Source organism: Lytechinus variegatus, chromosome 5 (genome assembly GCF_018143015.1).
Source record: "Lytechinus variegatus isolate NC3 chromosome 5, Lvar_3.0, whole genome shotgun sequence".
NCBI classification, from domain to species: Eukaryota; Metazoa; Echinodermata; class Echinoidea; order Temnopleuroida; family Toxopneustidae; genus Lytechinus; species Lytechinus variegatus.
In genome coordinates, this window is record NC_054744.1 from 1,885,282 (window position 1) to 2,029,460 (window position 144,179).

The window sequence follows — 144,179 nt, forward strand, 5'->3', positions numbered from 1 at the left end:
GAAGTTCAAGATGTTTTTAATTATCGACCCATTTCCATACTTCCTTACAAAAAAAAAAATGGTTGGAAAGACTCAAGACATTTATAATACTAGTAGATTGTATGACATCTTATTTCAGTATATGGTTCCCTAAAGAATGTATCAACTGAAATGGCTGTCATTTATCTACACGATTAAAAAAAATAATAATACAGATTTTTTTTTATCTTAGTGTATTGCCAAATGAATATATATTTTTTTAATTTACAGGGATGCTATAGCGTAGTGACTCCTCTGCTTGTGAAATCCTTTCAGGATAGTGCTTTATGTGATTATCTTCGATTTGCCTGATTCTACATTCCTGGAACTTTTTGTGCTTTTCAGCATGAAATACTTTTTTATTTGACAAATTGAACAATTGACTCTTTATACTTCCGTTATTTTCCTTGAACTCCTTTTTCCTCCGGGGGGGGGGGCATATTATTATATTATATATCAGTTGATAAAAGACATCGAGATATACGGTGTTTTGTTTGGACAGTTTATTTCTATAATAACGGTATTTTATTTAAAGACTGTTCGCAGCAAGAGCTGAATTGTACAGAACATTTACATGTAAAACAACATAAAACATAACAGTATCAAAATAGAATTATAAAGATACACAAAGCATGAAAAATATACTATCATTAATACTTTGGGGGTTAATTGTGAATCAACAGAATATTTTCAAATATAAGTAATAGCAGAAGTTTCAAAATTAGTATACGAGAAAGCGGATTGGAATTAGGGATTTATGATGTAAGTGAATTGGATTGGATAAATTTGACTTGAGTATATCGAGATTTTGAATTAGTGACGTATTCAGAGTATAAGGAAATTGAGAACTGGAAGTTATACAATGGGTAAATAATTAGAATAAAGTTTTATACACAGAGAGTTTTGTATATACTTATTTCGTTCTACTGAAACATTACAGATAGTCGCTGATTATTCGAATTCAATAATAATAAAAAGTCACATTTATTCTATTTTTTATTTATTTACATCTATTTTTTTTAATGCTTGATCGAAATTTTAGAATTTTCATTTACATGTTTATACGAACTACCAATTTTTTTAATGTGTCTTCATATTAAGTTAACTTAAGAAAAAAAATCTTTACTGCCCATTTACTATAAGTTGAAATAAATAAATAATAATAATAATGATGATGTTGATAATTGATTGATTCTTTATTTCCATGCCCAAAAAATAATCATACAACATAAAATATATTGACAATATTTCACGGTAAAATAACAATAAACAATCATTGCATGGGAGGGGGCACAAAAAAGGACGACCCTCAAGAAAGATAACGGCCCTGAATAAAAATCAATATAAGTCATATTTACCACAATTACAATAACAGCAGAGCCAAAAGGAAAACACATCAAGCATGTCAAGAATACTCTAATGATAATAACACAACAGCCGTGTATCGATTCATATTACTATGCTTAACATAAATAAGTCGTATAAATACAAAAAAAAATATACAGTAAGCAGTATGATGAAATAATGATAGAACAATATCTCAACTCAAATAAGTTAGTGCTAATAATGGAGTGCTCAAACTAAAACTTAAATTTGTTCAATGTAGGAGCACCACGTATTGTTAAATGTATATCATTCCAGGTATCTGGACCAGTATGTCTCATTGACCTATATGGGCTAAGGCAGATAGCGGGTTTGATAAATGTAAATTTGTTGAGGTTCTCGTAGGATAATTATGAATAAATGAATTCAAAAGGAACATATGATCAAATGTTATTGGTAATTGGCGACAGTAAAACCTAAACATAAACAAAGCAATTTGAAATGTATGTATATCATCAATTTTTAAAGTCTTGAAACGGTTAAAGAGGGGACCAGTATTTTCATAATAACCAGCGTCGGCATGCACACTTTAAACGAATAGCTTTCTTTTAAAGTAAAAGGATATAGTGATTTTTTTTATTTGAATGAGCCCCATACAATATTGCAATAAGTTACATGTGCGCTGAAATTATAAATTGAGAGTAATGCTTGGGGAGGTAAATAGTATTTAGCTTTAAACATTATACCTATACATCTTGATACAGACGTCAATATTTTAGATACATGGTCATCCCATGTTAAAAACTCATCTAAAATGAGTCTGTAATATATCCATTTATATAGCACAGTTACTATGTGCATAATTATTTATAATGCGCTTTTGATACTTTGTGTCATATTTACCGTGTTTACACTTTATCGGCATTTGGTTCAGAACCAAAGGCCGAGCAGAATCGGCTTTTGGTTTGCGTTTACATGTTGTTACAGCTCGCGGTTCAGAACATTAATATAAAAATCGAATTTTGTAATAGATTTCAATTTTGAAACTCCGAATAAAGAGTGTATATCATCCCCCTCGTTTCATTCCCTTTTATTTCCCTTTCTCCTTTGTTTTTTCTAGATCGCAAATTGTTTTGGTCCATGTCCCCCAAGCCCCAACCCCCTCCATCTCTACGCCAGTGCCCCCTCCGCCACTTGAATGCTTTTAATTCATGAATAAAGGGTGGCTAATCTTAAAATTTTAGCAAATCGGTATACAGACATTCACATAACACGGATAATGTGTGGTGATACATCCTTCTCAATAAAATTAAAGAAGTTTTATGTAGTATAACAAAGGAATATCAATTTCATTTGGCGTTTATCGTGTATGTCAAATTTAGAAATAACAGAAGATTTCTAACAAATCGCCTCAATCAAGAATGTAAATTAATTTAAGGGTATAGTTAAATTAATGTTATCAATCTGTGAAAGTTATGAAATAAAATACGCAACTGGGTGCCTTACATGCAGCTAAGTTTTTTTTATACGATCTGTACTGACCGCACAGAAAAGTTAGCGCTGACAGAGGCTCTGTAACAACCGGTAATGTGGCAGCGTTGCTATAATAATAATAATAATAATGATAATAATAATAATAGCAATAATAAACCTGCATGGATGGAGAGTGGCAATTGTAGAGAAACGCCTTGAAATAGGACGCGAGTGTTGAGGTGGGATTCGAACCCCGACCTTGTGGTTTAGAGTCCAGAGACTTATCCACAAAGCCACCAACCCTCTCTAATAATGATTCTATTACACATTGAAATAAACGTTTGACTTCACAATCCGAAAGATGTGACTGTGCGGCTGGCACTAGTCGATTTGAAGAAATGAGAGAGTATAGAAGGTTTTAGTGAAAAATTCAAAACTGAATGGCTATTAATAAGCCAGTTCGTAGTTCCTTTCTGCGCATGCATGATAAAAAGATTCTCCGCATGATCAGAAGAAGGTCATTGTGTACTAAAGTGACATGGTGGTTTCAAATCCAAGCACCATCTATGATGTCTTGATTATTCATATATTATTTTGAATAGTGGTTTTCATTAACATCCGCAAAAAACAACAATGCGTCCACGAACGACTGGTATTTCAGCTTGCCAAGTACATTGTGCAACATGCTGTGATATGCATTCAAAGTAGGAATACAATAAATACCTTTATGAAGTGTTCATTGGTGTGCTATTCTAGTCACCTGGTATATTCAATTTCTTCATCATGCTATGTAAGGCAAGCTTACATAATATCTTGTTTTGAAATCTGCCTATCATAATGAAAGGTCATTTGACCAAAATTGTCCATGAAGTAACTCCGAACTGGTCAATTTACAGATAAATCAGCGGCGTAGTGAGCCCGAACACAGAGGGGGCAGATTTTCATTTTCATATTTCTCATTTGACATTTGATTCATATAAAAAGCAGCAACAATAATGCAAAATTATTACACTATATAGGCAGCTGAGAAGTATACAAATAACATAACGTAATGATGCAATCAGTCAAGTTATTAGGTGAAAGTTTAATTTATTAAAGTCAAAGACTCTTTATAATAGATCCTCCATAAAAAGCAAGCTTGTAAAGCTACTGGCCCTGGTGAGACAAGTTGTGAGTAATTAATTGTGGGAGACGGATAAAATTTCATGATAATACAGATTTAATTTTCATTTAAATAAAGAAAACGAAAGAAAAAGTATTTAAAGATATAAACTTGAAGGGGCAATAGGTAATTATTGACATACGCTGGATCACTACATTACAATGCATGTAAGACCTACGTACACCCATGCATGCATACATATCACAGGAAACAACTAACTCAGGCTGGTACTCTTCTGTTTAAAACCAGAGAAAATGAAGAAGAAACGTAAAGAACGTTATGAATATCAAGAGTGGATACCATGAGTGACCATGGGGTTTCGAAAGCACCCTAAACAAGTATTTTCCATGTTCTGAAAATGCACCCTTATGCCCTTAAGTTCTTAATTAACAAGTATTGGCGTGTGAAACCCTATACCCTTAACAAAACGGTACCCTTGCAAGCATTCCCTGAATGGACCCCCTAAGCAAGTACGGCGATATTTTAATCATGTCACGGACGTGATCACGAACGTCAGCTTTACCTTTACTTTCAGTTTTGGGGCAAAAAGATAGTTTAGTCTTTTTATACCCTCGCAAATTAGACCGTAAACACGCAGTTTTCCTAGCGAAATATATACCCTTTTGGCTTTCAGTGGAGCGTTGTGGCCCAGTGGATAAGTCTCCGGACTTTGAAATGAAACAGAGGGTCGTGGGTTCAAATGCCATTCCTTGAAATGCCGAGCGCGTAAAAGCTGCTTGAGCTATAACAGCCAGGGTAATAATTTCCAAGTCTTTTGGAAGCGCATGGAAACGTTATTCATAACGTGTTATGCACTATGCAAGAACTGACTATTATTATTATTTTAATGTTTTTGACACCCTTTATGCCCTTTTTTTTTGGGGGGGGGGGTCACGCATGATAATATACACTCGTCAATGGAGGAAGCCCCTAGAGTAAATTGGGGGCACCTGCTGAGCAACTTCAGTACTGATGGCCAATCAGTAAAATTTCGAAGTAGAAGCGGGCCCGAATAAATTCTGATTTTTTTTTAATACAAAATAATTTATCTTGGCGATATATTTTGTTGTAATTATATAAAAAATTAATATTTTATTCTTTCCTTTTCCTTGTATTTCTCCTATTTTTAGTTCCTCTAAAGCATGGCCCTGGGAAGTGGGGGTGCTTTTCCACAGGGGGAGCAAAATCGTCCGCCAAAAAAAAAGGTCTTCAACCACAAATAAAGGATTTCGTAACAGAAAAACAAGGTCTTCAACTTCAAAGGAGGGGGCTACTGGTGGCTCGTCAGGGATCAGTTGTGACTCGTCAGGGGGGGGGGGGGCAGGGATACGTCCCTTGCATGGGTTGTGACTCGTCAGGGGCAGTTTGCCCCCCTGCCCCCCATAGGTACGCTAGTGGTGCTGCGTATTATTTTCCATAGGCAGCACCCCCAGGAATTCTGGACGGTGTGACAAAATGGAGAAATGTAACCAAAATGAACTAGTTGGAATGAAAACCCTTCCCCCTCTCTTTTGTCAAATATTGACATCAGCACCCCAAATCCAAAAAAAAAAATCGTTCCCATGCAGTGCCTGCTCTGAAGCCTCACATGTAAGTCAGTGTCAGATACATTGAGAAACCTTAAATTACGTGATGCTGAAGGGTATAAACATTAGCTAGGTATAGGTCTACCTTAAGGCCAATGCGTAAGACTTGGAGGGTACTACCCGGCGGCACGCTACCCGGCGGTTTGGAAAACAAAAACTTCTTTGCAGTTTGACATTGATCATGCCTGTATGATGCAGTGTATGTTTAATGTTAATGTTATTTTTATTAAATCAACATATCAGTTATGAAATTACTGTTTATTGTTATTGATTTTTGCTGAGTTTCCTCCCCTTAAAATAAAACGAGCAAACAAACAGGAAATCACTGAAGAGGTGCGAAGCAGCGAATCCTGAGTCGTTTGAGCGCCACGAAGAAGCCTATATAAGGACACATTGTATGAGCTTTTTTTCGGCTTCTCCTAGCATCAAACTTCACCCTTCACAACTTGTCTGCAAGCACAGACTTGTATTTGACATTTAAACCAATTATACAGTGTCTAGAGTGAAGACTAGGCGCCATACTCTCTGTCTGCATCAAATACAGGTAATAGCCAGTCACAAGGGCACAGTCAATCTAGTCTCACCACTTCCGACGGCTTCCTACTCTCATTGGCGGCGGAAGCCAAAAAAATTAGGGGGTTCTACCTGAAATTTTAAAAAATTTGACAAGCAAAAAAAAAAAGTCATCAACCTAAATTTTAGGGGGGGGGGGCAAGAGACATTTTTAGGGGGGTCCACCAGAATTTAGGGGGACGCAGGAAACAAAATTGACAAGCAAAAAAAAAAAAAAAAGGTTATCAGCTAAAAATTTAGGGGGGATCGTGCCCCCACCTCAATTTTTTTGCGGACCTGTTCCCCCCCCCCCGCTTTCGCCGCCTATGCCTATTCTGCATGTATGCAGTTAACATAGCAAAGAGCGAAAATCAAGGGGTCTGCGCCTGCAGACTACTTCACTACTCTGTCTCTCCTGCATTGCCCTTCTCCCTCATTCGCTGAATGCCAACTCGAATCTTGTATCTGATTGGTCCAAACTTTCAGACAACTTTTGTCATAGATACACCGGGCCTGTCGACTCCCGAGAAGGGTAAACGCAACTTGGTTGCTTATTATAAGGCTGTCAGTGTTATACATACATTCTTTCTGTAAGGTTCTGTATCAACGAGAGAGAAGTATAGTGACAGAGGAAGGGGTATTATCGTTCTTCCGACGGGGCGCATTAGTGCTCTTAGCTCTGGATTATTGCAACATTAACTCATTTTTCAACGATCCCGGATCCATTTTAATTTTCAAACGTCCGATAGCATAATGGTAAATTCATGGATCCTCCTAGAACCCACGGTAAGTTGAAGATTTTGTTTTGCTAACAATAAGGAAATGACATAATTGAGACACCGTAGCAATAGAGATTATTTTCCATGAACATTGTTGGGTGGGGTTAATCAGGGACATGTTTTCTCCACTCCCTGAAGAAAAAAATTAGATAAGCTATCTGATGGTTACTCTCCAGTTTTCATAACAAAAATCACTTCTTTTCCCCTTACTTTAGGCCAACGTCGCTCTATTTATTTTGTCTTTTTTAAAAACATCAAGTTCATATATTAATTTCAAGTCTAAAATGTCAAAATGAGTAACAATAATATATAAACAAGCGGAAAGTCAGACAATATAAGGCCATAGGAGCACGCAGAATTTTCTCCGGGGGCCGGGGGCAAGACGCAGATTTTTTTTGTTCTTTTTAAAGAAACTCCAAAGCGAGGGAGCGAAGCGACCTATCTTGTCGGGTGCTTTCTCATATTCTGAAGGGAAATTTAAAGGATTTCATGTGCGCGTTTGGTGAATTTGTGAGAAAAAAGTACTCCTCGGTCACATTTGCTCTACGGCAGCCATACGGCCGGTCGAAAACAGCCGTTTTAACATTTTTTTTTGTACCAGCTACATTAATAAATGGAATAATTAATGTGAATAAATTTAAAACGGCTGTTTTCGACTCACCGTGTACGGCTACTGTAGGGGAAAATTGATTGTAGCAAAAATAACAAATAATGTAAGGTTTAATTTTTTTAATTAATGTTGATACAATAGGGGAAAAGAAAGTAAGTTATAACAATTGAAATGCCGCTTCTTTTTCTCATGTTCTGCGTGGTAATAATTATCAAATGAGGCATAGCGAATGATGTTACAAAATCAATGTTTCTTTTGTATTTCATTGTATCTTATAACAACTCTTTGTTGAATCGCTATAAGATCTCTTCGTCTTTCGTGTACTTAACTGTGTGTATATATTTGACCAGAACTTGGCATATATTGTACAGCTTTCCCATTTGTACCCATCAGACATTGCTCATTGAGGTTGGGGGCATTGTGGGTAATGTGACATGTCTGTTCGATGATCATCATCCCCCTATCCATTTTTGTTTTCATATCGCTATAAGGAATAATGGCAGTTTCAGACGTGTTCAGGGAGGAATCAAACTTTGATAATGAATACAAAATTGAAATATAGGCTTTTTTTACTTCATCATTATAATAAAGTGCAAAACATAGTGATTTTGATAACGTCATATCGGTCCTGTCCTCTGTTCCCCACAGCGACAAGGATGTGAAATCAAGTGAAACTTCAGAATATTATAACTCTTTCGTCTTAAATATGATTTTGATGCAGTTTTCAATGATTTAATTTTTTTTAAATCGAAATACTGTTTTGGTTCGAAATTATATTATGTGGTATTTCCCCCTCTCACTATTCATGGAAGTCATAGATTAATCTACTACTTCCACTTACGTACGTGTTCGATGCATTCTAATTGCTTTCTTGTGCAAAGTGTATAAGAATGAAGGAGGAAATCAAAGGGAGGATGAAAGCCGAAGAATCATAAACTAGAGTTGATGACAGACTTTGTTTTGCACGTGCTTTATCAAAGTCTCAACTATGATTGTTATTCTTGTTCTCTGACGTAGTAATACTTTTTAATGGAAGCATCGCTTGGTCATTTTAGCTTAGCTGTTTGTCATCTACAGAAATCGGGAAATTCATCATTATTTTTAATTTTTTAAAAGGGCATCGCCTATATACAACGAAAATAACACGAATATCTCGTTTTTGTTGGATAAGGCCTAAATACTCACACTTTCCAGTGGCATATATCTTGGGTGGGGGGGGGGGAAGAAAGTCGCAAAAAATGAGGAGGGGTAAGGGGAAGGAAGATAAGAGGAGAAGATCGGAAAATCAGGATAGGGAAAATATTAGCCTCACTTTTACCTCCTGAAAATCCATAATCAAACATACTTGAGAAGTGTTTGATTTCTATAATATAGAAATCAAACAATATAGAAATCAAACATCTAACTGTCAATATTCGTTCTCAGGTAAAGCTTTCTTAAATGAGGTAAATGAACATATTAAAATGTATTTTAATTCATTAATTGGTTCACAGTTGTAGTTGTCATGATAATAATAATATTGATTAGAACCAGGGGCGGATCCAGGTTTTTCCAAGAGAAGCGGCGTAGTTTCCAGAGGAAAATTTGACAAGCAAAAAGAAAAAGGGTCCTCACTTGTGTTTGAATGACATAATCCCCCAAGGAGCTGTAACTTTCAAACTTTCGAGGAGGACACACTTGGGTAAAATCGGAAATTTTACATACCGGTTGTGCTCCCTCCCGGATTGGCCACTGATTATAACAGGGGCGGCGATCCTGGGGGCCGGGGGCACAGTGCCCCCAACTTTTTGAAGCACTGAAAAGGTGCCCCCTCTCACGAACATGTACTGTGCCCCTTTCACCTGAGAAGGACCCATTTTATGTGTGAGCAGATGCCTCCTTGCCTTCTTGTAAGTGTCCTTTTTCGAATCAGTCCCCCCTTTTTTCCAAGAAAGGTGGCCCTCACGAACTTATTCTGTGCCCCTTTTACATGAGAAGGACCCATTGTGCGTATTAACAAGTGCCCTTTGAAACAAAAATCTCATTTTTATATGTTACTACAAAACTTGTAAGAATAATTCTACGTGCCTTAAGCTTCATGAGTCATGTGAGTGGGGTAGATATGCAGAGGCGTACAGATGGAGGGCTCTCGCACCCTCCCCAAAGTTTTCACGACCAAGAAAAAAAGAGGAAAAGGAAAGAGAGAAGGGTGAAATATAATATCATTTTTTAAAACATAGTTGCCAAAATCTATCACAAAATTGGATTTTCATTATAAAAATGTCAATTTTTTGCTAGCTTGCTTCGCTTACTTGCAGCTACATATAAATTTACGTGATACGACATATTTTATGTAGCCCCTCAAAATTTTTGCCCCATTACGCCACTTTAGATTTTCTTTGTTTTAAGACAGTGCCCTTTCCAAAAGAAAAGATACCCTTTTCCCATGTGCCCCCCCCCCTCACAATCAACTTCACTCAACCGCCTCTGGATAATAACAACAATAGCCATACTTTGACATGGTCTCATTTTTCTTCTGCGTTGAGCGCTTCAGTCCACCGTTGTATAGAGATTTTAACTTGTGGGGGCAGTATATTTTATCGTGCTGATCAGTGCCATATATTATATTCACGATAAATTACGAATTATAGTGGATGATGAAACTATTTTATAGAAAATGAGAATGTAAATGTTTTGGAAGGTGTTTTGAAAATGAGGTTTTATTATTTTAGTGGGCCTACTTGTGCGTGCGTGCATGTGTGTGCAGCGCTCTGTAACCGAAAAGGCACTTTATCAAATGACCCTTGGATTGGATGAAAAAAAAGTAAAATAAACATCTATATTGTTTTATTGTTTCTGTCGCAACGTGCGAAATGACGAAAAAATAGAAAAACATTCATGTGAAATGTAATTTTAAAAAAGTTTTCTATTGATTTTTGTAATTCCTAAAGTTCCTAAGTGTAATGAACAAATAATAATTTACAGTCAAGTAATAATAATAGACCGGCTAAACGTCAAAAGGGCTCTAGATAAGGATTCGATTGCAAAATTTGTAAATGCTTGGCATCCCAGCTTAAAGTCTTGCAAAAATACCCAGGAATAGCGTACAGCCGAATGCCAAGCACTTTTGCGTGAAAGTGTCATTTTTAGCGTAAAAATCTAAAAGAATGTCGAATTTCAGGCATTTTTATATTTTATATTATATATTTGATATTCCGACCTGAAATTTAAGCCTTATTTCAAGTACTGCGTAGGAAATTTTTGAAGTGATGTGAGCATAAAGCGCGAGCTGATATTTTTTATCATTATTTTGACCCATGCAGGACATTCCAATTAAGGACATTGAAAATGATGACTATCTTCCTATTCCTATAGGCTAAGCGAAAGATGAAGCTTGTCAATATTCCATTCTGAAAAACGGGGACAATTCAGTTATAAGGAATAATTCATGAAAATGTTATCTTATTCAAGTTGATCTATACTAAACCCAATGAGTCTGCGAACTTTGTTGACACTTTTGTGGGGCCTCGGAAGCGGGGGGGGGGGGAGGGCTTCAGCCCCCCACTTTTCTTAAAAAAAAACATGTACAAAAACGTAAAAATGACCATGATTGTGACTTTTTGCATGGTCACCCCCACTTAGAAAACCGGCCCCTGCTTTTATGAACTGGATGCATGGGTTAATATATATTTAGTAATTAATGCAAGCGCAAATCGCAAAGCGAAATTTTTTATAAACTTTCATGAAAAGGATATTTTGAGTAGTTTGTAATAGAATTGATATAGAGGTATACATAACTACTTATACCTATCAAAATGCAAGCGCGTAGCTGATACGTTTTGACAATCTTTATCAGACCTGAAAAGGGAATATTTTTAAAACTTTATAGAATACACGAAGACAATAAGATACTTAGCAAATCGAATAATGCAAGCGCACAGTTTGAGGGGAAAATTCAGAATTAGCAAAAATTGTATATAGTGACATGAAAGATTTTTCTTATATCCTCACCTTATTATTCACTTGTCTTCCTCCTCTTATTTTTCCTCTTGCTTTTTCCTCCTCTCTTTCCCCTTATTTTTCTTTTTTTCTCTCCCCAAGTTTCTTTTTTTTCTCCGCAAAAAAGGGGGGCTGGATCCACCTATATGGACCTCTATAATTATAATCGAGTAAAATATACACTGACCCAAAGTTTTAAGCCAGCTGTAAAGTCTTGATTGTGATGTCCTGTGAATTGCGTTTCAAGTGCAGACTGTGCAGTAAAACCACAAACTTGTCCACCATACTATTTCTACATGAAAACTTACATTAAGACCTAGTATCATTCTGATTATCCTATTTAGAATTGCTACCCCAAACACGAATGAAATTGAATATTCTTCATTTCCCAGTCTTCTTTACTACCGACGAACCATGTATTACCATTGTATATTTTCAATTCAGGTTGGCCCATTTAAAGATATCATGCGTTAAAATAGATCCTTTCGGACACTGCGGTCACGTTGATATGAACCTCCGAGTCGAGTGGTCTCGTCGATTCCGCTAGAGCTCGCCCGGCCGACTGATCCGGCCCAGTCCGCGACTCTGATCCGGTCCGGGGCGTCCAGCAATCTTGTCCTTGGACAAGCAAGCTACTCGCCGTTCTGTTGTTACCTCAAACATGTCCAGTACTTGAATCTTTGATATGTAAGAATAAACTTATGTACAGAAACCAGCTAACTAAATAAAATGGTAAGATAAACTTAAAGATTATATTTTGTTGCGTTTTCTTTTTATTTGTAGTCTTGTAGACCTTTACTTTCATGACTTCATTTCAGCTCAGCTTTACAAAATTCTGTGTGTCTGTGGTGGTTTAATTTCCAGCCAAAAATGTGTAACGTTAGGCCCAACCTTTCTTTGTGACTTTATCCCAGGTTTTGCAGTTTGTGTTATTACCTTATTACCTTATTACCGGATCTACTGGAAAAATGCAATTAATTATGCAGTCGTGTTTCCAGGTCTATCACTGTTGCTATCTTCATCTAACTATTAAAATAATGTGTGCCTGTGTGCTGTGCTAGAGTTACTATTCCCATGGGTGAGCATATTGCACTGCAGACCAAAACTTGTGTTGTTATCATCGGTTGTATGTTTTTGAGTGTGACTTTGTGACTAGTAATTCTTGTCTTTTTCTGTAAGCAGAATGCAGTGATATGTCAGGAGATGATCGAAAAGAAATCTGTTTGTTGTTTAGAGTCTTCATGGTCTTAGACTAACAAGTTAGAGTTACTGCAGTGCTACCTCGGGCGAAGTTCGTGCAGGCTCCACTCCACTTCACTACCTCTACACTATGCTCCACCTACCCGAACTTCGGGACGGTGAACTCAATTGGATATTCCGAGTCACAAAGGTGGGACGGAAATCATGTTTATTGCAAAAATTAAAGAAAAAATATATCGAGAAAGATAAATAACTTAATATCTTACTCTGCACCCGTATTTCACTCCATGTCCATCCTCCGGTTATCCTCAAAATTGGCGATTTTGGGCTAGTATCAATTTCCTCACACGTATTACTCATCGCCTATTTCAAAACATCGCATACTTGTGTACTCACGGCCGATTTCAAAACATCGCATGTGATGTGAGGAAATTGATACAGGCCCAAAAGCACCAATTTTGAGGATTTTTGTTTAAGGGGGGACTTACTTTTTTGTTGTGTATATATTTCATGCAAGTTTTGTATATATAGACAAAAACAATTTCGCTTTGTTATATAACTTTGTTGTTTGTCCGACCACAAGTTGAGTATGCTCATGCTGTGAAGAACCGTGTACTGGAGAAGCTTATAATGCATTAGAGAACGTACAAAAAAGGAAAACTACATTAGTCCCTGAATGAAGGAAGCTTTCCTATCCATAAAGACTTAAACAGTTAAAAATCCCAAACTCTGGCGTATCAAAGAGTTCGGGGGCGACATGATTGAAACATATAAACACTTTGATAATTATCATCAATTATTATCATGACAATTATCATCATGTTTATACCAAGGACAAAGATACAGAAGTATAGGAATTCATTTAATGTTAGAGTACACAAGACATGGAATGATATTGTCACTGCTCCCAAGTTTTGAAGCTGCTCTAGATAGATGCTGGAAAAAGGAGCCAATAAAATTTGACTATGAAAGCCCTGTTCTTGGAAGTGAGCCAGCCATCTTAAGGAGGAAGAACCTAGAGCTGAATACAGAGGCATAACATGATTGCATTCAGAATCTTCCCTTGGAATTCCTAGGTATCAGACATCAGTGAGGAAGAGTCTGTTGTTGTAGTAGCAAAGTCCCTCACTTCTTTTCGACACAACAGTGCGGTGTTTAGTGTGAGTGAGCAAGAATTAAATATATCAAAAGTAAACCCCTACCGAAGTGAGTAATGTTGAAGAGAATTTGGAGATTAAGGGCAATATTCTGGAAATTGTTTGAGAGAAATATTTTTGTATCTTCAGAATTACAATAAAATCCGTAATCTGAAAATCGAAAAGGCATTGTGTCTCCAGGAACTTTACTAACATTGATGTTTACGTCAATGGGACTGGCACATGATCCCCATACTCCAATAGGAGGATTGGAACTATGAGTTTTGTATTTTTTTCACTTATGAAGTTCAGTAAAAGCTATGAATTGTCGAGATACACCTAAATGTACCTTACTATAAATCCAAGTAATAACATAAATAGAAAAAAATAATAGAGAGGCAATAAATATCTTTGAATTGAAAATAAATATATATATTTAAAGAAAAGGAAAAAAAATGGAACAAATTTTGAGAACGTTCATGATGGCGACAGTAGTCAACATGACACGTTTACAAATAATAAGAACCCCCTCCAGAAAGGCCCAGTTTTTACAGTGAATATAATCAGTGTGCTCTGCTTGCTTTTGCAGCACTAATTTATTATTATATGCTGTGTGAGATCATTGAGGGTCAATGAACTTTGACCATTTTTTGGTATCAGTATAAAAAACTTAAGAGGAATGAGAATTTTGAATTTTCAAGAAAATAAGTATGCATCCCTCTTCCATGAGACTTTATTTACACTGTATGGTGGTTATCAAGTATTGGCAAATAGATGAATGTAATATCAAGGTCACTAAAGCTTAAGTCAAAGGTTACAGGGGTTAGTAATAACTGATATCAGCTTATAAAAAGAAAATGACCAAAGTTTAAAGTTAAAAGAAAATTGTTGCAGCAAAAAGTTATCTCATGAGAAAGTCTTGAATCAAGGTTAATTGTCACCATATTATCATATATCTAGATCCGATACATTAGTGTAAACTTAACTTTGTGAAATCATGAAATCATAGCTCAAAATCAACAATTCTGATGAGCACTTACACAGAAATGCATACCACAAGTGATATCTATCTTTAAGATGTGAATTTTCAAGGTAAGCGTTTCATCAATATATTTGTCTGACATGTTATCAGGTCTGACAACTTTCCTTGTTTTTAAACCACTATTACTAAGGAAACTATCAGATAAAATGGGACTTGTTGGATAAAATATCTGACAAGTCCTTTTGTGATATGCTCCCCAGGTTTCTGGGCCAAGGTCAAATGTCATTCCAGATCTATTAACTTTGATAAGAATTGATATTTTGTAGATTATTTTTGAAATATTTAATCCTTATTGGATATCCCAAATAATTAACTAAATATGTATGTACCAGTATGTCTGTACAGCAGTATGTAAGAAATGTATTTGTGGTCTCTTAGTACAAGTACCTCTCAAGAGAACAGCTTCATAATGAAGTATAACTTTGGAAGGCAGATTAAAAAGGAATTAATAGTATGGGTTATTTATATCATTTGAAGGTAAATAAAGAAAGGGAGCAAAGGTGTGGGATATGTATGATGGATACACCATGAACATATCCTTTCATGGGCAAGCGGTATTGCATAATAAGTGAATCACTTCCCTAATAATTAAGTGCTGTATGGAAGGATGTAGTTAGTCTGCAGGCACAGACCCCCCTTTTTTGCAATTCAAACAGTGCATAACATTGTAGAGTCTGAAAGCTGAAGTAGTCACTATGGCTGCCTCTTTGACACAGACCAAGCATTTGGAGTCTAGTCTTCACTCTTGATGTTGTATAATTGTTTAAAAATGGCATGTTGTAGTCTGAATTTGCAGACTAGTATGTCATGTTGAGTGTTACCAGTATATTGACTGACCACTTGACCAGGCTGTGACTTTATACTGGTTATTGTGTAATCAGATTTGAATTTGATCAACTTGTATGAAAATGAGATGCAATGATGTTTAATATTAGATTTCCTTATTTTTTTAAATTCCTGATTAGGAAAATGGAATGAGGAACCCAATGATCATTTTGTAAATTTCAAATATCATGTGAAAAGTAGATGTATGTGTATACATATTGTACATTTTCGTCCTTCAATTTTGCGATGTTAATTATTAAAGGCTTAAACCAATCTTACTTTCATGTTGTTAATTTAGAAGAAAACTTCAAAGTTACAAGTTATTTTTTACTGATTGGAAGTTTTGAATATTCTGATTATCTGATATGAATAAATAATCAATGAATTTTTTTTCTTCTTGCAGACTGGGAGAGAATGGATAGAAAGCAACTTTAATAAAAAGGAGTGTGCAAAGTTTGTCAGCAGCAAGAGGGATCCAAGAAAGTAAGTCGATTTATAGATTTTATAATTCCTCTTTCAGTAATTCCTAGATTTCTGATATACATGTATGCTACCCCCCCCCCCCTTGGTACCAAATACTTGCTTTGAGTAATTCCCAGTGCTCAGCAGACTTCATTTCTTTTGTGAGAACCCACTGAATTAGACTGGAAGGGGAGTCACTCAACGTGGTGTCACACTCCACATCCGGGGAGTGTTTCATTAAAGGAATTCTGATGTTTTATCTGATAAAGATCATATAAGTCATTATAGAATTCATAAAAATCTAATTCTTGAGATCACTAAAGAATCGTTTGAGGGTTGAACTTCAAATTCAACTCATTTTTATGCATATGAGGGTGAAATTGGGCTGAATAGATTTTTATTTCAAAGGTCATTATCAATAATGAAATTTCTTGTGTTAACCGAATTACTCTATGGAATCATCTGTAATCTTGGTTCATTTATCTTAGGGAAGATGAACTCTAGTATAATGTCTCATTTCTTGTTTAGCTCCCCCCTTCACTCACAGACTCATTACTTGATACATATACGGTTAACCATCTCAAAATGGACATTAAGTCACCTGGGAAAGTTTTCTGTAAATAGCGAAACCAGTAATTGGTCTTCAAAAAGTAAATGAAACATGAAACTAGTCCTTCAAATCAATCAGACATGTGCATTTTAATGTTGGGAGTCGAACCTAGCTTGGATACCAGCAAGTCGACAGGATTTTCTTTGAGCCCCAGGTGGTCTGGATTGATATAGCCAAGATACATGTAGCAAAGATCAGAAGCTGTTGTCAAGAAAAACTCCAAATTGTTGCAGCAAGCAAGATTGATGTTCCTATCAAGGCTAGGCAATTGAAAGTGAAATGTATAAGAATAATTGTTTTGAAACATTGCAAAATTCATATTAAGTCTGCGAAGAGAAAGGTTTTAGGAAGAACAACCCCTGATGTCAATGAATGATTGGGATCTGCAGTAATCATCTCTCAAAGAAGAGATCCTGATTTTCCTGTTTATTATGCTCATGGACCGATCATAAATGCTCAGCTGTCTTCCATGGAGTGTCAAAATTCATGTCACATCAGAGGCTCGTGACAAAGCAGAGCAGAGCAAGTAACAGTATTATGCATTTTGAATAATACAGAGTTTTCTCAGTGAACCTTCAAAATGAGATTAAAAGGTTTAAAATGGAAGAAAAAAAAAGAAATTGAAATGAGAAATGCAAAGGTTGGAAATAAAATTCTTGGTGTCTTTCTTGAATTTATGTACAGGTACCTCATTCATTGATTCCAAGTTATGATTAACCGCAACTACAAAGTGTGAAGTAAACTAGAGCAGCACTTGATTTGTGTAATGCTTGTCATCATTCAGGGGGAGGGGGGGGGGCACTCATACTTATTGTAGTATGGGGTTGTGTGCTGCTTTGATAACTCATTTGCAGACCTCAGTTTTAGTTCTGAAGATACTCAATTTCGCCCAAACACCGTTCAGCCCCGCTCAGCTCTACTCCAAACACCCCCTTAAAATAAATCATCCATTCACATGCAATGTGGTCTCACAGTGGCATTGGTCATGCACCTGGGTATTACTAGTGTGCCCTAATTCACATGAGCTAGCTTGCTGGCTACTCATTGGCCTCAATAGCACCCACAATGTCTTAAAGGGGAAGCCCTTTCCAAATAAAAGTTGATTTTAATATAAGAAAACAAATATCAAACAAGCTGGATATTTCGTAGAAATCGTTTATAAGATGAGAAAGTTGTGATAATAAAAAAAAATGTTTCATGTGTTATATAAGTATTCAATCACATTATTCACATACAATCACAATATTTGTACAAGTAATTGAAAACTATTAAAGATGTGATAATTTCAAAATTTATAATAGTTTTATGCACAACAAATTGATATGCATACGGATGAGTCAGTAATGTCACTATTTCTGTTGTATTTTTTGTATGAATACAATATTTCAATTTTTGTAGATTTTACAGGGAGGTTCTTCATCAAATCATGACCATAGGTTACAACAATGGCATTCCCTTGCGTAAAGGAGATTCAAGCTTTTGTTTCGCATTACATTGAGAATATTGAATTATTCATATTTCATATGTATGTATGTACAAAGTCAAAGGATATAGTGAGCGGGTGATGCTATTGTTTCCAGCAAACTTACCAGAACGTGCATACATTTAACAACTGAAAACTTTTTGTGAAATTGCAAAATTTCAAAGTCAATACTTTAAATTAATACTAATTATACTTCCTATTTTGATGAAGTTTTTAGCTTGTTTGATTTTTCTCTTTTCTTCATTCAAATTACTAGCCTCTTATATGGGTATGGGTATGAAAAATGATATTGTATCATTATCAGCTTGAGATAGGTTTGCAAGATATTATGGGTAAAGCAAGACTCATTTTTTTTCATGTCGAGAAAAGAAGCCCAAAAATATGAATAGATTCAAAATCAAATGTTTCTACAACTCTTTCTTGGATTATTCATTATATAAAATTATGCCTATAAGATTTATGGTAGGTTTTGCCCAGATATTGTGCTGTGCTGTGTATTTAAGTGAAGTCCCACTTGCCACTTCTACACATTAGTAATAACCTAATTAATCTTTCTGAGTCAAGAAGTTGGGAATACCGGTATTCAATATTCCTCATTTTCTTTGTAGTGTCCAACTAAATTAAAAATACAAGGAAATATAGACAAGTGATGTACATTTTGTGCATATAAAGATGTAAAATATGAATTTCAGCACATTTTTAGAAAGGTTTTTCTTTATTCATTTGATTTTGAATATTTTAACCATGTGGTGAAACAGTATAAAAAAAATGAGGAAAAATGTTGAACTTGTCAATTTTAGCGGAATTTGGCGATCGTTCAATGACATTTAAGCATTTTTACTCAGCTCTAATTTTGCTATTTTCATGTGTAAATTAATGAAGCACTCAAAATAAATGAAATATATTGGAGTGTAGTACATGCCGGGTGCATAGATGTATTTCAGAGTAATAGGATGCTCTGTATAAAATCAAGCTTATTCATACCAGTCATATTTTGTTATGGTGGAAGCAATATGAATAAGTGTGAATTCTGTTAATAAACAGCAGGTGGAAATCATTAAGCAGGATACGAAGGCATTATGATAATTCACCTGCCTCAATCCATGAGGAAGGGGGTTATCATCAGTCCAAGTTTGCATTCTAACCCTTTCGTTGGGATAATTCAAGATTACCCTCTCTCCACCAGCCCTACATGTAATATTAATGGGGGATTTTCCCTTTAGTCATAGCATAGAATAGGGCCGTCTGCACCATTCCGAGTTTTCAAATAAGAGCGCTATTTCTGATCCTGATCTTAACAATCTCTACATTATTAGCAATGGAGACGCAATTATTGTGCTAGTTCGTAGGATTAATCTCGAGATTGATAGCGCGCTATTTTACAAATAATCACGCTAATTCGTAGGTGCAGACGTACTCGGGACTATTTATTCACGGCGTCAGACCATAATGCATCAATGCCTCACTCGAGCAGGAATCGCTCTTCTTGCGATGGTGGAGACAGAGTTTCTTGAATCTCGAGATTAATCGCGAAGAGGGCAGATCGGGCTAAAATCTCGAGATTGAGCAAACTCGGGATGGTGCAGCACCACCAATTGGGATTATTCAAGATACCCTCCACCAGCCCTACATAATATTAATGGGTGGAATTCTCGCTCTAGTATTAGCATAGAATGTCACTTTTATTTGGGGTGAGGTCATTGGGCTCCACATAAGAATTACAAATTTTTTTAATAGCATACAATTGTGTGACTACAGTGAAACATACATGTATCTGTGATGAAGTCTACCCAAGGGAAACTGATTAATTGACCACTTGAAACAGGCAGCCGATGTAGACATACATGTATTCTGAACACATATGTATGTATACCTTTCATAATGGAGACCATTTTCTTGCGTCAATAGAAAAAAGGCCACTATAAGACTTTAAGGTTTGATTATAATCCTTAGTTGACTTGGAAGTCCAACCTTAAGATATATCCCACTTTAAGATATATCCCACTTTTAATTTATCTCCATTACAAATGATCTTGTGATTGTTATGACTGAGCAGGATAATTTGATACAGATCAGATATAGGGGGTTAATTTAATAACTCAGGCAGATGAAGATGGGCCTAATGAAGTTTGCTGCTATGAAGTCAATCTACAATGTAGATCTAGACTTCAGAAGTTATTAGTTCAGAAACCCCTACACTTATACTGTATATAGTGTCCCTTATTCGGATTGTTAGATTTTCACCTTTATTTTGCATATTTCACATTAATTCCTCCTGACCTTGACATTATGTGGTGTGAATTATATTTTCCCATGACATATGTTGTGCTCAGAAGGAGGCAAGATGCAATATGAAAGATAATGAGGAAAATCTGAAAATTTGTGCACAAAACAAATGGAGAGTTGTCTACAAAATCAGCCATTGTGAAGCAATTTCCATACTGTAGATGAAATCATGAATATTCTATGTTTTTCCTATTTCATACTGGGCACATGATATGTCTCCCTTATAATGAAATAAAGTGCAGCAATAAATGATCTATTGTATTAAATCAGTAGACAATCCATTTCTTTTCATTCTTGTTGGACAAAATTTGAATAAACATACCGGTACATGTAGTTCAAATGGGAATAACGCATCATCAGTTTGCTCACGGAAGACATGCATAGAACTGTTTCACCAAATTAATGCAAATCTTTCGAATGTGATAAGTTTGTTATTCCTTGTCTGATTTTGATGAAATTTTCAATGCTTTGTCTGTTTTTTCCCTTTATCTGTTAAAATCAAATTATTTTCAGTGAGTTTAGAGTACTCCTTTAAGAGAACCCTTTTTTTATCCAAGACGGGAGATGAGGAAGTGCATTGTTCTGTTTAATATAAAACATGTTGCTTTCATTAATGTTGGCATAATAAAAGTGTTTTAATTTAATACTTGCAGCCTAAATTCTTTATATCAGCCCAGATTTTTTACCCATAATGCAACATTATGAGCAGTGTAGTCTTGTAATACAGGCCCACTTGATACTACTTCACTACAGGATGTTATTCATTATATCTCAATAATGATATTTCCAAGTAGCAAGACAGGAACTTCTCCTTGAAAAAGCATTTTAGCTCCCCAATTTATCTATAGGCTATTTTAGTTGTCTCAAAAGTGTTTGTCATTTCATTGATTTCACACATCCTTTAAATTGATTTGATTTCTTTTTAGAAAAAAAAACATGTCAAAATGCTTTAAACAAACAATGCCAAATTTAATTTTAATAAAGAAAAATGTTTTTATTACATCCTTTGATACAAGGATCCATCTACTTACACTTTATTTGACTGTGCAGGTAATTAATTTTTATCATGAAGCAGCTATATGTAGGTGTCATGTTCCTCCATACCCATTTATAAATTATACAGTGTGTATAAAAAAAGTTTACACTTTGAAAAAGCCCTGGGAATTAAAAAATAAAGAACATGTGGGTAATTTTTTTCACATTTATTCTTGGGTTTGGCCGTCTCATCTATCCAATGAAAGTACAAATTTTGACAGATTGTTACACTTTGTCCATTTTTGTAAAGCTCGCAGAAATCTGCGCAGAAATGCTTGTTTCACACTGTGTCAAGGGGAAAAGGCAAAATCAAACTTACCCTTCGATACATCTCTCAAACATTTCCCTTGCACTTTGAGTCAATTGAAATAAAACGGATACATGCAAGCATTTTGTAACAATTTTGCCACCCAAATTAAAATATTAACACTTAGTAAGCACAACCTTTACCCTTTTTGTGACAGCTGGCTCTTAGGATATAACTAAATCTAAACTAAATCTAAACAAAAGTTAATATCAGACATCTCAAAATTTTTTTCCCTCAGTTTTACCATTAAAGTGGGTTTACATTTTTCATTTAATACTTGTTACACCACACTTTTCCCCAGCTTGACAAATAAAAATCAAGCCTAAGCCATTTCATGTAAATCACAGCTCAGTGTAAAGCAAATATCGTCACCATAGCCTCGGTGTGTTGGGAAGTGGGGTGAGGTGCAGTGGCACTCTTCAAAGTTTTTTTGGCAAGGAAAAAAGTAAAAAAAGAGGTAAAAGATAGCTTCAAATCAATTTTACTAGCTAAATCCCATGTGTTCTTCATGATCAAGGTCTACTTTTATTTGCATAACTATTTCAAAGTTCTGCGCAAATCATTTTTCACTTACTTTTCAAAAGTAAGTGGTGCTCACTCAAGCGGAAATATTTTTCAACAGTCATATCGTCATTTGCTTTAAATGGATCTGTACCAATGTTAAAACGTGGAAAAATCTTCAGGATATTCCAAATGTATAATTTTACAGGACTTTTTCTTAGTGTAAACTTTTTTTGATACGCACTGTATAGGAAAATGATAGGATGACAAAATAAAGTGTAGGTTACATGTAGTTTGAATTATTTAAAGCTGTGATCAGCTAGTCTACAGGTGCAGACCCTTAGTTTTCACCATTCACATAGTGCATAATGCAGAGTCTGAACTAGTGAGACTACATTGTAGATTCACTATGTACTGTGACTGGCTGTTATTTGACGCAGACAGAGAGTTTGGCATCTCGTCTTCACTCTAATTGGTGTCAAATATGAGTCTGTGCTTGTAGACTAATGATCAGACACATAAATTGTGATTTAGCATGGGAATAAACTTCACTTTTAAAGTAGGCATGCCAAGTCTCAGAATGCAGAACTTCAATAATTATCTTATCCTTCCTAGACAATGAATAATGATATATGTCTGAGAGTTAAAAATGAGCTGGTTCAATGAACCTCTCCTATGAGAGATAATACACGCATGTCACAATTGGCTATTAAACCACATCTTCAGGCAATTTTTTTAAAGCATATATTAGTTTGAAAATACTATGATTTGAAAAGATAAAGTAAAATCAGACCTTCCCCCTTAAAAAAGGCAAACACTGAAAGTTCATCAAAATTGGACAAAGAATAACAAAGTTATGAACTACTATGACTTTAAAAGCAAGCTGATGGTGTTATATTCCTACTTTTTCTTTTGGGTTTTTTTTAATGTGAAATATCAGTTCAAGTTTTGTTCCCCCAAAATGACAAAAATTTGATTGACTACCTGTACTTATCATGTGTGAGATAATCATTACTGCAACATATTTTGCTAAATACATGTATGGAAATATATAAAATATAAATGTAATTATGATTTGATATTATAAAATGGAACATGGCATCATTAGTCTACCTATCGCAAATTCATTTATGAGGACATGCTTGATTTTAACAAATATCTTTGATTAAATTATCAGCATTTTGCTTGGTGAATTATACCGCACTCTGTTTATTTAGCTAAAATTATTTTCAGCCTGGAGTACCTTGAGTTTGATAATCCTGACTTCAGAATATGAGCCTAGATGTGTTTCTAAGTATCCATCTTTGATTAAACTGATATTTTATTATTCCTACATTACTCTAAATCTCTTGAATTTCAAGACACATGTGTTCATGATGTATGGATGACATCAAAGCTAGAGCCTTGAGATGATTGAATTCAATACTGAATAGATGTGATTAATCTTGTATGACACATAATTTACCAATGAATGAATGATTATTGAACTGATTATTCATTGGAAAATAAAGACAACTATGACATCATAATTAGGTCAATGTTTTGCACTTGATGGATGCTAATCTATAGGATTGGCTAATCTTAGATTAGTAGGTCATATCCCTTCAATTGATTACCAAGTAATGTCGAAGTTTTGATTATTTTAGGCTTATGATGGTATCTGTTGAATATACACTTGTGTGAGATCGTCTTTTCTATTTTTTTGTATCCATACCTTATACCCTTTTCATAAACCTATCCTCCAATTAGCCGCCTAAGAGTAATGCGGATAATTCAATAAAAATTGCGTTCATAAACTCCGAAAATAAGCCGCATTATTTTTACGAGCGCCCGTCCTGAAAAAGGGATAATCGCCATGACAACTGGACACGCCCCCTCCGATGCGGTTGTGTTGGAAAAGGGTGACCTTGTGACCGCACCATGGCAATTATCCGCATAATTTGGAAATGCGTTCATAAACTCAAAATCTTGTCCCCGATGCTGCTATTATGCGGATAATAGCAGCATCAGAGTAATGCGGATAACTCTTGTCCTCCTCCAATTTTACGACCAAATTATGCTGCTATTAGCCGCCTAATTCATTTTAATGGGGTTTATGAAAGGGGTATTAGTAATAGTAGCACTATTTTAGTTTTAATTTTTACAAAAGAATATTTGAACATACGTGTACATGTACATTGTACCAGTACCTGCATAAAGTTTTGACTTAAGTGAGTTGTAGGTCTCTGAGTCAAGGTCAAAGGCCTATGTGATATTACGTGATATAAGTTTATTCAAACCAATCAGGCGATGTAATACAAATATTTAGTACAAAGGTTGGCAAAAAAATAATATAACTTGAAGGGTTTTTAGGACCCCATAGAGGCAGAGCTTGTGAAAGGCTCCCGGAGGCCTATATGTAGGCCTATATGCTCACCTGAGGGGGCCAGGGGAGTGAGAGGTTGTTTTGTATCAAAAATTTGTAATGCCCCATGAAATGTCATAACCATAAATTACAACAGTGATAATCTTTTGATCTTACAGTAAATATTGTAAACATATTTCCTGCCAGAGCATGCATTTCTTTTAAATATTTTTTGGAACTTCATCTTTAAGAAAAGAAAATAGAAAGTGACATCATGTGCTGACTCAATGACTATCTATGATGGCCTAAAACAAAATGCCAAACTTGAACAGGTTGGATAGTATGTGGTTTACCACTTTGTCAGTTGGAATAAATTTTGAGTTCATAATGCGATCCTGAGTTATTGAATTACAATCTATTTTTCATTTTGATCCAGAAATATATAAAATACATGTAAAAATATTATTTTTTCGAGTACCAATACACACATAGGAATTACATTTGTCTGCATATGTAATGGAAGTGCTGTGTCATTTGACACAAAAATTGTAGGGGTTGCGGCATTTGAATCATTTGGATAAAAACACTGAATTTACAAGAATTCAGAATTCTCAATTCACCAGAATAGAAGGAATGTCTCATGATCTTTTTCTCTGCATGCAGAGTAAATATGTTACTTCTTGCATAGTGGGCGCGTCGTGGTCTAGTGGTTCTGACTCTCGCCTTTCAAACAGAGGGTCGTGGGTTCGATTCCTAGCCATGGCGTGTTTTCCTTCAGCAAGAAATGTATCCACACTGTGCTGCACTCGACCCAGGTGAGGTGAATGGATACCCGGCAGGATTAATTTCTTCAATGCACCCAGTGCCTTTAGCAGCTGGAGCTACAGCCGGGGTAATATATAGTGCGCCACTGAATAGGCAACTAGATAGATGGGCACCTCATAAATGCTATATATAATTATCATTATTATTTTTTGCCTTTACCACTACTCCTTTAAGCAATTTTTTGTTTGTTTATTTTTATATTAAACATGGTTTACTACAAAAAAAAAGAAAACAAAACTTAAGAAAAAAATTTGTGTGTGTGTGGGGGGGATGGGACGAAAGAAACATAAGTTAACTGTATTTCATCTTTCAAACGACACATGTTTTATATTAGCAGTACCAGTCACAATTCTTTGACTCACTGTTACCTGTTGCAACCAGAGAACAATAGATTCTGTCCACTGAATCTACTCTGGCTGAAACAGGTATTATAGTGAGTCAATGAATTGTGACTAGTAATGTACTCTTTCATTTCAGCTTACTACTAATTTGATTCACCCAACTTTCAAGATTCACTATTTCAGCCTTGATTCTCTTCAAGGCTATTAAACAAAAACAAAATAAGTTTTAATTCCATCCTTGTAGACTCTGACAGAAGTTGCTTGATGAGAAACTTTGGAGAACTGAAACAATGTATTAAATTGTTCCAACTTTTAATTTGGCCAGACTCTCTGTCAATTGGATCTGCTTGTTGACACATGGTTGTTGGTTGTAGGATAAAACCTATGCCAACTTACAGATGTAAGGGAATATAATATCAGTAAAGAAGGTTATCTCTCTTACCACAGATCCACTTTAAATTTGGAGTGATGGGAGAATAGAAAATAAAAAAGTAAAGAATTCAAAGGTTAGGAACTTGGAAAAATGGGAACAGTAAAAATTATCTTACAAGACAATCACAAGAAATTATGGTAATCAGTTGTTGATAGATTATACATACCACATAGTCCTTGAATAAAATGTTGTATTTTTTATTTATTTTTTCTTTCAGTTTTTGATGCTTTTGAATTTTTGTTTAGATATCTAGCGCCAAATACAATGAAAAATTTCTTATAAAGCAATTACAAGAAATTAATCTGGCAACAAAATCTGGTCTCTGTTATTTTTTTTTCTTTCAGTTGTTGAGTCTTTGTGAATTTGTTTTTTGTTTATATTTTGCAACCTCTCAATAATGTTTAAAAAGGAAAATGTAGCACATTACTTATAGTAATTGGATATCAGGAGGCTACATACAATTTTTGAATTTTGAAAATTTCAGCCCATTCCATGCTTGAAAAGTGGTTTTATGGAAGGAAAAAAATACAGGTATTTCATTTTGACCTGGCACCCCACCAAAATAAATCCATCTGCATGTAAGTCACAAAATTTATCCAGTAAAAATATTTTTTTTGTAATCTTCAAACATCCTAACTATTTCAGGGAATGGTTTTTTGTCCTGTATATCTCGGTTTTGAATTCATGAATGTTGTAATATTTAGGTATTCCATTTATTTTTCTCATATCAACATAGTAGGCCTGTAGACTATAAAGAGAGAAAAAAAAAAACAAAACAAAACTGAAACTTATCATTTAGTTTCACACTGCCATTTTTAACACTTAACAGTAGATTTAATTAAATAGGCTTAATCGATGACAAGTAGGCCTATTGATTTTTTTAAATTTCTTTTTGTCAAACAAACCAAATTTTACTAAATAGTTCATTATTGCGGATTGAAATAATCGCTAGAGGGTATTCATTTGTCTCGCAATCTACTATGGTCAACAAGGAAATTCGTGATCACTCTCGCAAAAAGTGTTCACTGGCTTTCTAGGAAATTCGTGATCACTCTCGCAAATAGTATTTTGTTTGAAAAAGAAAACAGTTAATGTGGGATTATCATGGAATGGAGAATATTCTGAGGTCATTGACTATCCCCAGATTTTACTGGGAGATGTACATTAAAAAAATTAATTTGGTTTAGTGTTTACGTTTATATTTCAAGAAAATATTCTTTTGGCCAGTCACCCACTTCACTCACAAATTAAACACAGTAGTATGAGAGGACAAGAAAGTGCTGACATAGACTCATATGTTTCTTGTCAAATATGATGATGGAACAATATATGTTTATAATATCTCAGATTGCATTTTTAGGACATTTTTACCTACATTTCCCCATATGAGGTCTATATAAAACATTTTCGGCCTGCTCTTGGCGCTTGCATTATTGTTTAGTAAGATATTTTCTTATTCATATTTACAGTGATTTAGGCCATTTAATTTACATGTAAGTCTGTCATCTTTTTCATTTATTAGAAAATATATGCTGCCACCTAGAGGAGGTACATCTTACCTTGATGTGTCCCATATTTTGATCTTGTCACCCTGTGTAACCCATTTACTAAAAAAAAGGGGGGGAGTTATTCAATAATTTTGGGAGAGGGTTATTCAATAATTGCAAAAATCAGTTTCATATGAGATAAAATCAATGTTCAGCTGTTTGTGAAAACATGAGAAAATATTGTTTGTGAAATCACAAAAAGATTGATTTGATTGCTTCTGGGTCATTATTGAGATTTACAAAGATATTAAGAACTTGATATCATCACATGAATGACAGAGTGTCATAATCTGTTTCATTGGTTGTTTCACTGGATTACATCTTGCTTCGCTGCCCCTCCGTGGACTGAAGAAGTCCTCCCAATCTGTACAGCCTACAGGAAACCTATACCTCAAAACTGATTGATTTTACCATTATCTTGATAGTTTTCATTGTAATATAGGTCTATGAATTATTAAAGTTTTGAAAATAGTAAGAATATAGTAATTAACACCACGATGCCATTTTATAACAAATAAGAAGCAATATACTAATCAGAACCCTGAATGAGGGGGGGGGGGGGGTAGGGGAATGATACTTTGAGATTATAGAATCATTGGATCCTACACACTGTACTCGAGATGGCTAGTTGTCTAGATGAGGATAACTCCCCCCCAAAAAAGATTTAAAAAATGTTTAAAATTTCTCCAAATAAACAGATTTCAGCTGTTTCTAGTTGAGCTTGCACTACTGATTTATGTGATTCATACGGTTTTTGGCCATTTGCATAGCTGTGCCCAATATCAGGTAAGCTACATAGAATTGAGTACATAACAACATCCTTAATATGTCTAATAGATTCTTCAAGTAGCAAGTAATCATCTTCAGAATTTCAAGCGATTAGGGCAAATCTGTATTTGATCTATCGTTTCCCTGGTAAAAACATCAACAATGTGATTACTCATTATATCAAATAGAATTTGAAAGAATCCAAGAAGAAGGAAACAATATACACATCAGCTGACATGCATGAAACAGCTGTGTAATCTTGTATATCTTCCTTGGATTGGATTAGTGAATTGTTGATATGTCTTGCTCTTTTCCTTCATTGTCAATGCTCATTCTCTATCTTCACCCATTTGCAAAATCATTCATTTTTTGCCCTCTCTTTCAAATTCTATATTTTACCTGGAATCTGTTACTACTTGTTCTAATAATTTTCTCTAGTTTTTCTTTTTTTCTTTTTTTTTTTTTAAATTTTCATTTGTGGCAATCTTAGAATACAAATGTACATTCCAACTTTTTTCACTTTCCCTCATATTGATTGACTGTGTCTCTTGAATGTTTTTCCATATAATGATCCCTTGTTTCTACACTTCTCTTGGCCTTTCCTGTTACCGTGTCTGAATAGATTACCTCACGGGCAAGTTCTTAAAGATGACCTTTCCTCTCATTCATTAGGTTAGGCAAAACAAGGTTTTAGGTACAAGCTTTTCTGATAAAGCAGGATGCAGAAATTACATAGACTAGGTGACTATAATAACACATCAATAAACAATTATATATTTTTTTCTATTTCCATTTCAAAATTGGTGCTTATCTCATTGAATATTACACATGCCATTTGAGTTCAAATGACCTTCTTCTGATCATACTATAATGGAATTAAGATCTGGGCCCCATTTCATAAAAAAGTCGCTAGGATAGCAAGTCTTGCTGGAATGTCAACTACCGAGACAACAGTGAAAATTCTATATTCTATATCTCTATTTTTTTTTTTGAAATGTCATATTTTCAAAGTGTAACTTTCTTTTTCGAATATTACTTTTTGACATAAATTTCAGGTCACAAAAATGCAGGTCAAATGTTAAGTCAACAGATTGTATGGTGGCATCTACTTTAAACTAGTGGATAGCCTCTGGCAGTCTTGCTTGCATTATCAAGTCAATATAGCATCAATTCTGACTTTGAAAATGACTCTAGAATAATAATTAACCCAAAACACCATTCATATGATGATAAAATACTATGTAATGTTAATTGACCCTACATGTAAATGACATAGACCTTGGGTCATATGACGTGAAACCCTCACATGATTTTTAGTGATACTTGGTTACTCTTATGTCCAAGTTTCATGAACTACGTCCAAATGCTTTTGAAGTTAAGATGACATTTAAAAAATGTAACCTTATGCTATGAAGGCGAGACAAAAACATAAAGGTCAAGACAAGTCCACCCAAACAAAAACAACATTGAATGCTAAAATTAAGTCTCACACTCGGTAAGCAGTGCAGTCTATCAATAGACTACATTTTCTACTTGTCATGATGATACACTGATTGACCTTACACAAGAAACCCGGCTTGGATATTTTCAAAACTTGCCCCCAAAATAGCTGACATGTTAAAATATATGTGGTAATATAGTCTCAATATCTGTTTACTGGTGCCCAAGCACTGGACTTATACAGTCAGAGGGCTGACAGAAGTAGCACAGGATGCTGTAATACAGAATAAGCTATCGTTAGAGCTACAATTCAATGTAAATTTTCAGAATTTTCCCTCAGATTTCAACATTTTCGCTATTCGGGTAGGGAGATTTACCTGCAAGCCCGATATGTTGTACTCCTAGAGTTTGTAGAGTTGATATCTAAAGGTGCCTTCAGCTAAAGGTGCCTTCAGACCCTCTCCGTCACTAAATTTTAAAAATACCTGATAATTATTTTGCAGTCTCTTGATAAAAGGAAACAACTATGATTTTTTTTATTTGTGATATTTTCAAGATGCTCTACATGATGCTATTAGAAGTGAAGTCACATGACCCTCAGTTTATGAAATATAGCCGTCTAAAAACCATATTTCTACATAAAATAATGACACTTTTTTTTCTCATTTACTATTAAAGTTATTTCACAGAGTTGCTCCCTTTTGTCATGGCATAGCAGAATTTGCTTGCCTTCATACCCACCAAAAGCAGACTTCAAATAAGTTATATATGCATACAAGAATAGTATCTCATATTATTTAACATGTTTTAAAACATACATGATTTAGGGAGTGTTCAATGTTGGTTTCCAAACTCAAACAGCATTTTGAATAATAATTGAAAATTCTAAAGTATTACAAAACACTGATATAACGAGAAGCAAAGGGTGTGTTCAATGTCCTCCATTCCCGGTCGTAAAAATAAACGTCTTTCAAATCACGATTCAGGGAAAATTTAAATGTCAGAAAAGACACGTTTGGAAACATGATCAGCTCAGATTTTAAGACCTTCACATTGTGAATGCGACATTGGACATGATTGAGTTTCGAAATATTTTTTTATTTTCTCTTGCGGTTAGAACCTACACAAGCACATACATGTGCTAACGAAAGCAGGAAATTTAAAAAGATTGACATATAAAAAGCAGTGCACTGCTGATCATGTATGCGTTCATGTTTTGTAATATAGCGATTTCAATCATGATTCACGTTTCTGTTTAGATTTGAAAATTGACATTGAAGACACCCCATGTAATGAATGATGATAGAAATACATTTTTGTGACCTATAAAGCACCAAATCCTCTATGTAGAATGCTCAAAGTATGAGCTTTAGAATTTTGAAATGCTTCAAGTAGATCCTCCCATTGGCAATGTGATCAAGATCTGTGATCTGTCACTCATGTACAACTTCCCATTAAATTTTCTGATTTGTCTAGTCTATTTCAAGATCAGGGCACCATTTCATAAAAAGTTGATATGATAAAAATTCTTGCTGCAATGTCAACTACCATGACAACAGTGAAATCTCCGCTTCCTGATTGGCTCAAAAAGTTGACATTCCAGGAAGAATTGCTAAATAAGTTTTTATGAAATGGGGCCAAGGTGTTCTTCTTTTAAAGAGAGGACATGTAATATAACAATATCATATAATGGATGAATTTTTATGCCCCCGCAGACGAGGTCCATGGGGGTATTAAGTGTTGCCCCTGTCTGTCTGTCCTTCCACCCCCCCCCCCCGCTTGGTTTCCGTGCAATAGCTCAAAAAATATTTAATGGATTTTAAATTTTTTAGTGTGTTGGTAACAACAACAATATTTCAATGTTTTTGAAGTGCATACATAATGCTGCAGTAATGTGCATTATTATTTGCTCTGCCTCGTTTTGGTTACGTGGCATAAAGTACTTTATTGTGTTGTTTCAGATCTGTCCTCTTTTTCTAGTTAGTCTCCCTGCCATGTTTCCTAATTTTACTGTAAAGCAACAATCCATATCATTTCCTGAAAATGGAATATTTTATCACATTTGAATTCTTAATGTTATTTGAGATGGAGCCAACAATCATCTCTTAAATCCCCCTGTTTGTTATGCTTCTTAAAGTTGAATTAAGAAGACGATTCCAAATATTGAGATATTTACATTAATAGCAACCTTACAACCCCCAAACACTAAGAGGTGATTCGACCCCCCATTTTCTTTTTTTCAAAATAGTGAATTTGAACGATTTATCCCTACTCGTTTTCCCTGAGTTCGCTCCTGCAATGCCTCCCGAGATGGGTGTTAGTTGAGCTGTGACGTCACCGGAGGGTATTCGGTCCCAGTGTAGTAAACGAAGTAGTGCCGTTTTGTGTACTATGCACGTACGCCTACATATTTAATTGTGTCAAAACTTCATTTTATCGCTATTGATTTTATGTGAACGATATTGAAAGGAAGTAATAATTATTCAAAGTCATTTATAGTCAATAATATGTCCATACATTGTTAAAACTGTTCTTCTTTGTAGCGATTTTAGACGATTTTATTGCCTCGTTTTCGTTCGGGAATTTTTGTCCCATGGCGAAACAAGTCATAATGGAATAAACTGCAGTTGAAGTTGTATATCTGCGAGCCGGAGAACTTGCAAAGAGGAAATGATTAAAATTATATTTATGGCCGTACTATTATTCCAAATATGTAAATTCCCTCAGAATGATACCATAGACCCTAAAGGAATAATTTCAAGGCGAATAATAGGAAATTTGATCAAGATCTCACCAGTTGATAACGTAGCAGAAGTGTTATTATGACATATTTATCCGCGTGTGACGCTGCTCTTGCAAAAAACAGAGTTGGTTGCGGAATTTCTTTGTGCCGACCGGCCCCCCACTCCGGCGCAGCCGAGTAGCTGTCGAGCTACCGTACCGCATACCTTTCTTGCTTCGTCTTCAACTCACTTGCGAATTGCATTTGTATGTGTGATGGTGACCTAGCGTAAATATAGAAAGCAACTCAGAAGGCCGAGAAGAATAGTACGTTTAATTCAAGATTGTTCTTTTGAATGAATGGAAATGATCCAGAGGATATTAAAATGGAGTTAAAGACAAAAGGAAAGAAGAAAAAGACGCCAGGGGATTGCTGCATGGTCAGGAACTGCGGGTCGAAATACCAGACTACAGTACACTCAATGCCTGAGTGTTGTGTGCATTGTATAGGCGTGCAGCGCGCGCAGAGCTGAGTTAGCTGCCGGAATTACTTTCCAGCTACTCACTTGATGGAACATTGTGATAAAATAAATGAGAAATAGTGAAAATATCATTCAATAACTCGCTGTTTGCAATCTTCATGATTTAAGAGTTCATGATAATTATTCATACTGTGTTTTATACAGGGAAAGGAAAGATTTGTACAAATGATTCTTATGATTTGAGTTGCTTTGAAAAAAAATTGTAAAATCATCTTTCTCTCTCTGCATAGCATTTCTGTATTACACCCCGGTACCTCTTATACTAAATTCCCTTCGGTGACGTCACACTCATAGTGATTTTTCTGTACACTTGTCTCTCAGGCTCTGAGAGGTGGCTAATTTCATAGACTTTCAAAGCAAAATATCGAGAAGGCAGAGGATTTTTGTGACATGCTCTCTGTTTGAACAACTGATATATACTATATATTGTGTGTGGAACTCATATTTATGGAAACTCACCCCCTTCTTAATTCAACTTTAAAATGCATATATCATCAATGCAATGATCGCATGTTTTTAGTCCATATGTTTTTTTAGAGGCCATGGCCACCACTTTTTTCTGAAAAAGGTGAGGAAAGAGAGGCAAGAGACGCATGGTCTGAGCTGCAGTTACGTGCATCATACTTTGTGCGTTGGTGAGTTGGACGTGCTTACAACGTAAATGTACGATCTCCGTGCAAGTGCTACATTTAGCATTCGGAGGCTGTTATTGTATGTGCTGCTCACGTAGGGTGTCCTTGCTCACTCGTAAGTTCTTGGAATTGCGAAGAACATTGGAAGTAGAGGGCACGTGCTTCACCCTTACTGAGAGTGAATACATAGCTGGCACTCAGACCACACTCAGTGAAAGTTCCTCATGCAGTAAAAGTGCTACGTCTGTGCACACCCAAATCCGTAAGGAGGCGGTACTCGCCATGTATGAATCCAGAAATTTTGCCCATGTTTTTGCAAGTAGACAGGACTTACAAGTATTGCTGGTTGGGATCAAGCATTTCGGCATTCTACCCTCTTCAATACATACATTGTACTCTTTAAATGGGTATTCCTGGTTGAAAATGATTACTCTATTTCTAAATAGAGTAAACTTCAACGAACTAAACAGTCACTGAAATACATATCTGCATTTCATTGCAAATATTGAAAAAAAGAGTATTCAAAATCACGAACAAAATTTTGCAAATCAATAATGGATAAAATTTATGCTTTAAATTGGTATGAATAATTGCTCTGGTTTCTTTCAAAGTGCGAAGTTATGAGCCTCTTAAAACATCAGAAATTTGAATGTGATTATCTCAAAATCATGTTTTTTTAGACCAACCGAGGATCTGGCTGGTTTTTAAAATGGCTCACGATTTGTTTGATTTTACTTTTTTCTATTGGAGTACCCCTTTAATTGACACAATTGAAATTGCCTCCAATAATAAGACTCTGCATCATTTATCTTTATTATTCAGTAATCGAATTTATTACATCTTTCTAGTTAAGGTGCATATACTATTTTTTGTTTAATCTGAGATTTGGTTATCAATTCATTTACTGATTATTGATTACACTTTTTCTTATAATCCCAGTAATTAATTGATCAGATTGATCTGTATGAAGCACCTTATAAAGGTTGTTATTATTGTTTTATTTCACTAAGTGTGAATTTACTTTTTTTTCCTTCATCAAGCATTTTCCAGCAGCTTTAGTATTACATAACCTGAAGGTGGTGCAGTCCTGAGAGAAGGTGGTTTCACTTTCATTCACCTCGATCACAAGAATCCCTCTGGAACTGATCAAACTTCTAGGTGGTCTGAAAACACCTAGAGAGAGAGAAAGAGAATAGAGATAGAAGGGGGCTTGTTACCTTGTGATATGGATCATCTTGTCATGATTCATAGAAAACAAAAAGCATTGTCATAGCCAAGATAGCAAAGAAGATGATCGTGACTTGCAAAGTCCTTGGGATTTCACATAAAAGGTTACTGCCAATTCTTATTTTAATGAGCAAAACAGCCACAGCCTAATGAAAAGTGGGTGTAATTTGTTGGATTAGGCATAATGTTTAATATGTGCTTTTTGATCACTTTTAAACCAGGTTATAATTTAGGAGTTGCTTTGAGAAAAGATAGAGATAAATCCTGTAAAATTACGGTGTATCATCCTGGTGATACAACATTTGCCCCTGTGACTATTGCTCCAGGCTTAATTTTTTCTTATACCCTTTTTACACAGGCTAAAATTTCCTTAACCCCGTACTATAGGTGGGGCTAAATTGCCAGTTAGCCCCACCTATAGTACGGGGTTAAGCTTAGCCCACTTTCTTTTTACACAGCATTTTTGCAAAGTGGGCTAACCCCACCTATAGTACGGGATTATTTGGCCCTGCAAAAAAGCAGGGTTATCCCAGCAATTGCGGTGCTAAGAGCGATAGTACGGGGTTAGATCGCTAGTGTAAAACGAAAGTGGGCTAAGCTTAACCCCGTACTATAGGTGGGGCTAAATAGCAATTTAGCCCCACCTATAGTACGGGGTTAAGGAAATTTTAGCGTAAAAAGCCTTACAAGTGAAGTACTTGTACTACGAATGATCGACAAAAACCACTAGTCCGGGGTTAGCGAGTTTCGTGTGTAAAAAGCAAGCATTCCTTATCCGGGGTTAGCAATAACAATTTGGCATGTGTGAAAAGGAAACAAAAATAGTACGGGGTTAAGGATAGTACGGGGTTAGCGATAGTCCGGGGTTAAGAAAATCCTGTGTAAAAGGGTATAAGATATAGCATGGAACATGGATGTAGGGTTAGGGTTTGCAATAGGGTTTTATGTTAGGTTAAGGGTTAGGTTTAGTGTTAAACCCAGGCCAGGGTTAAAGTTGGCTATTTGTTTAGTGCATCTAGAGCAGAGCAATTGTCGCCATAGCATATGTCATGGAACCAGTGTCCCAGATATAATTTGGTACATTCACCTCAAAAGATCCATCTGTTAATCTGATTTTGGTAACTTTTTAGCAATCACTTATTTTCGACCATAATCAATGAGCAAATGAATTTTTAAATTTTTATAAAGAGAATTCCTTACACAAAAGTCCTAACTCTGGATTTTGATGTGATTCTTAAAGATTTATAAAATGATCTGAATCCCAAAATTTTTGGAAAAGACTTAATATTCAAATTTAGTTTGGCTGGTCATTAATCATAGCTGATCAGGATTTATATTAAATCTCTAAAATTTTTGGGGTAGCGTTTATATAGGCTTGTGTTTTGTTGAAATAAATTTTGGAACATGAAGTATGTCATCAAACATTCAATAAAGTAGCCGTTTGATTTTTTTTTAACTGGCAATCTTTTTTGACATTCAAAAAATCAATCATATCGAGCGCCCCCTTTCAGCGATAAATAATGTTTTCCTTTAAAATGTTTTGTATTTTTATATATTGAAATAGTTATTTGGCATAGATTTTATGGAAATTTAGGACTTTTTCATATAAACTAACCATTTGGTTAGCTTGCATGCCCTTTCTCATGAACCACACAGATATTTTAATTTGATACATTTTCATCAGATACCACAGAATACATTTTCATCAGATACCACAGAATAATTTACAAATTCAATGGCTTCACTGAATTCACCGAATGATGTTTACATACATGTATTGAGAAAACTCAATTAATTTTTAGACACTGAAACAGGTCTTGCTTTATATAGATTTGACTTTGCATACCTTAATGTGACAGTGTTATGGTTCATTCCAACTTTGATGAAAGGAAATTCACATCCACGAAATAAAACAAAATAGTTCTGTATTACTATCAAGCATGAGTATCCATTTTTGAAAGTGATAGTACTAGTTTTATAATTCATATTCTAGTTCCGCCAAACATGTTTAGCTTTAAAAGACCCGTCATTACTTTAAAATCAGGAAAGCAGCCCCCTTTCTGGCCCTTTTACGGGGGCATCTTTTCCCCCCTGTGACTTTCATGATATAATTGTGGTTTGTGTAATTGCCTGATGAATCATAGTACCATTCGTTTCTAAATGTTTCTTCAAGTGGGAACCAGTCCAAAACCTGTCACTCTTTATCGATACAACATGTAGGTGTATACAACATCATGATGCCATCGTTGCTGAGATTCAAGAAACTAATATTCAGAAGGAAAATCTTTGTCAAATTTAGTTTCTTGACTTTGAGCATTTTAAAGAAGTGTTAATAGTTCAAAGTATAGGACATTTTTCCTTGATATAGCTAATGTAATTGTGATGATGTAATAGCTATATATAGATATTTGAGAGAACAGATCTGGCCTCTGGTTAAACTTTTAGTCTGTTCTATGAGAATGTTCCTGGATCAGTTTCTCAACTCACGCTTCCTTTCATGTGAAAGAAAATGCGAATGTTGGCTTTTTGTGATTGTTGTCGCACTTCATTGTTTTACAATACAAGAAAAAAAGATTAAATTTTTAATACCAGGGGACTTTTGTTTTATTACTGTCTATGACAAGGTGATGGCGTTTTACGTCATAAGGAAGTTCTTGTTTACCATACGTATGCCATGCATACACGTAATGACACCCTGTGTGTTCAGCAGTCACGTGTATTCCCATTTTGTCCTAACCACGAGGAGGCTGGGTGAGGTTTAGTCATATGGCAGCAGTATATTCTGGTACGCCTTTTGTTCTTAAAGTAGTTGCAGTAAAACATTGATCTGATAAGAAAGTCTGAAAGCCAAGGTTAATTGTCACGATATCATTACATATATAGTTCTTGTACATTACATTAAAGGACAGGTCCACCCCAACAAAAAGTTGATCTGAAAATAAAGGAGGAAAATCCAAAAGGCATAACACTGAAAATTTAATCAAAATCAGCTGTAAAATAAGAAAGTTATGACATTTTAAGTTTTGCTTAATTTCACAAAACAGTTATATGCGCATCTTGGTTGGTATGCAAATGAGCAGACTGATGACATCACCCACTCACTATTTCTTTTGTATTTTATTATATGAAATGTGAAAAATTCTAATTGTCTCCTCATTGTCATGTGAAACAAAATGTTATTCCTCGCTGAACATATGGAATTACCATTATTTTAACAGTCCATGGTGAAGTCAAGGTGGTCCTGATTGTCAAATCTGTAAAAATGGAAATATTGTATAATTTGAACAATAAAAAACAAAAGAATCAGTGAATGATGGACATCTTTGATATTCTCATTTGCATGTCAATGAGTTTTGCATATCTGTTTTGTGGAAAAAAGTGGAACTTAAGAATGTCATAGCTTTTTTTTCATCCAATTTTGATAAAATTTTCAGCGTTATGCTTGTTTCATTTTTCCCTGTTGATTCAAATCAACAATTTTCTGGGGTGAACTTCATGAAATGATGAAATCTTAATAGCAGAAAAGAATTACCACACTGAAAAGCACTACCACAGAAAAGCACATTTGGGACAGCGAATGATTATTGCTTGGAAAAAGACCTGACATTGTGCTTGAATTTCATGATTGTTCTGCTAATTTTTCAGCAATTACACATTAATTCAGACGCTTGGATGATCATTTGATTGAATTCTGTAGAAATACACTTTGAAATCACTATCGGCACTTATCTTTAAAGCCAACTGCAGCCAGACTGCTCATAGGTTTTTGGATTCTTACCCAGGGTGCAACATTTTGGTGTTCTGGCAACACTGACACCAATCAAAACACCAGCCACAACACCAACACCAGCCACACCACTAAAGACTTGTTGTTATAACAAATACTCATTATCAATGACAAGTTCTGTATCAGCTTATCGAATCAATAGATTTCAGTAGCTTAAAATTATTATTGAAATTTGTAACTATACAAAACTTTATGAAAGGGGCCCCTCATATTGGTATTGCCAGCAGAAACTATGACATATTTCTGGCAGTTGGTATTAGGAGCGTTAATCAATGCCATCTTCTGAACCAAGTATTACATGCTGGTTTTGACAATCGCTGTCTAATCCCCCATTCACCAGCACCAGCCCCCAGGGATTGAGAAAATTATGATTTCAAGTTTACTGTTGGTGGTCGGGGGAAATCTCAAGCACATGAACAGAATGAAAACGTTAGAGTGATATTAGCTTTTTACCCCACATAAAACCAAAGAAACATTTTGCAGATCATTTCTTTTGGCAGCCCCAAGACTTTGGAATAGATTAAACCATAGGCAATTCAAAGCTTGAAGAAATTTTAGGCTAAAAAAAGGATTAAAAAATGATAACCCCAAATAAGCTAGGACGTTGAGCAGTTACAAGCTCTTACAACACAGCAGAATACATGCCTAAGGATACTGCACTTTGCAAATTAGTATTATCATATTAAATATGAATATGGTTTGTTTTAATCTAAAGATTTAAAACAAAGGCTTAACTGTGCATGTCTATTCGCCTCATGTCCCATGAGTTTTGAGATACCAGTTTAGCCCTGACATTTTCTATGAAAGACAAATTCATGCCTTTTGTTATCTTGATTTCTAGAGCCTCATTTTGTGTCTGACAGTCATGTCCACTATCACATTTAAACATTAAAAACAAAGAGATCTTTGATCTGATTTGGAAATGTGCTATTTCCTGAAGCTAAATCTACTTTTTCTGTTGAGTGAGGGGGAAAAATGACCAACAGTAATCACAGACTGTAATTGTAATGACCAAGTTATATTTTGAACACAAGATGCATTATTGATTATTATTTAAAGATAAAAAGTCCATGCTAAGTGTAATCATAATTTTAAAGGGGAAGTTCACCCTGACTCCAAGGTTCATTTAATGATAGGGCCAAGTAAAATACTGAAAGAAGCATATTGGATTATTCAAAATTGTATCAAAGAATAACAAAGTTCTGGATTTTTGTGACATTCCATGTAATCACCTGTTTGCACAGTTAATTCAATATTTCTGTGAATTACAATATTTAAGTATGTGTGTGATATCAGTGTGCCTGATTATGTTGAATGTGGAGGTAAATTCATTTTAATTTTTGAGAAACTTGGAAAAGCTCCCCCTGGCTTGTCTCGAAAGGTTGTGTCAATGCTCCACCCATTCTCAGCACAAAACTTCTAGACAAGCGGGGGATGAGTGGGGTGAGGGGGTTATCATGAAGGGTTGCGTTTAGTAAACCACAACACAACTGCTGTAGGGCACTTGGGTATTGAATCTCATGCTTTGTCTGCTATCCAGATCGGCCATAAGCAGAAATCTTTTTGGGGGATGGGGGGGGGGGGGGGAGATGGGGCAACACAATTAAAACTTGAAAGTGTGGGAGTGAATCTACCAAGTTTTCCTTGGGGCACTACTGCATTTTCTAAAGTAAAATTGAAGGATTTTGTGCACACTTGGTGAATTTTGTGAAAATTTGTAGTAGAAATTCATTTGGAAGTTTTCCAAATATGGGTGGGGGGGGGGGGAATTGACCCACCCTCCCTTCCCCTGCAATTCATACGGCCATGAAACCATAACTTCTAAGATCTTCTATTCTCCCAAAAAAGGGTTTGGTTTGGGTGGGTATTAATAAAGATTACTTTCTGTGTCCTGTTACAGGAATCAACCCAGATTTATCATTGGAGGAAATATGAAAATATTTGATATTTTAAACTAAAATATGAGAGATTACATGAAAATATTCAATAAAACATGGGGGAAAGATCAAATTTATATAGTCCAGAAATATTCTCTCATCCTTTGACATTTTTACACTGTTGGTGAACCATGCACGTCTTAAAAGGGAAAAGCTCATTTTGGGGGGATTTTTTTTTTCGGTTGAGCATGTCTTTTGGAGTGACCTTCCAATTTCCACTTTATGTCAATTTTGTTTTCCTTCTATTTTTGTTAAGTTCATGTGGTACCATCTCTCCAAAGGTATACTCCTAAACACTGCTATAATACAATGTAGTGGTAGTATAGGATGTCTTAATTTCAAATAATTAACCACAAACGTTACACATGCTGGTGTGAACTGTCATGTGAGTATCTAGATCCCGATGTGTCTGCTTTACTTTCTCTAAAACTTTTCATCTCCAGCTGACAATACTACTATCCCATTCTTTAATACCTGAATTAGTATTTCATTGTCGAGCCTTTTGCTTTGCTCTCATGTTTTTCTCTTATGGATTGGATCCCTTCAGAATGCTCCATCCTTTTTTTCATCTGATCTTTTTTTTTGGTTTTTTATCTTCCATATTTCATTATGTATTTCTTTGTTTTACTCATTATTTTCATGTAGCATTTTAGATAATTTTATTCAGTTTGGATGTAATATTTGTTATTTCTTTTCACTTTTGCTTAAAGGCTAACTTTGAGTCCAGTTTTATATTTCTTTTCACTTTTGCTTAATGGCTAACTTTGAGTCCAGTTTTATATTTCTTTTCACTTTTGCTTAAAGGCTAACTTTGAGTCCAGTTTGATGTTTAATATGATTGAAGCAGACCTCAAACCAGGTCAAGAGATGAGGATAATGATAATTAATGACTTAAGTGATAATGATTCAAGATTTATTTGGTTATAATTGTATAGGCTTATGCTTCAATATGTTACTTTGTATTTTATAACCCCATCTCTTAATTCACAGCAGTTTCATTAATCAACTCTCTGAAGGGGAAGTTTACCCTCAAGAAAAGTTTGTTGTGAAAATACCAGAAGAAATAAAAAAAATGGTTAAAGTATGAGGAAAATCCATCAGAGATTAAAAAGTTATTATAATTTTCAGTTTTTGGTATGTGATATCATATTCGAACCGCTGCCCCATATTTTATACGTTATATTAAAATGCATCAATTTCATTTTTTAAATGGTTCATGGTGATTATTTTTTCTTCTTTCAGGAGTGGGTGTGAAATAATTTGTCTGTTGATACCGAAGGTATCACAAAAATAATTTTCAATTTATTGAGAAAATGACATTTTATATTTATTACATGATATGGAGAAACTTCTCGCATACATGTATGATTTCACTAATCAAAAATTAAGATTTATATGGAGAAACTGGTAACTATTTAAATGTGGGATGGATTTTCCTAAAACTTTCACCAATGTTAAAAAATAATCTCCTTTAATTTCAGCACTTTATTGGCCATACGTAAATATTTTTAATGATTATGATGATGAAAATTGTAGCGATGATTATATTTGACTCTCTTTTGTCTTGTGGGCCCAAGTTCCCAATAGAGGGCTAAACCATTAGGGGTACAAAATCATGGACCAAGCAGATTTTTTGTATAATGCTTACATGTTCACTGAGAAGGTCCAATAACAAATGCATGCGTTTTGTAAAGGGTGCTAAATAGTAAATATATGCTAAATTTGTGCTAAATTAACTTAAAAATACACAAATTATGTGTAGTCTATGTTTTTGCACCACCTCCAGCTTAAAACCTCTTTTGTGAATTTGGGCCAATGTAAGCTGTGGTTAAGATGAAGGAGTGTAGGAATTGGTCATTAATTAAGCTACTCTCTTTATATACCCAGCCTCCACAACTAATCTAGGTGTTATTTCCTTTATCATGTAATGCTTAAATTATTAGTTTCCTCTGATTTGTCTACATGTACCTACGCCTTCTCTTTGTCTTGCCGTCTAGAGGTGTACTTGACTCCTTGACTAAAGGATCCAAATTGTGTCTGTCTTTCATCTGTCTGTCTGTCTTTCTTCCGTCCATCCATCCGCCATTCACCCTCTCCCCCCCACCCTCGGCTCTTTTTTTTTTGGGGGGGGGGAAGTGGTCCTTTTAGCCCCTATGGATCCCTGTCTGGTGTAAAGGACTTGAACTAAAAATATGTTTTGGAATAATTTAAGAAATAAATATGCACCTGAATAAATCTGTATATTTTCTTTTGAATGACTATTCCTCAAGCATGGAATGGGTTGGAGATTTTAGGACATATTTTGTTTGTAACTATTTGGTGTTTAATCATCAAACTTTTAAGAAAGTCTTCAAAGGGCCTTTAATAGTAGTTGAATATGATCTCTCCATACTATTGGGATAGTCACTTTCGTAAGTAGGACTATGGCTCAGGAAACCCCTTTCAACGTCAAACAATTTGCTGACGATTAAATTAATTCACTAGACTATATCAGGGATTGATAATAATTGTTTTAGAACATACTGTGTCTCTCCTTGTATTTTGAACAAATAAAGTGTAATGGAAATGTTTAAAAAAAGAAACAGAAATTACTAAGTGAGGGCACTAGAAACAATTCAACAATTTTAGTTTATAAAAAAAATCCAATGGCCACTATATTTTTGGGTAAAGATAGGAATGCTAGATGATTTTCAAATATATAGATGATTGTCTCTTTTCATTATATACAGATGATTGTCTTTTTACCACAGCTTTAGAAAGGGTGTAAAAATAACTAATAATGAAGAGTAAAAAAGCATCCAGCTATGCATCATCTAGTGTGATTATCATTTTAGTGATGTTTGTATTCACTTGAGTTAAGCAGGAAACATAGTTCAGGAAATGCCTGCTAGGTTGGGCAAGCTTTGAAAACAAAACTGGGATAAAGAATGTTAGAAAGGATTTCATCTATCTTCATTTCTCTCTATCCTGTCTCCACTATTTATATCTCATTTATTATTTAGAAAGAATTATTGTCATTTCCCCCTGAGTTGAATGTTGTTATTCTAGGCACATTTGAAGAGCCATATGTAATTGTTATATTTGTTAACTTGTGAATCTTTTACCTGTTTTTTAAATCCCATTTATAGTTTAATTAATGAATGAATTAAAAAAATGGAATTATAAATAAATGCATCACTAGTATAAAATGATTGGTTTTGCTCATTTTCTTCCTCCTCCTCAGATGTGGATGTGGCAGGAGTCTTGCTTTCCATCGTCAACTCACTCAGACGTCACATCTCAGATCCTCAGCAAACTCAAGTTTATGGAATTCAAAAAACCACACGGTTTCCTTGGCAACAGATGCCTATGGATTGCTGGAATTCCAGGGAGCTGGTCATGGCAACAAGGCAAAGGTAGAGATTGAATTTGCAAAAAAAGAGAGGAAAGATTACTAAGGAAGACGAGTCCATTTTTCAGTCCTGTCATTTTCCCTTGATTTAAATTTTGCTACCACCAGGCGCATTCAGAGAGGATATTTGAAGTAATAAAATGATGTATTATCTATAACAAAAAAGCAGTCCCTCAATTTTGTAACCAACATGCCCATTCTTTATTCATAATCCAAGTATACAGTGCTCTGGTAATTGTATTTCTCTTTGATGCAGCGCGAAAGTATGCAATTTGAAATCAGAATGAATTTCATGTATACGTTCAATAATTTGTCAGGGATGTTTCCAAGCTTGGGCGGGAGTGACCTTTTAGGTTTTTGGTATGCCTTATTAACCTCATACATGAATGATATATTTTGCATTGAGATGATATATATACACCATCCATGTACAGTCAACAGCTATCTTATTCAAAGTCTGCCTTTAAGCAATGGTAAAGGCTTAGTATTGTAAAGTATACTGTACTTGAGTGTCATTCGAAAATTGCAATATTACACAAGAATAGTAGTCACTGAATTCATTTTATCTATTAGATTTTAAATATGTTTTTTTCTGGCTGTTTGGATTTAAATTTGAATCTAATGCCCTTTTTTGCTACTGTTTTATTATTATTTGATTGGTTTGAGAACTTTCTTTTTATATTCAGTCCTTGGATATTAGAAATATACTTGCAAAGACCAGTTCCTGAAATTCTCAGTACATTCAATGCTTGTAAAGGGTTTTTGTTAAACAAGACAAAATACACAGGTATTGTATTTTGATTGGCACCCAATCGATTGAAATATTTATGTAAAATCAGTAGATGTATCAAATAAAACATATTTTTAGATTATATCCTCACAACAACCATTTTGGGGCACTGGAATAGATATGACCAATGTGACCAATGTCCATATTACTTTAATAGTATTTATCTATTTTATTCTAAACTATGAAGAAATCGAGAAATTCTTTTTTGAAAAGATTGACTTGGAATGGAAATATACAAATTTGCAAGGAAATGGTATACAAATTTGGGCAATTTTTAAAATGACCGATTTGTTGATTTATTTTGACTGGCAGTACATCCGCCTTGCAGATGACACCAGTCCTGATCTTATCTTGCATCTATTGAAACGTCATTGGAATCTTGGTCTACCAAACCTGTTAATCTCAATGCGAGGAGGTCTACAAGACTTTGCCATGCAACCCAAGCTCAAAAGGGTTCTTTGTAAGGGTCTAAGCAAGGCTGCTAGGACTACAGGGGCTTGGATTATGACTGGTGGTACCAACACAGGTAAATACATACTATTTCTTCCTTACACTGTTTAAATATCCCAGAAGATTGTACTGAAAAAAAAAATACTGAAAAAATAACAGAATCATTCTGTATATTGTTATTACAGGAAATTTTCATCATTTTAACAGAATAGGTCTATTTAAAAAAAGAGGGGAAAGTAATATGCTTTCACACTACAGAAATTTCACTGAAACCCAGGAAATTGGTGGGGCTAAGCCCCCCCCCCTTAGCCCCACCAATTTTCCAGGGTTAAGCTTAGCTCACTTCAGTTTCACACTATGTTTTTATTCAAGCATGAGGAAAGAGCAAAGTAAAGATAAGAAACATAAATGTACAATACACAGTTCTGAAATTTTGCAATATAAATTCTAACACAGATAGACCATGGTCTATGAAGGTAACCAGAGTACGGGGCCATAGAAGTATATTAGATACAGAGAGAAATAAAAAATAAACAAAACAAAGAACAAACAGCAAGTAATTGATACCAGGGTGTGGAGCAAACAACAAAAGTAGATTTGCTAAAGGATTTTTCTGAGGGTGGAGAGTATAAGTACAAGCAAGGCAAGAATCTTTTAAGCCTAATATGGAGTTCATCTGGGTAGTGTTGGATGTATAGATAAATGAAAGAATTAAATTCTGTAAAACCAAGGTTAATTCTTACTATACTATCATTCTAAATCTAGGTCTCATACATTCACATAAACTGAACCTTTGGGAAATCATGAAATCTAAGCTGAAAAAATGATCATAATGGAGATTGCCAACACAGATAAGCACATGCGGGACAGTGTGTTATTATAAATTGGAAAAAGACTCTACAAATTAGAAGAATATTATCCTTATTTTGCTTATTTCTCAGCAGTCAGACAATTTCTTCCAGATTCTTCTTTTTAATTCACACATACAGACACTTTGTTGGTTATTCGATTGGATTTGTATAAACTTCAATAAACTTATCTTCAATCGAGGGATAAAAAGGGGTTAATATTTATCAAGGAGTTAATAAAACAATGGCTAGTCTGCCCAACATGCAACACACTAATCCTACAGATAATATTAATAAAATCATATTTGATGCCAGCTAAAAATTACTCTTTAGAAACGCACTCTCTAAAATCAGGAGACAAATATTTGTAGTAACCCAAATCTTACACTGTCAAGCTAGCCGAGTGCCTATATTTGTGTAGATATGACAATAATCATATTACAAAATAGTTAACCTTGATAGAATATGGTGCTCTCTCTTTCTCTTTGAAAAGTATTTCAAACAGTTTCTTCTTAAGTCTTATTTATTTTTTGTGCCTCCGGCCTCTGTAGATGGTTGCTAGAGGCATTATGTTTTTTTGGTTGTCTGTCAGTCCATCTTGTTTTCTTTCTCATGATAACTTAAGAACTGTTTTGATGTATCAAATTTCAACTCGGTCAAATGATATGAATAGTTTTTTTTTTAGGGGGGTTGTAAAGGTTAAAGGTCACAGAATCTTAAAATTGCTATATCTTGTTATTGTTTTTGAAGATCTTTTTAAGGGATCAACTTCAATCTTGTTTCTTGTATCAATCTCGACAATTAGCTAATCATTTGGGGGTCAAAGGTCTCAGAGGTCGTTTCATATAGGAATGTAATAAAAGCATCTCATACATAAAGAACATTTACAGGTTTAACTTCAATCCCAGGTTAACTTCAAACTGGGTTTACAGTGTATGTATCCATATGGGAGTGACAGTGATCTGATTAAATTTGGGGGTCATTGAAGTTATAATTCAATGGTTTCAATGATCATTATATACATGAAACTCACTAATAACCTCAAAACATATGAGCAAACTTTGCTGATGTATGCATATGTGAATGAGGATAATCTGATTTATATGAATTCACAAAGTCAAATGTCACAGAGGTCATATTATTTGAAAATTTTAGAAAATAGGTGTGGATTTTATTTTTTGTCTGTTTTTAGAGACAGGCATGAGTTTTGACTGTAGTAAAGAATCCATCTAACTCTGTGTGACTCTGATTTATATGAGTCACTAAATTATCATCAACTCCTTTTTTTCTCATGTTTTCTTTTCTTCAGTTTTCTCCTTACTAATTCTGAATTAGTATTCAGGAGCAAACTATCAACAATGCCATTATTAGATTAGTTGATTAAATCTGTGGTGCAAACACCAAGCCAATGAAAACAAGCCCCTCTTGTCAATAAATTCATCCATTAAAATGAATTCTGAGGAAGTAAGGTCATGTCCCATGTGGGTAGAATAAGCTGTCTAATAAAGGATGGAGACAAACTCCATGTTCAGACTATTTGTGGACGGAACAGAAATCCTTAAGAGAATATTTTCATTTCATTTTATGCCATATTAAAAAGCATAGAAATGAAACTATTACAAATTAATGTATAACATTGAAGCAAATGGGTGATTTGATGTAGATTCCCCTTTAATCTGGTAGTCTAATGGAGAGGAGAGAGAGAGCGAGAGAGAGAAATGGGGGGGGGGGTGTATATCGGTAATAAGAGAAGAACATGTAAGTGATGTAATATGGATAGACTAATAGAAGTGATAGACCCACCCCCCCAAAAAAAAAAGAAAAGATAGAGACCAATATTTACCAATAGGACTTGTGGTTGTTGTAGTTGTATGCCATAGAACTGTTGGACATGTATATGTTTAGTTGTCATTGGAAAATGTTCCAGCCAGGAGAGGATTTTTTTCATTAATCAGGAGCTATTTTTTTTTCTTTACCTTGGTGGAATTGCAGTACTTGGGGGCCATTTTTTTTTATACGCCCGTCCTCGACCTGACGTATTATGGTATTACGCTTGATGTCAGTCCGTCTGTCTGTCCCTTCCATCTGTTAACTTTTCCTAGTAAATGCCATAACTTCAGTTTGACTTAACCTAGGCTCATATAATTTGGTGTGTATGATACTAGCATGTATCCCAGGAAGCCTATTGATTTTGAGGTCAAAAAGTCAAAGGTCAAGATCTCACAGTGACATGTTTTCATCTTACCCTTCTGAAATCCTTAACATGATAACTTTAGTTGAACTTAGTAATCAGGAGCTATTTTTTTCTTTACCTTGGTGGAATTGCAGTACTTGGGGCCATTTCTTTTTTATACGCCCGTCCTCGACCTGACGTATTATGGTATTACGCTTGATGTCAGTCCGTCTGTCTGTCCCTTCCATCTGTTAACTTTTCCTAGTAAATGCCATAACTTCAGTTTGACTTAACCTGGCTCATATAATTTGGTGTGTATGATACTAGCATAGATCCCAGCAATTCTATCGATTTTGAGGTCAGAGAGTCAAAGGTGAAGTCGCCACCTTCCACTTTTCTTGCTTGACCAATAAGTCCATTTTCCGCTTTACAGGCAGGCGTATTATGTGCTCTCCTTTATAGCGACACTCTTGTTATGTCAAGGGCTAACTTTTGTGCAATTAACAGTTATTGGGTACATGTGTATGAAAATTATTATCTGCGGTATGAAGAAATACTAGAATATTGATTGTCTAATATTGTAAACTTATTGTTTTCGGTGGCAGATAAAATTGGGGCAATGCTGTAAAATATGGTTGCCACAAATCCTTCCATTTGATGAAATTTAGGGACAATCTTGACTGTTATCAGAGCTCAATAGCCCATCAGCATCCTGTATTTCTTATCTGTCAGACCCATTGTTTGCCACTGTAGGAAAGTGCTATCTATGCTAGATGTTAAACTATTAATGAAATGTATGACATGTAATGTGAGAGTCCGTAGACTTAATGATGGAATTTCTTCCTGTTTTTTTCTCTCATGAGTAATGTAAACCACAAATTCGTCAGGGATAGATAATCAAGGATTTCATGAATTTTCTTGAATATGTTATTTGTTTCTTATGGGGAGGGGCATTTTGAGAATAAAAGGTTCTTACATTCAACAATTTATGGAATTTACATTGAATTGATCATACTTCCCTTTTTTAAACATTCTTATGTTTTTTATTACTCTCTGTATATGATTTCAGTGAGTGCAATGAATTTTCATTTTTGCTATCTTGACTCAATTGCCTTCTCCCAGTAATCTGCCACCCCCATAAAAACAAACTAAACAATATGATGTAATGTACATTTTAGAAGAAACTGATGAAAGAATTTATGTTAGATAATAAACTAATGAATTAGAAAATAGTGTGAATATGAATCTCGCCATAAACTTATAGTGACAGAAACATTGACAGGATTTGTGATAAGCTTTCATCCGCTGTGGAACAGCCAGGGAATTGTCAATTGTGCAGCCATTTGCAGCCCCTTCATTTATATTCAGTGGTTGATGCTAGTGAGCTAAATTTAGCCATTTTCTGAATACCTCGTGTCTTGGATGTCAGAATAGCTACTCCCAACACACCAAAGGCAATCTTATAGTCTATTATTAGCTCTGTTCACATTGCTCCATCATCAGGGTCATTACTTTATTCACATGACCAACCGTCACTCCAAGTTTACTTGACATTATCCTCAAGAGATGAAGTCTTTTAGAACTTGGAGTTAATGTAGAGTTCTTGAGAATAACAATGTTCTTTTTGTGAAAGTTGTACTATGGGGACAGAATTGTATGTAATTTAGTCCCATGATATGGGGAAATGAAAACTACCTACAATAGGTTTTTCTGTTATCGAATCTCTTCCAGGATAGTTTATCCTAGAGGATAAACACTGTGTGAACAGACACGGGAACAAGCCATTGGGTTGAGATTGTTAGGGTTACAATTCTCCAGAATTCAAACTCTGATGGTCTTGTGTGAACGTAGCTATTGGTTTGTCATGCAATGAGTCTAATTCAAGGTACAATAACAACCTTTAGGCTATGTCTTTATTAATAATGCAGGTTTTGACTATGGTTGTCTTGTCAATGTCTAATACCCAATGCTATAGTATCCTTTCCTTCCTTTCACACTCTCTCAGGGTGTGTATTGGCATAAAGTAACATGGCATGTTTGTTTTTGAGAAAGTACTTCTAGAGTATCATATTTTAGTCAATGTTGTGGTCAAAACTTGGGATAAATTATCAAAGTTTGGTAGGCATAAGACATTCATATAGGAAAATGTATCTATTGCAAAATTCTAACAAGTTTTCTATCAATTTACTTTCAAGTTCAATTTATTTTATCAACAATATAAAAAAAATACAATATACAATATGTACAAGAATGAAAATTACATCAGAGAAATATTATAAATATTCTTTTGTACATTGATGATATACTATATAAACTATATCATAGATTTTATCATTTAAATTTAAATCCTTTAATCATATTTTCTGTAAAGCAATTGTGAATTTGAATGCATGTGTTTCCTTGTGAGGTTATCTTGTGAAGTAGTAGTACACAAGATGATAAGGTGTCAGGATTGATTGCTTTGTGACTTTGAACAGTATCCATTCCCGGAAGCCACTTTCACCCAGAAGCATTATAGAGAGTTGTATGCAGTATAGTTATATAATGGTGTTTGGGGTGACTGTGACGAACTTGTGCAGTACCTGGCACTGGGAGTGTTACCATAGCAACAAAATTTGATTTAGCACTCCCATAGTGTGTGACTATGAATGCTAACAAAGTGATCTAATCTGTGGGTAGTTTCACAAAGATTTAAAGGGCAAGTCCTCCCCAACAAAAAGTTAATTTGAATAAAGAGAGAAAAAATCAACAAGCTCAACACTGAAAATTTCATCAAAATCGGATGCAAAATAAGAAAGTTAAGACATTTTGGAATTTCACTTAATTTCACAAAACAGTTCAATGCACATCCTGGTCAGTATGCAGATGAGGAGACTGATGATGTCATCCACTCACTATTTCTTTTGTTATATGAAATGTTAAATCTGAAATATTTTGTCATTGTCAAGTGAAACAACAATGATTTTGATGAAATTTTCAGCGTCATGCTAGTTTGATTTTTCTCTACTTATCCAAATCAACATTTTTCTTGGATGGACTTTAGCCTACCTTTAAAGGGGAATAAAATATTTGGAACAAGTAGGCTTGTGTGGAAAAAGAAAAATCAAAGAATAAGAACAAAGAAAGTTTTAGAAAAATCTGACAAATAATGAGCATTTGAATATTGCAATCACTAATGCTATGGAGATCCTCCCATTGGCAATGCGACAAGGATGTGTGATGTCACATGTGAACATCTTTCCCTTTGATGGACTATAAAAACCTATTTAAAAACCTCAAAATGTTCTTTTTGCTTTTTCTTATGGTGATACAAACTCTTTATCCATGATGTATTCTTTAAAATCTGTATTACATTCCCGCCTTAGAGAGAACACATGATGTACTGATAGATGTGATAAACAAAGCAATTTAAGTGAAATATATTCTAAAGTAATGGGGAAAGTTGTTCACAAGTGACGTCATGCATCTTCATTGCATTGCCAATTTGAGGATCTCCATAGCATTAGTGATCGAAATATTCAAATGCTCATAATTTTCTCATTATTGGTCCAATTTTTCTCAAACTTTTGTTGATCTGTTTCCTTGATTTTTCTGTTTTCACACAAGCTATCTTGTTCCAAAGGTTTCATTCTCCTTTAAGTTTGAAATAAGGTGTCCTACTAAGAGGCAATGCACACATGTTATTCAACTTGTAATTCTCATAGAGCATTATGCACTAGCATGAGTCCATTTGAGATTGATCTGAATAATGTGGTGATGCATTGTATACCGCACAAACCTATGAATGTATAATTGATTTTAAAGTCAAACTTAAATCACACATGAAGCTTTTGTTAAAGGGTCAACCAGTGGCGTATGAAGGAGGGGGGTTACAGGGGTTTAAACCTCCCTTAATTTTTTTTTTGATACCTCACCCCCCCTTAAATTTTTTTGGAGACCATTTTTTTGACGTACGAAAGGACGTAAATTGGTTTTAGTTGTCAACATTTCATTCAGCTTGAACCCCCTTTAAAAAATCCTACGTATGCCACTGGGGTCAATTATGTGAATTATACTCAAGCATCAGGTAAAAATCCATTCTTCCAAAAATGTATTGGCCATTCAATTATCTTCAGGCATATGAACATTTTGGAATTTGATTTGTACTTAACAGTGCAATTTGTTTACCCAGTATTTAGTTGTGATATTTGAGAAAGAATTAAAAGGACATACTTTCACTTCAATCTGAAATGAAATCTTATTAAGAAATCAATGTGTCATTCTCAATTTCCTTCATCTATAGGCCATGATTTTGCAGTGTAATGATATCTTTGATGGCCAAAGGCTCATCACAATAAACTGCATCATCATATTTAAAAAAAATAACAAGTAATTCTGGCCGTAGCCAGGAAGCAGTTCTAAGATGTTTATAGCTTGATAATTTGTGGCCTTCTATGGACACATGTCGTGAAGCATATCAAGAAGGACATCATAGTGCTAATAAGCTTCCAATACTGAAGGAGGAAAGGAGAAAAGTATTCTTGTGAGAGTCATCATTGTTAGTTCATCATTGCTATTGACCAAAAGCTGCACTTGCAAATAATTCAATTCAGATTTATTTGAATCTACATTTTAGGTAATCAGTTACATCAACAAATACACATGGATAAATTGTAGAAACAGCCATTGTAATCATTATTTTGAAAAAAATATAATATATATTCCATGAAAAATCATGTGACACATCCCTCCATTTGTGACACATTCCTCCATTTCAAGTCATAAAGACTGCGCCCCATTGACATCACTTTTTAACAAACACACTCGATTACATTTACTTGATCCACAATAACTGTGATCAATATTTTGTTTAAAAGCATCCCTACCAAACCGACAAATTTGATCCCTCAAATGCGTGACTTGTATGAAGACAACAGATAAAATGCATTCTACCACTCTTAATATATTTCTGTGTATTGTTCATGATTGGCATGGGGAATGTTATGCATTCTTGAATTACAGCTCTTTGATGGTACTCCCGGCTAAATTTGCATCAGCTGTGAATTTTGATATAGTATATGGTGAAGATTTTATTCAATTTTTGCAATGAGGTTCATTCATTTATATTCATAGTTTATACTGACACTTCGGTTTACCCCTCTCTCTCCCTGACCACTCTTTCTTTTCCCCTATCTCTCCTCCATCTTTCTTCCTCTCTCCCCTTCTCCCCCTCCATCTTTCTCTCCCCATATCCCTCTCCTTTCTTTCTCCCCTTTTCACTCCTCTTTCTTTCTCTCCCTCTATCTTTCTCTCTTTACCTCCTTCCTCTCTCTCTCCCCTTCTCTTTCCCCTAACCTCCCCCCCCCCCGAATCTCTCTGTCTATCTCCCTCTTATTTACCTCTTCTTTTCTGTACAGGAGTTACTATGTTGATGGGTAATGCTCTCAACAACCACTCAGTCAAGATGCGTGGTCGGGTAGTAACCATTGGTATCGCACCCTGGGGGGTACTCAACAGTAGAGAAAGCCTCATTGGTCAAGATGTAAGTTACTCAAATTTCAAATAAAACTCATTCTGTTTTAAAGGGGAAGTTCACCCTGACAAAAGAATTTGGTTTGTAAAAATACCATGAAAAATAAAATGTTGGTGAAGGTTTGAGGAAAATCCATCAAAGATTAAGAAAGTTATTAGAATTTTAGGGTTTTGATTTGTGACGTCATATACGAGCAGCTGTCCTATATGTTATGTAATATAAAATCATAAATTTTTATATTTTTTGATGGCTCATGTTGACTTAACTTTTTCTTCTTACATGAGAGGGAGTGAAATAATTTGTTGAAGTGCTGAATGTACAATCAAACTCATTCTCATTTTTGGGGAGAAAATGACATTTTAATGATTTTTAAAATTCATGATACACATGATCGCATATGACGTCACAAATTAAAAAAAATTGAAATTCTAATTACTTTGTAAATATTTGATGGATTTTCCTGAAATCTTCACCAACATTTTAAATTATTTTTCTTTCTATTTTTACACTAAACTTTTTGTCAGGGTGAACTTCACCTTTAATTAAATGTTACAGAACATAAGTATTTAAAATATAGGGTTGCTGCTCAAATTGAAAATAAAACTGCTCCATTTTCAACTACATGTTATAGGGAATATGTATTGAAAATGTAGGCTTTTTTGTCTCTGTAAGTTTTTCATATTATAAGCACAACCATGTGTTATACATGTACATTCTTGTGCAACAGTTAGTATTCTACATCTATATTGTACCAGAAGTAATAATCTTTTTCATATACTTTTATTTTCCATGATAATGGTGTTTTGATATTTTTTGTGGGGTTTGATCTCTTTGAAATCAATTCAGAGTAGTGAGGATAGATTCGTCAAATGATAATAGGGCTGGCAAGCCTGAGTGAGAGTTTTGAACATTCTGGGGGAATAGAGCAACCAGGGGGGATGCAATCTAGGCCCCATTTCATTAACAGTTGGTATGATAGCAAGTCCCACAGGAATGTCGACTACCATGACAACTGTGAAAATTCTGCTTTTTGATTGACTCTTCCAACGAAAGTTGATATTCCAGCAAGTTTCTATCTTCGCAACTTTTTATGAAATGGGGCCTGGAGAGCCCTGGATGCCTACTTCAGTTTGATTTCAACGAATACACAGAAGCAGCTTTTATTTAAGATGGTAAAAAGGCTTCATCATTACAAATGCTATGAAGTCCATTTGAAGTAAAAATCTGCAACTGCTGTATTCCAATCAGTATGAAATATATGAGGGATACCAGCCCTTGTGATAGCCCAAATAGCCCCTTAAAATTCCCGTAATTGAAAATCTTTTCTCTGGTCATCCCAAGATCTGCCACAAACAATATTTAAGAAAGTTTAGAAAATTAGTTTTATACTACAGCAAAATAAAGACAAATGCGATTTACAGCATAATTTCTTGTCGCACGAAAATTACCCCTCGAAATGAAAGAAAACTTTACAAATAATTCTTTTTGTCATTCCAATTCAATTAAATTCAAATCAATTTTTTTCATTAAATACACTGTACAAGAAGGAAAACAATGTTTTGAGACTTTCAGCATGAGCTTACAATGGACAAACATAAAAACAGATACAATTGAATAGAATATTTGATACATTGATAAACATCAAGTATATTAGAATTGTTCAGTTACATGGAGATGAAAAAGAAAATTAAACCTTTAAAATGCATTGAGGTATAAAGTCCACTGTGGCCCATTATGCATGCTCATTCCCAAGGGCCACTTACACTCCTGCTACATCCCATGCACCTGAAAGCCAGCACCCAATCACAATCTGTCAAGCTGTGAGCTTCAACTATCCTAAGCTTCATAAAATCAGTGAAAGTAAAGTGATTAAGAGAAAGGAAAAATGAAACCAGCATGCATAATGATAGAATAGGTACCACATGTTATTCATTCATTCATTTATTCATTCATTCATTCACTCACTCACTCACTCACACTCACTCACTCACTCACTCACTCACTCACACTCACTCACTCACTCACTCACTCACTCACTCACTCACTCACTCACTCACTCACTCATTCATTCATTCATTTGTTTATTTACTTATTTATTTACTTGTTTGTTCATTTGTTTATTTCATTCATTTATTTATTCATTTGTTTGTTTATTTATTTGTTTATCATTTATCTATTTATTTTAATTCATTTTCAGGCAAGATAATAATAAACGTGACAATAGAAACATTATAAGAGAAGTATAAAGCCAATATAAGAAATAGATTCTGCATGTATACTATGTACAACGGCAACAAGGAATTGTATAACAGGTTCCATATTGAAGGAGGAAAAGAGCACGCAGGGCAGACATGCTGTTACCATGGACGTATTACAAATACAATAGGTCCATGCTGTTACAGAGCAGGAGATAGAGAGAGAGAGCAGAGGGAAAGATGGGGGAGGGGGTTATAGAGGAGAGAGGGTTAATAAGAAATGACAGGAAAGAGGAAAAAGAGAGGCAGAGAGAGGTGAAAGACACAAAAGGAAAGGTCTAATGAGTACATGTAGGTATTTATTGCATAAGTTACAGCTGTATTTTGACATAGATTTGGAAACTTCAGTTGAGGAGAAAGTAATATGGTCAAAGGGATGTGATGAGGATCCTAATTAGAGAAGGGGCACATAGGGAATAAAAGAGGGAGTGAGAGAAAAAAGAAGAGGGATAACAGAAGCGGTGAAATAGGAAAGTTACCCTATTTGATGAGCATTGCCCGTCTAGTTTCCAACTGGCCATGTGTGGCACCAATATACAAAGCCAAAGGTCATGATGAATAATAATAAAATAACTAATATTAGTAATTGCTTTTATATAACGCCTATTCATGTGAAATCGCTTAAAACATCAAAATACTAAACATATATATTATTATCCCAGTCATTGGATCCTGACTTGCCCACACTCAATGCATGACCTTTCTCTACTCCCTGGGAAACATTCCAACAATTGTTTTCAAACTCCATTGCTAGGCATACTGCATCCTAGCAGGTACCATTTAGCACCTGGGTGGAGAGTGGCAAAGTGTTGATTAGCGCCTTGCCACAAGATGCTATAGGGCTATAGGCCATGGCACTGGGACTCAAACACACGACCCTCTGGTTACAAGGCGAGAGTCAGAACCGCTTCGCTATGGTGATTCCATAAACCATGGATCCTACTAATACTAGAGCTGGAGCCAGCTAGAAGTCTGTGGATGGGGGGGACAACCTTGCTAGAAAGGTAACTCAATTTTCATTAACCTGGATGTAAAGGAGTGTGATGTCACATAATGAATACTTAGTCATCTGACATGGAAGATTTGACCAGGAGAACACCCCTTAAGTTGGACAAAAATTGAGCTAGATCAGTTGGAAATTTAATCCTGTGAAACTAGCAAGTGAAGCCAGATCAGTATTCTAAAGTTTTAAATCCGTTTTGTCTCGGTTGATCAGGGGTGAACGCATTTTCCTCACACTTGTTCGTTGCAATTGCCCTTTAAAGATGTGTCATAGTCAAGATATCATGGATTGGCAATGCCAGATGTTTTTAGTGATGAAACTTTGTTACCTTTCGAGCTAGGTTGACAACCCCCTGTAACTCTGGAATATGCCTGTAATGATATAAGTTGATTGAACTATTTTTTTCTCACAATGATTTATCTGTTTTCATGGAAACAAATGGAAACAACACAAAAAAGGAAAAAAAAAATTGCAATTCTGCGTGTCAGCTGTTGATGTATTAATGTTGTTAATTACCGGTACTTAATAGTATGTTTGCCATTTGAAAGAAAAAAATTCTTTATTTATTGCTGTGCTTCCATATTTAATGGTATTTGCCTTAAAGGGATCCCCAGGGCTGAAAATATTCATATCTAAATAAATAGAGTAAAATTCACAGAGCAAAAGGCTGAAAATTTCATCAAGATCTGATAACAAATAAGCAAAGAGATTAAATTGTAAAATTTAGCAATATATTGTGAAAACAGTTATATGCACATCATCATGAATATTCATTAGGTAGGCTGATATGCCATATCACCACTTTTTTTTTTTGCACAAATTAGTTTTCAGTGTAATTTTTTTAGTTCTTCAAGGGAAAGAATTGAATAAAGCTAATTTCATATAATGAAATACAAAAGAACAAGTGGGGATATGACATCATCAGTTTGCCCATAGAATATTTGTGAAGACATGCCTGGAACTGTTTCACCGGAATAATGCAAATCTTTGAAATGCCAAAACTTTGTTATTTCTTGTTCGAATTTGATCAAATTTTTAGTGTTTTCTGATTTTCTTTATCTGTTCAAATCATAATATATTCAGCTTTGATTACCCCCCTTTAAATGTATATATTATGTTTTAGGTTCAAATGCTCAGTTTCAATTGAGAATACAGAAAAGGATGTCCTTCTTGTACTGGATACTTGAAACCTTATTTAGTTCCAGAAAAAAATTCTTAGGTATAAAACCAAAGAAATGAACCTGTTGTTTGATTACTTATCATTATGAACACTTACTCTTAATGCATCCTGAGCAGTCTACTTGCCTGATAGGGCAAGTGATGAAAAAATTTGCTTGCCCAATTTTTTTCATAATTCATTTGCTCTTAAATATTTCTTTATGATGGTACTACCCTTGATTTTAAAGGACAAGACAAATAACTACAAATGAGAATCATGTAGTAAGGAAGACACATAAAATTATAAGTTTATTTTCAGCAAAGTATATGACATTAGTTCTTATTGCCATCAATAGGTGGTTTCAGACTGCCTCGAAGTTCGCCAGTTCCAGGTATTCTCTGATCGGGAAATTTACCCCGATCAGAAAATACCAGGTATTTTGGTAATGTGAAAGCAAACTACGCGTAATCTCCTTGAAAGAAAATACCCACTAAATAGTAGGTACTTGGCGAAATTACGAGAACTTTCGTGGGGATTTTTCCAAGGTCGCAGGTATTTTGGCAATGTGAAAGCAAATTACGGGAACTTTTATCCCAGCGTGTCGTTGGGCGCGGCGGCGTGGGTGGCTGCTGGGCTAGTGATTTTGAATCTCCCGCCTTGCCTGCTTATCAGACCACACTGCGCATGCTCGTAACTTCGGGAACTTATCCCGAAGGATGTGTTTCGGGGCGGTGTGAATGCAGGAATAATTAACAGGTATTTTTTAGCCTTAAAAAGTTCTCGTAATTTAACGGGGATTCTTGTGATCGAGGCGGTTTTAAACCACCTATAGACATGGATCTGCTCATTTTTACTCAGTTTCGCTAGTAGCTTCACTATATCTACCTTGGAGCTATAAAATTAAGTCACTGCTGAACGTGACGACATAAATTGCTGATTCTAGCCTGACGACTCATTGTTTACTCTGTTGGGAACGATCACAAATCTTGAGGCCGAGTCACAAAGTTTGCAGCAAGCTCGAGAATCAGCTGCCTCGCTCATGTAGCGCTGATGTACGGAGCATGCTGTGTGTTGCTGCCCTCTATGTTTGTTGGTCATCGGCAAATCGCACAATATATGTAACACGAGTTACCTGGCGATGAATTACCGGTATAAAGTGGCGCTGGTTTTACATGTTTCCAATACTGGTTTGACATTGAGAGATAATTGGCCTTTAATTGTGATTTATCCAAAAGCTATTGAAATTTACTGACTTTTTATTTTTTATTTTCAAAGCAACCACTTGCCCGATCAGGCAATTGACTTTGAATAATGCTTGCCCACACATCATTTTCACTTGCCCTGGGCAAGCGGGTTTGTTGGTCCCTGTTATTATTATTATTATAATTAATTTCATTCATATTATCATCATCATCATCATTATTATTTTTATCATTATTCTGATATGTTCCTCAAAAGTTAGTGTCTCCTGTCTCCTACGTCATTCACATTGCAATGACCTGATAAGCACAGCCTTAGACAGTCAGTCCTGCACCATCATCAGTCGTCTCTATAATCAACAGAGACTCACACAGCTCTTTTAATCATCCCTGCTTTCCATAGATTGCCGGATTCAAAATTGGGTATATTGACCTGTATGCAAAGAGAAGAGTCTTGTGCTTGAGTCATGGCAGTGCCCAATAACAACACTTTCATCACATGACAGCTGTGTGCGTTAAAGCCTCATAATGAAGTAGACTATGACACATGGACCATCTTTATGATATTCTATTATGCTTTTCACACTGCATTTGCTTAACCCCATACTATCCTTAACCCCAGACTATCCTTAACCCCATACTAGCATATTTTTGGTTTCTCATTGTCTTTGTTAACCCCATACTATTTGCTTAGCCTGTTAATGCCTTAACCCCGGATTATAACTCATGAATATTGATTATTTTCTCACACAGATCGCGATTAACGGGCAATTTCGACTTCTGTGATTGGTTAATGATTAGCCCTCTTTTTCTTTGTTCCTTCGTTTCACACTGCACCTTCGTTCCACCCGCCCCCTTAGCCCCACCAATTTCCTGGGGTTAAGGAAAATATGTGCAGTGTGAAAAAGCATATGATTAGCCTTGATACAGTAGATTACATTTCCACAGAACACATGCCAATTCAGAGGCCCTTCACTCAAGACTGGTGCAATAGTCAGTTTATATTAATCCAGCGCTTTTATCTGGCATTGTTCTTCATTTGAATTGTGTTTTTGTTTTGTAATGAATCAATGAATGGATTAAAGTGAAGAATGACAGGTAGCCAATGAAGGGTGCCAAACCGAGATTGAAAGAAAGATCTCTAGTTGACAAAAAACATTTGAACTTCATCCAAATTACAGACATGAATTATATTATAGGGCTGTAGGTGTAATCAAAGAGCGTTTGATAGATGCTTTGGGGGTCAAAAGGTGATTAAAATGAAATTTAACTTGGCCTTATTTAGGGACAGTGATCTTCAGTTTCTTGCGAAATCAAACAGAAACACCTGTTTTGGATCTTAACTTTTGGGGATTATTCATTGAATTTGTATTTACAGAACAGAATTTATGTTTCTGCTATTTGGATTTTTTATGACGAAACAGAATTTCATTTTAGTTTGAAACAGAATTACAGGATTTCAGAAACAGAAAAGGTTGTTATTTGACGGAAAATCACTGTAACTACCTATAAGGGGCAATTAAGTTGTTCCTTACTATCAGGGGCATCTAATTTGTCCCTTGAAGGGGCAACTAATTTTTCTCTTACTATAAGGGGCAACTTATTTGTCCCTTGAAGGGGCAACTTCTTTTGGAAAAGTCAGAAGTTGTTCTTACAGATTGTTGAGTTCTCCTAGCAAATTGTATCGTCCTATGTAATGAGTTTTTTCTATAGGACTGAGTTTGAATATTTCACCACCTGAAATAATCAAGGTACACATGGATAAATCATTGTTCCTTTTCTGTCATAAAGAAGGAAAAACTTTCCTTTTGTCATTTAATTTTTGAAAATGCAGAAACAAAATCACGTTTCAGCTCTGATTTTGTTTTTGCACAGTTAACACCAAAATTGATGTTTTGAAAACGTTTTCTTTCATGAATATTAAGGAGTACCCTCAACTTTCAAAAAAATTTTACTACAAATTAGTGGCTGCAGCATGTGTGTGCAATTCTGTATGTATTATATACGCCAAGCGCCCAGCGCTGCCACGGGGAATACATGCCCACACATCGTTCCCATCATTATATTTCTTCATGATTGTTTCTTTGAAGTCAATCTAATAAGTGAAATATGGTGCTTGGATATTTTCTTGACATAGATTGTGCTCTTTGATATTTCCCTTTGTGTTTCAAATATGAAATGATAAAGGAAAATTCTGTTTTTCCTTCTTCAAGACAGAAATAGCAAAAAAGGCTTATCCATGTGTATCTTGATTTTACACTTCTGAGAGAGGAGGCAGGAAAGAAAAATCTAGTTTTCTCTAATAATCAATGCAGAGATGCCAATCATTACGTATTGCAATCATTGCAATAAGGTGTTTTTCATGAAATACAGTTTTCCAAACAAAACATCCCTACCTATCTCTATTTCATAATACTAACACACTTCAGTATAGGTAAGTGTATGAATTCAAGTAACTTTCAATTAACAATATTATTATTCCAATCATAGCAATACAAACCAATGTCTTTTATCATTTTATTAAAACCATGGTGAAATATACATGTGGTTCAACATTTTTTCCAACTGCAAGAGCAGTGCACATTTTATCATAGAATAATGTTTTGGGGGAGAAAATACAGTTTGAGGGATCAAAGAATACAATTTTCATTCCTAGAGATTGGTAGGTCTGTCAATGGCTGGAAAAGGAATTATCCGCCCCTGGTACGATTTATAATTTTTGATACTTTAACCCCTTACCCAATGGAACCAGGCAATTCTTGTACAAAGCATATGAATTACAGAATTCAGAAGTCAACAGGGTAATATACATCTCATTATTGACTCATAACTTCACTTAAGGACAGGCTTAAAAAAAAACTTCAATAAATGTCAAATGTGATGTTATTAATGGCTAAGGAGTCAGACATAGGTTGAATAGTACACATGGGCCCTAAGCTTGTTAGCATTTTCATTCAAATTAATTTTGTACTTTCTGTGACGTTTTTAGCTGACTTTGGAGCAAAATTTCAACAATATGTTTGTTAGTCGTTGATAGGTGGGAGCTCAAGAAAAGGAAATCCTCAATTAGATATAACAGTGAGAGACTATAGTGCATTCCGAAGATGATGTCATCAATCCATCAACATTGTTTAACATGACATGGAGACACCACTTGTTCTTGATACCAATCTTCCCCTTTCAAGTACAACTTTATTCCATCTGTCTTTTCTCATTAAAATAAATTTATTAATATAAGAATGATGCAACATTTGTGACTCAGAATGCCTGTGCACTTATCTTGTACTTTGCGATTGCCCTCTCTCTCAATTGACATTTTGCCCCCCCCTAGCTTGTATGTTTATTCTGTCAGTGACTTATCTTTACTACTATTTCAGGTCCATTATCATACCTTTCTTTATATCCTGTATGCCTCAGACTTCTTACAAAATTCTGTAACAAGTCTAAGAATTGCTCTTCTATCTCGTCGGCGGTCATCCGAACCGTCAGATCACCTATATGACAATGCAAAGCCATTTTAGAGAAAATTGACTCAAAGTTTACTATATTTTCCACATTTTGTTCCCCAGCCTAACCTTGCAACGTAATCATTGCTAGAAAAATACATGGTTGGAAAGACCAAAACAATTGCTTGACATTGGTATCTTTATTTTTACACAAAACTAGGAATCAGAGAAAATATCGCAAAATAGCTTAAAGTTTTGATTTTCCCTGTACAAAAAGTCATAGGGGATGCAACAACCCTGACCGCTATTTCAATGCATGCGATCTTTCACATGCAAAGTCATTGCAGTGCCAAACTGACGATTTGGCTGACCGCGCATTTGCATATTAAGTGTGCGCAGGTTGTTTGCTTTGCTACAGTACATGTTACCAATGGTATTTACATATTTTATCAACAATTTGTATGGTATCCCCATGAAAATCCCCACATATCTCAGGAACTAAAATAAATTGCTGCTGAGTAAATTAAGTATTAAGAATAGAATGGTACTTTCAATCTCAAAATTGAGTTTTCAACCAAAATTGACTGATATAACGTTTGGAATGAATGCCGGCGATCTATATTACATGATATATTGGGGAGCTGCTTGCATATTGTTGGCGGTCATCAGAACCGTCATATCACAGATACGGCAGTGAAGATGGACATAATTAATTATGGTCCCAGCCTTACAAGATATTCATTGCTAAAAAATACATGATAGGAAAGACCAAGCCAATTGCTTGGTATTGGTATCCTTATTTTAATAGAAATCCCCACATATCTTAGAAACTAATATGATGGCTGCTTTGAAATTTAATTATGTAAAGAGTACGACTTTTACTTTTATTTCTGCAAAAATCTCATAATTAAAACCATTATTGACTGATACATGTATGATGGTTCGGTGAATGCTGATGATATGATGTCACAAAACCTTAGCTATAATTTAGAAAATTTCAAAAATTCCTTTTAATTCTCTCATTCATTGATGGAGTTTCATCAAACCTTTACCAACATTTTTCTTTAATTTTTATCCTTTTATTCGAACCAACTTCTCTTTAGGGTGAATAAGGCCTTTATATTTACATTATTTGGTAGCAGTTCAATATGTCAGCATATCATTCTTAAACCCCTATTGTTTTAACTGAACGGGATTGGATTGTGAGATGTCTTGGCAAATTGGAAATTAAGTGCATAGGTCCATGATGTAAGAAAAGGTCCTAATCTGAATTTTATTTTTTCATTCATCTTCTGTAGAAATTCAATGCATATCTCATTCAAATATTAAAGGAGAATCTTTTCCACCATGAGGTGTGGCAAAGGATTAAGATTATGTATATTCATTAAATTCAAATGCACTTGCACAATAGTAATTCTTTATAGCCATTTCTTTAAAAAAAAATGACAATAATCTCATCTTTTGTTTGTTGCCAATATCGCATCATCTGCAAGATAATATTAGTCAAGAAAGTCTTACAAAATAGTTCCTCATTATGCAGAAGTAATGTTACGGTATTACTCTCAATGATTATGTAATTTTCCTCTATTTTCATGAAAAAAAAATATGAAGCGCATTCACCTGTAAGTTTCTGGTCAGAAAGACGTAGCCTACATGATATAAACTGAAATCAGTATTTGAAAGGTTGGAGGAGTGAAAACCTTTTCCAGACGTTATATCCAGCCTTGTATGAAGCTGAATACAACACTGTAAGTGTTGGATAGAAACATTGAAAGTGGTAAATGCAACATTTGGAAAAAAATGTGACTCCTCCTAAATGCTCATTGAACATTTCAATTTTAAGTGCAAAATTGACAATGAAATGAAATAATGAAGTCTCTGACCAGATCAAATGCTTAAATGTAGATCATATGAGACAAAGTGGGAATGTCTCACCTTCTTGTCATCAGACGCATTTATCATTGTCCCATGACTGTATCATGCGTATCTTACTCTAAGCCTAGATGCATTCAGACTGACTTGATCACCAGAATTACAAGAACTTGTTCTGCCTGAAAAATACCCACTAAATATTTTCTGCATTCATACCAACCCGATTCAGACCCTGTGAGAGATAAGTTCTCAAAGTTTGTCTAATTAGTAGCAGGCAAATGGCTACCCCAGGAGCCCTACATGTACATTGCCCGTGCCCAACTACTCACTGAATTGAGAAAGTTCTTGTAATTTGCTTTCACACTGTCAAAATACCTACTAGCTTGGAAAAGTTCATGTGAAAGTTCTCATAGATACAAAAAGTACCTTTATTAGTGGGTATTTTCTTTCGGGAATATTTCAAGTATTTTGCTTTCACATTAATCTGGGTAAGATCAGGGCAAATTTCCTGATCAGTTTACCTGGTATTGTCAAACTTAGAGGTGGTCTGAATACATGCGCCTCCTGTTATAATGCAGAAAGGCCTTGGCCTGAGAAAGAGTGTCTATGATTTACTCTATTGTAATTGGTTGCTAATTACAGTCTTGTTACTCAGTCTGATCTTCTTTACGTAGGCATGATTTAGGTATGTTGGAGCATGGACTTACTAGGTCTACGGTTGGAGAGATTTTAAACTTTTCTGAAAACTTGTGGTTTGCATGACTCAATATGAGTGAGCTTACTATATCTCATCCATGACGTACATTCTCATTTAGGGGAATTCAGCCTTACTGCGCATGATTCAGGAGGGGATTGCATCGTTAAAGACTATCTTTAGTTTTGGTATTAAATTCCCCCTCCTTCCCCATAAAAAGGTTTATGTCACTATTCCATTTTATTACTAGATCATATTGATGCAAGTGACTCAAAATATTTGTGGTGTGAAGGATATGAACTGAAAATGTGTTTTATTGTAAATCTGCTTTTACATAAAAAATTAATTCGACCGGGTGCCAAATCAAAGTAAAATACCTACTTTTTTGTCTTTTTTATACATCAAAAGACCTTCTCGAGATTTAAACATAAATCCTTAAGGTCAGAAAATTCCATATTTAATTTCAAATTCCAGGTAAAGATGCATTCAATTATACTGCTACGCTTTTGTAATATGGTAAAAAATATGTCTTGCACATCATTAGCTCAAGACCTTTGTGTGGGCCAAATTTCATTGCGTGTGGTACAGGATTTCTAAAAGAGAGTGAGCAAATACACATTCATACCATTGATCAGGTAATGTTTTATTGTCATCTAAAATAGCTGTTTGAACTGATATGTCTCGTAACGGGGGTCTTGCGAGCGGGGCTGGGCGGCTTCTGAACTGAATTTTTTTCATTCAGAGTATTTAGAGAACTGAAAATTAGGTCTGAAAAAGGGGTCATCAAAGCAGCACGTCCCCATACCACCATGTGAGTGCCCCCCCCCCCCCCCCCCCGGGGGCTCGAGTATAGTTCACATTGCAGACACTTTAGACAGGCTTTTAGGAGGGAACTTTTGCATGAAGGGGCTAGGGTGTGAAGTCCAATGCTCCATATTTTGTAATGATGAAATAGTCACAATTTTTTTTTCATATGCCCTTCAAACATAATTATCCTCATGAAATTTTGCTCACTCATTGGTGTTGGTGTAAAGATTAGCAGACCTATTTTTGTCTTGCGTTGGAAACTGGGTTGTCATGGCCACAGGCCTCACAGCATATTACAATTAATGTGTAAACATCTTACTTCTTCATTTTATGACAATGCTCTTGAAATTTGTTGCACACTTAGGTATTGAGCTAATGATGCGCTAGACATATTTTTTGCTTTAGATATTGTGTTGCTGTGGTAACCACACATGCATAGTAAAAAAAACAAGAGAACTCATAGTGGATCAAACTACTTCCCCAATTTTTAGACAGTGCTCATGAAAGTGGGAACAATATTCATCTTGGATATTAAGACATGTAAGATTAATTTTCTAAATGTTTTAGAAACTGCATCATCAGGCCATCAGAACACCAATCTTGATTGAATGTCTAAACATGCTGCCCTTGGTATTAAGTATCTAGCAAGGTCAAAGGTAAATTTATGGATGCTTTGATGATCTGCCCTGTTGGTCACGTTTATAATAGCTAATTTCTTTGAATTTGTTATCTCCATACCTATAAGTTTGGTGATGATACCATCATTGTTCATTTAAAATTTTAAAAAGGAAAGTCCACCATGATAATAAGTTCCTTTTAATAAAAGCAGAAAAATATGATAAAGATGTGGGTGAAGGTTTGAAGAAAATCTATCAAAGAATAAAAAGAGTTGAGAGATTTCAAAGCTTTGATTATGTGACATCACAGAGGTGCAGCTCCTCCGTATGCCATGTGCTATTAATTCCCCCAAATGCAACTGTATAAAAAGAAAAAAATGAATGTGCAGCGGATATATCAACAGACACATCACTACTTACCCTCTTCTCTATTATAGAAATTTGTATTTATCATATACCATTAGAATATTTGAATTTATATAATTAAAGAAACATATGTTAGAGGCCACCTTTGTTTAGCAGCCAGCCGTCTAAAGTGACTTCTAAAACTGATTCCCATGGAGGCAGATTGTGTGTTTAAAAACCTGCCTATAGCAAACACTTTCCTATAGTGACTACTTAAACCAATTCTGATGGAGGTAGATAGTGTGTACAAGAACCTGTCTATAGGAGCCACCTGCCTATAGTGACCACTAAAACTGATTCCCATGGAGGCAAATTGTGTATATAAGAACTTGCCTTCAGCAGGGATCACGTGTCTGTAAAGGCCACGTTTTATGTTTCCTCTCGGGTGGTGACGTGTTTCACAGGTTTTACTAGGAAAGCTGCTTGATGCAAATGGCATCACAAATTTAAACTTTTGAAATTTGTAACTATTTGTTAAAATTTTTAGTTGGATTTTATGATTTTCATCAAAGCTTCACAATATATATATTTTTTTATTTTTCTGCTTATTTTAAAAAGAACTTAATTGTCGTTGGGAACTTCCTTGTTAAGGGATCATGGGTGGCATCATGCCAATTCTCTCAACAGAATTCTTCAAAAATTCTTTTGAGCAAAAGATCCAAACACAATTAGACATGAGTTTAGTTTCTTATAGACCGAAATGTGGTATTGAGCTGTTTCCTAGTAATAATCTCTCAATCTACGACCTTTTGCTTTATATGCTGCTCCACTGTTTGTTCCATAAAAGGTCACATCAATTCAATCGTCTCAAGCCAGTGACGAATGGTCCTTGATCCGTAAAATCAATTTCAAATGCACTATTGAGACACAAAATTGCGTTCATATGTTTAATCATTTCACAGAGCCATCACCACAAATGACTTTCTCTATTTACAAGATCTGATATTGAATTGTGTAGCTAATGCTAACGATTACAGAATTTTATCGAACAATTTCTTATTCATTTTGCTGTTGTAAGGCCACTTTGGTCAGATCTTTCACAAGAAAGTTATAAAACATAATTTTTTTTCTCAGATTTTGAAAGCAGGGCTAAGAGAGCTCCAGTCTCATGTGTAACTGGGCTAAAGAAAAGCGAGGCTAAGAATTAGTCAATCACAGGAGATGAAAGTTCATTTTTAAAATGCTCGTATTTTTATCATGAGCTGTGTGATGTCCGATAAGCATTTACATGTAGTGTGGGGTTAAGTAAGGTTAGTCCAGGGTAAAGGATTGTCCGGGGTAAAGAAACTAATCTAAAAAGTATTCATTTCGGTTGGCAATGGCTTCAGAGTGGCGTTTCATAAAGCTGTTTATAGGTTATACACAGCTTTACACATATCTGTTGACCTACAGAATGAGGGGTGCATTCTAAGCTTTGCACTCAGATGTTTATTAATACAGGAAGGAATCTAAAAAAATTAGATTTCAACTGTAGGTGATGTAAAGGGGGGGGGGGGGGGGTAAGCACCCAACAGTGAGTAGGTCACCAGTCAAGCAGAAATTTGTGCATAATTTAGAAGCAGTGGCCAATAACTATCACATGAAGCACAGAAAAATGATCAATATCACTGCTCATCTGCCTACATCAGGTTAGCTCTTATGATTTTTATGAAGGATGCTGAATGCTTGATTTAGTTTGTCAATGAGCTGGCTTCGATCCTAGCTTGTATAAGGTTCGTACTTTAGTCACATTTATATGGTGGCCGTACAGCGAGTAAAAAATTGCCGTTTTCACACTTTGTCCCAGCTACATAGAGGTGGTTTGAGTAATAACAAATAAAATGGCTGTTTTTGACTTGCCATACAGCCGCCGCAGGGGAAATGTGACTGAGCTAGTGTACACGTTGAGAATAAAAGGCAAGATTTCATAAGGCTTGTATCAGATGAGGGGTGGTATATGTTTATGACTATTAAAGAAAAAAACATGGAATAGGAAGACAATAAAAGGAAAACCATGATACAAAATATGTATGGTATGAAAATATGATAGAAAAAACACCCTAAGTGAGTTCATGGAAAGGTTAGGCTGGGTGGAAACTGTTGTGGAAGTGGTAAAGAGAAGTGATGGATGGGCAACGTGTTTGGGAGGGAAGATAATGAACATGTTAAAAGAGCTTGGGATCTGGAAATAGATAGCATTAGAGGTATGGGAAGACCAAAGATTACTTGGAAAGAATATTTTGGGAAGAAGGGAAGCAGCAAGGTTGGTCTGAAGGAGGATGATGCTGAAGATAGAAAGAAGTGGAAGTAGGGAGTGTCATTGCATGACAGTCAGTAACCTTTCGTAAGGGGGAAAATGCTGACCGAAATGATGATGATGATGATGGTACATGAACATGATTCCTTACGCTGTTCTCTGTCAAATTGCACGACCCCCTTTTCACCTTTTTATCTGGTTGACAGTGCTGCATCTTCAAAGATCTTTCTTGATTAATGTTTCCTTTTATCTTGCAGGCTGTCCGTCCATACCATTCTGTTGCCTGTCCCGTGAGTAAAGGTTTTAAGCTGAACAGCCACCACACTCATTTCCTTCTTGTAGACAATGGAACTGTTGACCAGTATGGATGTGAGATGCTGGTCAGACGCAAGTTTGAGAAGTACCTCTCGACGCAGCATGTCAATGCCCGTAAGTGTACAACACAGTCTGTCCAATCCATAAATGATCTGTTCAGATTTAGGGGCCACGAGGTCCAAAGTCAAAGATGAAAGATGTTGGATACATTTGAATTACCTTGTTCTCACAATATCTCAATCTTAACCCTTTGAGGCATTTTTTCAGTAAAAAAAAACATATTCTGGTTAAACTTTAAACTTGGCCCATGTATGCATATCGGAGGAATGATGATCTGAATAGATTGGGGTTTAAGAGGTCAAAGGGCATATAATCTTTATCTGAAAATTGTAGAAGTAAAGAGTACAAAATATGCTCTGTCTGGAAATGGTAGAACAACTTGTTACTAGAAGAGTGTATTTAAATGTGTCATTTATCAAGTTAAACTGTAGAAGAATATTTGTTTTGCTCTGTTTAGGACGTCAGGTACCAGTGGTTAGTGTTGTGGTTGAAGGAGGAGCTAATGTGGTACGTACAGTACTAGCCAATGTCAGTGGGGATCCACCAATACCTGTTGTGGTCTTTGATGGCACTGGAAGAGCTGCAGATATCATTGCATTCATGCACAAGTATACCAGTGAAAACGGGTAAGAGATTACTGAGTATATTCACAGTTATGTGCGTGCCTGCACGGAAACAATTTACGTCACACTTACTTAGCCAGGATTACTTCATCACGGTCATGAAGTTTGGTAAAGCAGTTGTATGCATGTCATCATGAATGTGCAATGATTGTGCCGGTGATATCATTTCTTCATCTTAGAACTCACAATTACCATTTTCCCTTTTTTTTTGCTCTATTGGGCAGTCCTTCAAAAAAGTTTGCATGGAAAGATGATTGGATTGGCCAATACAAGTTTACATATGATTGTTACATTATCTCGTCTTACGGTGACTGATTTTGCTACATGTAGCTGCAAGTTTGAGCAAGGCATGTACAGGCCTGCAGTGTAGCCTCAGCCTCAGTGCTTACAAATCACCTGTCTCAACTCTTGATCTGCTCTTACGTACGCAGAGCAGAATCATTTCCCTCCCGAGCTCACACAAACTTGTAAAGTAATCCTCATTTATCTCTTCTTCTTCCTCTTTCATCACTGAGCTGATTGTGTTAGCAAAACTATTCTGCTGTTGCATCAGCAATGAAAGCATAGGTGAAAACATGTATAAAGGAGGGGGAGGGGGGACCATTTGATGTTGATACTTTACTTTAATCCAATGATGCTTGTAGGACTATACCTGTTCATCAATCAACTGTATGCTCCACACTATCAGTTTCAAGTAGTTGCAATATTTATTATTAAAAGATAAATTCACCTGACCTTTACAGTTAAAATTGTTATTATCATTATTTTTTAGGAAAAGATGTAAATATGATTGTTTCAAATGTTGGGAAATCACAGACAGTATAAAGAAATAGGAAATGAGAGAGGGGGATGGGGTGTTGTTATAGGAAAGAGTGAAGCACACAAAAGAAATCCACATGCACTGCAAATATGAAAATAAGATTGATCTGATCTGATCGTGAACATATATCATGGATAAACTAATGATATCATGACTAAAGTAATTTAGTGTCATTTGCCTATCGATAACATTTTGTAAAATTTTTATTTTTGTTCGTTGATAAGGTATGATTCTCTTTTCTCTTTTTAGGATGTTATCCGCTCCATTGAAAGAACAGATACTGGAGACAATCAAACACACATTTGATTTCACCCACAGACAGAGTGAGAAGCTCTACCATGAGCTTGAACAATGCATGAAAAAGAAAGAAATGGTGAGGCGCTTCTTATGTTGAGTAGAGTCTTTCATTTTGTTAAGGTTGAGTTATGGTTAAGTTACGTTTAAGGTAAGGTTAAGTTGAGGTTAACTGAAGGTTAAATTTAAGTTAATTTAAAGTTAAGGAAAGGTAAAGGTATGTTAATATTAAGTTTAAGTTAAGGTAAATTCAAGTTCAAATTAAAGTGAAGGTTAAGTAAAGATTAATGTTTTTACACCCATGCTAACCAAAAGCCGGGCCATGCATGTAGCAAGCCCAATGTGTTTTTAAAGCTAAGCACAAGCAAAAATTTGAAGAGAAATCAAGAGAAAGTTGTATGGGGAGAATGGAGGCCATTACATGCCTGTGTAATAGTTTTAGATAGTTTTAAATAGTTTTAAATAACTGTTTTTTATACTGAAAATAACGTACACTGCAACAACCTAGAAAACATGTGAAACTGGAATGGGTTTGAATAATTATCAGCGAATTTTTAAACTTCATCAGGGAAAAATCAGGGAATTTTGTTTTCTTGAAAAGCTGGGAACCCTGTAGAAATAGACTTGTTTGCATAGTTGTTATAGTTGTAATTTCAAGGTGACTGATATTTCTTTGTGTATTGTGATCAAAAGATGAACCTTGATTGCATTAGTTGTATTTTTTTATTTCATCTTTGCAGATAACTGTATTTTGCTTGGGTACGGAAGGAGTTGAAGACTTTGATCTTGCCATCTTGACAGCCCTGTTGAAAGCTCAGACTAAGTCTTACACAGATCAGCTTAACATGGCCCTGTCTTGGAATAGGGTGGACATTGCCAAGAAACAGATCTTTATCCATGGTAGAGACTGGCCAGTAAGTATACTCTAACTTGATGAAGGTGTCAAACTAGTTATTGTCCATTGTAAAGCATTCCAGATGAGTGTTTCTTCATCATTTCTTATCCATCAAGTTGACAGATCTGAAAATTTCCTTTATTTCAATTGGCCAAGAGGCAATGTTACTAGGTTTATTGTCAGAACTTGTGGGATGAAACATTCTACAAGTCCTTTCATGAAACTCTCCCCAGATAGTCATTTTGGAAATATTTCATGTCACCTGTGGTCAAGATTTTTTTTTAAACTGACATCCATTGTAAACCACAGAGACTTTGCACTTGTTTAGGTCTTTTTTTCATAAAATTCAGTTAAAGATTGCGTCATGAAATTTCCCCTTTGCCCTGGATATGCAATTTGTTCATGTAAATTACCCTTGAATTACATTATACCTTCATTGTAGATGGATTTTTGGATTTGACAATTAAATTCATTATAATTCAGCATATTCTTATGAAGTCATTCTTTAAATTCTTTTTGGAAGCGATTTGATTTTATATTTGGTTAGATTTAATGTATGTTGAAACTGCTGAGATACAATGTTGAGCAGTGATTATTTTTACGTTTATGCTCTTATAGGAAGGAGTTCTTGACCAAGTAATGATGGATGCTCTGACAAACGACAAAGTTGAATTTGTCAAACTACTCAAAGACAATGGCGTCAACATGCACAAGTTCTTGACTGTAGCAAGATTGGAAGAACTGTACAATACGGTAATTAATCCATTCACTTGTTTTGTAAATGTACACAAAATATTTTTGATACCTTATATGACTTATCAAGTAGTGCCAAAAGCTATTCTCTCATATTCTGATAATATTTCTTGAGCAAAGCTGTAATGTAGATTTATGTAGAATTTAAAAAGGTAATTACATGTACATGTATGTCAATTGTTATAGCCCTATATCTTTATTATCCTCACTTTGAACAAAAAAATGAAGAAAAAAAATATGTACATGAGAACTATTTCTTTCTTTAAAAAAAACCCAGAACATATATGACTTTTGGTTTGGCTGTAGAAAAAAAAAAAACAACCCATAGCATATTAAGTCTTATAGATCAACTTGCTACTTCTGTAGATAAGTAAAAACTCATGCTCCTTGGTTCTTCTAAGGCACTCTCATTCATGAGATTCTATGTTACAAAGAAAAAGGGGAATGCACTGCAGCGGTTTGTAAGTTACCTCTTAAGTAGGTGCAATTTGTGAGCTTTAATAATTCTGACTCCTATTACATGTAGTTAATCTGTTACTTGCAGTTCCTCAAGGAAGCCTTCTTGGCCCATTGTTATTCATAATTTATTTTAGTGGCATTAAGCATTCACTGATATAACGTACCTTCTTTAATTAGTTTAAACATGCATTTTAATGTTAGTTTTCTCTTTTGATTTATTACTTGGATTAATTAATTGAAATTAGTAGTAGTAGTAGTAGTAAAATGGTATTTATTGGCAAAAACAACATATCGCAGCCCAAAGGCTGAATTACATGAAGTTTACAATTGTAATGTTAAAAAATTTGATTACACATCATTTTCACAATTCAATTACATAATAATATGAAATAACTACATCTTAAGACTAAATACAACTTTTAACAGACTAAAGGTTGAAAGGATGGCCTATAGAAAGAGAACAAGAGAGAAAGAAACATAGAAAGGAAGGAGAGGATGACATATGGGATAAGAGAAAGGAAAATTGGGAGAGATGTTTAGAAAAGGATAAATCATGGGGTGGAGAAGTGGGAATGAAAAGGCTTGAATGAGTTGGAAGAAGGTAAGGGAAATGAAAGAAAGAAACGAAGAAGAAACTGAATCATACATGTGTATATGTAGGAAAACGAAATATACCGAAAAATGTAATAATTGCAATTCATATATGTAAAACGTTTGCGTTATAATTCGAATTCACAATATCGAAATAACATAATGTCTCGCAAAGTTAAATTAAAGTTAATTAATGTTTTAATTCAAGAAGGGAATCTCTATCACACAACCTAACCTTTCTAGTAAATCCATCCGCATATTGTCACAATCTTAGACATTGTTCTTGTATGATACATTTTGCAGTGTTTGTAATATTTGTCAAAACAGGTATTGCTATTGTGTTTTTGTGTGGAATATGAATTAATCATATCCAATCAAATCAAACTTGAGATAACGTAGTGATGTATCTCCAGCTCTAAATATACACAAATTATATATACATGTATTTTTATATTTATACTTTTCAGAAACAAGGTCCAGGCAACACGCTCGCGCATTTGGTCAAAGATGTTAGAAAGGTGAGTTAATGTAATTTTCTTTATTCTTTGCCATGGAAAGGGTAAAGCTTTGGTGCGTACAAGACCCTGTTTTCATCTTCTTCCTTGAACTGGTTTCTCTTAAACCTTTTCATATAACCAAGTTCAAAGATCACTTCTGTGCTGTTCTCATCACCATCTCCTGAACCTGTTCATTTAGCAACAAACCATTTTCCAGAAATGATTCATGTAAAGTACTTTTGTTTATAAGGGAATGCTCTCAGTGGAGTCACATTTTTTCCATGAAATTTGAAACAGTAGCGACGGCAAAGTTCTGCGTACGTGTGTTGTATGTGCTGAGTAACGCACCCAACATTTTAATGACGTTTTCTTCATTGGGTTTGCACAGAGGTTGTCCACAAATTACATTAAATTGTGATCTACCATGTCTGTTCATGCATGACTGAACATAATTCCAATGTATGATTAAATCAAAGGTTCGTGTCTTGTTTTGAATTTGATAGTTTTGTTGATGTCACTTAGATTCTGTTGGTGTTGCATTCCAGAAACAAACAAATTTTGAAAAGATTTGCACAAATACATAATCATTAAATAAAATGGGGACTGAATAATTCTTATTTTAACTGTATTTGTTATTTTTAGTATCATAACGTAGTGTTACATCAGTTTTTCCTCAAAGATTTGTGGAAATGGAATGAAAGATTCATTAATTAACTTAAATGTGAAATTATATGTTCATATTACAGCACCATCACCAGCTATTGAAGTACTCATTGTATGATATGGGTTTAGTCTTTGAGAATCTGATGGGTGGTACCTACCAATCAACGTACACAGATAGAAGATTCAAAGCTCTTCACCAAACTACTCTTAAAAAGGTAAACTTCATTGTGGAATGTGGTTTAGACTGTTATTCCACCTGTAGGAATAAGAAAGAAATGAATGTAGGCTTTCATAAGCTTATCATGAATTTATGAGTGGAGCATGATTATTCAAATGCCCTTACATTTATATTATGAGTAGTACTACATGTAATTTAGGGCTGGGTCAAACCGACTGGTCTACTGCTGCCTGACCAACGCAGCTGGTCGCCGGTGCAATTTCCTCTGGACCTTGGAAAAGCTGGAAAAAAAATGCCTTAGAAACTCAGCATCACTAAAGATTGAATATCAACTACTTTAAGACCTGTTCTTTCAAACCTAGATCCATATATGTTAAAACTTACACATGATACTATATTTGGAATCTTTATTCAACCAAGGACTATGAAAAAGAGCAAGACCAAGGAGGACTTCTCAAGATCTTGCTTGAATTTATTGGCCCTTAACATTGGCCTGTAACATTAAAATTCTGCTGCGTTGACGTTGACGTTTTTTCTCGTCTGTTTGAAACTTGTACTCACCCCACTGTCCTTAGAAAATCATTTACAACTCTGCTCATCAGATATATCCGACAATCAGTGATATCCAAATTCGATGGGGTAAATTTCCTTTCATGTACTTACACTATGAACAGCTGATCATCGTTTCTCAGTATTAGGAACACAGACCTGTTTATAAATCTTCTCAGTTTCCAAACTGTCTACAGTTGAAATTGATCCATAATTTTGCAAACAATGTTTTGAAAATTATTAAAGATAGAGCAACAACAAAATCTGAACTTCTACAACCAGTTGAGCCTGCTAGCTGTTCCGTTGATCAGCTGCAGTGCTAATTGTTACCAGGAATGCATGTACAAACAAAGTGACCCTGAATGTTGATATTGATAGTTGATATTGCAGAGTATTGGCTATATACAATATGTAGAATTTGATGATTCTTTTGTTGTTTTTGTTGATCCAGGGTCTATCTTTCGCATTACTGATGGAAAGAGAGGTCTCTGATGCCACAATCCCTCCAATTGATCGCTATCTTCAGACCTTCCCGTTCCCGTTCAATGAACTCTTCATCTGGGCGGTCCTTACCAAACGTCATAACATGGCCTTGTTTCTCTGGAGACAGGATGAGGAAGCTCTTGCCAAGGCACTGGTAGCTTCATCACTCTACCGTGCCATGGCCAAGTCAGCAGAAGTCATGAATCTAGAAGCTGAAAGCAGCGGGGAACTCAGGAGATATGCTCAGTAAGGGAAACATATTACCTGCTGGAACCCTGTATAAAGCCTATACAACCATACAGTGACAAGAGAAAGCAACTCTGTGCAATGAATTTCTTAGTGAATGAGTAAAACAAGTCTTATTTACTTTTGTGCTTTTGAAAAGTCCATATTTCAGAATTGTTGGCTATGTGACTCCAATTCCTTTACCATCTTGTAGGGCATACAGAAAATATCCCAAATTAAAAGTACAGTGAATTTTGGTTAAAAAAAATCAGCATTGCTTTTTGTGTCATTGGATGGAAGTATAGGAATTACAAAATTAAGTATTCAATGGACTATAAGCTCTCTTATATATTCTAATGGAACTTTACTCTCTAGCTTCAAACCTAATCTATGCATGCTTGGATCCCATGATGAAAAGGCAAAATGACGTAGTTAAAATCAGTTCTAGTTTATATCAACTGAAGGTGTTTGTCTGAAAACCATCATAGACATATTCTGCCTTTGGGCGTTTGTGTGCTTGCAAAGTGAAAGGGTTATGACTGTGAATAGAATATGGGATCTGGATGTTGATAACATAAAGAGAAAAAAAGGAATTACTAAAGATTACATGGAAAGATATAGTGAAGAATGAAAGCAATACAATGGGTCTGAATGAGGATGATGTTCAAGACAAAAATCAGTGGAGAAGAGGGTGTCATTGCATAACCCTTCTTAAGAGGAGAAAGTGCTGCCTGAAATAAATGATGGAAAATGAAGATCTGTAATTGGAAGATGAATGGCAAAATATTTTGATATATTCTGAATACACCGTCCTACTTTTATTTTACAATACATGTAGGTTTTTAAAGAAAAGGCTTCATGACAAGGATTTTTATGTTATTTTAGGTGCACGTTATGCTTGCTACTGTTAAAATGTCAAAACAGAAAGCATATGCGACCTCTTTGTCTCTGTGATCTGTCATAGTTCTTAGGGATGTGAACAGATATTTCACTACAAACTCACAATACTGACTCATTTTACAAAACAAATCATGCACAAGTTTAAAATCATGATGTTAGTGGGGGTGCATGTATCTCATGTATTCACAATATCATGCAAAAATCACTTGGCCCAAGTGCCTTGAACTTAAAACACAGTCCTGTGCATTATTTGTATTATACATGTAGATCTATGAACATTGAATCGAATAGTAAGGAGGTGTTTTTTTAATACAGGAATGAATTAATCCATTATATCTTGTTGCTTACACATTTTTCTTTCTCATTTTGCAGGGAATTCAATGATCTAGCAATGGACTTGCTAGATCAGTGCTACAGAGAGGATGAGGTCTTGACCATGCAACTCTTGACCGTTCAACTGGACAATTGGAGCAAGCATACTTGTCTGAGTCTTGCTGCCATGGCCCAGCACAACAAGTTCATGGCACATGCGTGTTGTCAGGTTTTACTCAATGATCTCTGGCACGGTGGTATGCAGGCACAAAAGTATATCAACATCAAGGTGAGCATGACAAACTTCACTCTTCAGTTTGCAATTTTCTATTTCTCATCTTTTTAGTGGTGGATTTCAATTCATTTCATTCTTCTTTCAACTCCCCCTTTATTTCCTTCCTCCCTTTTTTGTGCTATTTTTTTGTGTAGGGAATCTTGAATCTGCCTTAGGACAAAAATTGGACTTCAATTTTGCCCCCACCCCCTGATCCACTTGCTACTCCCATGTTGCTTTGCATGTTCTCATTAGACCTATTTTGCTCTCTTCAAGATTCGGGTTTATATCAGACTACATAGGGAAATATATTTATCAAGTACAAGGGCAATATGGCCAATATTCTTGAAAATTTTTTTTTTTTTTTACATTTTCTGGGGACAGAATAATTGGTATCTTTTTTTTGCAATCGATAGCATTATATTGCCATTTTACTTTCCAAACAATGAATTTATATTAGTATTTACTGTTTTTTTAAATCTTCTAATAACCAGGTTATAACAAGTCTTCTGTTCCCTGTCTGCATCTTTGCTATCGGGTTCAAGACCACTGAAGAGCTTCTCCTTATGCCTCAAACCTTGGAGGAACATATGCAGGATGTAGAGGATGCTGATAGACCTTCTATAACATCATCTACATCATTCACTAGGTTACATAACATCAAGGAAGAAGAGGAGATACCTATGGTAACACCTCCCATCTTTCTATAACCCATTTAAGAATAAAAAAGAAGTGATGTTACCTTTATCTAACTGACTGTAGAATGTGAAAAACGGGGTCACTATTTTTTTGTTTATTATTTGTAGCAGACAAAAGAAAAATATGTTTTCTATGTTTTGGGGAGAAAATTTCAGATTTGGGTGAAGAATTTCTCAAATTAAATTTCAAAGGCTTAAAGAAAGCACTTTGATTTACAATTTGACTGCATAGATGAATGTCAATGTGCAGTGCATGACGTGTTGAGTGCCACATATCAACTTTTCATTTATGTGGTTTGAAGAATAAAGACAAACATAAAGATTGACCAACAGAGCCATTTTTCTGATACTAGCCGACATCATATTTTTTAGGCCTTTTGCTTCTTGATTGCAATGCATTGTGGGACAGAAAGTACCTAGGGGAGTGAAGGTGATACAAGCGCAGTGAAGGTGGAAATTATCTCACATTTTTCTCATTATTGATCTCTTAATACTATCATTTTTAATCATCTATTAATAAATGATATGTAGAAATCAAAAGGTAAAATTGTTTAATCAATGTTGTAAAAAAAGAGTAGCGTTGAATTGACCAGAATTGTGGAAAAATGCGCCTTGTTTATCACGCTGTTCCAAATAGGGCTGAGTAAAAAAAGTAGCAAGTCTAGATCAAGACTAAGTCATTTGGGCACTCTGCAAGTTGAGTCGCAAGTTAAAGCAAAGTAAGCATCTCAAGTCATAACTGTAGTCTACAACTCTGAAAAATATCTCCTTATTAATTAAGAAAACAGTTAGCTTCAACAGAAATATCCTCTTCTTTTGTAGTCTGAGAGGAAAGGTCTTCGTCAGCGGCTTACTATGACATCCAAAGAGATTGATCCCATAGAGGAACCGTGTGAGAAAAAACCTACTCAGAAACGCCAGCTCAGTGGTGGAAAGAAGCTCTATGAATTCTTCAATGCTCCTATCACCAAGTTCTGGTCTTACACCGTGAGTTTGTTCTTTCCTCTCTTCCTTATTCATATCTATAGATGAATAGGTCTAAGTTCTACTCTTATGCCTCAGAGTGACATTAGCATAAGCTATTTTTTTTTCTTTCAGTGGAATGTTTTCTTTTTTACTTTCATACTTCTTTTTCTCTCTCTTTTGCATTGTGATCTTACTGATGTTATCCTTAAATATTTGAAAGGGAAAATTTAAGAACTGTAACAGCATAAAACAAAACTCATCTATTTTACACCTTTTATATTTACACTTTGGAATTTTGTTTTTAACTTCAGTGTTTCTTGCTATGTTTGATAAAATCATGCCATACTCATAATATATTCTGCTGCTGTATTATCACTATCCTTGCAACAAATTTTATACTCCATTTTTTTGTTTTGGTATGATTGTTATGTTCAATAAAGGTGTGATTCTTTGTCATATGTCAGTCTTTATTTCTCTTTATTTCTTCTGAGTACATAGCGATGGACATGTACATTTATTTTTGTGCTATGCACTGTATAAAGAATGCTTTGTTATTATTTTCCAATCTTGTATCCAGATATTCTACGTAGTATTCATGTTCATGTATAACTATGTATGCCTGTTTCGGATGGAAGCAATGCCGTCATTCTTTGAGTGGATCGTCATCCTCTACATAATTACAACAGGCATGGAGCATGTCAGAGAGGTATTATTCCAAAGTGAAATGATTGCATGCATTTTAGCTTATCTGATTATTATGATGATATTGAGTGGTCATAAGAAAAGTATAAAAACTGTTGTCCAAAAATTCTTACTATGCCTTTGGCATGTTAAAGCTGTAACAGATGTACAGTACCTCCAGTAGTCTTATTAATTTCCTCAATGTTGTGTATCATTTGTATATAGCATGTTTTCATCAACTTCAGTCCATTGTTTAGCCAGACTGCTATGCATGCGTGTTTCTGCCAATGTTTGAGAGTTAACATTGTAAATGTTCTTGTCCTGGTGTTTATGATTATCATATAACATTCACAATTTTTTTTTCTGATCTTATGCAAATGATAAAAATCAAGTCAATCATATAAACTGCTTCCATTAAAACTGAAGATGTACATGTGATCAGCAGTGACTTGACTTAAGTTTGACTATTGTAAAGTTGTATCTTATTTCCCTCTCTGCCATTGAAAGTTCATATTTGCATTAGTTATCTGAAAAAACCCCAATGTAATGTCATAATAGTCTCTGAGATGAAATTTAGATTTAGTGCTTTTGAAGAAGAAGAAAAGACTCTTTTAGATCCTCATCCCCCCCCCCCCCCCGACATTAAGGTAAAGATTAAGGGTGAGTGTCTAGTAAGTCCTTGACTTCCAATTCATGTACATGAATGATGAAACTAATGGTTATTGAATTATTTGATATTTTTAAGTAGGCTGTGTGACTGAAGTGCTCTATGGAACGATGTTTAGATTAATATTTGTGATTGGGTTGAGATTGATGCGATTTCTAGGGTAAGAATTCTTTGTAATTGAACTTTATTTTTCATGATAATAGATTTGAAAAAAAAATTATATAACTAAGCAAAATGTGATTTAAATCAAACATATCTGATTCTTGTAAATTCTCTGTAGAAAAAAAATAAAAAAATAAATATTCAACCCTGAATGGTATGTTTTGACTGTCAATGTTAGGTTGCCATCAGTGGGCCCTGAAGCATAACAGTTATGATTAATTTTCAGTTAATCATAACTGTAATGCTATAGCAAGCCATGTACAAAAATTGCAATCAATTGTAAATACCAAGCATATCTATTTATGTAACATCCCCAGTTATATCACCTTTTCAAAAAAAAGCCAAAGGGTTAATTCTATCCTATCCATGATTCTCATCTATTTTCAGCTCATGTTAGCGGAGCCCACCAAACTTGCACATAAGTTTCGTGTCTTCTACTCTGTCTTCTGGAATGTCCATGATGTAATCGCCATCGTAACCTTCATGACTGGTTTCATCCTTCGTATGGTGCCATCGACCCATCTATCTGGTAGAGTGGTCTACTGTGTGGTCATTGTTCTATGGTATCTGAGATTCCTAGAGATTCTGAGTGTTAGTAACTATCTTGGACCTCTCATTAATATGATTGGTAAAATGGTGAGTAAATGCTGTGCTATTGAATGCAGAAAAAACAACAACAATTACCACATATATTTAGAATACAGAATAGGAGGGTGGTGGTCATTAAACCTTGTAGAGTCACCTCTTATCTTGAATTTATAATGACAAAGCCATTGCATTACAATTCAAATAGGTGAATTTATGAACATCCTATATTATGGTCTTTTGTTCTATATCTTGTTGAATAAGAAAATAGAAAAATGGGGGAGTGTCATTGAACCTTGTAAAATCTCCTCCACTTACATTCAATAGAAAGTTTATGAACATCCTGTTATGATCTTTAGTTCCTTTTCTTAATGAAGAAAACGATTTCAAACAATCAAGTCATTAAAACAAGTAAAATCCCCTTCCTTTGCAATTAAAAAAATATCCAATTACTTTTCTTAATGAAAAAAAATCTTGTTAAAATTTATTGATCTTAATATGAAATGTTGAGATTTGATATGAGGTTAATATAAAAAAATATTAAAAATTTTGTTTGATATCTTTGGTATATTTACAAGACTCTTAAAGTTCTTGATTCTTGTCGTACTTGTTCATTTTAATGCATATACATTCCAGTTGTGGTAACAATTTAAAAATGAGTCTGAAGATCTTGGAAAAGGAGAAAATATTTTATATTTGATGTTTTTTTTTGTTGTCTTTATCTAGTTACGGGATATGTGCTACTTTCTAGTAGTATTGATAATCATTCTGGTGAGCTTTGGTGTGATCCGTCAATCTATTCTAAACCCTGATGTTGATCCTAGTTGGTGGCCGGTAAGAGAAGTCCTTCATGAGCCATACTGGATGATCTATGGAGAAGTCTATGCTGGCAAGATTAATCGTACGTACTTAAACCTAACACACACTGCATGATCAATATCTTATCAAATTGCATTTTGCATTAAATGCCAAAGTTCAAAGAAGTGGAATTATTTCATTCAAAGTTCTGGGCCCCATCAAACAAAGAGTTACAATTGATCCGATCAACCTCAACTATATGGAAATCCATCAATGTCATAATTTTGTCTACAGAAAATTTATACAATGTCCTTTGTAAACAAACAGAATCTCACTGAATCTTCAAGAGAACGATGAATGTATGAATATGCATCATATCTGGAAAATATTTTGAACAAACATATGCTGATGTTGCTGGCCATCCATAGTTGTGATTGATCAGATCAATCATAACTCTTTCTAAGACGGGCCCCAGAATAATGCTAGGAATATTTTAATTAGAATTCTGCTTTGCTGCAAGCCTTGTGGTCTGAGTAAATTTGGTGTAAAATAGGCTTCTAGTCGCAGTCAATGATGTCATCATTAAGATTTGGAATTTAATTTGCGTGTATTTGTATTGGGAGGTTCGAAATAGACTGGAATTTTGATTTCAGTATTCATACCACCATTTGGAACTTTAATGGTTGAAGATTCCTTTGGTTGGAATGTTCATATCAAAATGCTTTAACATGTGGCTTTCCATAGTTAAACCATGAATTTAAATCAGAGTATTGAATTAAACCCAAGTTCAGAATATAGGCCAGTGGGTGCATTGATAATAGGGAGTGAGTTGATTTGAATCAACCTTGGGTTCAAATTGTACTTACACCATTACATTCCCGTTTCTCGTTTTCTTTTTAGCTCCGTGTGGAGATGGACCAGACATGGATCCTTGTCTTACGGGTCGTTGGGTCGTTCCCGTGGCGATGTCCATTTATTGTTTAGTAGCCAACATTCTGATTGTCAACATGCTCATTGCTCTCTTCAAGTAAGTACTCTGATCTTGACGGTAGTTTCAAAATTCATTACAAAGAGCACAGTGGGAGATTCTGACAAGGGTTACATGAAACCTCTGCATTTGAGAATTAAACATACAAATTAATGTCTATATCTAAATCTATAATTTTATTCTGCCCCCCCCCCCCCCCCTCTACTTCAAAATTTGTGATTTGCACTCGTACTTCAGAATCCTGGATTCAGCACTGGAATATAATGATACAATTAATGAATTTCAAACATCTATTCTGATTGGCTGACAATGGGAATGTTGAACAATAGACGCATGTAACAGTGATCATCCTGGCCAATGCTAATTATGATCTACCGCAAACCTCCAGTAAAACACAGCTTAAGATTCAAAGTCAACTCTGAGAGATACAGCTTTAACTCAATCTTGAGCTACATTTTTGTCTAGAATGCTTTTTTATATTGAGGATCTGATAAGCAGAATATTTTAAGATTGTGTATGAGTAAAACCCTTATAATTTATTTTTTTCTATAATTATATGTGCATCCACATACAAGCACTAATTCACGCATCGTGCAATATTTATTTCCTTATTCCTATACTTCTTCCTCCCTTTGCCTTGCAGAAAAGTCATAATAGGGTCATGTTTCATAAAAATTATGACTATAGTAACATTGTCGTCCTACAGTAAATTACCATGGTAACGATACTCAACAGCCAATCAAAATCAAGGATTCCATGATAGAAGTGGTTTAGTGGTGCTGACTCTTGCCTTTCAAACAAAGGGTCGTGGGTTCGAATCCTAGCCATGGCATGTTTCCTTTCGGCAAGAAATTTATCCACATTGTCCTGCAATAGACCCAGGTGAGGTGAATGGATACCCGGTAGGATTAATTCCTTGAATGCGCGAACGCTGAAAGGCAGCTCGAGCTAAAGCCGGGGTAATAATGATAATGACAAATGCGCCTTGGAATAGATTGTTTCTAGATACTAGTAGATGGCACTATACAAATGCTATTATTATTTTAGATACACTTAAATGGCCAAGTTACCATAATAACCTCTTATGCAACTAGCTCTAGATCAATGGAGCATCAAGAATGATGGATTTTTTTTGTTCTATTGTTAACCAGCACTACCTTCCAGCGGATAATGCCAATTGCTAACCAACTATGGAAGTTCCAACGGTATCATGTGACTATGAAATACGAGCAGAAGCCCATCCTCGTACCTCCCTTCACAATTATATACTATCTGTATTCCCTCTTCAAGTTTGTCGTTTGCCAGTGTCGAAAGTGTGAGAAACGACAAAAGGACATCAGACTCAGTAAGTGCCTATTCTTGTTTTTCCATTAGCTATAGATTTCTGTGCCTTTACATATCTGGGGGGTGGGGTTCACAAAGATTTGAATCTGATTTCAAAAGTCATGTCTTGAATGCCAATGTGCATATGATATTGAATGCACAGTCTCATTGATTAGTGTGGAGTAGCTGTGTGTCCTCTGAGGATGATCTTATCAATGCAGTTTTGTGTTATATACTCCATGATACTGATATTTAAATTTGACTCTTAATCATCTGTGTGAAACTACCCCCATGAATGGTTTAACAATTCTATTTTTGTTATTTATTTCATTGAAATGTGAAATGGAAGTGCATTTAGAGTGATGATTACACATACTGTTTTTTTCCTTGTTGGCATGATCATAACAAGTACATGCAGAGTAATTATCTGAAGGGAAACCCTTATCATTATCAGGGATGTAGTCAAGGCCGATAGTTCTCTGAGTCATAGTTCAAGACCTTTGCCGGCAATATGGAGCCTCAAGGCCAGCCTCGAATGCTTCCTTGGTTATCATTTTATTTGAATATTTTCCTTTCCAGAACTGTTCTTGGACAGAGAGGCTATGGATTCCGTTCGTGACTTTGAGGAAGCATGTTTAGAACTCTATCTCAAGGACAAAGAAATTCAAAGACAGGTCTCAAGTGAAGAGAGACTGCGAGAAGTTGCTGAAAGGTATCTAGTTTTATACTTTACTCTCACAATTCACAAATCTTGATGGAGGCACTAACGTCAAATTGATATTGACTTTGCTATTGACGTCTTGTATGTATGTCTTGAAAATAGTTGTTTTATGATATCAAAAAGAGGAATATTATCAACTAACCAAACAAATGGCTTCACATATACTCCATGTTTATGTTTATATTTATTGGCGGATCCAGGACTTTGAAATGATGGGTGGGCAGATGACAATTTTCTTAGCTTATGCTATCATATTGTATATTCAATGGGCAGATAGAAGGGGGTGTGTGGTTCTTAGTCCCCTGACTGGGTCCGCCACTCTGTATATTGTCATGTATATTTTCTTGTTGTTATTGGCCAGCTCATTGATGGAAAAACATAATGAAAAATTCTTTCTTTGATGATTCAGGACTGAGGATCACTCTTATCAACTTGAAGAGATCGTAGAGAAGGAGAATATTTCCAAGCTTGGTATGAGATCATTTGAACGTAGACTGATGAGGGTGGAAGAGGCTTCTTTCCAAACCGCCAGGAACATCATGGACATCCGTCAACTTCTTATGAATAGCTTGCTGCCAACAGAAAGCAACGAGAACCTTCTTGGTGTTCCTGAGTCACGACTGAAGAGTGCCAGCGATAGTGCCCTGAATCATGATGCTACCCCAAGTGAGAAGAGTACAAAGATTCAACGATGGAAAGCAAAGAGCGGTGGCTCGTATCCGCCCATGCAAAAACCAAAGGTACATGATAGGGGAAATCCAGTTGGTGGGAGTCTTTCACGCAAAGAAGGTGAGCTATTGAGGGAGAATCCGGAATTCAGTATAGAGAGGGTAAGTCCTCGAACTGGACGCAGGAAACTGGTGTCCAGTAAGAACTTTGATGATGGATCTCTTGAACTGAAATCGGGTGGAGCATCATCTAAAGACAGTAGTCGTGACTCAGAGAGAGCAATGCGCATTGACTCTCATAGTGCTGAAAGCAGTGGAGAGAGCGACCTTCGTCCTTTGACCCCTGATAAAGAAGATGGCCTGAAGGCGCTTGGCAGTCCCACAAGTGTTCCTGCGGTCATCCTTGAGCAAGGTAGGAGTGATATCAAGCGAAATCATTGCCACAAAGTCCTAAGATTAAGTACATTTGAACGTTACCTGTCCATGGTAGCTCCTCAACAAGACATTGAAAATCCTCGTCCAGGTCCGGTTAGGAGGCAAGTTGGTGCCGAATCTGGTGTGGCCAAAGACCATGGCAGACATCTTGGGATGAGACATATAGACTCTGAGAGTAATATGTCTGTGTACAGTAACACTAGCGTCCAGACACCCAAACTGGGAACCATGCAGCGTCCCATGCCGTATACTTCTGCCCCCGTCTACTCCACAATTACTGATCATATTGATCTCAGCTCGGTGAACGCCAACCGCCTCCATGATCTCGGAGCTTCCACATCCAGCACTGGATACATCTCCATGAATGATAACATAGATAATGAAATGCCTGCATCGCCATCTCCATTTGTTCGTCCTGGTATGGGCTTGGACTTCACTCCCTTCACAAGTCTGAGCATACGATCCGACACACTAGTCTCGCCTACCAGACCTGACCACCTGAAGAAAGTGGAGCAGGGATGTTACGATATCATGGATGACAGTGAGTCTGATCAAGACCAGACTAGGCTTAAAACCGATATTGAAGATGAAGAGGAAAGTGGGATAGAATTCGCTGTTCGGAAATCTTCAGATTCTCAGACAAGTCAGGAGAGCAGAGAAGAAGAGGGAACGAGGGAGACAACTTTCTAAAGACTCTTTACCAAAGGAATGGTAATCTCTCTCTCTATATATATATACACCATTTGATGGTGCTTAATAAATGTAAAGATTATTTATTTTCATAGTTTGAAAACTCATTGTCAGGTAAAATGAAGATTTTGCAGTCTGTATAAAAAAAAATACATCTTGTGTGAAAGATGTAATCTGAAATCTTGTGTAAGTAATGAAAATTATCATATGAATTATAATAGTGATAATAATAATATTAGTATTGATAATAATAAAGTGCAAATGGGGGCATTCTCTTCTTTGGGACCCCTTTTCTTTTTTTTTGTTATGCCTGTCTGGAAGTTTTTTTTTAAGATGGGAAAGTGCCTCCAATAATGATTGTTCGCCTTTTTTTTGCTCAGAAAGTGTCCCCCCCCCTGTAAATCCTAGATCAGCCTCTGATAGTGGTAGTTATAATAGTAACAATAATAATGATAGTAACTGTGATTAATAGAAATACTTAGAATGGTATCTACTTTAATGATGATAACAGTTTATAATTAATTGAAGATTTGTGAAAAATGGTCACTATACTTGTGTAATATTTTAAAGTAAAAATGATAGTACACAACAAAAAGTACACTCCGGAATAAACAAAAATGAGAATTACCAATAATAAGTCACAACATAAAATGTAATAGACAAATGACCCATTGTTGTAAAGCTTAGAGTCTCTTCTTTCATCTGGTATAACTTAGATGATTAGTCATGTGTGCATGAGTGAACAAAAACAAAGGATACCAAAAACTCACTTCCAAACTGTTCTATTTTAATGTCTAAAATTATATTATTTGCTCTTTTATTTGATAGCCCAATCCAAGAAAATAACCAAGAACTAAGTACTTTCTCTTTCTTTTTCTTAAATATTGCTTGCATTTCATTATGCAAATATGTTTTCACAGATTCCCTACCATAGCTATCACACAATTAACAAAAGACTCAATGCATGTCTAATCATCAACAAAATGGAGTGTTGAGTAAGTCTGAGTTAATTGATCATTTTTTCACTGAAATCCTCCTGATCAGCAAGGATGACCAAAGGATACCAGGGCTCAAATTATGCATTTCAAGGGCCGTTTTTATTTTTATTTTGAAGGGCACTAATAAAGGAACCAGAATGTAGCACTCATTTTAGGGGGTATTCAAGGCCATTACAAAAGGGCATCAATAAAAAAATGTACTTTTCAATAGGACACATGCACTGGATTATGACTGGGCACCAAGGCCTCAGGGCATCTTATGTTGACCTTGAGTCTACAAATATATTGAAGAGCATCATTCTAGGGTCATCAGAGGTCATGGCCTAGGATGGCCTTGGGTTAATTCAAGCCCTGGGGGTGTTTCTCAAAGATTTAAGTTTGACTTAGAGTCTCACCTAAATGCATAGTTGTGTGCGGTATAAAAGCCATGACCACATTGGTCAGATCATGAAAAGATGATGCGCACTGTTGCATATTGATCAATTAGATTGCGCATTGCATTTCAGGTGCACGTCGGCATTTAAGTGCGATTTAAGTTATACTTAAATCTTTGTGAAACAACCCCCCCTGGATACAGTCTTGTGAGGGTTCAAAGACGTACATGTCAAAGAGATGGGAAAATAGTGACCAATCTCTTCCTATTGTTCACATCAAGGCCCAGTCACATAAAGCCTAGCAATTGATTATTGGGCTGCTTTTTTATGATTGATCACACACAATATTCAATGCAGTCAGTCATAGAATCAGCAGATTGATCAATTTCTGAGCTTTATGCCATGGGTCCCAGATCATTCAAAATATCAAACACTACACACAGCTAGCTAGTATTCTCCTACCCTCTTATCCTCCCTGCCCCAGGGGGCAGTTTCATAAAGCTGTTTGTAAGATAAGAGTGACTTTAAGAACGACTGGTGATCCTTTCTTATGCGCTTAACCATCGCCAATGAATATACCATTTACCACAAGAACAGATCACCAGTCGTTCTTAAAGTCGCTTTTATCTTACAAACAGCTTGATGAAACTTGCATCATGAACCATTGATTCTTTCGTTTAGTGCTCACTAATTTGTTATACCAATTTTTAGTCTCTGACATACTGTTAGATAGTCTTTGGCAGGTGGCTGTTTTGTAGAGGTTTACAAGTTACCAGTGATCCTCTTTTTTTTTGATAAGTGAAACATGCCAGATATTCATTGCTACTGATATATCTCCTAAGAAAGGGTCACCAGTCGTTCGTAGGGTCGCTCGTAGCATACAAACAGCTTTATGAAACACCTGCCAGGACTGTTCTCTTAACCCAAAAAGGACTGGGCTATTTGAGATGTATTTAGGACTGGGGGCGGGGGGCATTGATGGCCCTCCGGGCTCCCCCTTCTGATCTTGGCTGCCGTTCGCGTGATCGCGCAGAAATTTGACACGTACCTTTGTTACCACATAAACTACAAGCCAGTATAAAATAAATGATTTGAAATTAATTCTTTTTTATTTATTATGAATAGAATATGCAAATTTATGTATGAAAAACATTATTTGCATATTTAACACTCACACACTTCAAATTTTCTTTTTTCCAGATGTCATCTTTTTAATTAATTTTAAAGGTTCCACAAAGAAAAATTGCAAAAGCAAATTTTTTTCCTTCGCTCGTAACATACAAACAGCTTTATGAAACACCTGCCAGGACTGTTCTCTTAACCAAAAAAGGACTGGGCTATTTGAGATGAGGACTGGGGGCGGGGGCATTGATGGCCCTCCCCCTTCCGATCTTGGCTGCCGTTCGCGTGATCGCGCAGAAATTTGACACGTACCTTTGTTACCACATAAACTACAAGCCAGTATGAAAAAATAATTTTTTATTTATTCTGTATGAAATATGCAAATTTATGTATGAAAAACATTATTTGCATATTTAACACTCACTCACTTCAAATTTTCTTCTTTTTCCAGATGTCATCTTTTTAATTAATTTTAAAGGTTCCACAAAGAAAAATTGCAAAAGCAAATTTTTTTCCTTATGTATTTCTTTGGTTTTGTTTTTTCATCTTTTGTTTTTCATTGTTTTTTCATTGGAAATTACTACAGACCATTTCACAAATAAATTAAACCCTGTATCAATTAAGCAGACCAATTAGAATGAAAATTAATCACCCTTTTATGGATTTCATCTCCCGTAGACTTTTTACACAAAGTATAAAAATTAACCATTTTCGGCCTTACATTGTCTTGTAAAAAGTCACGTGGCCTCGCGGTGCTATACTTGTATATCGCTAATTTTGTCTCAAAAGTTGCGCGAGACTTTAAAGAAAAAGTCATAAAATTTTGCGGCACTATCTTTTTTGCGTTTTGGAAATATTGGGCGTAGCATTGAGGAGGGGCCATGATGGCCCCCAGTCCTTTTAGGGTTAAATCTGTTGAGCAAACAACACATCCTGGACCTCTAGACCTGATATAAAACAGCCCCAGAAATTCCCATCTTTATCATGGTGGAAAGATGAATGATGGGGACAGTGCGCAGAAGAAGAATAAAGACAGGAAAAATAACATATAAACCAACAGATCTAAAATCTAGACTAACTATTTGACCGAAATCCATATCAAAAAGATCAACTGCTACTCAGTTTAAGAATTGTAATTCTTACCAAAGTGTGTGACTAGTATAGTGTGTTTCAAATTACATTGCTCATGTCTGTTGTTATTTATATATTTTGAAATCTCTATTTTTCACTTCTATGTGATTAAGGAACGTCATGTGTTTATACACTCTCAAGAAATCTACATGTACATACTTTGCAAGTGAGAGAAATTTATTAGGTTTGTATTTCCAGTCAGAAGGGGTTTATATTAAAAAGTTGGAATGTCTCGGCATTTTGTAATAGAATCATAATCATTTGTGATTAAAACTATTGATAAATTACAAGACAAATTATTAAAGATATGGGATGCACTTGAATGAAACATTACATATTCATTTTGTTATGCATATTTTCAATGAAATTAAGATGTGCAGTACTGTAATGCAATGTTTTATTTCATAAGAAATACAGGCATTTTTTGTGCAATGGATATACTGTAAGTAGAGTTATATGTTTGAAATATATATATATATATCATCTGTTATTAGTTATATGTTCAATTGAGAGATATATGCTGGGAAAATTAAAAGGTCATGCATGGTTTACAGAACAGTTTTATGAGGAAAATGGCTGATATGTGAAATAGAGAACCAATGTTCTCACATTATTTCTTTTGTATTTTATCTTATGAAATGAAGAATTGTTTTGTTTTTTTTTTGTACATGTAGATTTAACAGTATGGAAGCTCTTAGGTTACAACAATGTAGATATTCTCAGAGCAATCAGTCACATGTTTTAGTTCATTTTGAAGCAAAATTGGAATATTTCATTATACATGTAATGTATTGCTTAATTTTATCAAAAGTAAAGCACTACACAATTCCAAATTGTTTGTTGAGAAAGGCAATAAGTGTCTTTAATTGAAAATGACATATCAACCCATTGGTCTATATTCTTAAAAGAGGTTTCAGTTGTACCATGGTACAAAACCATGGAACTATGCAGATTTCTTGGATTACTGTGCATCAATCATTCTAGAATAAATATAGCACCCCTTGCCAACAGCACACATTTATAACTGGACTTTTCTAAGTGTTCATGATGAAAGGAATAATTTTGCACCATCTGCATAGTCAATGGTTTTGTACTATGGAAAATTGAAACCTCTTTTGAGAATTTGGGCATTAGAGGTACAGTGGAGACACTTTCTCATCCTGAATGTTCACACATGGAATAATTTGTCACAGGAAAAATGACAAAAGCCAGCTAGAAATTACTTATCAGCTCAAAGAGAGGGTTTATTTTTTTATCTTCATATTCATGGCCTGTGCAAAGGCTCCAAACATAAAAAGAAAAAACAAGCATCGGCTAACATATAACACCCACATGTAATTCTCGATTTTCATATGACACCATTCCTACTACAGCATTACATGCTTTCCCTGAATAAAAGCAGTTCAACTTGAGCTAATCATAACACACTCTTAATTGAAAATTTGATTAAAACAACAAAATTACGGTTACATAATGCAAGTTGGTAGTTTTTATTTGAATGTATTCTTTTATCATTGATTTTCACTCATGTTATATAAACATTTTATTATTTGGAAATACTTACCTTTACATTTATATGTCAATATGAGAGAGTTGTCAGTAGTACCCTGTCAAGACAATGGATAATGAAATGCATTTGATTGATATGATCTCAGTTGATATTAAAAATAATAGAATTTGCAAGTTATTCAAAATACAATTATGGAGTTATCCTTGGGAACAGTAGGTGCTAATCAGAATTTAGGCATCCTTATTACAATAAAGATAATTAGCCTCTTACTTGGAATGTTACTATCATTGGACATTGTTATTATTATCATTCATGTTTATGGTACAAGATAATTCAATAACTTCATTGAGATGCAGGGCATGTCTTGAATCCCATTTTTTTCCACAGAGTTGGATCACAGAATTTCATGGGCTGTATCTTTCATTCGAAGTGCTTCTTTATTTTGCAACCAGCTATATTGCTGTAAATACATAAATTATCAGTCTAGCATATGCACAATGTTTTTTTTGTTTTTTTGTTTTTTTTGGAAATCCATGAAAATTACATGTAACAACTCTTGGAAGACTCAAGGATGGATGATTGATGGCCCCAAAGCATTCTTTCGGAGAATATTATGGGCAATTTTGGTCATCATGAGGGCAAAATTCCCTGTCGCCCTCAAGTATTTCCTAAACTGGTTTCTAAGCATCATACTTGATGAGCTAATCAGACACATTTAACATTCAGTTGCATACACAATTCATTTCACAAATTATTGTTAGCGGTTAACAGTTGAAGAGAAATAAATGTATTGTTAGAACAGACTTGACCTTGTGTGATGACTGTTAAATGTGTCTTATAATCTCAGCAAGAACTGTTTGAATGCTATGTCTGAACGTTTTTTTGCAATAAATGAAATGAAAATCTTTGTTGTTGTTAAACTGTTATTAAATTATAGCTTCGTTTAAGCTTACCTTTGTAGAAACGTTTGAGTAGATATTGCTTCAACAAAGAAGTATATTGTCCTCTTTCTTGTCATAAGCTCTGTAATAAGAAATCTCTTTAAAGTTGTTGTGAAGATATCTGGTGCTATTTAATTCTGTAAACCTTTGTGCTGCGACGTTTGAATCTCTATGACACTAAATACAGGAATTACATGTCTACTGTAATACATGTAACTGTAAGGAATGCATGTTTATATCCTATCATATGATCAGGTTTATTTTATTCTGGAGAAAGGATAATTTTTATCCCCTTCATAATACATGTACACATGTAGATCGTACACTTGTGAAAGTTACAAATGTACTTTCATGTGTGCATGACATCTGCCAAGCAAGAATTCATGCAATAACGTATGTTGTTTGTTGTATCATATTAGGCAACATCTAGCACATTCCAGATGGGCATGAGACTGGTATTTTTTAAATGTCAATAAAATGAAGATATTCATGTACAAAAAGTATCAAATTAACAATTGTGTTTGAAATTTTTCTTTGAGATATAGAACCCCAGACACAACTTAGAGAAACATCAGAAAAATAGATAGATGGATAGACAGATAGAGAAGTGATAAAGAGAGAGAGAGAGAGAGCAAGAGGGGGGAGGGAGAACAAGAAAGGGGATAGAGGGAGAAACAAGATTCATGAAATATTAAAAACAACATAATTTTTCAAAATTATGTTGACGTCACAAATTAACAGGTGTGTAATCGGCTATAGATTGAGAGATCAACTGATTTTTCCAGTCATTGACATTCTAACTGCAAATCTTGAGTATTAGCTGAAAATAATCTATCAAAGTTTTAAATGCTTCTACTACCTCTTCACAGTACTTAATGACTCTGCAGTGCTGTATGACGAATATGACCTCGAGTTCCATTAAATGGGATAATGGTGAAGAGTTTTCCTTTATGTAGATACAAGCCTTTTAACACATTTGTGTTTTTAAAAGACAAGTCCATCCAAACAAAAACTTGATTTGAATAAAAAGAGGAAAATTCAACAAGCATAACACTGAAAATTTCATCAAAATCGGATGTAAAATAAGAAAGTTATGACATTTTAAATTTTGGCTTCATTTTACAAAACAGTTATATGCACATCTCTGTCATTATGCAAATGAGGGAACTGATGACATCACTCACTATTTCTTTTGTATTTTATTGTATGAAATATTTTGATTTTCTCATTGTCATGTGAAATGAAGTTTCATTCCTGCCTGAACACGTGGAATTCCATTATTTTAACATTTTGTGGTTCAGGTAAGGAGGTCCTAATCGTCAAATTCGTAAAAATTGAAATATTGTATAATTCAAACAATAAAAAACAAAAGAAATAGTGAGGGAGTGACATCATCGACTCTCTCATTTGGATGTAACTGGCTCGTTCATATAACTATTTTGTTAAAAATAAGCGAAACTTTGAAATGTCGTAACTTTCTTATTTTACATCTGATTTTGATGAAATTTTCAGCATTGTGCTTGTCTGATTTTTCTCTATTGATTCAAATCAACATTTTTCTGAGGTGGACTTGACCTTTAAAATCACATCGGCTCCAACAAATGTGCTGATAGTTTGAAAACAAGCACATTCATGAACGCCCAATTCTTAATGTTCACACGCCTCATTAGTATACTTAATTTTCTCTACAACCGTGCAGAATTTGGTGAAAATGAGATGGGTTTTGAATAAAGTGCAGCATTTATTGTACTTCATAAAATTTGTTATATAAATTTCTAATTTTTAAGATATGTGTTTGTTGTCTGTCACACCTTATTTTCAAAATTGAAGGTGCTGCTATTTTTCAAAGGGCAAACAAAAAAAAATTTGAGTGTATTTAATTCTAAACTATAAAATTTGGTGAAATATACATAGATTTTAACTGGTAACAGAGGTATCAAACTCAACGTTGAGATCTCATATAAATACTATTTGATTAGTATTTCTCGAGACCTTTCAAAACAGTGAACTTCATATCTCGATATAGCAAAAAATCAAACACATATGCGGAATTAAACCATGTTAATTTTGCATATTTGGAATATTTACATGTAGGTGCTGAAGTAACTCTGTGCAGAATTTGATGAAAATGACATGGATTTCATTTTAACTGTGGAACGTCCTTAATTGAGCCACCTGGCATTGACCACAATGAAGAGATTAAGACTGGACAGCAATCCAAGAAGTAAATAAAAATTCCTGACCAATCGATGTGCGAATCTAGGACATCTGCAAAAAATCTGTGTTTGTCTTTCTAGCAGCATGTCATGCTCTGCTCTAGAACAGAAATTTAGGCTGAAAATGGGGGTCTCAACGATAGCACATTCATACGTATATATTTATACTAATTAACCATACCCCAGGCCCTCCGAATATTGCGTGGCTATATAATAATAATATTTTTTTTATATAGCGCTTAATACATCGAAACGACATGTCTAAGCGCTTTACAGATATATTATTACCCGGTCATCGGATTCAATCAGTCATTCCCGCACACAATGTGTGCACATCCTTCACTCCCTGGGGAGTATTCCAGTCAGTCGCCAATGAGGCGCACACAGTACTGGACAAGCTTGACTTTCACATCCTACCGGTACCCATTTAGCACCTGAGTTGAGAGTGGCAAAGTGTGGATTAACGCCTTGCCAAAGGATGCCAGACCACGGTGGGATTCGAACACATGTCCCTCTGTTTACAAGGCGAAAGTCAGAACCACTACACCACGGCTCCTCCTATATAGCTGCAGGCTTAATTAGGCTGGTTTTTCAGCCATATTTTCCCAGATCGGCTGCTTGAGAGAGGTTTTTTGGTTTCTTTAAAGGGGTAGTCCTAATAGTCACTTCTTAGCTTTATTCTTATAAATCAACATAAATATACAATATCATAATCCTTTATTATATAGTGCGAGCACAAAGCGCGAGCACAAAGCGCGAGCTAAATTTTTTTGGAAATTTCATATATTTAACCATTAATGCGAGCACAAATCGCGAGCCAAATTTTTTGATAAATTGGCATGAAAAGGTGATTTTAAGTAGTTACATAATCATTATTGATATATACATAACTCGCCAATCGAAATGCGCCGAGCGTGCAGTGCTATCCCGTTTCAGACCTGCAAAGGGATATTTTGAAAACTTTATGGAATACACGAAAATAATAGGTAACTTATAAATCGAAATTGGCGAGTGCGCATTGTGACTAGAAAATTTTAACATTCAGACCATAAAACTGAAAGTTTTACAGAGCGCTATTTAAAAATAAAAAAATCACATAAAATAATGAAAGTTTGATTTCTGAGGTGAAATATGTTTTGTATGAGGTGAAATATGTTTTGTATATTGAATTTTTAAGCTCGATCCATATTGAACAAGATAAAGTCACCTATAGGCAATGCGAGCGCGAGCGAAAATTTTATATAGTGACATGCCAAGATTCTTTATATTTTCTAAGCCTTCCCCGGGCCCTCATCTCATTTTATTCATTTGTCTTCTTTCTCTTCTTTTTCTTCTCTCTTTTCCCTCCTTTTTCTTTCATTTTTTGCTCTGCCAATAAAGGGGGGGGCGGGCCCCTCGGCCCCCTGGATCCGCCTATGTACACGTAACCCCCCTCCTCCCCAAAGTCCCCCCGTATATTAAACGGCTCCAGAATATAAGTACAGGAATTTATAGGGGTCGCGGACCCACTTCCACACACATAAAGAAACATAAAAAATAACCATCTGATTACCGGTATGTTTTTTTTTTCATGGTCACTCAGCCCCCCCCCCCCATAACAAAAAACCCTCTGTATTAATTCCATCCTGTTTGTGATTTTGCAGCCACTGTACTGTCTGTACGGCCATGCGCACATATCAAAACAGCCGAATAACAGCATCCTTCTCGTTGTTACTAATTTGGGACACCAATTTCCGGCTGAAGATCTTGCTGATATGCTTCTAATTTTGTAACTACTTTGACTTTAATGATGGGAGACGATAGTCGCCCAAGGAGGATATTGGCGGATCTAAGCAGTGCTCTTCGTCGAGATCCTAAAATGTAAGTTTTTGTTGGCCAAAATTTTCGCTAGTGCGCTTTCGCACCCTGGGCCTGGTGTCGGTGGGAATGAAGAAGCGCCAGTGCCAGTGGCAGTGGCACCAGTGCTAATGCTAGTACCGTTCTGCCACTACCACTGGCTCTGGAACCGCTGCACTTAAAGGGGAAGTTCACCCTGAAGAAAACTTTATTGTAAAAATAGCAAAAAAAATGGTAAAAAATATTGGTGAAGGTTTGAGGAAAATCCGTTAAAAAGTAAGAAAGTTATTAGAGTTCAAAGTTTTGGATTTGTGACGTCATAAACGAGCAGCTGCTCCATGTGTTATGCAATATAAAATGCATGAATTTCAAATTTTGTATGGTTCCTGATGACTTAATTTCGTTTTCTATTCATGATCGGGTGTGAAATGATTTGTCTATTGATATACAAAAGGTACAGTGAAAAACATTTTCAATTTTCTGAGAAAATGACATTTCTTTGATTTTTTACCATTCGCTATGTATGAATGCTGCTCGCATATGACGTCACAAATCAAATAATTGAAATTCTAATAACTTTTTAATTATTTGATGAATTTTTCTCAAACCTTCGGCAATATTTTTTATTATTTTTTCTGCTATTTTTACAATAAACTTTTTGTCAGGGTGAACTTCCCCTTTAATATGCGGGATTGCGCTGCTGAGCTGTCGGCGCTAATGCAGTTTCGCACCGGCCTACTTCGAGCAAATTTCCCCCTCCAGAAAGTCTCTCAGTCACAAACAATTTGGTCGGGACATCGCAGGCCGAGTTGTCCCACACGTTTCGTGAATTTTTCCCACAAATTTGTGTCTAGACTCTATTTTTTTCGTCATTTCAATATTTCTAGTAAAAATTTTAAACGGTAGGCCTAGAGTAGACCAAAAGCTTCGGTCTCTGTTATGTTGGCTGTTCAGCTGAACTCCGTTGGCTTCACTCACCAAATACAGAGACCAAAGTTCTAGCGCGATCTGTACAGCCTACAGGGGACTCAATGGCCATACCGGTATGTTTATGTACTTAAGATCGTAAAGTGAATTGCGCGACAGCCGAGGTAAGTCACTGTTTTTGTTCCTTTTAACTTGATTTTAAGAAGGGCAGTGTATACAGCCACACGCGTGTGTCTTTACCATCCAGCCACACGCGTGTGGTTATATCCAGAACACCTATCTGTGGATACCGCCACACGCCGCCAGTAATAACAGTAAAACGCGTATGTAGGTCTGACCGTCTATATCACGATCAAAATAACCTCATTTCTTCATTAAATTCTTACATTCTAAACCACTCTGATTTCTTTAAATTGTTTCAATTTCATTCTCACCGTCTTCTTTCCTTGCTTTTCTTGTCTTGTTACAAAAGGCCGCCTGTTAAATAGCAAATTTCCACACTTTTTCTACTTGTGTCGATTCTCTACTGACTCTAGGCTATGTGCGCGTACGTACGAAACCCAAACTGTGTTTGTCTACTACTGCGCTGCGCTAACGCTGTATGGGTCTGCCACCGCGAAGGAAGCCAGAATCGACACAAGTAGAAAAAGAGAATTTGCTGTTAAACAGACGACCGTTTGTAACAAGACAAGAAAAGCAAGGAGAGAAGACGGTGAGAATGAAATTGAAACGATCTAAGGATATCAAAGGGGTTTAGAATGTAAGAATTTAATGAAGAAATGAGGTTATTTTGATCGTGATATAGACGGTCAGACCTACATACCGGTACATGTTTTACTGTTATTACTGGCGGCGTGTGGCGGTATCCACAGATAGGTGTTCTGGATATAACCACACGCGTGTGGCTGGATGGTAAAGACACACGCGTGTGGCTGTATACACTGCCTTTTAAGAAATTGAAGAGCCCCGACGGGGGGATTTTGCATTGCAAGTCCCCTAATGGTGGCTGCATGATAGTGAGCCGTCTATGTACGAGGAGAAATAAAAAAAAATGTTCAAAAACTCCACGAAACAGACGGCTGCCAGCTGTCTAACGGTAGAGGTGCACGGCACGGCCAATATCGCTATAGCCAGGATTAGGAGACTCCAATTTGGGAGACAATCTCCCATACTAGTATTGGGGACTTGCTTTGTGAAAGAACAAAAGAAACGACACCAACAAAAGTGTAATATTTCCACCTAACTCACTGAGGTCAGAAGCCCATTTCATTGTTTTGTGTGTGGATGACAACAAAAATCCTTATCAAAACAAAACTAGATGGTGAATTTTTATAATTATAGTAGATGCGATGGTGAAAAGGGGTAATTTTTCATGAGGAATCTACTTATCACATTTTTATTTGCTGCCAAGGTAATCCTTTTGCAGGAAATCTAAACAACAAAGGAAATTGGTCTCCCAAACTGGAGATTGTCTCTCAAAGTTCTGGGGAAGATTTCTTAGCAGTAACATTTCGTATCGCAGCTCCCTGAGTCTGAATAGTCTGCTATCGCACAGCTAACTGCAGTGGTTTCATGCATGCAAACCTCAGCCAGACAGCCGGCGCGACCGGCTGAATAATAGTTACTGTATGCCAGAGGTAGGCCTACATACTGTCCACTCATGGTTTCAAATCGTCTCGTGTGTGAAGGATTCATATGCACCTGGTGCACGCGAATCTTTCACACCCTTTTTACTAAAATAACTATGACTTTACATCATAGCTAAGAATTCTAGGCCTACTTGTTCTAAAACACTTACCGAACCATATGGATCGTTCGTTGAATTCTCTTTGCTGTTTTTTTAAATAAAATAAGAGCATTTTTCGTGATCTTCACGTAGATAACTTCTGCTCAGCGTTGATATCAATTTTTGCCTAAAGAGGGCGCGCGATATTATTCACCAAGCCGGTAGGCACTTAAGAACCAAGTTTGAAAGGATACTTGTAAAATTATGTTACTCTCGCCGATGAATATTCATTGGATCGTGGTCGTGCGTGTTCAATACACACTGAGTGCATGCATGCAGAGAGTTTGTATTGAACACGCACGACCACGATCTAATGAATATTCATCGCGACAGTGACGTAATTTTACGAGTGTCCTTTCAAACTTGGTTCTTAAGTGCCTACCGTACCTTTGTTTACGGTCTTGCAAGCTAGCTGCATTCTAGGCGATCAGCATTATTTTCTTGCTCGTTCAATCCACTTTCATCATCATCTTGTCAAAGGATGGCGTACTTTACCAATAAGTATATACATGAGATGCAACCTGTTGATTTTTGGTACAATTTCCTATTATGCGCTGACGACTTGAATTGAGAATGTTCGATACGAAAAATTGCTTTTCGCTTGTTGTTTGCGTACTTTCCACCGCAGTATTAAGGACGGATCGAACGGAGTATCCTGGTTGAGACTTGGAGGTAAGCGATAAAAACACTTTTATAAACAATTTCCAATTCAAACTTAGATAATTAAAATAATAATACGATAGTGGAGAAATACTGAAACGTTTGGCGTTTTTCATTCCCTCACATTCGTGTGATGAATGAAAACGTCAAAGTCCACTATGAAACCACATGCGTTGTGCGAGGTTAGTATTACTAACCTCGCATGTTGTGTGAGTGCATACTGTCATGACTATGCAATCTTTGTGTGTGTGTATTTGTGTGTAGATTTAACAAAAAAGGCGCATGACGAATTGGATTGAAATTTGAACTGTAGAAAGTTGATAAATGCATGCAAAATCGGGAGAAAAATTGCGCTACTTTGAAAATTATTGGTTGCCCGATTCGGGCCACCAAAACTTAACATTTTTTCAATAATGGTTGCCCGAGATGAATTTTTGGTTGCCCCAGGCCACTGGGCCACCGCTAATGTCGAGCCTTGTCTATGCTATATTATGATTATGTCTCATGCATTGTAAATTTGTTTTGTATATTGTTCCAATAAATGCAGAAAATCCTGCAAAAATTTTTTTTTTTCATTTCCTTTGTTTTCAAAAGTGTAATTTTAGGCACTTTTCCTACAGCTTGCGATTCCCATAGGCGCATATGTATTACCTGTGTTGGTGCTCTATCAGTAGAGGCAATGGTCCAAAAATTGGGTTGTCTCAGAAAACAAGGATATCTCAAACCATGACAAATCATGTTTTCATAAATTGAGATTGTCCTTGTTTATGGGGACAGTTTTTTTCACTTACCCGTTACCCCTGCAGGACATAGATCTATGGCAATTACAGGATTGAGAGTGCTAAAAATAGATTCAGTGACCTCAACCCCCAGTTCACCATCTATTTTTCATGACTTGCCATCTTCCAATCATCTTGTTATGCAACCTGATGTATTTACATTGTCTAGCGCACTCGATTGATGTCGGCACTTGGCAAGTGAATGAACTTTCCTAGATTTCTTGTGTGGAGAAATCTTTGAAAACTGTGTGACAGTCCCTATGAACTGGGACGCTCCCAATTTTCTGACCTGCGCCTCTACTGATTATATTGGACAAATTTTATCGATACCCCTGAATTAAGATTGTGAATTTGATTAACGCCATATATCCAGATTACATGACCAGGGACTTGGTATTAAGGTGAGTGAGAGTGATTGCTCACTACCGCTCGCCTTAATCCAGTTTAGGTAAAGTGATTTATCTCTCGTCTCAGTGAATTGGATTTTTTTGTGACATAAAATGATAAATGCAGAAATACAGAAAAAATAGAAAATCAAGCAACATTATACACAATTTTATTGTTTGTACAACATTTTATTTCCATAATCTCTATTCTGACATCACTTACATGTAACATGAACCTAGATCAAGAGTGACGGTCAATGATCAAACTGTTATAGCCAATCTTGAAAACCTCATTCTCAGTCAAGGTTTTATAAATAACACATACTTACACAATGCATTGTATGCAATAATACACATTGCAAGAATTACATTATTGAGATAGATATATCTGATTGTTTGTTTCCTTGGCTTTGGTTTGTGGATTTTATCTTGTGTACATTCCTTTGTTTCTCCACACACACTAAATTCTCCCCTTGTAAGATGTCAAGGAAGAGCTTTTTGCAGGGCTACCCTTCTGCTTTAGTAGAGCTTTTTATTGTTCCCCTTATACATGTAATTATAATCAGTCCCTGCAGGACATATTCTCTATTGTCAAATCTCATTAAAACAATGAACCAAATTGAGGTAAGTGATTTTTAAAATCATTTTCTCATTTAAAAAAATCAAAATTGCCATTATAATAAATGTTAATACAATAACGTGTACTGTCAACGTTTGTTAAGTCTTAAATAGCCCGATTTTTGGCAAACATTTCTACTGTTATTGAGCATTCTTTGCAGACTTTTTGAAAATCAAGTAATGGGACATTCACTGAGCGAGGTTCATCTATATACCCTCGCTTTAGAGAGTACTTCTTGTTATATTGTCAAGTACATTAATTTTGTAATGTGCACCCATATCTCCCTGCTAGTTCTGCTAAAGCCTTTTTTTCAGTTTGGGTATCCCATAAAAGGGCATATCAAATACTCAGATATCACAGAGTTTAAATTGCTTACAAGTTAAATACCACTTGGACTCTTTGCCAAATATTCCCCTTTCAAGAATGTGAATTTTTAGTAATTCAGGTTCTGATTTTGACTATTTTTTTTTCTTTTCAGTGATGAGTTTGACTTCATCTATTGTCCTGAACCCGTCGTTAATAGAAGTCCCGTTGTGCTCGAGAATCATAAGCTGGGGTTGCAAACATGGAGCATTAAACTCCTCTTCAAATTTGTCTACAGCAACCTAATGAAGAAGAGTACAACAGTTAAAGGTATTTATTATCAGCATCGGAAAAAGTGTTAGCAAATTTAGGTATTTCTCACCTAGATTGGGAAATACTGAGAAAAAGTAGTAAAATCCGGGGAGGTATCTACATGTAAGATGTATACCCAGTTGTTGTGTTTCTGGACAATCAAGTTTAAACAGCCTTTTGGTAAAGCTACGTCAGTTTGATAGTACAAAGTGTTAGGAAATATTATAGAGAACAAAATTGCAGAAGATTACAACTACATGTACATGTATGCAGTTCATATTTTGTGTATTATTATGACCAAAAAAAGAAGGCTTCAAAATTTCAAAGTGTCTGACCACCCCACCCCCATCCTACAGGGGGCTACATGGAAAATTTGGTATGCTTGAGAAACACCTGGGCAATACCTGAAAATATTCAAGAAGTATTATTTCGTAGTATTTTCAGCTATTTCCAATATTCCTAAAAAATGAATGAGGTGGCATTTACCGGTATTTACCACCATCATTTCCCATTGGGACTAACCCTGATTAGTAATCGGGGTGTATACACGAGACAGAGTCAACCCAGTTCCTTGTAAAAGACCCATCATACTTGCTCTAAATCAAGCAGAATTAGTCGGAAGGAAATCTCTGTTGGTCGAACAACAGTGGTCATTAGAAAAATCCCTGTAAAAGTTTATGTATTTTGAGAGGTACATATTACTTAGGTATTTTCTTTCTGTAATTTCCTTTTTGACTGTAAAAATAACATGGTATCATCAGTTTTCTAGTTTGTCTGAAAATAGAAAGATTAAAGGGAAATAAAGCCTTTGGAACAAGAAAGCTTGTGTGAAAACAAAAATCAAAGAAACAGATCAACAAAAGTTTGAGAAAAATTTAACCAATAATGAGAAAGTTAAGAGCATTTGAATGTTGCGATCATTAATGCTATGAAGATCCTCACATTGGCAATGCGACAAAGATGTGCGATGTCACTTGTGAACAACTTTCCCCATTACTTTAGTATATATTTTACTTAACCTGCCTCTTTTATCTCTTTTATCTATCGGTAGATCATGTATTCTTTCTATAGGAGGGCATATACTACAGATTTTCAAAGAAAATATTATGGATAAAGAGCTTGTATCACCATAAGAAAGAGCAAAAAGATATATTTTGGGGGCATTTCATAGTTCACCAAAGGGAAAGTTGTTCACATGTGACATCACACATTTTTGTTGCATTGCCAATGGAGGATCTCCATAGCATTAGTGATCGCAATATTCAAATGCTCATAACTTTCTCATTATTTGTCCGATTTTTCTCAAACTTCTTCTCTGATTTTACTGTAGTCTACTGTAAAAACAGCAGAATGATTGATTAAGATTTCAACATTCCCATACAATTGACAATACAGGAGAGTTCAGGTTTAGCAGAAGTGCAACATTTTTGTTTATATTATGTCACTCTCTATCTCTCTTTTTGTGACTTCTTGATAGATTTGAAATCTGTGCATGAATTCAGCTGTGCTGTGCTTTTACTCAATCCTGATTGTTACACAGTATGGAATTTACGGTGAGTTTCAGTCTATTTAGTAGTTAGTGCATGCAGTATAAATATTATTCTATCAAGGAGAAAGATCTGAGATTTTTTAGATTTAAAAAACCATTCGTACTGAGCTTGAGATGGAAATTGACACCATTATTGTTTGTAAGCTTCAGTTTATTGTTGTATGATAAGGTACCTGAAGTCTGTGCATTAATGCATCTGCACAATTCTTATTAAAGGAGATGTGCAATGACATCTTGCAATTTATAGACAGATATTTATTGAAAAAAAATCTAAGTCAAAATGGTGAAAAAATATTACTTTTTTGTTACTTATTATTCATTTCTGACAATTGTAAGCGCTGTGATACTTTTTGTATATAGTGCACATATGAAAGTAACTGTTATTATTATTAAACTTCTGGCATTTCATGTAAAGGCTTCAAAATGCAGGCTTTTTCATAAAATCCATGTATTGTGTGTAAAACGGACGGTACGCCGACATTGGACACCTTTGTGTTTTCAACTGAAAAATGTCAGGCCATGGTTTAAAGGAATCAATATTTTCTTCACAAATTTTGATGAGATGTATCTTGCATGGCACACTTAAAATGTATTTTCTAGAATATAGAATATGTTTAAGGAACGGTATTTACTGAAAGTTTTTTAATTTCAAAATAATTATCCGTTTTACTAGTTAAACTTTACTCTCCATTTTAAACAGTAAGTACAGATGATCAGATGTATTTCTAATCGTTATTTGTCTTCTTGGATGAAATAACAAAACATACATCAGTTTAAACTGTTTGTCTGTAGAGATATTATGCAAACATTATTTGACAAGTTTGAGGTCAGTATTACTCAGCTTAAAAAGGACAGTAATTCCTCATAAGGAAACGATTTTTGTTTTGTCCATTGTACATTTCTGAATTTGAGTGTTGCCTCTTATACTTATTTTTTACCAGGAAGGAACTGGTCATCAAACGTTACATTAAAGCAGAGGATGACTTGAGATTGGCAACTATAATTCAAACTAAACATCCAAAAAGCCCAGAAACTTTCATTCAAAGGTAATGTAGTTTCTCTAATCATTGATCATTTTTAAGCATTTAGATTTGAAATTAAGATTATTAGAATCTTTCAATGATGTAATATTGTGTATATCAGGGCATAATTCATGCAAGGCCATCAAAGGTTTTGTATGTGTGTGAGGGGTGGTAATAATATGATTATCTTGTTCTCAGGTTATGAGCTGGTGCATAAAGGCCACTGCACACCTTACAACTGATCCATAATCCGATTTTGGAACAAATCCCCTTTTTACTCACATTCTGAAAATGTGAATGAAAAGTATTTTTTTATTTGAGGTTCAAAGAATACTAATCTAACAATTTTGGGTGATTACAAGCCTTTATTTTGGAATAAAGGCCAAATTTGTTTCAAATTGTAACCAATCGTACAATTGCTATAACACCATTACTACTAAAAATTTAATTCGCTTTCATTGTAATAAGGGTGATAGCATAGTCACAGATTTGAACACAGGTATTCGTACAAAGATTTGAACACAGGTATTCGTACAAAGATTTAGAACATTAATAGTAAGATATTCTTTGTCTCAATATTAGCATCAAGTTCTGCTATGTTTTATTCCAAAGTCGGGTCGCAGCCCAACCGTAAGGTGTGTGCTGAGGCGTAAAAAAAATCAGAATGCGACAGCTTTGATGGGGAAGTATCCATTTTAACTTGTACTTATCTAGGAGGTGGCTGTTGCTGCAGCTGTTCCCTTCATCATCCTCGACTTCCAGACACACTCAACAAAGTCATTGTCACAACTCAGCAGCACAACATGCCAATGGTAACTTCTTCCACAACCAGCAACACTCTAACAGTAATAGAGGGCACGCCCCTGGTAGTTCAGTCAACCATAGTGAGCTCACGGAGAGACAGAGGCAGGCGATAGAGCGTGAGATGGATGCATGCAGAGCAGCCGCTGATCGCTATCCCAGTAATTATAATGCCTGGAGCCACAGGACATGGGTGCTCAAGGAAATAGCCAGATTGAATACAGGGGTAAGTCTGGTATGACTTGTGCCGCCTCAGTTCTTTGTCTTAGGGTAGATTTATGAAAAAAGACAACTGGACAAACTTTGTCAGAGATTTTTCAAAGGTTTGCTTGACAAAGCAACAAGGTGTATACATGTTGTATTACTAACCTCAACACAGTTGACATCATACGATGCCCTTATTTCAACACTGTGTCAAGAAAACAAGACGTATTGCATTTATGATTGGGCTGTGTCACATTAGAAATTTTCCTTTCCAGATCAATTGCATCTACTGCGGTGAAAAAGCATGCATCAAATAGTGACGGACACAGAAGATATAAAACCAGCCAATGACACTTCCATAATTCAGTTTCATTTGATATAAAGTTGGAATTTAAATGCCAAAATAATGAGGGAAAGCTGAAATTACAATACCTGATGATTTGACTATTTTAAATTACTCGATACTGATAACTTAGTCAAAGTCATATCTATTGGAAGCAGAGAAATTTTTACAACATTTTGGGATAATATTTTTTCTATGTGTATTCTGACTAATACACGCTTGAACTCATACTTGGCCTTGATCTCTACTCAATAACTAGGCATGTCTGCTTGGATTGGAGTCACATTCACAACTTTATTCTCTATTTTAAAACTACAATATATCATTCACTATACATAGTTACATAATATTCTTAGGAAGGCAAAGTGATAAGGGAAGTATAAACAGATGGAGTTGAACAAGGGGTTGTTCATGGTGGGGGTAATACAGCATGGACATTATTTACACAACTGGTCTAGGGGATAGAAATATGATGAAGGTGAGCTGGGGAACGAAGATAAAAATAGTAGTTGAGATAATGAGGCATGAATTAATAACAATGATAGAATGACAGAATGAAAGGATGGTTTGATGAAGAATGAATTGTGTGTATGAACACAATAAATTTGATCTAGAAAATATGTTTTGCATAGTCCAGGGATGTTTCACAAAGTTATGTATGGTATACAATGCATCATTCCATTGGTCAAATCGTGCTCAGAGGACGTGCGCTATTGCGTACTAATCAAAAAAGAGATTGCCTGTCACCAATAAGCATGATTTTACATAACATTTAAATCTTTGTAAAACATCCCTGTCATCTTTGGCGAATATTTAGTTTAATGAAAGTTCAAGTTATACATGCAAAAATGACTGTTTTACGAATAAATTACTGATAATTGTCATTTCAGGTGTTGCTGAAGGAACTTGAATGTACCAATTCCTGGGTAAAACAACACATCTCAGATCACAGTGGATTCAACTATAGATATTTCCTCCTCAAGATTTTATCTTGTAATCACCCTTATGAAGATCTACTGAGGATCCTCCATGCTGAGCTGCTTTTCACATCAAACCTCATACAGAATTTTCCTGGTCATGAAGCAATCTGGTATCACAGGTTAGTCTGAAGCTGCATATTCACTTAGTCTACAAATAGGTGGTCTATTTCTAAGAGAGTATAATCCCATTTTTGTCTCGCCCACCAGAGGTGAAGGCGCGACTTAGGGATCCATATGTAATGTAGTCCGTCTGTCACAAATCTAATAACACATAACTCCACAACCGTAAGTCACTTTTCAACCAAACAGAGTTCTTCATAAGTTATGCATGACTCAATGCAGAATTGGAGCATTTCCTTAGTTGCTAAGTCAGCTAGGTAGGGATATATAATTTAGTGCAAAAACATGCCAGTGTGTTGAAGATATTGGCAACCTATGAACAATCTACTGCTAGAATAGCCAGCTGGTGAGTTTTGACTGCTGCTTCTCTTCTAATTTGATTCTGTCAGTCCAAGAGTTTCTGTGGCGAGTCATAGACTTCCGTCACAGATGCATTTCTAATTTAAATTCTCATTGGGACTTACAATATAGCTGTGTGAAATATGCAGATGACTCTACCTAAGTCAAATCATTTAGGACCTCAGAAATCTGTTCGACTTAAGCAAAATTAAAGTTATGAAATGTAAGTAATACCAACTTTGCAAGTTTGCATATTCTGGTGTGATAAAAGCTTTTGACTCGGGTGATTATTTGACTTATGGATGGTGAATTGAAGGGGAGTCTACTGTAGATGAAATGTCTTGAGTCTTTTCTATGATTGTCTATTTTTTGCAGGAGAGCCATATTGACCCTTGGAAGAGAATGTCTGAAGAGAGGACAATGCCAAGTGTCACAGAACATAGACTTTCCTGTGAAGGTAGAGAGTCCTAATGGTGAGGTATGCCAAGATATATCAGATACTGAACCTTTGGTCCAGGAGGAGACGGAATGGCTCCTCCTCAAAGACTTCTCAAGTGCTAGTGCTTTCCCTTGTCCCAAGACATTGTCAACGTCGGCTACCCCGAAGGCGGATACCGTGGCCCATGCCGAGTATGCTGCCTATGAACGGGCCATCAGCTGTGCCGATCAGGACACCCACGCTGCGTTGGCTGTGTTACTATGCAAGGAAAACCTTTTCATGGAGTCGTTGCTCAAGAAGAGCTTCAGAGCGGACAAACCACAGTTGCAGAGGTGTATCAATAGCCACAAGAGATGGCTAGGTCATGTGCAATTCTAGATATTTATTATTTCTAGCATTTCTCCTTCAGCATATACAATAAGTTATATTAGATTAAGACTATTTATAACATAATGTGTAATTGTATATGATCAAAAGAGAGAAATACAATCCTGAAATAAACTATATCTTAGTCTATTACAAATTCTATATTATATTGAACTTTATATTACCCTTTATTCTGTTTGTGGGTCTTTCCATGAAGTGGGGCTTAAATTGTGAAATTCCAGCATAACTCAACATGAAATGTCAGTATAACTAAATACTCATTATACTATACATTTATTGTCGATACTTAACTTTTGTATTAAGATAATACATTAACTGGAAATTTTGGACCTATTTAGACACATTTTTTTTATGAAGTCACTGAGCAGAACAGTTTATACTGCTGTTAAAGGCATACAGTGTCCAAACAATTATAGTAATAGTATACATCATGTAATTAGTATCGAGTCATGTTGAAATGTCACAATTTGTTAACCAACTTAATGTAAAAACCTTGTGGACAATCATATTTTATAGGCTCTCTATTTCTTTCTCTTCCTGTCTCATTCATTATCTATCTATTGAATTCTTTTCCTTTTATATTTCAATTATTTCTATTTGTTGGTGATCTCTTGTTGATGGAATCTAATGTATATTAATTGTCAATAGATCAGTAATACAGAAACAAGAACATGCTTGCCCCATTATTCATCTGTCTTCCGCCGACTTGTGTTCATATTCAATCCCTATGCACCAACACAGTTGTCTCCACATAGTAAATTATGCTCAGGGCTGCATTGTTGTATTCCATATTGTTTTGCAAATAGTAGTTTTGCCTTATTTTTGCCATGGGTATGGCACTAGTGTGAACAGCATTGCCTTATTTTAATTAAAAAGTTATTTTCTTGTGTCACTGCCAATAATTCAATATAGCACATGTGTATTTCATGTAGGTTTCATTTGGACTTATCAATTAGATCTGTAGGTTAATGTAATTGGCTATGATCTCTACAACCTTTTAAATCAGGCTCACACCTTTGCGTTCTGAACTTGTATTCAGCTGCGTATTGCTCAAACAATCCAGCCAAAGGCAGCACAGCGCCATGAAACGAGCTAAGATGAGGCCATTACGCAGACTAATTCGGACTTTGCATTCTAGCTCAACAATTTCATTTTTTTTCAAACATCCGAATCTGACCGCATTCATAATTATACATTCAAATAAGAGTGGCAACCAGTGAATGTGAGCAACAGAGAGCTGTTTACGCATCTATAGGCCAATGCAGCGATAATGCTCGATTTAAACTAGACTTACCTTGGGTTAGTGGAAAGTTAGTGGAAAGTGTGATTGACAAAAAATATTTTGCTGCATTGTATGCTGCATAAGACTGCGTAATGTAGCTAAAGACAAAGAGGTGTGAGCCAACCCCAAGATCACTTGGATATGAGACTAAAAATGTGCGCTTTAGGCTATTATACAACTCCCAAGAATGTACTGCAATCTGATTGGTCCAAATCGGGTCACATGATATTCAGCGAATTGCACTATTGCATCCAAAATGCACTATCCTGCACTCTGACGTCATACTAAAAGTACTATCCTGCACTCTGACGTCAGAGTGCAGAATAGTGCAAGGTCTGGAATTATCTAGAATTTAGATCAAATATAGCATTTGGGGCAACATGGGGGAGGAGGGGGGTTGTATAAAACAAACAATACAGGCATTCTTGTGCAAAGCAATCTGCTTATGATGACAATCCTCCTGCAAATTGTGAATATCATGTAGTTAATCATTTTTGTCTGGAATTATCTTTTTAGTACTCTTTATTCATGCCAAAAATGCTGACATATGTTTATTATGTTATGAAAAATGTATTATACGAATGTTATGGATGCAGAAGAAAACAATAAATCAAATAAATAATGAACTTTGTGCTCGACTCGCCAAATGGATATACCGTACTCAGTCCTGCGGACCTCGGTGCGGTATATCCATTGGCTCTTCTCGCACATCGTTCATTATTTGGCCCTGCATGCATGCGCGTATGTGCATTATTTGTATACTAATACACTTGCAGAAAATTAACAAGATAAGGATGATCTGTAAAGTTAGAATGGACTTCTTTAGTACCAGGTTCAGCTGGAGTAGGAAATTCTGGTAGTAAATATGATTACGGCTTCAATATTTTTATAATGAAAATGGGGAATAGTTGGAAATGCAGGCAAATACTACAAAATATACTTGAATATTACTAGAATACTATAATATTTTCAGGTAATGCCTAGTTGTTTCTCAAGCATATTTTAGCATCTCCGTGAACATCTCAAGCTCATCTGAGCATTTACAAGTTTTTCCCATTACTTCCCCACCTGGACGGCAAATACCTTATTTTCTTGGGAAATTTCCCACCCTGCTTGTTACTAACCTCCATGAAATATATTGTGCTAGAAAGGGACATATGAATGAACGACAGGGTTTTATTTTTAATTTAATCAGCATTACATCATCTAGTATTTAATTATATATTCTCCGCTTGGTGCTCCAATTGCTGTGTTTTTGCAAATTTATGTTTGTTGCTTTTAAGATAAACAGTAATAGAAATAAACAGTTGACTGATACGATGGAAGTTTGGATGTGCTTTTGTGTGTGATGATGACGATGATGATGTGTCTGGGTTGGTGTGTTTGTGTGCATATTTTTTTTTCTTCATCTGATGTTTACATGTATAATTTGGAGGGTTCTTATTTTGTAATGATTCTTTTATATATGAACGTACAGTTTGATGTTTTCAATGATTATTAAGAATAAATTTTATTGGAATTGATTATCTTTATGGGAAAAAAGGATTCATTACATGAACCAAGCTAATGAAGGTAGTAACCATTATAAAACCTGTAGACAAGATTACGGGGTAAGAGGGGGGGAGAGGGGGCAATAAACTATAAACTTGTGTAAACATTGTTACCCATAGGGTTTCAAATCCACCTACATTTTTGTCTTGCCTGAACAAAGTTCAGGGGACCGTTTCATCAACATTTTTGTCTGACAAGTTGTCAGATCTGACATCTTTCCTTGATTCTGATTGGCTGAGAGGCACTGTTACTATAGTAACTGTCAAATAAAATGGGACTTGTCGGATAAAATGTCTGAAGTCCTTTCATGAAACGCTCCCCTCGTAGAGACATGAATCTCTTTAAATTTCCTGTTGGTCTGTTTGTCTGTTGGAAAATTTTCATAAGTTTTTATTCAACTTGCTCTCATTATCCTTGGATAATACCACATGTGTATATACAAGGACAATGGGGTCAAAGGTCATCTAGGGGTCAAAAGGTCAAATGATATGAGGTCATGTCCAATATTTCAAGTTTTTGTTCAACTTGCTCTCATTTCTCTATTTCTTCATCAAGTATGTTCACACTTTGTACATGTGATCCTTGGGTAATACAACACTAGTGTTCATAAGGATGATAAGGTCAATGGTCATCTAGGGGTCAAAAGATCATATTGCATATTTTATTGATCGAGACTTGTGGTTTGCGAACCATCTTGTATATTTCATTGGTCAAATATGGGCCTACCATGTCAACATATTTCAAGCTTTCATATGAATGAGACCCCCTTAAAGCTAATCAAAGAATATTTGTATTCGCACCACAGATACGCCCTGAAGAATATCCTTTATAGTAGATAATCAAAGAATACTTATAATCGCACCACAGATTTGGGTTTGAAACCACTTACTTCATTTTATCCTTATAAATTTTGCCATTATATGCACTACCTTTTATTTTGTTTATATATATTTCCAAAGTATAACATGGATATAATCAACAAAGTCACATTAATATGTAATGGAAGTACATGTATATTGAATATATTGCCAAAAAAATTGAGTAAATTATATATGATGTGAATAAAAATTATTTTAAATAAAAGTAAAGAACATCTAATAAATAAAAAAAAAGTTAGGACTAAATTACAAATTCTTTTGAATTGTATTATTAATGATGGTTTGTGCAATTATATCTTTATTCAAATTCAAATATATGTGAAATGTCTGACTGTGAATTATTGTTATGTTATTTTTTCACTTGTAGTTTTGGAGAATATGATCACTGGATTCATATAAGTAATAGCAGATGTAATTCAGTGAAAGATTATAGGCCTATATGTATATCTTTATATATTGTACTGCTTTGCTGCTAGTTCTGATTGCTTGAGTTTGTATTACCTGACATTATGGAGTAAATTGTGTCATATAGTTCTGTTACTGTATACTATTTGTACATGTAATAGTTTACTATGATTGATGATGGTTAACTTATACAATTCTTTATGCTATATGTTTTCTATGTTCATGTTTATCATGTTTTCCTAATTCATATCTATACTAACCGCACAGCCCGGCCACACAGAAACGTTAGCGCTAACAGAGGACCTGTTACAACCGGTAGTGTGGCAGCGATGTCTAATGTTGCAACATTGCATTACCTACACATTAAAATAAATGTTTTGACTTCACCATCCGAAATATGTGACTGGGCTTACTGTTAGTGCTCCGTTAGGCTAACGTTTCTGTGTGGCTGGCACTGGAAGATAGTAAATATTTGTTTATAAAACCTTGAAGGAAAGTCGGAGCACTAGGTATATAGTTGTGTACATGTACACTACATGTAATAAGCGAGTGTCGGGTTTTCCGAACAAAGTACCCCAGTACTGCCAATGCCTGACGTTTGCCTATAAAGTGGAACATCATGGGATTTTTAAACATTTTTACCATTGCTCTCAAGTTTTGTTGGGTCTTGCTGAATTTTTTTTTAACAGCCTACTGATTGGGGAACCTGAATTACAAGCTCCGCTTTCCAAGGTTTCCCCCACAATATACAGCTAGCATTTAAGTTAAAACTGAACTTTCTAAAATTCAATTATACATTATATCTGTGTACTGGACCTTTGTGAACTATTTCAATATTTCTAATTGTTAATTTATTCTATACTCACATTTCTGTTGTAAAATAATTATCTTTGCTGTTATTGTGGAAATAAACGAAATGAAAAATGAATCTATGACAGCCTCCTTAGATCTCTAATTGTCATCGATCACCATGCCAATTTTATTTAAATTTTGAAAATCTGATTTGGTAATTGGGAGCCCATCACAAACGCTCATCCCATCTCTTAAGACTTGTCTGAAGTTACTTACTTCTGTTTGTTTGGTCGTCTATGGTTGTCATAAATGTGAACATAGTGGAAATATAGCATTTAATGATTATAACGATATATACCATTCATAAAACACCAACTGTCTAGTTGCCTATTTTATGGCACACTATATATTACCATAAATGGTAGTACTTGCTTTATTATGTAATTGTACCTGTAACAGAATCATTAAACTTTACATGTAAAGGTTTAGATCTTTAATAACTGCGTTGCCCCATGTGCTATCTTTGTATGAAATTTATCAAAAAATAAAATCCTAAAGAAAATAATCCTCTCATCTGTGTTTTACATGAATTATGACAGTGTTTTCCCATCTGGACTGAAGTGATAACATATGGTACTCTTCAAATTCAAAGTTGTCATTTCATTTGGCATAATATCATGCATACATGAATTATGTCCAAGAACTTTTTTTTGCATGCGAGAGATTTAAAGGGATTTAATTCACCCTGATTATAGTTGTTTTATGAAAGCAGCAAAGTTATAGAAAAACATTGATGGTTTGACACAAATCTATCAAATAACAGGAAAGTTAAAATGAATTCTTAAGTTTGGGATTTTTGATGTGATACTTTTTCTTTCTTTCTTCCTTTTTCTTTCTTTCTTCCTTTTTCTTTCTTCCTTTTTCTTTATTTCTTCCTTTTTCTTTCTTTCTCTCTTTCTTTCTCTCTCTCTTTCTTTCCCCCTTTTCTTTCTTTCTCCCTCCACAGAGGCGCATGAACAATTAACTTGGTTGAATACACTTCATATGATATTACTAGGATACATCCACTCGATTCTCAAACACTGGAAATGCATTCTTTTTTAATAATTGTGTATACAAATTCATTCATATTGCTCATATGTAAATAGATAAATAACAAAAATGAACCACCATTTGGAAAGCCTATACTATGTTGGTACAATTCTTAACCCTACAAATAATTGATTCCTAACAAGACAGGAGGGGGAGGGTGTGTCATAAGCTCCCCCAAAGATTTTTAAATGTTTTTTTATTTTAATTTTTTTTTACATGTAATGTAAATTGAAAGAGCTAATGGCCTATGGCTAGGAGATTGCAACTGTATTAAAAAAAAAAATCATTTCCCGATACAAAAATCTTTGAAAATGACATCCAGCACCTCTTCTGTAGTCACATGACCAGTTATCTTCCCAAGATGCCGTAGGGCGATCCTCAACTCCTCCGCAGCCATTACGAGATCATCTCGCTTTTCAAATGATTCCAGAGAGAGGGCGCTCTCCATGAGATGGTTGCGATGGCGCTCCTGTGTTAGGTATGGGTCTGAAGAGGTAGGATTGCTGCACCTAATAGCAAGAAAAATAAAGACAGAAATGGGCCACTGCCATCCATATTCAAGTTGATTCCTACTAATGAACAGGAGTATCAATCTTTATTTTGTAGATTTAAAAAAAAAATTCAAAGAATATTTTCAACTTGCTAAGTACCACCCGTTTAAAAAGAGCTCCAGATCTCACTGATAATATGATATGCACTTCCAACGACTGTCACTCTACTTTTAAATAATGTGACATTACCAGTGCAAGAATCTTTGAATGGAAGAATCTATGATCCAAAATATTTTCTTTCAGCATGGTATTGTCATTCTACGTGACATATATAATGTGAATGTGCAAGTACCAACAAACCAAAGCAGAGTTAATGACACTTGAAATGCTTTACAAGAAAGAAAAATTGAAGTTGCATTTATTCCAAGAAATACCAGAAATATTCCCCTTGTTAGGGTCAATATTCCACTCATCTGCGATTCATGGAATATTTCCCCAAACTCTTGGAATATTCATAGTACCGTGTTCCATTCTGAGCCATCCAATATAATATAATTATTTGTATAGCGCTTCTCACAAAAACATGTTTCTAAATGCTAAGGAAAAGAAAATAGAAAAAAAGAAGGAATTTCAGCAAAAAATCAAATTAATTAAATTAATTGTATAGTTCACAGTAGACTAAACAGTTGAGGGGCTCCACATGTGAAGGGAAAGGCTATTTAACAAAAAAGTAGGTTTTAACATGGATTTGAATAGTACTAAAAAAAAGTGGAATATACCTAAATCCTAGCACATCATTTTAATAAGATTCTTACATCTCCTTTAACTTTTCTTGGAGTAAGTGCATGAATCCATCCATCCCTTCCTCTGTTTTACAGGACAGAGACAAGACAACCAGCCTTTCACTCTCTCCATTGCTGTGCCACCTCGAGACATCCTCGGTGACAGAACGAAGCAGTGTCTTTGACCTCTCATCCAGTAGGTCCACTTTATTAACTATCGCTATCACATCCCTATTGGAGCTGTCACACACATCCTGATCAGTGTTCTGCCATAGTTTGGATTCTTCAACACAAGAATCAATCTGATGTAGGATGTCCTCAGGAGATGTATCAACGCGGAGCGTTGTGGCATCAAGCATATAGATGACAAGGTCAGATAGGTTTGTTCTGTGGATCATCAAAAGAATTGAAAATAAACATAATATATGTAAAAATCAATCTATAAAAGGGATGATCAAAGAGTCAAAATAATGTTAACACAGAAAATTTCCAACAGTTGTATGTCTTTATGCAAATGGCCCTTTGGTTTGATTACAAAGACAGTTTATTGTTCAGATTTGACATACCTCTCCCTGGCCCTTCTGACTCCTTCCATCTCAATCTCATCAAGACTTTCCCGTATCCCCGCCGTGTCACTGAGTAAGACTGGATACCCACCGATGTTAAGAGCTGATTCCACCACATCCCTGGTGGTTCCAGCAATGGGCGACACAATAGCAGCAGGACGCTGACCTGATTAAATCCATTTCATGGAACTTGTTACAATTAACAAATTTGCAATAAAAGTTAAAAGCTACTGAAATCCTTCAATCTGACTGGCTGGTGGTAAATTTATTATAGAAATTGCAATTTGTAATGATAGCAAATCTTTATGAAACGGGGCCCCTGGGGAGTGTTTCACATGACATATAGTCAGTGATGATCACTTTTGTTACAAGCTACCAATTTCCTTACATCTGATTGGCTCAGAGCAAAATATAATTTCTTTCATGCTCCCCAGGAGAAGATTGTTAAAACTGAGATTCTACATCCTAGCTACTATATACAATAATGAAGTTTTAATCAGTTCATGGTTTAACCCTAAAAAGACAAGGCTTATTATGAATCTGAGGCGTTAATGACTGAAAGGGGAGGGAGGGGGCATGATGCACACCCTTCAATACATGTATGTTGGCTGCTATCAATTTAATTTGGCATAAATATTGCTTGTAGAATTAACTTCAAACCAACATAATTTACTCTTTTTATATAAAAACTTTTTTTTACTCAAAATGTTTTGATTATGCATATGCACATAAACAAGAGAACAGATTTATGTTGATCTGTCATATACATTTTAAGTTGTCATGAGGATGAAAACAGGATGTACAGACAGACAGAAAGAATAAAGATATCTTACATAGAGCATTCAGTAGTGTACTCTTCCCAACATTGGGTTGACCAGCTATGGTGACATGAACTCCGCTCCGTAACCTTTCACCTTTCCTGCCATCCTGTAGATGCCGTCTAACTTCAGTCAATAGTTGCCCGACTTCCTCCCTTGCTGCAATTGTACAGATTGTGTAGAAATTATGAGAATTGTGAATAATACTGCACATCCATAAATATGAAATGAATATAAAAGAACTTCCATAATTATCATCCATTCTATTGTGATCATTAATTATTTGTCATCTACCACTTTAATTGTGGTTATCATCATCATCACTATATCATTTAATCATCATCAATATCTATTATATTACTAAACCCCTCAAAAAAGTTTTGCAACTCAGTTTTGGGGGATGATATCTTTTTGGTTAATGAAGTATAATAGATGAAACTGGTATCATTGGAAAGCTGAATTATTCCTCTTTACAATGACATGCCATTTGCTGTGAAATAGAGGAATAAATTTCCCCCATTTATGACTGGAACCAACCTCAAAAATCTCTGTGATGATATTGAAATACATGAACCTGTACTCAGGGAGCTATACACTTATTATAAATTAATTGAAATTGATTCAGTGAATTAGATCATCATCTTACCTCTATCTAAAACTCCTTCCTCAATATTTTCATCCTCACTGAAGTCAATGAATGCCTCAACATGTGCGACTGTCTGGACCAAAAAAAAAGAGCAAAAGAGAGAAATCAAACCGAGTCAATGACCATGAGTATTGTGAATTTGTAAAACTCTTTTCTTCCTTCTCACCATGTTATTAATAGATAGGTGTTATAATGCACATATCCATTTTGCAGAGTGCCCAAGGCGCAAGAAACGAAGAGAGGGAGAGACAGAGAGAGAGGGAGAGAAAGACAGGGAGAGGAAAGTATACATAGGCAATGATCAAATAAGAAAGGATTACTTGACATCTAAGAATAGTAAGAATTAAATAGCATAAAAAATAGGGCTATAATTATGTATTCAGGAGGTCATATCTTAGGGGCCCCCCATTGACCAATTCCAATCAAATTTTGATTGTGGAGGTATTCCATCATGCTCTACCCAAATTATTGATATCAATTTATTTTTGCTGACGTTATCACTTGGGTACTCCATGATTTTGAATGTTTATACTATCTTGTGATACCCTAATGAGCCTGGCTCTCCATCCTTCATAGAGTTGACTAAGGAATCCAGACATCTGACGTACAGCTTGTTGTCTCTGGGCTTCGGTCTCGGCCTGAATCAAATCACCAAGGCCTTCAACTTCAGTCAGGTCAAGCTTACCATTGTAAAATGCTCTAAGATGGGCAAAAATGAACAAAATTTTGTAGATTTTACATCCTCCAAAGTAAGCAAATAGGAATTGTGACCATTTTTGTCAAAATCCATTAAAATTTACTTCATTCATAAGAATCAAGAAAAGAATAACCCCCCAAAAAATCAAACAATCATAATGATGATTATCAAAATAATGCAGCTGGATATTTCAAATGATAATAATAATGTAATAACACTACTAATACTACTACTACTACTACTACTACTACTGCTACTGCTACTGCTACTGCTGCTACTACTACTACTACTACTACTACTACTACTACTACTACTACTACTACTACTACTACTACTACTACTACTACTTTCTACCGGTAAATTCTGGGCAGATCAAAATAATAATGACAATAACAACAATAATAATAATGATAATAACAATACTGATGAAAATAATGATAATACTAGTAACAAAAATAATAATGACAATACTACTACTACTACTAATAATAATTACAATGATAAAAATAATACTAATAATGGCAATGATTATGATTTTCTTTAATATTGAAGGTTAATAATAATGGGAATACATAACAATGACAATCATTATCATTTAATAATCATCATCATTATATTAATAGTAATATAATGGCTTCTATAGGTTTTCTACTAGAAAATAGTCAGTAGATCAAACCTCTTTGAAAACTCTCCAGGTTCTGCAAGATAAAATCCATCAAGTTTTCTAAGCGCAGCATAGAGAGCAGCAATTACTGCTGGTCCACCATGAACCTGTAGCTCACAGACATCTTCTCCTGTAAAACTATTAGGACCTGAATTAATAAAAAGGGAAAAAAATATATTCATTCAAGTATCATCATCTACAGGGGCCGCGAAACCATGCAAAAAAACACAATTTTATGGTAATTTTTACGTTTTTGTACACGGTTTCGAAAAAAAGTGGGGCCGAGCTGAAGCCCCCCCCCAACTTCTGCGGCCCCTGATCTACAGCACACATTTTCAACTAAATTATTCATCACAATAAGATTATATGACTAAAAAGATTTTATTTACATTGTAAATATACCACAGATCTTTGGAGTGATGTTCTGCCTTCCTATATCGGTTACCTCTAGGCATTGCAAAAAAAGATGGTAAGATAAAATTGTATCTATGAAAAGGCCGGTCAAATGCTTTTTGGAAATGAGTTTAAAGAATTGATGATTTATCATGATCCTTTTACTGAGTTTTGAATTCATTATATATACTATAGTATATATCCAAATATAGTCCGACAAGAGTGTAAATTAGAGTAAATTCTAAACGTCATATTTTGGCAACAAAATTCAATATGACTAATAGCCGCTAAAAAAAAAGAGACAAGAATATGATCAGTTACAGTTAAAACCAATTCTATATACCAGTCCGGTATAAAAAAAATAGGCAACAATATACAAAAAAAGTGCATACCAGTAAACCACATTATCAACCCATGATCAATTAATTCATTTGTTGTGGGATCATGAATGGGAGATAAAACTACTTGTCTGACTCCAACAGCTCTCTTTCTAGGAATCATTCTCTCAAGAACCATATTTGCTTGAGGACCAGAAACTCTCACAATTGCAACTCCACATTTTCCATGTCCACTAGCTAAAGCAAAAATTGTTCTTTGATTTTCAAGACATGAAGAAAAAGAAGACGCGTATTTATCATCTTGGAAGTTGTCAGCACTTATATTTTTCAGTTTGTGTATAATATGCTGCCTGGATGCCGTGTAAGTCCGTTTGATATAAGTATAACAGCAAAGTCTGTGATGATGAGATCGAGACACAGCGATGCCGTTGGATATGGACTTCCACCAAGGAGCGAATAGCCCTACCTCGTTAAAACGAAGCCGACGGAGTGGGCGAAGAAGGGCTACAGCGATTCGATCAATATAATGCGGCATTTTGATCTACACTATATACGCTGATTCGGTGATGATAACAAGCTCTCATGATAATGGATACCAAATAAAATAGCGCTGATACATTTCCTCTGGCACTTGTAATCAATGGCAAGAAAATTCATTCATCCGGCTTTGTTTCTGAAGTAACTTAATTCGTTTATTGACAGAGTTGCAGACCACACACAGCGTGCTTGGCGCATTAAAAATGACAAAGAGCGTTATTGGAGAGATTGGTATACGTATCTACGCGGCGCTGATCTAATTTGCTACGCAGCTCCATGTCAATATGTCTCCTCTTTTTGATAAGGTCTTTGTAGATAAGATCCCCGGGAATCTCAAAATGACAGCCAGTTATTTATATCGGTAATGGATTCAGATGATACGGGCAATGGCTGCCTCAAAACTCAAGAAATCAAGTCGATTGGTGCAAGCTATTAACGATGAGCACCTCAGGTTCGTTGGCAAACTCTTAAAAATTGATTTACAGTACTTAGTCGTGCTATCCAAGACCAAAAAAGAAGAGCCTAACAAGTTACAACACGCGCGAGCTCATGCTCCATTACCGAGTGCGAGTGGGTCGGATCGGAGCCGGAGGCGATCCCTCGCCCGTCGCATCGGGCACGAGAATACTGTGCCTGTGGCTGTGACTGTTGAGACGTAGGCCTACGCACTTTAAGTATTTTAGTATTAGTATGTGTTAGAGGTGTTTAAATTGGTGATTTAGAGCCAAGATGAAGTTCCTCACACATATAAATAATTTGCTGCCGATTTCATAACATCGCATGCAGGTGCGATATGCACGAGGTACTACCGCCCGGGTCTTGTCCGAGCTTGGACCCTCGCACATGCAGTGTTTTTAAATTGGCAGCGAATTATATGTATGAGGAACTTCATGTTGGCTCTAAATCACCAATTTTGAGACTGATTGAAGCATGGAAAAGAAGTGAAACGTTGTGTAAAGTAAGAATATTATTACTTTTAATTGTTTTTAAACATCATGATGTTGCATGAATTCCCCCCCCCCATAAAAACCCACCTTGTCACTCGGAATATGAGATCGAGTTCATGGTCTTGAAGTTTGGGTAGGTGTAGTGGTAATGAAGTGGAGTGGAGCCTGCACGAACTTCGCTCGAGCTAGGTAAGGAGGAGATAATGTGAAACGTAAAAATAAAGGGGAAAATCTGAAAATTTGTGTACCAAACAAATGGAGAGTTGTCCACAAATCAGCCATTTTGAAGCATGTTTGCCAATTTGAGGATCCCCATAGAAATTATAACAAGACTTTTTAAAGGTCCATAACTTGCTTATTTCATAACTGATTTTGATGAAACTTTTTAAAATTGTTCCTGTCATTTTTCTATTTCCAATAAGATTGCTTCTCTTCTTGGGCAGGGTGCTACATAACTTTTTAGAAGTACTTGTCCATTCGTGCAAGTGAATTTCTAAATAGTTGGAAAATACTTGCCCAAAATACATTTCACTTGCCCTTAAAAATCCTTCAAAATAATGTTTTACCGCTTCAAAAGAAAGTACTACGGTGTTACATGTCTATACCATTGCCCCCTCTCTTTCAACGTGAACTATTGTGCTTTGTAATATTTTTTTTTCAAAGTTATGTGACCTTCTATGACTGAAATTGGTGTTAATATGCCATTTGATTAATTTTCTCTCATATATTTTCATGTGCTTTTGTATATGACCGTGACACAAAATAAAAAGGGGAATCACAGAAAATAAATAAAGAAAGAAGGAAAGAAAGATAAAGGGAAGGTGAACAAATGGGTGAAGGAAAGAATGAAGGAGAGAAAGAAAAAAGGAAAGAAAAGAGATGAATGGAGAAGAAAGAAAGAATAAAGGAAAGAAAAAAAAGGTTTCCTTCTTTGAAATAAAGATAAAGGGAAAGAAAAGAACAGGAAAGGAAGCGAGAATGAATTATGGATGAAAGAAAGAATGGAAAGAAATTAAAAAGGGGGAAAAGAATGTAAGAAAAAGGGAAGAAAGAGAATGAAGAACAAAATTTTCTTTATTTTTTTGAGAGAAAAGAAAAAGAAAGGGGAAAACAGGAAGGAAGGAGATAGCAAAAAAGGAAAGAAAGAATGAGGAAATAGAGAAGGAAAGAAGAAAATAAAGAATTTAAGAAAGGATGAAACGTTAGTGGAAGGAAAGAATGAAGTGAAGGGTGAATAAAAAAAAAGAAAATAATGGAAGAAGGAAGGAAAGAAAGCACGAAAAGAAAAAGGAGAGAAAGGGAGAAGGAAGCAAAGAAAAATTAGAGGAAAGAAAAAATGAAGAAATTAAAAAAAAAAAGAAAAGTACATGTAAAAAATGAAGAAAAGAAAGAAAAATGATCAGAGAGAGAGAAAAAAAGATCAGGAAAGAAAGCTAGGAAAGATTGAACAGAAAGATAGATGGAACAAAAAAAAGGCAAGGGGGAAAGATAGAAAAAAGGATGAAGAAAGGATAGGAAAGAAAGGAAGGAAGGAAGTAAATAAGGAAGAAAGAAAGAAAAAAGAAAGGAAGGTAGCAAGTAAGGATGAAGAAAGGAAGGAAGGAAGGAAGGAAAAGAAAGAAAGAGGAAGAAAGCTCAAATTTGAAACAAAACAAAAATGCAATCATCAAACAAAAATCTTGCTGATATTTGTTTAAAATATATTTTGAAAATTGTTGGAAAAATAAACATTTTAGAAATGAATAAAATTTCACAGAGAAACATTGACAAACTTTAAATCAAATGAACCATCGCGGCATCGTGGACTTGCACGCATCTTTCTTCCCCCTACACCGATCACAGCAACACTCAAAACAACGGCTGAAACTAGTTATGAAAACTCAATAACTTGCTCCTCCGATCACATCACCAAATCAGTAATATGAGAATCAATTTAAGTATAAAAAAATTTCCTCCGATTTTGTGATTATTTTGTTGGAAAACTATTTTTCATGTGAGCTTGTTCACTTTGATTCAGAGTGATCGGGGATAGTACGGGTGTGCACAGCAGCATGGAGATCCTTTATGCCTGCCACACAAGCTGGAGGCTGGGCGCACCAGCCACATGTGCATGGTGTGTGTGTTTTTGTGTGTAGATCACAAAAAATGTCGCAAACTGGCTTGCAATTTGAATTGAGGGTATTTTTGCGTGTGAAGCATGGGGAAACTTTGTAAAATATAATTTCACAATGAGAATTTTGCTTGCCCGATTCGGGCAAGTATTTTTTGTCTTTACTTCAAAACACTTGCACGACTCTAACTTTTACTTGCCCCGGGCAATCGGGCAAGTGCTTAGGTTTCCTTTAACCTCGGTCTCGCACAAGTGTGAGTGGCTGTGTACAGGCTGGTTCTGAGCTGGCAATTACAATTCTATTGAATATGTACAGTATAGAAGGATATCGCAGACAAGGTCAAGTCAACTTTTTTCAACTTTGCCATAATAATCAACACTTTGATTGTGGGTATCAACGGAAAGACAAGACAAGATGTGTGTACTGGTGCATGATCTTCTGATTGATTGTAAATCTATTTCTAGGGCTCGTAAATTATTCATATGTCTTGCAATTACCTGCAAAGTTTCTTGCAACATGGAATGTGATGTATCTCTGTTAGCGTGATATGCCAACCCTGGTATTTTGCTGACTGAACAATACGGATACAGAAATCAATTGTAGAATTGCAATGCAATAGACATTTGCAATGAGTGCTATCATTTTCTTACAGCAGTTTAACTTTAGAGATGAATTCAGATTTTCGTGATTGCAGTAATTGGTTTTTTAACTTTTTAATGTATTATTTTCTACAAATTTGCAGCCGGGCAGCAACGTTGCTAAAAGAAGGAGCATGTCCAAATCTGCTTCTTCCAGCCGAGGGTGTGACTCCTTTTCATCTTGCAGTTGGCTGTGATTCTCGTCATGCTCTAGAGCTTACCACTCTCTTCCTCCAACACAATGCAGACCCTAATGTCAGGTGAGTCTGGCAATAATGTTGAATGACATTAAAGCATGGACTGTCCATTATTTCCTCAGTGGGCTATTCAAATCTTGTATCTCAAAATGTAACAATTTTGAGGACGGCTCAGAAAAAGCTTAGTTTATGGTAATACTATAAACTTCTTTGTCTGAAAGAGGTTTCCTGATTCCTGCAGAGAACTCTTTCTAGACAAAAGAAGGTGTCTGTTTCTGACATTACTGTAAAAATGTAGCTTTCTTTGCGCTGTCCACAAATGATTTTTACAACCTACTGCTGATTATATGTTGTGCATTATGAAGAGGTGTACAAAGTAATTGTATGTAAAGGGGGAGTTCCAAAATGTTGATTTTCCCATTTCTACCTCATTTGTAAGTTGGTCACTCACAACTTTGAATATAATGTAGAATCAAAACACCAAGACCACACACCAGCTCAATGCTAAGGCTATCAAGCCACCAGGAGGCAAGAGATGATCAGTCTTTTAGCAGGATATTAGCAAGTTCAAATATTCTATAATTATATTCAAAGGTACATATAGCTTTGTATACATTATCTTTATAAATTGATAAACAATATGTAACTGCCAGGATGATAAAAAATCCTCATCGATCTAGAAATTCAACAATTTTTAGAACAGCTCTTTAAAAGACTCCATTTTATAGGTAGGACAAAAGTAGTTAAGCCTTCTTTTGCCTATAGAAAGAATTCTCTACAGGAGTTTCAGACAATATGAGTTTGCCACCATTTACATTTCCTGATATGACCTCATATTTCAAAATTTTGAAGCACAATATTTTGATAACCGACAACAGAAAGGTTGTGTTAAGTCCATTTTGTACCTTGAAATTCAAATGGTCTCTTGTTGAACCTTTCATTTCACAATAGATCGACAGAGGGGCTCACACCTGTCCATGTAGCTGCTTCATGGGGAAGGTTTCAAGCCCTGGAACTCCTCCTGTGGAACGGGGGTGACCCATCAATAGAAGATGAGGAGGGTAATACGGCCAAGAACATGGCTGAGAGTAGTAACCACTGGGATTGCATCAATCTTCTGGATATGTGGATGGATGGTCAATGTAGCGACCCAGAAGAAGACAATGTGGATGATGTCAGGAGTATTCCACTTGCTTCTCGGGAACAAAGCAATCATGGTAAAAATTTGGCTTTATAATCATTACCATCATCTTAAATCATCATAATCCTCATCACCGCCATCGTTGTAATCATCACCTTTGTCATCATCATCACCATCTTCATCACCATAATCATCATCAACATCATTAATGATTCGTATCACTATCATCATCATCCAGAGTGTTGGCTCAGTTGGTAGAGTGTCAATCTTACAACCGGGAGGTCTGGAGTTCAAACCCCGGCCGCGTCAGACCCAAAGACTTAAAAAATGGGAGTTGCTGCTACCATGTTTGGCATTCAACAATTAAAGGGATAGAGCCTCATCGATCTGGCCCTGCACAGCAGCTGCCGTGCCTTCGATCAATAGGGCAAAGGAAATTTTCAGAGTATTTAATTTCATGTCTATTTCGAACAATAAAATAAATATGCATTTGGATCATCATCATCATAATTATCTTCATCATGAAACAATAAATTTACAATAAAAATCATGCTCCCAACAATGAAATACCCGGTACCTTATCTCTATTGCAAATATACAATGTATGTAACAGTATTTCAGCGAGATGGCCTCTGGCTACCCTACATGTCGCCTGCCCACATTGCAAAATCTTGGTTTGGGGGTGAAAGGTCATTTACCTTGGCATTATCTTTCTTTCATATTTGCATTGCATTTTGTTGTTCTTTATTTTCTTCCGTATAGATATCTGTGGTTCTCCAAGTTATCTGTCCGATCATGAGATGCTGAGTAACCCATCACCTGACAAAGATGGCCACCTTTACAATTATAATGCTGGTTACAGCTGGAGTCCGGGCTCTGCAACCAGCCCAACTTTGAGTTCCACAGATAATGAGTCCCTTTCTCAAGGTTTAGAAGAGGAGGAAGAAGATGACACTGACCATGATCTAGATGACTATGAGATATCATTCCCAAAGCACCATCCAACAACTCACACATCATGTTACGATCGTCCAGAGAGCGTGCAGTCATCATATGGAGATACTTCCTTAAATCGTGCATTGCTCTCCATGAACCTTGACAACTACAGTCTGTCATCAAGCTCATCCAACAGGTCTTCATCATCGTCTGTAGTATCTCCATCTTTGCGTCAGACCAGTCCAAGTCAGAGTGAGGTACATTCTGAAGGAGAGGGCGCCCTATCAGCCGATGAACACACATTGACTGGCTTTGGATTAGATGTGACCTCTCCAGATCACACTGTTATTTTCACAAAGGCTACTGATAAAGACAGGAGGAGGACAGTGTTCTGTCCTCTTAAATATCCAAGTATAGATTTTGAAGAGCAGGGGGCCTTGTGTTCACCAGAGTCTGCAGTGATCAGCAGTGTGAGCGAAAAAGGACAAGAAGATGCATCTATTTCTTCATATTATACAGCTGAAATTGAAGTAAACGAAAGGAAGCAATCACTTTCTGAGGCTTGTGAGGCATCTCCATTATCTTCTCCAACATCCAGTAGTGCTCTCTCCTCTCCAAGCTCCAGCGTGTCTTCAAGATCCGTGTACTATAACAGAAGATCAGGCACTTCTCTGATTGAAGAACACTTCCTTCCTGCCTCTGGAAGCGAGCCATCTCTGCTCAACTTTAGCTTCGCTCCTGCAGACGACACCATTATCTACGATTGGGCTTCTTTCAAATCAGACTCTGTTGAGGATGACGTGCCTCAAAGGTTGGAGATTCCGCCAGAACTTGCCAAGCTGACAAACACTGAACTGAAGGCTAAACTTCATGATCATGGTGAGGATGTTGGACCAGTTACTGCGACTACAAGATCAGTATACCTCAATTTCCTTGTAAGGTTAATGCAGGATGGTGGTTGCACAACCAAGAGATTGAAACAGAAGCAAGATATGGCCAATAATAGTAAGTTTACAAGTAGATGTTTGACAAGAACCAAGGTTGATTATGCATTAGTCACTTCTTACAAGGGAACAATAGAATGTTCATGCCACTGGCTGCTTTTACCTGATATTGTTTGTGGGATTTATTAATCTTGGGTTTAAACAACCATCATTTATCTTGAACCAAAACTTTTTGTTATGTATTGATTTCAGTGTCAGGGTCTGCCGGTTTACTATAATATTTTGTTTCTATGCAACTAACTTTTTTACTGGTAATTGTAACTGGAATTATTAAGTAGAATTGATTTGAACATATGATGCTCTCCAGGCACATTTTGAAAAATGAATTATAAAGAAGTATCAGGAAGTTTTGATTATATTGGTCATCAATGAAAGTTGGATCTATTTATATCAGGAATGAGATAAGGATATTTTTAATTTTTGCTTTAGATTTTCAGTATGAACTGGCTGAGGTACTGAGTGAAAGCAAACCCTTACCAGAGAGTCATGACCTTGAAAAGCAGATGGTGGAACAGTTTCAAGAACCTGATCCAAAGAGAAAATGGAGAGAGGGCAAATTGAAGTCATCCTTTAATTACCTTCTTCTAGACCCACGTGTAACCAGGGACCTTCCTAGTCGGTGAGTTCTTTCATCACTTGTTTGACAGTGTTCAGTTCAGACTGCTATTTCAATTGTGGCCAATTCTTTCATTTTGATGCTAGCCATTAGCACACCCAGGACAGATAAGTTCATTGTTCATGCATGAACCAAAAAAGAACATAAATGATAGAGAACAATTGAGGGCACAATATAGAAATATTGTTGTAAGTTAGAGCAAAGTCAGATTGGAAATTGGGAATGGAGTTAAAGAAAAATGCCAGTAGTTGCAATAAACGCTGATTTCATGAGAAAGTCTGTAAAACCAGGCTTAATTGTCAGTATATCATCGAGGATCTAGGTCTGGTACAGTTACATAAACTGAACTTTGTGAAATCTTGAAATCTATGCTGAAAAATGTTCACTCTGAAGATCACCAACACATAAGCACACGTGGGACAGTGTATTATTATTATTGCTTTGAATGTCGGCCGACGATTGACCCTAATCCTGTGCTTATTTCCTGATTTCTTAGCAATTACACAATTTCTTCCAGAATCCTTTGGCACATACGTATTGTTTATACAAACAGACACTTTGGTGGTCATTTCATTGGATTCTGTACGAACTCATTTTGATATTGTTATTACAACTGGCATTTACCTTTAAGCTTCAGAAGTTGAAAATTTGATGGCAAATTGAAATTTGTGGTTTTATTGATAGGGCCTAGTCAAAAAAATTAAATACTCTTTTATGGCTGCTTAAAACATTAATACCATTTTGAATTTTTGTCTTTGAACTATCTAAAAAATACAAAGAGCTAATATATCCCCAGTGCATTGGAAAATTGCATTTTATATCACACGTGAGATCAAGAGTTTGTCCTGGAAAGTATATTAAAGAGGTATGAATTTTTGTTTTTCAGGTATCCCAAACTCACACAGCTGGAGACATTCAGGACCTTTGTATCAGCCATATTCTATGTGGGCAAGGGTAAAAGGTCACGACCTTATGCACACTTTGAAGAAGCTCTTGATCATCTCAAGAAGAAAATGACTAAAAAGGTAAATTCACATCTTTAGATATCTATGATTTAAAGTAATATTGATGGAATGTGATTGGTTGACATCATGCATGTACATTTTAGCTGTGCATTAAAAACTTTAAAAAAAAACAACCCATATTGAGTGACATATATGGTAACTTTGTTTCAGGCATATGAATTCAAGCATTAAAATTGATAAATCCTGCTCTGTAATCTTATTTCTCTGTGTGGTCCTGACTAGGTTTATTGAAGATTTCAAAAGGAAAGTTTACTTCTTAAATTGGTTGATTTTCATTTTCTTTGGTAACACTTAGTTTTTTAATGGATTTCTTTATTTTTTACTGGTCCATCTTTCTCTCCGAAAACTCACCAGCAAGCACCGTCTCAGAAAATAAAATGTTATGACTCAGGCCTATATAATAAGCAATGCTTTTTCAAAATGATCACTTTGACCCCTAAACTAAACTGGCCATCGGGAAACTAAAAAAAAAAATCATAGTTGTCAATTTTTGCTGTAACAACCAAAGAAAAAGTTTAAAGGTTAAGGTTGATAAAGTGGCAAGTCATGGAAAAATTTAGTCGTTATGAACTTTGCAACAGGCTTGACTTGTACATCAAATGGAAGCCATTTGCAGTGGCGTGATAAACAAATCGGACAGTACAAATTCAACCAAACTCTACATTGTCTTTTCAAAGTGTTAATAACCCTATTAGTCCTAGACTTTTACCAGGTCTAATGATTTTTATACAAAAACTAACACCCTGCATCATAAACTCGTTCAAAAGTAAATTATGGTTCCTCAGTCCATACCAATTTTACTCACTTTCTGTTTTCAGACATCTTGGTGCCTAATCCATAACACCCTTCACGCCTGATCTACTAGCACTCGTAATTATTTGTTTTCAAATGTTAAGCTGCTTAATTAATATCTCATTGTGCAAATTTTGAAAGATAATATCTCTACCCCCCTCACCCTCCAATGTGACTTCTCAGTTGAATGCCCCGTTAAGTGAGAGCCCTGTTAGGTGTGATTATATGAACTCAATTAATGTTTTCCTCTTCTTTTTTTTTACCATAGCCTGGTTCTAAAGTTCTTCACATCTTAGATGTATGGTCTGGCGGAATGGGTGTGGTTTCATTACATTGTTTCCAGAATGTTATACCAGTGGAAGCTTACACCAGAGAAGCTTGTATGATTGATGCACTTGGTAAGTGTTCTAATTAGTCTTCTTCATGCATGCCCAAGTCAACTACAAATTATACAGGGACAAAAAAGTCGAAATGCACACAAAAAATTTCAAAGAGCCCTTGTTGATTGAAAAAGGAAAGCCTCTATGAAAATCTTTTTGGCTCAATATATGATGTAATTTGGCATGAAAAGAAATTGGATAGAATAATAGCCATTGGTCTTAGATAGAAAATGTTGTTGATACATTTATTTCAACATGAGCTATATAAAAGTATATTTAGTCTGAAAGGAATTTTCCTGAAGATATCAACAATATAAGGTACTGTGGGGTGAGGTGCTAATAATATCTTTGGTGAAAAACCATTTGATTTTTGAGAACCCTCAAAATGCTTTATTTTGAATATCAATATCTATTCCCTTTGGTAATACATGGTCCCATGTGTGCTTTTGGAACATGCCTGAGCCAAAACTGAGGGCATCTGGACTGTTCCAAAGATAGCAAATGTGCATTATTATTTGATTAAACACTCTTGTCTTAAAACTATGAATAGTCAGTAGAACTAATGTGTAGTATCAGTCATTAGCAAACTTCCTGTTAGCTAAAATAAATGACTAGTCATATGATAGATTTTAGCCATATGAACTGGATCCTTATCACCATTATATAATGTATGTTACATGCATATTAGAGATGGGTGAATTGTATCACCGTTTCTACTAATAAAAAATGCTTCTGAGCTTTGAAGCACCAAATCATTGTGAGCTTTTATTACACATGCCACTGATAAATTTTTTTGCCTTCCCTTTACTGGTACTATTTTATGATATTAACGATGATGATGATTGTGGTGGTGATGATGGTGATTGTGGTGGTGGTGGTGGTGATGATGATGATTTTGGTGGTGGTGGTGGTGGTGGTGATGATGATAATGATGATTGTGATGGTGGTGGTGGTGGTGATGATGATGATGAATCAGCCATGGCTGAGATGAAAATTCATGGGCCTCTGATTAAAAAAAAAACAAGAGTCAAGACTACTCTACCACATTGCCCCCACATCCTCATCTTGTATCTGAAAACCAAACTCTACTAACCCATGTTTATATGTATTTGTATGAATAACCCAGTCTCGTGAAATTCACCAGTACCATTTCTATTTCTTCATAAAGGTCTTTCCCGCCTCACCAACGCCAAGAGAGGAGATTACTATGGAGTGGCTCACAGCTGGTCCGGGGCAAAGAAACGAAAGATTGGAGTACATCTTCTTCACAAAGCTTGTCAGATCTTCTTAATGGAAGGTGAGAGGCAGATTAGGAGTGGTGATATTACCTCTGGCCAGTGACTGATTAGGTGTATTTTTGCTTGGTCTACAACCAGTTGGTCTACAACCAGTTGGTCTACATCTCGGGTGGTATGATACAAAATGAGCTTAAACATATTTGTTTCAATTTCCATTAAACAACACTTGGTGAATACCCACGTGTCGAATTCTCATTTAGTCTAATGCCTAGTTCATCTAATTTACACTTCATATACTAATTATTTTTTGCTTTGTAAAATGAAAAGACTTATCCATAAACAGTTCATTTTACCATGTAGACTAAGGAGGTGTTGCAAGAAAATATTTGCAATCAATTGCACATTTTTTGTTGGAATTTTACAATCAATGTATCAATTTTATCAGATTACACTACTAACTAATTGCAAGAAGCAGTTCAGCAATCAATCACAAACTACAAGATATATGATTGATTTTAGGGACTGACAATAGACTTGCAATTAATCACAAGTTTCTTGCAACACTCCATTAGTGTATAGACTAAGTGTATATTAGATGAAATGGGTATAGTCTAACTGGAAATGATATACAAATATACCAGGCTTTGAGTAAGCATAGCTGGAAATATTCATCCGAGGTTGGACTGGCATTATTTTTTCCAAGGGGCGGAGCCCCGAGGGAGAAACAGTAATTTTATTATTAGTTTACAACCGAGGATTAATAATTCTTTCTATACTTTCAAAATAAAGGCCTGGTATATTTGTTTTATATCCTACTTTAATAAGTTAGAGCAATAGATCTTGACAATCTCATAGTTCATCCTTTTTTCATCTGAATCAAGATAACCCTGCTGCTACTTTTCCTGAAGCCACGTGCTTAGAGCGTGGAACGCAATAGTGCTTGCGCCATCATGATCTGTGACGTCAATGATGGAATAGTGCACTAATCCATCATTGACGTCACGGAATAGCAATTTTCTTCAGTGGGTGTTTCATTTTCAACATCATCACAAATTGGTGAGAATATGTTTGGTCACATGATGCTAATTAAACCAATCAGCATACAGGATTTAATTTATGTAGGATAAAACACAAAATGGAAAATGGGCCAAATGGCAACGAGACCAAACAGTTATTAAATACACTATGATTGGACCATGCAGGATGAGACCAAATGCAAAAGTAGAAAGCAGTGAGTCATAGACCAATCAGGTAGTAACCATGATGAGTGATCTTTATTCCTTGGGGTATAAAATTCAGTTCTAGTCACAAGACAGATTATGGGAGACACTATGAATGTCATCTGGAAAGGTTGACTATGATAATAGTTAAGCTTTGATGTTCAATGTAAGCTTTTGGAATCACCCAGATCTGCCAAGATTCACATACAATGTACACAGAAATGTATGTAAGGGACTACAAAGAACATACATGCTTGATTCAAACATGTCTTTTCTTTTTTATTGGTCATTTTTTATTAAGAGCCATTTCAATGGAAATTCTGTACAATGGACCATGGACCTTTTTTTACTTTAATATTAATATTCTTTTTACTCTAATATTCTTTATGAATCATGGAGAGTTTATGAAATTCACAAATAATATTGTTTTTTACTCTTGCCACAAACTTTTCTGTCAGCATTAATTCGAAACCACTATATTTGTCCAGCAACTTATGTGGCATGCTTATTTGGCAAAAATGGCTGCCATTTGCATACCTGAGACAACTGCTTCCAATCACTCTTACGCCCAATGATTTTTGGTTGTCATCTATGATGCATTCTGCCATCTCATGATAAAAGGAAGCAACTCGGTGGAATGAGTTTCTTAGTAAATGAGGAAATTGTGTTATTGTTTTATGTGGAAATATAAGGAGAGTTACTTTCCTCTATCTTCTATATTTTTCATATATTTTTTATTTACACCTCCATGGTGTAATCAAATGGCCTGAATTCACAAAGGTGATTTTCAATCTGTGGTTTAAAACCATGGTTTATTCATAAGACTTAATTCAGCATGTAACCAGCTGCTATTCATGCCTGTTGCTAAGCTGTTAGCCAAACATAAACAGTGGACTCAATTAATTAAAAAAAATACAATGGGCTCATACATTAAAAAAACAATGGGCTCTAAAAACATGAGCAATCCTTTACTGGACTACCCTTGATGCACATATGTCATATTTTTGAGAACATGACTTTTTAAAAAATTTTAACAAGCTTTTACCAAGCTTTAATCAAACATTTCATCATGCCACTCTTTGTCTTCTCATTAATTTGTTTTTTTTTGTTTCTAGGTTAAGTTTGCATCGCTATCATATTTTAACAATCATTATGGAGTGGAAGCTTATAAAAAAGGTTTCATATTTGTCTTATTGTACATAAGTGTTTTTTTTCTTTATGATCCTCTCTTCTGTAATGTATTTTTTTCATCTGTATATTGATTGGATCACCAAAAGAAAAGAGAAGAAAACAGTATTCTAATTTTGTCATAAGTGCCAAGTATTAGTTTTGTATTTTTAACCCTTATTAAACTGGGGGAGGGGGGTCAATTTGACCCCTCTCAACGAATTTTGCCGCTTAGCTGCCGCGCAAATTTTTGGACTGCATCGCTTGCTGACTTTTACTTTCAAGTCTTGCGCATCTTTTGAGACCAAATTTACGACTCCCGGTTACGCGTTTTTCGAAATTACAAATACCCAATATTTTGTAAGAGCATGTCGATCCCAAAATTGCTCAAAAACGTGTATAAAGTCAATGCAAATTTTGTTTTTCAATAAAAAATCATAAATGTATGATTATTTTTACTATTGTTGGTTTATGTGGATTTATTTTATGTTGCTTATGATTGCAAAAGGGTCCCCGACAAAGTTTATTGAAAAAACAATGAAAAACAAAGGTTTGAAAAAAAAGAAATACATAAGAATTAAAAAAGCATTAAGATATATAGGAAATACATTATTTTTTTGCCAATTTTTTTGTAGATTTTTGTAAGAAAGATATGTTCACCTAAAATTAGCATTCTACTAGCTATGTAAAGTGAGTTCAAGGCAAAAACATACACATAAACCCAAATTAGGGCAAATTTCATACGCTTATTTGGATAATTAATAAAATATATAACTTTATAAGCAGTTATTTTTTTGAAAATTTTACTACACAGTCTTGTAGTTTAGATCTAGCTCTATGAGTGTGTAAATTTTTGCGGTCATCGCGCACCAACGGCCGAGATCTGAGGGATTGGGGGTCATATTGACCACCCCCCAGTATAATGGTAAGAAAGAGCCCAGTTAAGATAGGGTTAAGCCGTATTTTTTTACTTTGTTTATTGAGATGTACAGACAAAAGATCAATTTTATTTGCTTTTTACATTGAAAATTTTTGAAAAAATACATGTGCAATTATTTGTGAGATATTTGTTTATTTATCACAGACACTTTCTTTTTCTGTTTCTTTATTTTTTAGGGGGGAGGGGTGGTTTATATCTTGTCAAATTCCTCTTTGCACTTAACAGTACTTTTAAATCAATATCCTGATGATGATCCAACATTACCAGGATTTGAATTAATAGAAGGCCATAACCTTGGATATTTTTTATGGGCCCGTTTTATTGGTTCATAGCATTATGAAATTATTCCCCAAAACAATGAATTACCATGAGGCGAATCTCAACTACAAAGTCAACCAAACGACGAGTTAGAAGGATCAAATATTCAGCTGGTAAGCTGTGAAAATGCATGAAACTGGCATTAGTTGTGTTTTGTAACCAATGAGCTTTCCAACTTGCTTTTATTTATTTTTGCTTTCTGATAGTTAGTCTTTAAATTACATTTAAAAAAAAAGATGGGATCCACTATTTGGCACTTTTAACAGGAAGCCTTCTTTAGTATAATATTTTTAGGAGTTCAGAATTAAAAGGGAGAATGGAAAAGTACTGTATATAATGGTTTCAGATGATTTACACCAAAGACTTACTTCATTATTTCTAAGTTCACCAAAACATGAAGTTAAATTGATATACATTTTAACTAGATGATCAGAGTTATTAATCAGGTTGACTTTCTTGCAATTTATTTCTTCAGACTTCCAGAATCATGTAAATGTTGAGTTTTACATTGCAAAGGAGTTATTTTTTATGTTTTTTAAGAGGAGCAAGGAACATATCAGCCTATTTATATGTTCTTTTTTGTAACATTTATTTTAACAAATATGATTTAAAAATAAAGATTGCTGTCTGTATGCATTTTGGCAATGTTTGAGATGTTGGATGTTCATTGTGAGTTCATATATTTCATGTGTAATATGTACATGTAAATGTCAACATTTTAATGTGTAACTAAATGGATCCTTTATGAAAAATCTTGTCCCTGGTATCTAGTTTAGATACACTTGATTGATTGTTATACATTATTTTCCATTGGTTTACAGATATGCTCAAGTCATTGTAAGATTGGTTTTGTTTTATTTTGTGAAGCCCTGGTCAGTAAAATAAAGAGAAACAATCAATGTTTTCAGCTGATTATAACTTTTTGTAGGATACATGGTTTTCTATGAATATACAGTTATCATTAATTGTTCAATTTTATGTTTCGTGCTACAATAGCTGCAGCTTCAGAAAATTTTGATGGGTGGCAAGCACGGTAAAGTAATCGGATCAATTAATTAATTGATTACATATTTTTGAGTAATTGTGATTTGTAATTGTGAATTTTATAAATGGAAAGTAATTGTAATTGACTTCAATTACTTTTGATTACATTCAATTATTTTACTCTCTTTACTCAATAACATTCATTGAAAACTTATTTCTCCTTATTCCTCTTTCCCCCTAGGTATACAGTACTATCTTGCATTGCTTGCATTTGAAATGTTTGAGAATTGCCAAAGGTCATATTTCTCAACAAGAATTTCTTACATACAGTGGGAACAAATTTTACAAAATCTAATGACTGATATTCCAACCTTTCCAAATAAGGATAACCTGGCCAAGAGAAGTTCAGCCTTAATTCATTATTATGAAAAAATTCAAAAAAATTCACAAAAGTTCGAATGATAAAACATTACACACTGTGTATGAAAACTGAAAACTCAGGCCCATACCTTGAAAATCTTTGTAAAAAGTTTGAATTCGTGCTCTATGCTTGTGCCATACATTTATCCTAGACAGGACTATCATGCTCGGTGCCCCTCTATCCAGGGACGTGATGTCCCTGCTCTATCCGTCCGTTAACTTTTCCTTGTATGCGACAACTTCAGTTTGACTTAACCTAGGCTCATATAATTGGTGTGTATGATACCGCATACATTCGTAATTCCGAAGCTTCGTAATTCCGAAGGTTCGGTTATTCCGAAGGTTCGTATTTCCGAAGGTTCGTCATTCCGAAGGTTCGTAATTCCGAAGGTTCGTCAATCCGAAAACGAAATAAGGTTCGTAATTCCGAAGGTTCGTTAATCCGAAAACGAAATAAGGTTCGTAATTCCGAAGGTTCGTTAATCCGAAAACAAAATAAGGTTCGTAATTCCGAAGGTTCGTTAATCCGAAAACAAAATGAGGTTCGTAATTCCGAAGGTTCGTTAATCCGAAAACGAAATAAGGTTCGTAATTCCGAAGGTTCGTTAATCCGAAAACGAAATAAGGTTCGTTAATCCGAAAACGAAATAAGGTTCGTTAATCCGAAAATTAAATAAGGTTCGTATTTCCGAAAATGAAAATAATTCATTTTGGTAACAAAAACGATGTTGTCATTACAAGATTACACGATATTATGCAATGATATAGTAATAACGATCGATGATGTGTGTTGGGGCCAAAGCATGTATTTCATTAAGAATGGCGCCCTCATCAAGCATAGGCCAATTTCGATTTTATCTGAGCAATTGCTGCCTATAAGCAAATGGTTTAATTAAAGATGCAGGGGATCAAGTGTGTTGGAAGCGTGCGAGCAACCTCTAGATAATAGGATTTGTATTGGAGGGGATGTCATTTTTAATAACAGCTTCTGCTGGTAATAAAAATAAAAATAATACTAATAATGATCCTTGTGAGATGTTGAAAGCGCGAATCGCAAGCTGAAACTAGTAGACATTTTATGTAACAAGACGTGAAGTGAGCATTCGGAGCATTTTTTGTAATCGTGAGAAAGATGTGTATCTTTCTAAAGAATTAATGCGAGGGCGAGCTGTAATTTGTTTATATACTGACCTGGGGCCTGTTGCATGAAACTTTTTACCTGAGAAAACTCAGGTTGTTTTTACAGGAGTTTTTGCCCTGTGCTAAAGTCATTGGCGGAAATCAGACTAACCTTAGTTTTTAGTTTTTACCAGAGTTTTCTCAGGTAAAAAGTTTTATGCAACAGGCTTCAGAAAGTAATCTTTTGAGGACTGCATTTAGTGACTCATGAATAGAATATATATCTCACGAACTAAATAATGAGAGCGCGAACCGCAAGCTTAAAATTTGTGATATTCCAACCTGAAAACTGGACATTTCATATTTCTTTTTTGTAACCAGGAATAGAATGAGTTCCTCAATAAACAATACTTGATGCGAGCGAGAAACGTGAGCCAAATTTTTCCGATTTTCCAACCTGAAAACTGGACATTCTAAGCATTCTTGTAAAAAAAAAAAATAGCTGGGAGAATAGTTTTCAGAACTGAAGTGGCTTCCCTGGGTAAATGATATCTATATCAATATTATCATTCTAGGCCCACATGAAATTTCCAAAAGTTTGAGCACGTGATTCACTCGCAACATCTCACAAGGATGCCCTTTTAACAGTATTGACCAAAAAGGTGAATTTTACATCTTCAGATTTGACTTTTTCCCCCAAACCGCTTGCTCTCTACGCTCGCAGAAATGAAACGTAAATATATAACTTTAGTGATCACTTAAAAAATTGTGCTCAATTTAGTTACTACAAAAACACACAACCTCTTTACACAGATGATAATCTAATGGTGAAAATATCCGTTTGCACCAAATTGCCCCTATTGGCCCCCTTTTTTTACCTTGCCCCCCCCCCCAAAAAAAATGCGTTCCGCCACCATTGGCTAAAACACGCATCATCTTCATGGCTAACTGCAAAAAGTTCTTAAAATGTCCCCTTTAGATCAGGTCAGAGCTTATATATTTTAAAATTCTGTTCGCGCTTCTTGCTAGCAGTTATTATCTAAATTTAGTTACATAGGCATCTCGCTTTGAAGATCGCAAACATATTGCCCATCATATTAACAAAAATATATAGCTCGCGCTCGCATTATTTAAAAAGGGTTTATCATGTTATTACATATTTACTTTATTTTATAAGGATAAAGCTAATTATTGACTGTTAGGACTACCCTTTCAAAGAAACAAACAAAAATCAACTTTAAACTGCCGATCAAGGAAAATATGGCTAAAAAAATCCCCCCCCCCTCTATTTGACGAAAGTTGGATCCGCCGGGAGGGAGGCAGGGGGCATCAAAAATGGAATAAAAAACAGGGGAATTAATATTTTCCAAAATGGGAAAGTTCCTTTTTCAAAAATAAATATGCCGTTTTTCATGTTTTTTTTCGAAATAAAATACTCTTTTAAAGTATACAAGTTAAGTTAAGTTTTCAGGCTGGAATATTGAAAAATTTCAGCTTGCGCTTCGCACTCTCATTCGATTGGTGAAATATGCATCCTAAAGAGGTCACTAAATGCTTTCTTTAACAGGTTCCTTTTCTGGTCAGTATGTTCAAGCTCGCGTTTTGCGCTCGTGTTAATTCTTTATTTAGATGTACATCTTTTTAATGACAGCAGAAATCTGCTCGGATTTTTAAAAACTAATTTTCATTTTTATTGAAATAACCTAAAGTTTAGCTTGTGATTCACGCTCGCAACACCTCGCAATAATGCCATTTTAAGAATAACTGACCACAAAAAACGTTATACAACTTCACCTTTGAATTTGTTTTACCAAGCCTCTCGCTCATTATACTCTCTCCCGAAAAATAAAGCCTAAATATACATTTTGCCATAATAAGAAGTCACTTCAAAAAAGTTATTCTCTACTTAATCACTATCAAACAGACAATGACTTCAAGCAGATGATAATCTTCAGGTGAAAATATCACCACAGTCCCAATTTTGACGTATGAGTTTCATTTTTTGGCTTTACCCCCAACGAAAATTCGTTCGGCCGCCCTTGCCTTCCCATCCTCATATGATAACTGAACGGCAACAGTGTCCCCCGCCCCCTCCCCTTGCCTCTGCCTCTGCTTTCCCGGTTTTCATTTTTCGGATTAACGAACCTTATTTTGTTTTCGGATTAACGAACCTTATTTTGTTTTCGGATTAACGAACCTTATTTCGTTTTCGGATTAACGAACCTTCGGAAAAACGAACCTTATTTTGTTTTCGGATTAACGAACCTTATTTCGTTTTCGGATTAACGAACCTTCGGAAAAACGAACCTTATTTTGTTTTCGGATTAACGAACCTTATTTCGTTTTCGGATTAACGAACCTTCGGATAAACGAACCTTATTTCGTTTTCGGATCAACGAACCTTCGGAATAACGAACCTTTTTTCGTTTTCGGATTAACGAACCTTCGGAACAACGAACCTTATTTCGTTTTCGGATTAACGAACCTTCGGAACAACGAACCTTATTTCGTTTTCGGATTATCGAACCTTCGGAATAACGAATCGTCGGAATTACGCCACAAATGTTCGGATTAACGAACCCTTTTTCGTTTTCGGATTAACGAACATCGAGGTATAGGCAATTTACGTGTTTCGGAATTACGAACCTTCGGAATAAAGAACCTTCGGAATTACGAAGCTTCGGAATTACGAAGTGTAACCGTATGATACTAGCATAATAGCACGTCCACAATTTCAAAATGCTTCTTCGGCATTTCAAGTCCAATTTTAATTCTGTTTGCACTAGGTGGGGATTCAAAACTTCTACACAGAATTTTGAAACTCATTAAATATGCTACTTCATGCACATTTTTCAAAATTCACAAAAAGGCTTCTTTATTTGTTGAACAATTTTTTTTTTCCTTCTGGTAGAGCTTCATGTGGTTCACCAAACTTTTGCACAGAATTTTGAATTTTTACTAGAAATTTTTTTATTCTAATTTATGCATATAAATTTACATAAAATGCTTCTTTAATTGTTGACCGATTTTGATTTTTTTTATCTGGTAGACCTTCATGAGGTTCACCAAACATCTACACAGAATAAACAAGTGTCAACTATACCCCTAAACTACGTAACTTGGTCTATAAACTTCTCTGAGATAATAAAACATTTCTGAAAGAAAAAAATATAACCAGAAAGGAAAACATTCCTCTCTAACTTCTCCAGGCTTGTTGCAGATGTGTTGTCTGTAATATGGTGGATGGCTATTGCTAATTGCAATAAATCGAGAGCAGTATTATGTATAAATTCATTTATAGGCGTTAACGAAAATTACAATGTTTCAACTTACCCTGCTTTCCAACTAACCCCAATCTCCCCTATCTCTCACTTAGAATTATGTTAAAATGGGTGGCTGTATGGATGAAATACAAAATTATTTCATGTATGACTTTATAGAAAATAATGAATTGTAATTGACAAAAGTAATTGGTAATTGTAATTGAAAAAGTGTAATTCAATTGAAAGGTAATGGGAACATTTCTTTAACTACATAATTGTAATTGAAGAAGGTAATAGAGCCCAACCGTGGTGGCAAGATGACCTACTTGATTTCTCAATTGAATTATAGGGGTAAGAAAAGAATTACAAGCATATACTTCTTGTGTACTGCTCTATTATTAATTTCTTCCTCTTTATCTTCCTTTTCCTCCTTTATCTCATTTCTTGAGAAATCATAGGAAGGTATCCCCCCAAGCTCCAAGGCCAGGATGAGCTAGATATCAAGATCTTGCCGTTTCACTATCCCAATAATTTTTCATAGACATCCCACATTGGAAACATGTTATATGCTAATTATCTTACCCACATTTCTTTGAGATTTCCAAAATATAGACTTAGAGATACTGTACTTTCAAGAAAATATTTCTCTGTATGTACCATCTTTTAGTGTCATAAATAATGAGAAAATAGATCAAGCACATATCCTGTTTATCCATTGATCAATAAATGTCTGACTATTGTTGTAAATAATTGTATATTGAATACTCTACTATTCCGTGCCAAATTTAAATAAATATTACTTGATAATGTTTTGAGTAATCAATTTAGTTCCTGTTCATGATTGAGTGTGAGATGTCCATTAACATTAATTCAGGTGGGTAGTCTTGAAATTGTGCAAGCTACGGAAAGTTAATGGAAGAAAGATTGAAGAGTTGATTTGATGAAATAAAGATTGATGGCGATCAGAGCACTATAGCTTACCTCTGGAAGGGAAGGGGGGAGGGGGTAGAGGAAAACTAGAGAGTGAATCCCACCTTGACAGAATTTTGATGCCCTCTTATATTTTTGCCGGGGCAGGTGTCTGTAAAAAAATAATGGGAAAGTGCTTTCAGGAATGGCAATGAAGTGTGGCGGCATGTGTGTGTGGGGGGGGGGTGAGATAGAGAGTGAGAAGAAATTATTGCACTTTACCAAGAATTTGGTGTGAATAAAAATGAAATGTAGACTTATTTTCTTGCCGTATGTCATTAAATCACATTCTTTAATTCCCTTATCTGATAATAGCAATTGACAATAATTCAAATTTACACATTCTTACTTAAACAAACAAATAAATCTAAATACAATATTTCTCTTATAAGTTATATGCAACTTATTTGCTATATCCTTCCTGATAAAACGATTAATGAATGTACACAATCGAAACCAATAATTTCAAAGAATAAAATGGTTAGGATGACAAAACAAATCATTTCACCTATGTTTCTTGCAAAAACATGAGAATAGATCCTACTTATATATTTATGTACACATTCAGATTTTCAAATATTTCATTTGCAAACTGACCAAAATGACAATTAGACTCAGTGAAATACGTTTCTGTTTGATATACAACATGTATTAAGGTGCTTCATTTTTACTGCCTGCTTGGCGTGCATAATGCTT

General features: G+C 35.4%; 4 protein-coding genes and 1 long non-coding RNA gene across 6 annotated transcripts; 4 read left to right on the top strand and 1 right to left on the bottom strand.

The window, feature by feature from the left end:
- Nucleotides 1-6,653: 6,653 nt before the first annotated feature.
- LOC121415040 (transient receptor potential cation channel subfamily M member 3-like) lies at nt 6,654-89,978 on the top strand. Of its 2 annotated transcripts, none has more exons than XM_041608112.1 (23): nt 6,654-6,900; nt 16,088-16,167; nt 44,136-44,307; nt 45,406-45,619; nt 53,961-54,085; nt 70,027-70,198; nt 70,602-70,770; nt 71,837-71,960; nt 72,622-72,795; nt 73,395-73,529; nt 75,047-75,097; nt 75,823-75,954; nt 76,918-77,195; nt 78,447-78,675; nt 79,155-79,346; nt 80,181-80,345; nt 80,902-81,030; nt 82,222-82,470; nt 83,146-83,320; nt 84,118-84,244; nt 85,357-85,550; nt 86,108-86,240; nt 86,659-89,978. In XM_041608112.1, the coding sequence occupies exons 1-23, from the start codon at nt 6,868-6,870 to the stop codon at nt 88,040-88,042; spliced, it is 4,836 nt and encodes a 1,611-aa protein (XP_041464046.1). In that variant the 5' UTR covers nt 6,654-6,867; the 3' UTR covers nt 88,043-89,978. The 2 variants fall into 2 exon arrangements, with proteins under 2 accessions (XP_041464046.1, XP_041464047.1); XM_041608113.1 differs by lacking the exon at nt 6,654-6,900 and adding an exon at nt 11,886-12,213.
- An 8,027-nt stretch (nt 89,979-98,005) lies between these two features.
- On the top strand, nt 98,006-111,453 carry LOC121415041 (protein prenyltransferase alpha subunit repeat-containing protein 1-like). Its single transcript, XM_041608114.1, has 7 exons — nt 98,006-98,194; nt 103,806-103,960; nt 105,420-105,495; nt 106,433-106,537; nt 107,228-107,540; nt 108,752-108,960; nt 109,676-111,453. Exons 1-7 carry the CDS (start codon nt 98,121-98,123, stop codon nt 110,115-110,117), a joined length of 1,374 nt encoding a protein of 457 aa, XP_041464048.1. The 5' UTR covers nt 98,006-98,120; the 3' UTR covers nt 110,118-111,453.
- A 4,814-nt stretch (nt 111,454-116,267) lies between these two features.
- LOC121415043 (tRNA modification GTPase GTPBP3, mitochondrial-like) lies at nt 116,268-122,272 on the bottom strand. The gene is made up of 8 exons (XM_041608116.1): nt 121,576-122,272; nt 120,803-120,938; nt 119,975-120,128; nt 119,430-119,502; nt 118,799-118,942; nt 117,966-118,131; nt 117,433-117,786; nt 116,268-116,635 (listed from the first exon to the last, which is right to left on the bottom strand). Exons 1-8 carry the CDS (start codon nt 122,054-122,056, stop codon nt 116,410-116,412), a joined length of 1,734 nt encoding a protein of 577 aa, XP_041464050.1. The 5' UTR covers nt 122,057-122,272; the 3' UTR covers nt 116,268-116,409.
- A 69-nt stretch (nt 122,273-122,341) lies between these two features.
- On the top strand, nt 122,342-133,235 carry LOC121415042 (ankyrin repeat and LEM domain-containing protein 1-like). The gene is made up of 8 exons (XM_041608115.1): nt 122,342-122,509; nt 125,859-126,014; nt 126,903-127,168; nt 127,855-129,033; nt 129,462-129,651; nt 130,535-130,673; nt 131,734-131,863; nt 133,014-133,235. Exons 1-8 carry the CDS (start codon nt 122,433-122,435, stop codon nt 133,184-133,186), a joined length of 2,310 nt encoding a protein of 769 aa, XP_041464049.1. The 5' UTR covers nt 122,342-122,432; the 3' UTR covers nt 133,187-133,235.
- A 743-nt stretch (nt 133,236-133,978) lies between these two features.
- Nucleotides 133,979-136,500, top strand: LOC121415044. The gene is made up of 2 exons (XR_005969946.1): nt 133,979-134,369; nt 134,400-136,500. It is a non-coding gene; the product is annotated as an uncharacterized LOC121415044 (long non-coding RNA).
- Nucleotides 136,501-144,179: the final 7,679 nt, after the last annotated feature.

Bases quoted from the DNA above. Each gene is read 5' to 3' on its own strand.
- LOC121415040 (XM_041608112.1), top strand. From the start codon at position 6,868: ATGGTAAATTCATGGATCCTCCTAGAACCCACG. The intron at 71,961-72,621 runs GTGAGGCGCTTC...TCATCTTTGCAG, and splicing joins GCATGAAAAAGAAAGAAATG to ATAACTGTATTTTGCTTGGG. The intron at 75,098-75,822 runs GTGAGTTAATGT...TTCATATTACAG, and splicing joins TGGTCAAAGATGTTAGAAAG to CACCATCACCAGCTATTGAA.
- LOC121415041 (XM_041608114.1), top strand. From the start codon at position 98,121: ATGATGGGAGACGATAGTCGCCCAAGGAGGATATTGGCGGATCTAAGC. The intron at 98,195-103,805 runs GTAAGTTTTTGT...TTTTCTTTTCAG, and splicing joins CTTCGTCGAGATCCTAAAAT to TGATGAGTTTGACTTCATCT. The intron at 107,541-108,751 runs GTAAGTCTGGTA...TTGTCATTTCAG, and splicing joins TAGCCAGATTGAATACAGGG to GTGTTGCTGAAGGAACTTGA.
- LOC121415043 (XM_041608116.1), bottom strand. From the start codon at position 122,056: ATGCCGCATTATATTGATCGAATCGCTGTAGCCCTTCTTCGCCCACTC. The intron at 120,129-120,802 runs GTTTGATCTACT...TGCCCATCTTAG, and splicing joins CCTGGAGAGTTTTCAAAGAG to AGCATTTTACAATGGTAAGC. The intron at 117,787-117,965 runs GTATGTCAAATC...GATGATCCACAG, and splicing joins GTCAGAAGGGCCAGGGAGAG to AACAAACCTATCTGACCTTG.
- LOC121415042 (XM_041608115.1), top strand. From the start codon at position 122,433: ATGATACGGGCAATGGCTGCCTCAAAACTCAAGAAATCAAGTCGATTG. The intron at 126,015-126,902 runs GTGAGTCTGGCA...ATTTCACAATAG, and splicing joins AATGCAGACCCTAATGTCAG to ATCGACAGAGGGGCTCACAC. The intron at 131,864-133,013 runs GTAAGTGTTCTA...TTCTTCATAAAG, and splicing joins TTGTATGATTGATGCACTTG to GTCTTTCCCGCCTCACCAAC.